This window comes from Maylandia zebra, linkage group LG1, assembly GCF_041146795.1.
Source record: "Maylandia zebra isolate NMK-2024a linkage group LG1, Mzebra_GT3a, whole genome shotgun sequence".
NCBI lineage: Eukaryota > Metazoa > Chordata > Actinopteri > Cichliformes > Cichlidae > Maylandia > Maylandia zebra.
Genome location: NC_135167.1, coordinates 29,017,244 through 29,129,789, shown reverse-complemented (window position 1 = coordinate 29,129,789; position 112,546 = coordinate 29,017,244). Strand labels below are relative to the sequence as shown.

At 40.1% G+C, this 112,546-nt stretch overlaps 2 protein-coding genes across 10 annotated transcripts; both read right to left on the bottom strand.

Moving 5' to 3' along the window:
• Window positions 1-3,957: 3,957 nt before the first annotated feature.
• On the bottom strand, window positions 3,958-12,158 carry skor1a (SKI family transcriptional corepressor 1a). Of its 6 annotated transcripts, none has more exons than XM_076884478.1 (9): window positions 11,937-12,158; window positions 9,175-10,948; window positions 8,552-8,642; window positions 8,398-8,466; window positions 8,173-8,235; window positions 7,310-7,384; window positions 7,000-7,074; window positions 6,286-6,351; window positions 3,958-5,122 (listed from the first exon to the last, which is right to left on the bottom strand). In XM_076884478.1, the coding sequence occupies exons 2-9, from the start codon at window positions 10,936-10,938 to the stop codon at window positions 5,025-5,027; spliced, it is 2,301 nt and encodes a 766-aa protein (XP_076740593.1). In that variant the 5' UTR covers window positions 10,939-10,948; window positions 11,937-12,158; the 3' UTR covers window positions 3,958-5,024. The 6 variants fall into 6 exon arrangements, with proteins under 6 accessions (XP_076740593.1, XP_076740595.1, XP_004557993.3 ...); XM_076884480.1 differs by having other exon boundaries at window positions 3,958-5,119; XM_004557936.3 differs by lacking the exon at window positions 11,937-12,158 and adding an exon at window positions 11,350-11,414.
• A 13,127-nt stretch (window positions 12,159-25,285) lies between these two features.
• On the bottom strand, window positions 25,286-87,455 carry map2k5 (mitogen-activated protein kinase kinase 5). 4 transcript variants are annotated; one of them, XM_004557933.5, is made up of 22 exons: window positions 87,011-87,455; window positions 86,790-86,838; window positions 85,913-85,980; window positions 79,054-79,123; window positions 78,248-78,288; window positions 76,878-76,945; window positions 76,722-76,770; window positions 75,163-75,227; window positions 69,406-69,445; window positions 69,197-69,265; window positions 67,020-67,101; window positions 66,007-66,068; window positions 60,871-60,919; window positions 60,688-60,761; window positions 59,688-59,738; window positions 59,509-59,580; window positions 58,250-58,279; window positions 53,351-53,377; window positions 52,970-53,002; window positions 44,671-44,732; window positions 43,675-43,720; window positions 25,286-28,670 (listed from the first exon to the last, which is right to left on the bottom strand). In XM_004557933.5, the coding sequence occupies exons 1-22, from the start codon at window positions 87,107-87,109 to the stop codon at window positions 28,560-28,562; spliced, it is 1,317 nt and encodes a 438-aa protein (XP_004557990.1). In that variant the 5' UTR covers window positions 87,110-87,455; the 3' UTR covers window positions 25,286-28,559. The 4 variants fall into 4 exon arrangements, with proteins under 4 accessions (XP_004557990.1, XP_012776448.1, XP_004557991.1 ...); XM_012920994.4 differs by lacking the exons at window positions 43,675-43,720; window positions 44,671-44,732; XM_076884477.1 differs by lacking the exons at window positions 25,286-28,670; window positions 43,675-43,720; window positions 44,671-44,732 and adding an exon at window positions 49,261-49,557.
• Window positions 87,456-112,546: the final 25,091 nt, after the last annotated feature.

Here is a 112,546-nt window from a genome sequence, read left to right as displayed (position 1 = left end):
ACTGCAAAGAGGAAAGAAATGGAGGAAAGGTATAAAAAATGGCTGAGAGGTATGAAAAAAAAACAAAGTGAAAAGGAAGGGGAGAAAAAGTATAACGAACTGGGAAAAATAAGGACTCTGATGAGGTAAAGGAATGAATCTGGAAAGAAAATAAAACAAAGTTTCAAGAGCTCTGTCTGAAAAAGAAACAAAGATGAAAGCTGTTCCAGACAAAAGAGAAAAAAGAGAAGAAAAAATAGTATAGTAATAGAGTTTCTGTAGCTCGGTGCGCCGGTGGAATAGGAAGTGTGCTGGTTACATGAGGGTGGGGGCGGCTGCTGGGTGCTCAGCTACACTTTTCCGCTCACCCCTTTCACTCTGTTCCCTGTAATATTGCTCTGCCTTTCATCTTTCTCCCAGACCCTCTCCCGATTCCCTCTCTATATCATGTTCCTCCTTCCTTCACCCTTACCTTCTTTCTTGCCACTCCCCTCAGACATTGCTCTACTTTTCCTCTTTCCTCTTCCTCAGATAAAAACAATCAGTCGTATCATAAAAATCAGGCACCGCATGGACAGCAGAAAGAGCAAAAATACAAGTTCACGTTCTTAAGGGTTCCTACTTCCTTGTCTTGGTCGTACTTCTGCCATCCATTATAAGCAACCTGGACACACCACCACTTCTCTGTCAGTCTGAGACTGATCCTCTCGCAGAGACCCTGCAGGATTTAAACAACAGGTCTTCTGCCATTCTCTCCACATGCTATTCTCACTAAGGCCCAGTTCAGCCCATTTTTGTGTTACCCTGTGAATTGAACTTGAGCCTCTCACTCACTTTAGCAAGTGCATTATTGAAGCGGACATTAAACTTTCTGAAACTGACAGCAAAACGCACATTAACCCACATTTACCAGTGAGAAAATCAAGCTGTATATGCAAGTATTGATTCAAAGCAGGGGTGTCAAACTCATTTTCCATTGTGGGTCACACTTTGATCTTATTGGGCCGATCTAGCAAAACTCCCCTCTCTGTCAGCGTAAAGATGTTTAACTACACGTATATCCCATTTAATGTAGAAGAAGTGCAACTTCAGCAGTACATCAAAGTTTTTCTACATGATAAAGAAACACTGCTATAGTAAACGCAAGAAATCTGTCAGTACAAATAAATAAACACGTAAAATTACAGAGAAAAAACAGGTAGTTCACTGCCCAGAAAATGTCCTTTTCCCCCCACCCCTTTTTTAACACTTCTTTATTGATAGCTAATAGAATAGAAGCTTTTTGCTGACTTAACCATTTGTGTGAATGGTACTGGTGGATTTCTTTATCAGCAGGAAATGCTATGGAAACACAGTTAAAAGTCCTCCTTCACATCTTAAAAAGCCATCCAGAGGCCCAGATTGGGTTCTTTGACAGGCCAATTATGGCCCCCAGGCCTTGTGTTTGACACCCTTCATTTAAAGCCTTTTGCCAAGTTGGTTAAAAAGAAGAAAAAAAAAGCCCTCCCCTCCCCCAAATACTAGAAACACTTCTCCAAAAATCTTAATTTACCATTTTTAAACTAAAATAATTTTTTCTACTTTTTGGTTGGTTGCAGAAATTATAATTTAAACTTTATCTGAAGAACTTTAATATTTATACCCTGAAACAACCAAGCCTTTTATCACTGATGAGAAAGCCAGTAGGTGGCGCCCTATCATTTGAAATGAAGCTGAAACTGAAACAACCTGATCTAAATAGTGAACCCGCCTCTGTGGCCCTCATGTGTGTGCTGTAATGGTTCTGTATTTCCATCATGAACAAAACAAGAAAAAAAATCAGTATTACATCAAAGCCATTAAGCTTTGAGCCCAAATCCATTATCACAAATGGCTCTTTTCCACATACAAAGAATCTATTGACCAAACTAGTTCCGCTGCTTGTTTCATATAGGAGAGAATAAGCAGAGGTTTCATTATATTACTATGGATTGCTGCCATCTGTTGCATTGTTTCCAGCCGGGGATGGGACAGGTGTCCCCTGACCACACATGTTTATACAGGCAAATGATTAATAAGCAGACCAGACTACAAATACTGCGAGACAACCGTCCCACAGGAGGATAACACGTCAATCTCCTTTTAAAGTCTTTGACTGGATGGATCTAAAGTGGAGCCTCGTGAGCACATGACAGTGACATCCTGTATGACGGCACCAGGTATGAAACATATCAGCATTCTCCACTCGCCAAAATCAACGTGCTTCTCTATGAGAAATCAGGTGGATACAAATGTATACATATTATACTTTTCACCCTCCTGCATTAAATGTTACTACTTACTTTTCAGACTAAAGGTTAAAATGTTACAGATTAAATTGTCCAGCCGATGTAGCTATGACACTGAAATGCTGATTACATAATGTAACACGCACACCTTTCACATTTTAAGTGCATTCAAACATACCAGTAGTTTTCATTTCCTGCTTTATGCATGTGTTGATCTTCCACTGATGACCATTGCAGTTAATTAAATGTACAGCAAATAAATATACTTCATCACTTTGATGCAAAAGTCATATAAGCAAGCGCTACAGCCACACATGGCTCCTGCTTGTTAGCTGGCATTGCGTGAGCGGGAGGGATGCCTTTGGTTAGCCTTTTTATTTTAGTTAATTTTCCATGAAATAATCTCTCAGATTCAATCTTTGTCATATTATTGTATCATTTACAGTATTAGCCTACGATTGATAATTTAAGCTGTGTGAAAGTTCCGTGTTTTCCCCCGTTTTATTTGAATGTGATTTATTTTCAAATATAACACGCATCAGAAACAATGAAGTTCTTCAATAAATGTTACTGCTAATTGAACATTTCTGCAACAACTCGGTCTTCACAATCACAGCAAGTGCAGTTTACAGTTTAGAAATATCCTTGATAGTAGGATATGTTAGTAGGATTTTCCCAACCTGTTATCATGGATGATGTCCCGATGAATCCGACTACCCTGCACAACCCAGAGAGGTCAAGAGGTCAGGGAGAGAGAGCGATGGCAGAAAAGAGGTGCAAAGACTCCCCAAAGAGACACAAAACAACCACAAAGGGATGCACAAGGACTCCACAGAGATACAAACCAACAATAAAGAAGCACAAAAAGACCACAAGGAGATGAAAAACACCCAATGAGACAAAATGACCATGACGAGACATAAAATGACCAAAAAACAGATGCAACATAATGGCCGAGAGGAACAAATCCATGGCAAAGAGATGTAAAATGCCTTAAAAAATGATACAAAATAACAATAAAGAGACAGAAGAAATAGAAACCTTTAACAAAGAGCTACAAAATGACCACGAGGACATGAAAAATAACTAGACGGAGCAAAACGTGGCTAAATAGATGCCACACGTTAACAGAGAGGAGAAGAGAAAACACGCTGCTGTGTCATTTGTAGTTATTTTGTGCCCAGGTTCCCGCTGTCGCATAATCCATCCATTCATATCAGACTCAATGAGCTTTTGCTTAATATTACAGCGGCTGGATAACACTACAGTAAAGCAGCCAATCGTTCCCGCCGTAGTTGTGCTCAGCTCTGCGGGCCTCGTTAGTATTCAGAGGGAATGAGCTTTGCCACGCAGGGCAATTACGTTCACAGAAAATTAACATTCATTGTGTCTCAGTGACATTATGTGAGTATCTCTCTCAGCATCCAGGGACCGAGAGCTGTGTAATCAATATCTATTAGTCCTCCCATCAGAAGAATTAGATTTCACTATTAGATCAGCCTGCTCCCCTGACTCGACGTCAAACATTATAAGTTGACTGGACATGTCATGCACCGATGTAGCTGCCTAATGAAAGAGATCATGTTGAACTCAAATACAATAAGGCGAAATATGAGCCACCTCACGAGGAGTTATTCTGCGCGGAGGCCAGCAGGTGTCAGGCTCGCACCGGTGAAAGAAACCAATGGAGTAAAAGGCTACAGAGCAGAAAGTGGCTTCACATTTTATTCATATGGACATGAGTGCATACAGAAACTGGTAAATTGTGAGTAAATCAAGTCAGAAACTGGCATTTGTTTCTATTTCCCACAGTGTCTTCTCCATATAAAAAAGACAGTCACGTGGACAAGAAAGGATTTTTTGGTTGTGTCTCACAGATGAATGTCACCATGGAAAACCCTGGCACAGAGAAAGTGATGGATTTGTGTCTAAAATGCACATGAGATTACAAAAAAAGACTTCAGAGCTGGCGTGACGCGACACTCGGTGAAAGAAAAGTCTTTTATTGTTTGATGTGAAACCTGAAGGGCTGTTGAGTTAAGTGCTCGTAATAACAATAATAATGTGCTCTATTCAAACCATAAACATACTCGTAGTTCTGATGAGAGAATTTGGTCAAATTCATGACTTGTGCCCATTTAAAGTGCTTAACCACGTACAGTGTTACAAATCATCTAAACAATAAGTTAAATCCAGTACAGATAAATAACAAACATATGTAAAAATCCAACATATTCAAACAAGCAACAGAATCTAAACAATGAGATACATTTTGAACTTAATATCACAAATGTACATTGCACATCGTCACATGATATATATACTGTATGTATATAGTGTTGGGTTTTTTTCTTCTTCTCTTTCTTTTCAGAATAGCTCAAGAGCAGACAGCTTTACTCGGGGACACTCCTTGGTTTGAGCTTTGCAGCTTCACGTCTACAATCCTGTGATTCCCAACATAAACTCTGTGTGTAAGCAAACCCTGATCTCTCTAATACAAGAGTTCAGTTTTATTCGTTTTCTTTTATTATTTTGAGGAGGCGTCAAATCCCTCTCCTCTGAGTCTCGATGGGTTTGCTCAAGTCAGGTGCTAAAATCAGCAGTGCATCTGTACAGCAGGTTGGTGCTCCTTGGTGGGAGGTGAGAGCTCTTGAGGCGGGCCTGTGTGTTCATATCTATGTATGTGCGTGTGTGTATATATGTGTTGCTTTTTTTTATTATTATTTTTTTTTATTTTTTTGGGCTGTGCTGGGGTCAGGTGCTGTGTTGTGCCAGGCACTAGGGAGGCAGCAGCGGGGGTTTGAAGGTGCAGGCTCCGGTGCACTGACGGGGGGTGAGCATCTTGCAGGAGAAATGGTGAAGGGCGTCGTGAGCTTCTGGGGAGGAACGAGTCCATCAGTGAGAACATGCAGCGGAAATGCAGACAATGCAACCTCACAAACTACCGATGACACAATGAAGTGTGAGTTGGATCTATGCCTCCTCTGATCTTGTAAAGAGTAACAATACTCACATATTCAACCCTTATTTTCTTTCTACTTGTTGTAAATGTTCCTCGTGTCCTAAGATGACTTCAGTGTAAGTGACAGGGGGGAAAAAAAATCCCTTCGCCCCCGCCTCCCAAGTCCTATTTACTCTTTGTTTCCACAAATTTGAACTTTCCCACCAAATGTTGTTCAAATTTGAAGAGAATTAATTAACATTTCTGTTAATTAAATGAAACAGTTGGTGGAGCTAACTCCCCGTTCGCCGCCATTAAACCACTGCAGAAGAAGAGGAAGCAGCAAGGAGACGTAATCAGAAAATCAGCAGTAAAACCTCAAAACGTTGGACAACGATGTGAAAAGGAATAGAAAGAAGACAGGAAATAAAGCGCATTTCCACTCATTTTTGGGGTTTGCTTGAATTTGGCCACATTCTCCTTATTTCTTTTTGCAAATTGGGCCATAATTTTTATTATCTTCACTGGGTGTTAAAGTCATATGACTTACAAATGCTCTTTCCAGCTCACCTTTATTAATAAGCATTTTCCATTACGTACAAATTCAAGCAAAATGCATTTGCAGCTGGGGTATTTTTTTGGGGGTTTTTTTGCACAGATTAAGTATACAGACAATCAGATGGATGGAAAGGTTGTAAAAACACAATGTTTCTGTGCTGAGCTGTGGTGGAGGACCAGTTAAAAAAAAAAGAGGGAAAATAAGCTGTAAATAAGTGCCAGTTTGGAAGATGGGCACTTTATTTGAGTGCTGCCTGCTGTGGCTTTTTGGTCACTTACACTGAAATCGCTTGAAGAGCCACCAGGAGGAACACAGCGGTGCTTTCAGTGTTTTAATGTGTGCATGTGAGCACTGCCTTGAGACTGTTTTGAAAATTGTAAACCTACCCCTTATTGCTTTTTGTTGTTGTTGGTGGTGGTAATTTAAATATTGTCTATTGATCACTGATCACAGGAGATGTTTAATAAAAAGTTCCACTTGCATATTTAGAATTGAAGGCAAAGATTACACGTATTCCTTCTTGGACCAGATAAAATTACCTTTTAGCTTCTGTTGTATTGCATAACGAGCCTTTCTCTCTTGGTCCAACTCGCTGCACAAAGTGTCTATCGAAAAAAAATGAAATAAATACAAAAAATAAATAAATAAAATAAGTAAAAATGTAAACTGCTGTTGGAGGATGTGAGGTGGAGGAGTGTAATGTATGTTGTTTGCCCCTGTGGTATTTAGAGTGACCCCTCTGTGTACTTGAACCCTGTATTTAAACTACTGTAACACTAAACCAATCCTTTAACGGGCGGCATTAGTTGCTGTCTACTGCATGTAACCGATACAGCACTACATAATGGTCTGTCTATTCAATTTTCCAGAGCATGATTTAGGAGAAAATAACCTTTGGTAACAAAACAATGCGGTTTCAATTTCACCTTTTGATATCTAATAATTTACTGAACTGCTGGACACAAAAAAAAAAGTATGAAATTTACAGGAAAAAGCCTGGACACAAATTGCCAATATTTCAATATGCAAGTGTCACTTTTCCTTTCTTTTTCTTTTTTCCTTTTTAGTTCAGTGCATGGTTTTTTTGTTTTCAGATGGATTACAATGCTTTATGATATTTAAACGTTTTTGTGGCTCCATTTTTCCCCCTCATAAACTTAAAGAGCATTGATCTACATCTGCTTTACAGTCAGAGTCTATGGAGGCGCACAATATATGTGTATATATATAGAGAGAGAAGGAGAGAGACAAACCTCGAACAATCTGCAGCTGCTGGACCATTTCCTCTCTGTAGGACAGCTCACGCTTCATTTGATCCTGAAAATTATCTGAAGAGTACCGAAGGCCACATCAGATGGAAACTCTGACTTTGTGGGGATACATTTAAAGACACAATCCAGGATTCAAAGGAGAAAAAAAGAATAAAAACTCCCTCTCCTGCAAATAGTTTGGCTGTAAAGCACGGCCTGTTTTTAAAAATCCAGACAGAGATGTAAAATGCGTGTCTCTCTCTCTCTGTCTGTGTCACTTTCACTCACAAAAACACGCTCGTGATGCTCCCACCTTTTAAATGCTGGAATTCTCTCTCCAACTTCTTCCTCAGCTCCACTTGTTCCACGAGCTGCTTCTGTAATTCCTCTGCACAAAAACAAAAAAACATCACCAATCACCACAAATCAGCAGCTTTTCCTAAAGCGCGCACACACACACACTTCCACTTACAATGATATATTCTTGAATTTTCAGCACATAAAGATTTATGCGAGCCGCACTCTCAGGTGCGTTCACAGCCTCGATAACAACCATTTTCACTGTTTTCCTTTCTCACTGCCACAGTAATTGCCATGCATTGCCTGGAGGTGGAGACGATAATAATGGAGTCCCAGGGTTTTTCCAAGCGTTGTAAAATAATTAGCTGCCGTGCCTCGGGGTTATGGCTCTGTTCGTTAAAATATTAATAGCCTCTAAACGATTTCCTCTTATAATAATAAGTCAAAACTCCTACATCTTGTGATTAAGTGGTTAACAACTATGGAAACACTTTAGGCCTAAAAAAAATTTAAATAAATAAAAATGGAAATGCACATTTGGATTCTGGCACGCCATCTTTAACAGGCTGGGGGTATTTAGCTCTGTTTAAAATGAGGTGGAACTCAATATTTAATGTTCATTTAATAAAAAATACTATATTTGAAAATGTTTGCGGTCTTGTTAGATTTAATGCAATCCAAACTGCTTAAGCAAACTCGTTAATATTTAAAATAACACTTAAATTTAGTCCTGATTAGATGCAGTGACCAGCACAGCTTTTAACACACCCTGTGTGTACTCAAATAAAATAAAAAAATGGAGTAACAATTACTGGCACTTTATATCACCTCCTTCTCAATTCTAATCCATATTCGGGCTTGAAAAGGGCCTCCTACCTTTAGCCATGTTCTGCAGGTCTCTTTCGTGCACGCTGATGTCGATGCGTAAAGCTCCATCGGCTGCGCACAAATAAAAAAACCTAACAATAAAAACCTGATTAACTGTAACACTATAAAAAGCTGCTGAATAAAAGTATCGAACCAGCCCAAAGTGGTCAGATGTGGCGATAATTAAAAGTAAAGACGATTTTTAAAACAGCAGATAACAGAATGATTAACGACCTTGTCTGTCCTGCTCCTGGTAGGACGTTGCAGTGCGCTGGGTCTGTATTTCAGACACGTGGTGAACACCTAGAAGCGAACAAGCCACAAACATTTTCAGGTAAAGGACGAGGAGACGCTCCCGCTCGCATTAATAACCCGGATCGGTAATTACCGTTGGATCTGCGGGGGCTGCTCGATTGTTTGGACCCAAACGTGGAAGGCTCGTTCAGAAGCACGTGGCCGTCCTTTTCATGAGCATACACCTGTAAAAGGAACAATCGTCTTTAATAGCGGCACAGCAATTATTGGTCATTTGGTGCACGCAATTTACGCTCTTTTATTTTTTTAAGAAAATAAAAGGAGTGGCTTGATGTGAAGATGGTGAAAGAAGCGGGGTTATTAAAGTATTTTGATTTTAATTAATATTTCTGCAGATTTGTGCAAATTGGGATACAGTGGTTTAATTAACATTGAAAACGGGAAAAAACAGTGTGTGTGTGTGTGTGTGTTATGTTGTATCTATTAAAAAATGTTGCTGTAACTGAATTTGGGAGAAAATCGTGGACTCAGGCAGTTTCACTGCAGGTGGTCCAAACACTCCCCACTAACCACTCTTACGACTAATATCTATAATAAATAATAAACACATATCTACATCTGGAATTTCCTTTCTCAAAGTCTGAATGAGGCTAATATGTTAATGCACTCTCTAATTCTCTAATCTTATTTTCTACAACTGTGACAATTCAACTCGCCCCAAGGGGATCATTAAAGTTTCATTTAATCTAATCTTACTTCATGAAGAGGGGAGCCATTACGCATCTGTCTGTCCTCATCCGATGACCCAGTGTGAGCGGAATCCTCCGGTGATGCTGCGACCGCCTCGGGGCTTGAGGCTGCATCGGCCTGCTCCTGACTCTCCTCAGCACCCGAGCACACCCGCTCCGGTACAGGGGAGTCGCGGTGGTCTCCTCCCGGTGATATCCGGATCGGATCCTCTTCGCCTTGTCCCCGGTTGGACTCCACGTCCACGTCCAGGTCGTCGTCGTCGTCCACCACGCTGTCTCTGTCCGGTGATATCGATCTGTAGCTGGAGCTCTCGCTGATAAAATCCGGAGACAGGTAGCCGGGGCGTATCCCGTAGGAGTCCCGGTTGCCGTACAGTTTGGCAATGGTCTCTGCGTCTTTGACGACGGGTCTAAAGGCGGAGATATAGCTGATTTTCCTCTGAGAGGTCTCGTCCCCGGACTTGTCCTCGTCGTTCCGGGTGGAGGAGGACTGGGAGCTGGGGCAGCGCTCTCCGCCGTCCTGCTGGTGGTGAGGGTGGTGGTTGGTGTCTTTTGGTGTGTTTGCGCCCCTCTCGCTCTGGTCCGACAGGTCGAGTTCGGCCGGCCGGACGCTTAGCAGCTCTGGGGGAGGTTTGGGTGGGGAGCCCGGGTAGGGCGGCATCGGTAGGCCTCCAGCTGCAGGCCAAAACATGGGGAAGGCCGGGTAGATCGGATCCTTTGTGCCGGGCCAAAACACACCGGGGATGTTGTTTTTGTTCACGTCAGGCACCCCGTCGCTCTTTTTCTGACACAGCCCATAACTAGGGAAGCCGTAGGGGTGGTGAGGGAACAGAGGTGGGGGGATTTTCTGAAGCATGCCAAAGCTCTTGCTGGGCACCGGGATGACCGGGTAACTCCGTTCGCCCCTCGCCAGACTCAGGTTGTTGCTCCCCTGATCCTCGTCGCAGCGCAATGTTTTGTGGGGGATCTCCGGGGAGCTGCTTTGAACCAGGCTGGACGAGGCCTGTGATTTCATGGGCGAGGACATCCCCGAGCCGCTCATGGGCAGAGTCCTCTTTCTGCTCCCCCCGTTGAACATGGCCTTCACATCCTCCCACGCGTGGCAAATATCATCATTGGATTTTTTTTCCGTCAGTTTCAAATGGCGTCTCCACGAATTGAAGTTGGCCGCGTCCGGCTGCAGATACTTGGACTCTGGGGTGCGGTGGGAGTGGAAAATGAATTTATTGGGAGAGAAATACATGTTGCAAAAGCTGCACTTGATGCACTTCGCTCTGGAGCTGTTGTATCTCGCGGGTATAAAGCTGCCCCTGCAGCCCCATGCGCACTCGTGAGACACGTCAAATGCAAAATTTTCTGGTAGCTTTGGCGGGCTGTGCGCTCCCAGGAAGGACTTGCAGAGCCTCTCGGCCTCCCTTTTGGTGATCATGCCGCAGCGCCTGGAGGAAATGGGCATAGCCCCGGCCCGGCGCAGGAGTTCCAGCTGCACCGGCGTGCACTGCACACAGGTGATGCCCAGAGCCACCCGGCGGTTGTGTATCTCGTTGTAGCTGTAGTTTTTCAGCAAGGTGTTGGAAATCTGCGCCAGACACAGTCTCTCCTTGCCGTCTATGACAAGACACACGATGGGCACCCCGTACAGGGATGTCTCACTCACTTGGTTCGGTTTGAGAGAGCCGGGGCTGGAAAAGCTCTGCGCGCCCTGCTTTAAACTTGGGGAAGAGCTAGCGTCTCGTCCCGCGTCTCGAAGCTGTCCGGGCATCGACTCCATCCCTGGAAGCCTGTGAGTCAAACAGAAGACAAGACAGTGAACCGGAGGCCCGTGGGGTTGTTTACGCAAGCACTATATGTTTACCGTGTTCTGAATCTTCGCATGACTCAAGTCTGCGAGAAAAATGAAAAACATCACAGAAAACGAATAAAAATACTTTAAAACGCCTAAATAATAACCATTTGAAAGGCAAATATTAAATATATATTATTTCCGTATTATTATAATCGGCATTGACCAAAAATTATATATATAAAAGTAATTATTACAATTGTGTCATAATTAAAATGAAGCAATAGCAGAGGGTCTTTTAACTGTTTGAATAATAATAATAATAATAATAATAATAATAATAATAATAATAATAATAATAATAATACTTTTTAAGTGAAATTAATTAGACGTATTTACTATTTCAGCATGATTTCCGTGCTCTCTGCCTCCTCTCCTGTCCTACAGGCTCCTGCGCGTTGGTGGATCTACTTCTACCGCTACTCTTTATCCTGAAATCGGCTCAGCCGTTAAGGGGGAACTACTTAAGGGTCACATAAGAATCTTATAGGTGGATAAGGACAGAAGGAAAATGCAGCCTGAGCTGCGTCAATGCGCTTAGCGGAGAGGAAAAGAACAACTATAAGCCGCTTTCCCGCGAGCTAATTACACAGGTCCAAGCGTGCGTCTTTGCATTGTTAATAAAAGACCAGGCCCATATATAATTAAAGCTTCTGCGCAGATTAGCCGCAGACGACTGCTCGAAATTAGGTTGAAGCGGGCCTATCTCACGTTCCCCTGCGCGTACTTAACTTTCTGCGTCTCTTGTGCCAAAACGCACGCAAACCCCTGCTTTTATTTTGTTACTATTTTGAAGTATTACGAAGCCACTGATACAGCCGAGTTACGGTCAAATCGCGAGAAATTAAATTAAATTAGCTGTTGTAAATTGTTGTTGTAATTTTAGGATGAATTTGGTGATAAGGAAAACAAAAACAGAGACATACCTTTCTCTCCTGTAAAAGCAACACACCGTAGGGGAAGTCAGGCTGGGAAATCAATATTAACAATAAATAAAATGAAAATAAACAGACAAAAATTGAGAGAGTCCAGAGAGGGAGAGAGGATGGAGAAAAGAAGGCGCACTGGCAGTGAAAGCGCTGAGGAGGAGCCTTTATTTCAGTGCATTTCAGGGCAGGCAGCAGCACGCGGGACCTCCATCCTGTCGGAGCAAGGGGAGGTGACTGGCGCGCAGACAGGAAACACATGGCACCTCTCTCTCTCCCCCCCCCCCCCCCCCCCCTCTCTCTCTCTGTGTCTTGTCATGCTGGTGTGTAATGGCTCTCTCTCTCTCTGAGTCTCACCCTCTCTCTCTCTCTCTGCAGCTCAAACATGATCAGAAACAAAAATATCAATTAGGCCCCTGCTGACCCCAGATGGAAAATCATTTTGGCCCTCAGACTCGTGATTATATATTTATTTATTTGCTATTATATATAAATTAAGAAGGAGACATCGTGACATCATCGGAGATATCTGCACAAAGATACCAAAAATAAAGGAAAAATATAACGCCACAGTCGTGACCCTTTTCTGAACCCAGTCAAGGACCCTCTAGGGGGCCTCCACCCGGATCCCATAATGTTGTCGGGGAGGTAATCACCGCTGGTCTTAACAGATCGGGCTCGGTGTGTATTAATGATAAGCTCCGATCTAATCACGCAGATCTTGTATTATTTCCGCCGAAGTTGGAGCTCACCGACAAACCGGAGTGGCACAGTGGAGGGCACCAGGAATGACTAAAGGCCCGGGCTCATCAAGTTACACGGCCATCTGTTCGGCTTCCACGCCGGCCACACAAATCAATCCCAGGCTTTGGCGATTAAAAAAGAAACAGAAAGGGGGGGGGAAGTCAGAAAGGAGAAAATGATTTGAAAGACAGAAAGCAGAGAAAGACGCTTGGACCTGGAAGTGACTGTGTTTAGAGTCTTTGCGTGTAATCTGGAGTGAGCTCATGATGATGATGCCTCAGGCTGTCTCACACACACACACACACACACACACACACACACACACACACACACACACACACACACACACACACACACACACACACACACGCGGATCAACAGAATATTTGATTCAGTCCTGTAATAACCGGATCGATGGATAATAGTGTCACTGAGATAATGCCATGCCGTTTTAGAGCAATATTTGGAAATCAAGTAAATAATACAAAGTCAGATTTGCTTTCCTACATCAGCCACACTTTTGTCTCAGGACTACACCCTTTCGGAGGCTAAATTAAAGTAAAAAACAAAACACATCTCCTACATCCAGCATTGTGATGTCACATAAAGACGGCCATAAAACATCTCACTCAATACACCTTTAGTCCCAGTTTCACTCACACAGAGAGAGACATGCTGACGCACTATTTCTCATGTTTATTGCTCTCACTAATCAGTATCAGGACTCCATTATTTACACTGTCTAAAAAAAACAGAAGTTCATCTAAAAGTTCACTTGTGGAAGATGAAACATTAACTTATAATCAACAATCAGAGAGGAGTCAGATTTGACTCATTATGTTCGATACAAATAATTTCTCTGATGCTGTTTGAGGAACATTCGCAGAAAAAAGTCAGAAAGGTCTCACAGCTCCTGCGTGACCTGTTCTTTAGATCAGCTCAGATGTTTCCTCTGAAAATGATGACGTGTTAAAAGCCGGTGCTTTGGCTCATTTCACAGACAAACCAGCTGCAGAACATCCCCAGAGTGCCCCGCGCATGACAACTTTACTGGGCACTTATGGAGGGCGAGCAAAGCCCGGCTCTGCCATCGCACCGACCGCTGCACAAACACGCACTGACAGCAGGCAGGAAGCGGAGCAGCTCGTGGCGAATAAAACCGGGACATGCTTCACACTCTCGAGCCGAGTGCCTGCGCGTGGAGAGTGTATGAAGTGTGGCTTGGAGTGCAGAGCGAGTGACGAGCGTGTATGAAGTATCATCAGCCCGCGTGCAGCCTGAGCTCCCCAGCTTTACCTCCCTGCAATATTGATGCTGAACCTGATCCTAAGCGCATCCTCTCCTCTTTCACCATCAAGAGCCCCCCCTCCACACACACACCACCGCCCCACCCCCCAGCAGCCCCCCGCCAATAATTACAATTTTATACTGTAATTATTCCTCTCTTTTTAATTATTTAGACCGCCGACTTGAATGCAGCCATTGTCGCCGCGTATTCCGGGGGAAACGTGAGCTGACGTGGCTGGCTCAGCAGCGAGGGGGGTTTTTAATTAGACATTTCAGCGGTAATTTTAGGCGAGCTCTTACTGCTGGATGGCCTACAAATTAGCGGGCCTCATTGATATGCGCCCAATTGTTTAAACAAACCTTTAACCTGAAATATTAATGCGCCTCAGCTCACCACAGGTGAACTGCTGGGACTATTTGGCCTAAACACAACAGCGTTTTATTATTTATTTATTTATCGACTGGTTGATTTACTGATTGTTCTGTCTAATCATCTTTTGGTTCTCACTTTGTACTCTTGATTTTTTTTTCTTTTTGCTAATTTATAACCGGAACATTTGAGACTTTGGCGCAAAAGTCCAGGGGCACGAAACACCACGTGGGCAAATCCTGGTCCTGGCCCTTTTCTCTTTACTGTCTTCTGTCTTTCTCACACTTATTATCTGCTCCAGTTTATTCAGAGTTTAAAGTGGTGACGAAGAATGTAACCTTTCCCACTCTGCACTGGGAGAGTTTCCATCCTCTTTGTTTTGGCTCATTATGATTTTTTTTTTGTATTTAGGCGCTTAAAAAGCGTCTCTCTGCTTTATGTCGAGCACTTTGAAATAAAAAAAAATTACACAGACAAAAACCTCGCTTCGTCATCCTTTAAACTCTGTGCTGAAGAAATGTGACAGTGATTTCTATCATTTTCAGCTAGGACACAATTTATGTCTGTTTTTTTTTCTTTTAAGCTTGATTAATTTTATTGATTTATTGCCTTATTAACAACCTCCCATTTAATCGTCTGTTTTTGCTTTCTTTTTTTTTTTTTTTTTACCACTTTTTGCAATGTCCAGTGCAAAAAAGCAAAAAAGCAAATGAAATGTCTGAAGGCTCCTGTCAAAAACACCCACTGTGGGGAAACAAATGTGTCTAAAAAGAAAAAAGAAAAAAAGTGCATTAGAAAAAACTGCAGTGTTCAAACACTGCGGGGTTTTTTCTGCCTTTGTGGGACTGAAGCTGAAGCATATTCATACTTTTATGCTTGAATCCTGTCACGTGATTGAAAGAGATAAATCAAGCCCACCTCAGTCAGGACAGATTTAATAAGAGGCCAAATGTTTTATAATTAACAGTTGTATCAGCACCCTATAAAAGCGTGACCCCTATAAATCCCATTTTAGAGACCAATCAATCCTCCTCTCGGACTAAAGGGCCTATTGATCCCTCCCTGCTCGGCTCACTTAAACACTTTCTCCGCATCCTTTTTTTTTGGTTTCCAGTGAAAAGAGCATTTCGATCGCACTTTTTTATTGGAGGAATGAGTGCGGGGAAGCGATGCCTCGAAAATTAAACGGTGACATTTTAATTACAGGACATTGATAAAGGGATCTGGGTAATGGCTGTGTACATGGCGGCCACTCATTGTCCCGCCTGATGTGCTAATCAAGTCGGACTGCTCTGGGGAAAAAAGGTCACCGGCCGGTACAAAAGCGGAGAGGCAGCTCGGTGGGATTTTGGGAATATGAAGGTCCGGGAGTGGCAGAAATGAAGACGCATCTCCAAACAAAAGCGCGGTCAATATCCCGGAGAGAGGCACGCCAGATGAGATCATGGAGCGTCCAAATATTAATCCCAGACATATTATCGCTATAGGTCACACGAAGCAGCAGCCATAGATCATCTGATGCTACAATTTACATGTGACAGAAAGCGTCTGTGACAGGCAGAGCTGCTGCAACACTGCTGGACTGGCTGATCACCGTCAGAGCTCCCTGCAAGCTGAAGACTGCGGAAATACAGTGATGTGACAGCACGTGTGCGTTAGAAGTTCATGTAACATCACAGTTTTAAATACTCCGGAGTTAATCGTTGCATGGGTTGAGCCCATGCAGGTGCAAACAGTGGTTTGGGGCCCTTTGTGGGTCAGGGTGACAACTTTTTACCACTCAGAACAGTATTTATGTGCTCATATCTGAAACAAAAAGTCAAGAGTTCACCAAAGTGTTGAACAGTTCACTGATGTTTCCACCAAATTTTACAGCATTTTAAGGAATAGCTGTGCTGGGAGAATAGTGTAGGATTCATCAGAGTGTCTGCGATGTGTGCGTCTACACAGCCATCTTCTCTAGACTGTCCATCCAAATGTTGTTGCATATTTCAAGTTGGGACCAGCTAACAATCCGAGACAGCCTTCCCTCAGCCTAATCCCCAGACTTAATGAACGGCTCATTAACATGGCTTACAACTAACAAGGACACTCAGCTGGGATTCATGGTACTGCACTCGTGTCCTTTTGTGTAGGTATTTGCTTATGCAGAGTTAAGGATTATGGGTATGCAACTTACAAAGGTGGGCTCGCGTGCAGGTCTCCAGAGTAGAACATGTCTGATGCAGTAGATCACAGAAGCTTAAAGTTTCACTAGAGTCTGACCAGTATTCTCCGAGGAGTAGTGATTCTTGTGAATTGCAGAGGGACAGATGAGCCATGAGATAAGATTTTCAGTGCTTTGGCTGGATGAGGGTCCGATCATGAATGACACCATGTGTTGGCTGGATGATGATGAGCCGAAAAAGTGAGCCTCAGGAGGAAAGAGAGCAACAAGTGAGTTCATGATGAAGGGGAAAAGATCACAGAGAGTGGCTGCAGTAGACGCTTTTCATTGTTGTTTAACGCTCAGTTTCACTTCAGCTCTATGTACTTTAGAGCTTCGACCTTCTTCTCAGTGTTTGAGTACCCAGAGGGAACTGACACAAGCACAAGGAGAACATACAAATCCCACTCGGAAAGACCAAGCTGGAGTTGGAACCATGAACCTTTTTGCTGGGTGGCAGGAAAACTTAACCACAGCACCACTGTACAAACCCACCACAATGTAAAATGTCAAACAGGTTAAAAATGACACCAGAACTTTAAAGTGCTCTGAAAGACTGACATTGGCAAGTGTTTTTCAGCCATTTCCATCAATTTCATTTCTTATTATTTAATTTCAAAGAGCATAAAAGCCAAGTGTCTGCTGATTTTCAACAGTGCTGTTGGATTACCATTTTAAAGCCTTGAGTTCGGGATTTTGGCAGTTGCTATTGTGGCCTTTTTGAAAACAGATGTCATGAGCAAGGATGTGATGAGAAACTGAGGGTGGAGCACACTTATGCTAGAGCCACAGTAAAGAAAACAGTTGTCCACAGCATGACCAAAATTACTGCGATCAATGAACTTGCAATGAATTTGCCTTTGAAATGATTTCTTTGAAAACGGGGACCAGGTCTGCAATCCCTCACAGTCAGTTTCTGTCCTCAAAGCAGCTTTGTTGCATCAAGATGGTGAAAAATGGCAATAAGGCAGAATCAGTCAGCTATCACTTTGTGACTGAATGGGGTCAAGTTGGCATTTAGGGTATTTGTGATAAAGCTGCAACTAACTGAGATAAAATGTTGAAAATCACATTCTATTCCTATCTCCAAACACATACAATATAGTCACAATAATTACTAGCCTTCAGATATCCAGGCAGAATTTCATAGATGAGAAGCAGAATTTCAAAATTTACCCCTTAAATAGTCACGTAGTTGCTGCAGGAGGGGGATTTAACTGCAATGACATCGATGCTTGGCAACCTGGCTTTAGGAACACAACTAGTTGGCAAGCAGTTGAGTGGATTGCCCCATTGCAGAGATGCATCACAGACTAGCTGCGCCCATCAGCGCAGATTGAATCAGATTAGTCAAAAATGCTGGTAATCTGTCTGTGATTATAAATGAGATCCTTTACAAACCTTCACCAGTTTGTCTCAGAGTGATTGTAGTCAGTCTGAGTCGGACTGCAACTGTTTGGTGACAGGTTGCCTCCACCAGGCAATTCACTCAAACACCTTGGGATCGAAAGGGTTGCCTAAAAGTTGAGGGTCCTTTAGGGAACCAGTTGATCTTCCAAACTACTTACAATTGGTCTCCAACAACAAAATAATTTACTGGAATCACTGGGCAACCTTCCAAGTCTTACTAGCTGCCCTGAAGCTGAAGCTATTTATTTGTGACTGAGCTATTTTACAGTAGGGAAATCTCAGATAGTTAAGCACAACATGCTTTATCTTCTGTTTCACTCTAAATAAGTCCATAGTTTCCAGAACTTGACATCATGTTGTGTTTAACAGGACTTGAAACTAACGACTGAGGCCATGACTTCATCAGGAAAGCATTTACTGTATCAAATTAAGAAAGAAGTTGTTTTTTTGTTTTTTTTCATTGACTTTTATACAATTTGACTGCTTTAGGCAAACAAAAGATTTGCCCCCTGCTGGACATAAGACAGATTGCAGGTTCAAGGCACTTGCACACTGGCTTCACCTTTCAGCTACTTCCATCATTTATAAAATCTATATCGGCTGTTTGATACTGACCTTTTGTTTGAAAAACATGTTCCACTTATGTTCACTCATCGTTCAACTTAAACAGATAATTGTAATGTGTTACACTTACTATAATTACAAATTCGATTGAGTCCAAAATGCATTTCATGCCTTTAGCAGAGCCTTGACTTGATACCAGAGGACAAGGCCATATCTCCATTAGTCACTGGGTTTTATTTTGGCCACATTAATTCTGATTTTGACTAATTGAATTCAATTGTCCGTGTGAGCCGTGAGAGGAGGTCAAACCCTTTCCCGGAATGCATTTATTTAAAAATGCCATTTATTAATAAAACATGCATGTCTTCTCATCTTTTGTTTCAAGAATCTTTGTTCTATTTTCTAGTCTAGCTACAGTACACAGTATTGAGTATTAGTAGCATTTAGTCAGTATAGTTGTTATTTTAAATTTCTTATCACTGGGCTTATAAAATTCATCACAGTAAAGTGTTTTCCTTTTTTTTTTATTGCTGCATATTTAGAGTTTATTAACTACATTATAAGAAACTTTGAAGTTTCTTCATTGGCACCATGCGTCCCATATTTTAGGATATCTCTCTCATTGATCTTATAGCAATGTGTCCAAGGTTGTTTTTTCTAAAGATACCATTGTAGGTATAGTATCTCTCACCTCCTGAGGATCGGGTAACCTCAATCAGAAAATCATTGTGCTGAGGAAAGATTTCATTAAATGACCAAATAAAGCTGGGAAAGAATTTCTGCATAATCAGATCATGCCAAATTATAGACGGGTTTTAAAATTCCCACTGTCCTTTTCCTTTCTGGGACTTCTTTCAAAGGGCTGTTATACATTCAATACAACACAGCACTGACTGACAGCGTGCTGCTTAGACCTATGTCAGGATATGCTTTCATAGCTCTGCTGCATTACACACAGCTGCATATTTCTTAAATTAAGCTGCCTGCCAATAGTTGTAGAGCTGCTTTGAAACAGAAACTTTTATGAAAAGCATCGTACAAGGTCTCTGACCGAGGAGCAAAGTATCACTTAGATTAAGTGCCACAACAGAGCTGTGAAGGCCACAGCTCTGTTGAGGATATGAATAATCAGACTGTTTATTTAATATAACAGTGACAGCGAAAATAATGCTTATGTGATCTTTACATTAGCTCTTTTTCGTGAGATCATAAGCACTTGATGCTTGTAATGTCATTGTTCAGCTCAATGCAGCAAAAGTCCACAAGGTAAAGCAAAAATTACAATTTTACTTGCAAATGTTATAAAACCAGAAGAGATGGCAAACAGGAGGTGCAGGAAGAGACTGAATGCAGAGCAGCAGAGAGGTAAGTCAGGGGAACTTAGGTGTGCAAGCTGGCAGTGGGTGCATAGAGGTCCTGAGGCGGGGGGGGTTGTGTTCTGCACTGCAAGGCAGGATGGGAACAGGATGACTGGATAACTCTGTACACGGCAACAGGTTAGCCGCGTGAGGTGGAAGTAGCCTCCTGTGGACAGGTGTGGCATTGCCTGACTCAGGAACAGATTTACAAGCTAAGCTGTGGAGAAGCGCAATTTATCCAAAGCCAAACTTCCTTCTGAAGGACATTTAAAAAGGCAGCTGTCTTTTAAAGCCAGGATTAGGTGGGAAGGTGTTAGCTGAAAGTTGGGGCAGGAAGGAGGTAGTTTGATTGGTTGCTAGCTTAGCAGAAAGTTGGTTGGGGGCCTACTGGGGGCTAGCTAAATTTAGGGATAGCATCAGGGAGAGGGCGGGGTTGCGAAAACATACACATACACATTTCAATTACATATTTAAATAGAGAAAAATATTGTAGTCATTGGACATCTGGATCTGGAATTAACCAAATAGATCGCCTATGTGCTAGCTTGACTGCTCACTGGGCTAATCCCTTTTTACAGAGTTATTAGCTGTTTTAGTAGTTATTGGTGGATTTGAAATTTATATTTCCATATGAATTGAGCCCTTCTGGATTCAGAAACTCTCTGCTTCACTGGCTTTTGTTCCAGTGGTTTTGTTAATTCCCACTGTGGAGATGTACAAGATTTTAAACATGGCAAAAAGATGCAAACACAGTGTCAGGCTGCACGTCTTATTGGCGGTATTCATGTTTTAAAGTCATTTCCTTCGTCAATACTGTCAGTCCAACTCAAGTCTACAGGCAGGATAGCCTTGTAAGACCATTTCTTCTTTCTTTTCTCTAGGGTCAAATAAATGGAAGATATTTTGTCAATAAGTCCTTTATTAATAATAATTTTGTTGTTTTGAATGATTTGGACTTTTTAGAATTGATTTTTATGTGCATTAAGCCTCTAACTGAGGCTTATCTCTGCCTGTTTTTGTATTTTTTTGTATTTATATATCTAGTTCTAACATTCATAACACTTATTTTGCACTTAAAAGCTATGATTTGTTTCATTTACCATCCTTCAAATTGCACTTGAGTTCAGATACACTGTTTAACAGTCAGTACATATCCACCTTCAACCAAACTGCAAAAGAAACAAAAATTCAATAAATTCCCGAGACTGAAAGACTAGAATTAAACCTTTAAATGAAGAAATTATGAAGCGCGACGAGTTAAAACACAGCACAAGTTACTGTTAAAAACTCATCAGACTGATGTTAAATACACAAGATTGGTTTACTTTTCTAACCTCAATCAAAAAGTAGTTGTTAAAGTAACTGATTCTGTTACTGGTGGACCCTCATCCTCTTTTCCTCAGTGCAAAGCTATCTGAAAACTTTCTCACTAATTCTGTAAACGAGGTGGAGAAACAGTTACCGCATCCAGCCTGATCTTTGAGTTCCATTTCCCGTGTTAATTCTGCTTCGTTTAAACAGTTTCATCCAATTACATTTTCAGTGAGAGTGGAGTCTAACAAAGAACTGCTCCTCCTGCTTCCAAGACATCATCACACCGGCCTGCTCAAAGCATTTCCCACCTTTAACCTGGGAAATTTTAAATAAATTCTCTTTAAAATATGCAGTTATTCACCCCCTGCTAAATTCACCTAATTTGCACCCTGTAATTATACACCAATCTCAAAATTGACTCATTTATTTGAGGTTCTGGATAAAGCAATGTAATCTCAAACTGTACCTTTCATGAATAATAACACTGTTTGCACTCTTATTTGAGCACTTCATTGAGATAACCTTGTCTACTGTTTCAGTGATCACAGGAGTTGTCTCATCTTCCATTCAATTTTGCCGCTAGTCTTTAGCTCAGAGGTCTGGGAGGGGGTTACTGACTTAAACCCTGACAGGGTTTAAGTTAACTTTGCATCACAATAGAAATGAGGAAACATCTCGTCTGGCACAGTTCAACTGTCAGCAAAGATGGAGGAAAAACAAATCAGATTTTGACCTTTCGTGGCACCAGATGGACACTCAGATAATTAACAGTTTTTTTGTATTCACTTAGAAACTAAAATAAATGTGTGTACACAATTAGATAGTTTTAATAGTTTTCAGAAGGCTGCGACCACAATTGAAGAAAAAAAAAGTTGGGATCCTGTATAAAAGGTAAATAAGAAAGGAATGCAATGACTTTTGAATGATTTATTCACAAAATAACAAACGCTTAAACTGAGACTTTTTAATATATCATTAAAAATATTAACTGAATTTGTATTTGATTGGAGCTACGTGTCTTAGAAAAGTTGGAATGAAACTTCAACTTTGCATTATTCATTATCTGCAGTGCATAATATGACAAAAAGGTTCAGAGAATCTGGAGAAATCTCTGCGCGCAAAGGACGAGGCTGAAAATCAGCATCGGACACCTGTGATCTTCAGTCCTTTGTGCATTAAAAACAGGCATTTAGATGACTGCATGGGCTCAGCACTGCGCCATCATAAATGTTAAGGGTTAGACATCCCTGACATATATAGACTGTTATTAAAAAGAAGGGGGATGGTACACAGTGGTCAGCATGGCCCTGTCCCAACCTTTGTTTTTTGAGAATTGTGCTACATCAAATTCACCATGAGATAAATATTATTTAAATGAGATGTTTTTGCTTTTTTTATTGGGAATAAAATATGAGTTTATTGAGTACACTGGAGAGACCAAACAGCCACTTCATAAACGCATGGCACAGCATAAAAGAGCCACCTCCACGGGACAAGACCCAGCTGTCCAGCTGCATCTAAAGGACAACGGTCACTCTTTTAAGGATGGCAATGTTCATATTTTAGAAGAGAAGACAGATGGTTTGAAAGAGGAGTGAAAGAAGCCATCTATGTCCACTGTGAACAACTATCTTTGAACAGAGGCGGTGGCTTACGACACCAACCGTCTGCCATCTATAAACCAGTTTTGAGATCCCTTCCCAGACACCTTAAAGCCCACTTACATCCTGGGCCGTCTGACCTCAGGAAATCACATGATAGGGTTGGGCTAGGTTTCACAATGGGTCCACCTGAAACCTTGGCTGATTGTGACCTACACCCGTTTTCACACCTTGGCTTGTGTGATTAGGTAGGGGATCAATAGGGTGTCCATGTCCCTCTTGCGTACACTCCCATTGGGTTTAAATCTGGGACTCTCCACCATTCGACCTTAGAACTGAAGAAGCTTCTCGGATGAGAGGTGAAACATCTTAAAGAAAACTTAAAGAAGTCTTTCCAAGCTCCTTAGACTATGAGTTTATTGAGATTTTCAAATCATTGCATTCTGTTTTTGACATTTTACACAGCGCCCTAGCTTTTGTTAGAACTGGGGTTGCACATTATAAACAACACATGCCAACTTTACAGTGGCACTGGCAGAAAAGTCCAAGGGTTTGTCCACCTGCAAACATAAAAATGTATAAATGTAGTTGCTGAGATGTTTCACTTTCAGATTTTTCAGGCTGTTAAAAGGAAATACAAATTCTTATGTCATAAAAGGTTTTTGTCTAAGTGAAGACTGCTCTTCGTTCAGTCACTACATGAAGACGACATACCACAGAAATAAAACACACTAACACCACCGGCATTGCATTTATCTGAGCTCTGGGTTGCATTAGTATATTTTAAATTCTGTGACATTCTTGTTTGGAGGTCTTTCATGACCGCATTCTTCAGATCCAGAGTCTTCACATCTAAGCATTTGTAGGCAGAAGTGATGTATTTATGAATGCACTGTACCATAGAAATTTCCCGGCTTTTGTTTTTACTGGTGTGCTTTATGAAAACATTATGAATTAATTAATATCATCGTTCTATCAGGATCAGTTGGAAGTCTTGACTTCTGTCGGCAAACATCCATGTTTTTACTTTTCCTCATCAAATAAACTACAAAGGGATTACAGCAGAGATAAGAACTTTTTGTTTTGGAGGTAATGAAGTTTAACATCAGAAGCAGAAGGTGTGCCGGGTTATCCAAAGGTCTCCTTCGTGAATGTGGGTTTTTTTTTTTAAGTTGAGGAAAAGGAAAGTCGAGGATGTCCTTGATGCTTTAAGAGGAAAAATAAAAACGTTATCTAAATACAGTCATTCTGTGGGATTGCGTTTGTCTGCACCAAGCTGCTTTTCCCAGGCTATGGCACAAATTAATAACCAAGAATAAAGCAGATGTTAATTAAAGGTTGACTGAGATTAATTATGAAATGCAAATTATAAATGAACTTAGGAGAGATGGGTGCTTTCAGGTTTGGGTCACTCTATGGCAAGACGTGTAAATGTCAAACTCCTAATGAAGAAAGCCTCATTTTCTTACATACTTTACACCGCGTGAAGAGTTTGGGCCGCGTCCTAAAGACTTTTAATGTCTAGGTATTATAATTGGAATAAAAAACACAATCAGGCCAGTTATGCTTTATCATCTGTTGACAGTTTATTAGGGACGTCAGGCTGCCTAATGGCTCGATCACATTAGAGTAATAATGCGATGACCGGGTCTTTGCATTGCATTGAAATTTTTTTTCTTGCACGTAGTTGCGGTGAACGGCTGGTTGCTCAGAGGTGGAGTTGCATTGCATAGTTTGCCTGGTGGGAGGCAACCTGTCTCCAAACAGCTGTGGTCCAACTCGGAGTGACTGCAGTCACTCTGGGACAGATTGGCAAATAATTGTCGTCCAATTTATAAATACAAGCAGGTTGCCAATAAGCACAACTGCTACGTGTCTCTTCTGATTCTATTCTCTTATAAAAGCAAGGTTTCTGAACTTTGTGCATCCTGCACCAAAGCACCAAATCTGCTTTGTAGACAACAACAGACTGCGAGTGATTGCAGGCCTAGTCCCTGAGATGCTCATTGCATGCAGTCGCACTAATTTTCATTGTGCCATGTTGTCCAACCAGGTGACGGTAGCGTGATGAAACAGTCTTGCAGCCTTTGTAAAGGTATGTGTTGAGGTGTTTGCTTAAATTCAACAAGAGACACTCAGTGTACTTAATGTTTCACACATCATGAAGATGGACCACTGCTGTAGCTTTTTAGCTGCACAAATTAACTTTATGATCAGCTTGTTCGTTCATATTTCATAGCCAGACTTGAAAAGATCTACAATTCCTCCACAGAAACAGAAAAGTAAAAAACCAAAAAAAAACAAGCTGCCAAAAATAATTGCTGGATAAAAGTCAGAAGGATATTTATATTAAAGCGTTAAATCATCAAAGTACACAGAACTACACCTTTAAACTGATGCACCTCGTTTTTCCTTCAAAATAGAACCCTGACTGAGAAGCAGCAGCCTTCAACAGTCAAATGTCAAGCGCAAATAAAAAGTCTCATGTAGCCAAGTTACCGTTTAAATATATTTTATTTATTATGGCTGGAATATGTGCCAACATGGATAATTACAGAAAGGCCATAGTCAGACAGCAACATCACAGCACGAGTGTCTCTGCTGGGCTCATCACTGACTTTATGTTCTGAAGTTTAGGAGGAAACAAGAGAAACGGAGCGAGAGAGGAGCTTTTTTTTCTTCTTCTTAATTTATGACATATTCTTGCTTAAAAGTCTGTGAGACCATTTCTGAATCATCACAGTGCACATCTGTTCAGAAATATGAAATGTTGCCATCTTCATGGTTTCATTTGCTTTGCAAGAAATGCCACAACAATGTTCATGAGCAACAGGGCAGCCTAGTATCACGTGGATGTCCCACCAATGTACAGTATTAAGTGCTGATTTAAAAACAGACTATAATGCAGAGAACATATACTACTCCTTGTGAAACCATTGAAGAATCTCCATTGATGACATTTCAGCAACTGGAACATCTTCATATTATACTTTTCACCACTTACAAGAGTGGTGAGGACTTTAGGAAAATAAATGGCATCTTGCACAGACATTCCTTCTAAAAAACTAAGCTAGACAAAAAACCAACATCAATAACAACAACAATAAACTTGTAAAAGGTTGGACTTCCTTTTGCAGGCTTTTCAGGCAAATAGTGGCAATAAATGATTTATGGTGGGAGGACTCGTGAAGTTCATGATGGTGACAAAATAACTGAGCAGTACTCTGACCGCAGCTGTTTCATATCATTCCTCAACTGTTCTGTCTCAACTGTTTCCATTTAATAAAGGCAGAAAAATGTCTTAAAAAAAGATTTACCTGCTGTAACATAATAATAATAATAATAAAAACCACACTGTGATGTCATGTTTTTCATACCAGATCATTTAAACTGATATTAAACATAATTTAAGGTGTGACCACACAAAATTCAAGGGAATCAGAAGAGAGCGCAATCACAACTTCCACTCCATAAACGTCCAGTGTTTGTCTGATGTTCACAGCTGGAACATCGGCTGCGGTACAGCGACTGTACCGAAAGCATGGAGTACATAGCTTACACTGTATTTCAAGACATTTTTGGTTTTTTCTAGAGATGGACTGATCCCATATTACGTATCGGTCCGATACTGACCTAAATTACTGGATCAGATATTGGAGAGAAATAAAAAATGTAATCCGGTCCATTAACTATCACAAAAGCACCTCACAAAACTTGCGACATGGCGTAACCCAGCTCATAACCGTAGCACGTCGGAGGAATATGCGTCACGTGATAGAGCGGCTGTGGCGTGCGAGACCTGGAGGCGGTCTGGTTGAGCATTTGGAGCCTCGCTATGTGCTTCCAAACCGGCATTTAATCTCCGAGAAAGGTATCCCAGAGAAGTAAAGCAAGCATCTCTGAGTGTTTGTAAAGCATTCCCACGGTGAGTTTAACTTAAAATGCAGCAAGATATTAAAAAAAAAAACGTTTTATTGATTATAAAATATGCTATATCGGATTTATATCGGTATCGACAGATATCGGACATAAAAAAGTGGTATCGTGCCATCTCTAGCTTTTTCATTCTTTTTGTGTGTGAGAAATACTCAAATATGAATATTAATTAAATTGTAGTTTAAATGCACCAGTATGGATTTCTGCACATTTTCACCAAACTTACAAAATCATCAGTCACATGGGTTTAAAAACCTGTTGTACTTGGACTTGTTGTGATTGACCTCAGCTACTCTTATCTCCACATGATGGACTCAAACCTTAAACTGTGCATGTCCACAGCGTTTGTGCTGTGGACACAAACGCCATGAGTGAGAAAGAGCAGTATTAGCCTAATTGTGTTACACGAGGAGGTTCAATCAGACGCAGGTCTCATGCAGGCTGTGCAGCTGCTCTAACGTGGGTGCTGAAATAAAAAGGAGGATTCGTGAATGCCACGCACAGGTAAGCAGCCTGTTCGGAGCTTTGCGGTCGCTAATTGTTTGTCCATTTTTGACATGAAGTGCAAACAGATCAAAACTAAATAACACAGCAACCTTCAGCATTTCCCACATTAAGAACAACACGATTACCCATCTGTGACGCTTCAGTAAACATGTACTTTCAGTTTCTGATCATTCATAAAGGTTGTTGATTTACAACTTAAAGGATGAAACCGCGTTGAACTGATAAAAAAAATTAACCACTGGCTCATGTTTTGCTTGTTTTTTCCCATTGCATTTGTTTCCATCGATTCACACGCTGTGCAGGTTGCGCCACTGTAAGCTACGTTCACTGTGAATACGGGGAAGCAATGCAGGTTAATTGCACTTAAGCATTACACATTTCATAAAAACCTTTCTGAAACAATTCATTTTAGTCACTCGGCCTCTTACATTTGCCTCATTCATGAAAAATCAATATAATTCACCGTCTATATTGTCTTTGGTGTCAAGTACACTGCATTAACATTTTCCCTTTACAGCAAAATAAAGCGATCTCTTAGGCAACCCAGTGAAATGTCTAATTCTGAATAATACATGACATTTTATTCTAAAGTAACTTAGTGGTCACAATGTGACTAAAAGAGCATTTTAAACAGTGGTGCTTTATAAGGGGAGATTATGCTTTTAGCTGCATTTTCCTTCAGTCTTAATGGCTTCTAGAATATAGCAGATAACACTCAGCCTCACCAGTTCAGGAAAAACTCTATGCAGATGTTCAACTCCAGGAGCTAAAAGTAAGTACATTTTCGGGGGTAGGGGTGGGGTGTCTTGATATTGCAGTGACAAATCAAGTTTGCTGAGGTAAGAAATTATAGCACTGGAAAAATAGGCACACAGATGGGTAGTTACTCACAGGCAAAAAACCTTAACATTCATGGGAGGGCTGTCAACAGTAAAGCACAAGACGGCTATTTGGGATGCCATCATCGACGCAGAGCGTAACTCTGCCCGCGCCCGAGTCTTGTGCTTTGAAGTTTCTTTTCGTCTCTGATGCTTTAAAATCAGCCGACTTTAATGGTCACTGCTTTTTGGGATTCCCTTGAAATGGAAAGGATCTCCAGGTGCAGACCCGTCGATGCAGAGATTAATATTCAGTTTAAAGGACGCGAGCGCGCTCCTGGGTGTCTGTTACATCAAGAATCGTTCAGATAAAGTAACATCTAGTGATTTCGGTCCATTCATAATAAGGTACTTGTCCAGTGTGCGTGGACGTATTTGACCCTGAATCCTTTGATGTGTGTTTGGGATCAAACGTTCGGGTCCACCACAGTTTGCCGACAGGAAGAAGTCACATGCGTCCCTGAGCCAGCTGAGCTCGCCTCTCCTCCAGACAGCGGCACACCCACATCGACACCACCTCCGCATTTCCATCGTTATACTGTACGATGAAGGGATGATCCTGTATGAAGGAAAAACACAAGCGCTTAATGATTCTATTTAGAATATCTAAGAAAAGGTTGTGGAGAACAAAGCGAGCACATTTAAAGACTCAAAGTTAAATTTTAAAAAATAAAAAGGTATTTGTAAGTAAATAAAGGCTGCTGGGAATCAAAATGAGACAATTAAATTAAGGTTCTAGTAATAATTTACTTTTTTTTTGCAACAAAATTTACTGGATTATATCGTAAATCATACTTTTCACTTTTTTAACAAAGATAAAAATAAATACAACATATATGACCTTCATAATAACTGCTATGTGGTAAAAAATGAACTAAAGTGGCTGTAAAAACACAAGTAATGAGCTTTCTCATAAAAAAAAGAAAACTCAAATGTTTCCACCCATTCTACAATATTATTTTATTATCAAACAGATTGGAGCCACAAACATTATTACATCTTTATGCGAAGTGTACGGTGTAGCAGCTACTTGCATCTGAGTCATGATTCACAAAATGATAAAATGCAAACAACTTAAACGGGAACATCATAAAACCCTCTTAAATATTAATGTCCAACAGATTTGGTTTTAAAGACAGAACGTTTAAGTAATGGCTTGTCAGAGCATTTCAAACAAATATCTTTTAAGTTTAATGAGCTACGTGAGTCATAACGGGATGTGGGATGAGCTTTGTAATAAAAGACAGCCATGGCAGAAACACAGCCCAATCATGAACGCTCCTTCTGAACACATTTTCCAAAAAAAAATAAAGACTAATTCTGAAGCCTTCTTGTGCTTCGGGAAACCCACCAACACGACCCTGTAGCCCATCGAGCCGTCAGACTCCAGCACCATTCACTTGTTACTGCTGCAGGACTTAAACAGAGATGTCACATGTCAGCGGTCCCAGTAACCAGACTCATCTGGAGGACTGTGGACCAGAGGTTGCAGAGGTCACAGAGGGTCAAGAGGTGAGAGGGGAGGAGGCTGCAAATGAGACAAATCAACTCGGACTAACCAGGAATTTTATTTGAGTGTCTAGATGTCCAATTAGGTAAACAGCGCTCTGGCCGGCCGGTTTAAATGAACTTGTCAACACTGATCTCAGTGATTTCCGTCGTGAACAACAAGAAGCTGTCAGTGTTGCACGCCGTTTGGAGGAGTTCAAAGTAAGAAGATCAATCTCAGCAAAAAAACAAAGACACACGCTCAGCTTTTTTTCACGGAGCTACGTCAATGAATCTGGGATAACAGGAGACAATAACGTATATCAGCCAATGATTAACACAAAACAACAGAAAAAAAAGATATATTTAACGTCACTTAAATATAGTACCACTACTGAAGAGTTTGATTTCAGCCATGTTAGCAGCATGTTGTCTGTATAAACATCTATTCACCTTTCAATCCTTCCCCCATAAAGACCACATCTGATGCCCTGAGTACTGTATATATCAATAAAGGCACGATTTGATGAACATTCGAATAGTTTCCGGGTTTCCAAGAGTAACTGCATAGGCAGAGACCACACTCACTAACTTCTGATGGAAACCAAGTCATTTTGTTCAATAAACAGGCCTGAAATATGACAGAAACCAATTTAGAAGTTCAAATTCAAATTCAGAAGAGCTTCAAGGGTTAATCTCAACAGTCTTTACAGGGTTGAAGAGTTAATGCAACTATGATGCTTTCATCTATGTTTCTAAGGGCTGACAAGAGACTTCTGCCCATTCATATATGAGGAAATTAAACAGGATTGATCTCCACCTGTCTCTGTGGCCAACATCAAGTCAAATTGGATTTCTAGCATAAATACCTACACAGGAAAACATGACCCAGTCTGCCTCAAGCATCAGTCCCACAGACTCAGAGGCCTACTGGCACCAATCTGGCAATCACCAACCAAGAGGGATAAACCTGCATTCTCAAGTCATGCACATCTAGAGCCCAGTCAGCAATCCCCTTAGCAACCTTTGGTTGCTAGAGAAAAGTATGAATCCCACAACTGGTTTGCAGCACCCCGATCTGTGACCAATCTCAGATCCAAGAAACAGTGAATACACACCTTTCACTAGTGACCAGGAGCTGCTAAGTGGTTGCCAACGAGTCTCTATGGTTGTGTTATTGAGTCCTTAACTGCACTTTGTGACCATCACAAACCCACAAACTTTGTATCCAAATCTACGTAAAATGTTACATAAACAGAACACATTGCCAGCTACAGTGATTTTATTTTAATCTGCCACTTATTAATTTTGACCTTAAAACATCAAGGTGAGTTCTACCTTCTTTGCCAACCTGAACATTTTTTTTTAAAAATAAAACTTTAACATTTATATTTCCTTGATCTGCAGGGCTGCAGGTCAAAAGCAAAATGCAAATCTTGTCAATATGAAAAGAACATGACTAGTGTGATTCAAATTGGAGGCAGAAAGTGACTCCAAGGTGAGTAATGTTGTTGTCAGCTGTTTCTTCTGGGGTCTTTAATACCCGCCAGCAACACCCAAACTGGTGCAGACAATATAAGATTAGTGATAAAGTAGGACAGGCTGGTCCACTTTTTTCCTCCTGAGAGCCTTCTTGTCTATTTGTGGTTACACGGGGAAATATGTGACAATTATGTTCATAAAAATAAAAATCACACCGAGGGGGAATAAAGTGATAACTTAAAAAAAAGACAGTATCAGGATTTGTTTGATTTTTGACTTTTCTGCTTTCTCTGCTCGCTGCGGTTTCCTTTGTGAACACTTCAAAGAAAATGGAAACACTTTGCAGTGTGTTTTAATCATGCACAAAATGTAGAGATTGTTAAAGACTAGGGGGGAGTCCCATCAATCCTGTTGTCCTTCTAATGGCCAGCTGGGGTTAACACAGTCTGAGGTTAATTACTCTCATATCATTGTAAGCGTGTGTGTGTGTGTGTGTGTCAGTATGAGACGGGCGGAGTGGACGCTCCTGGGTGCCCCTATGTGCTGAATACCCATCTCATCAATCATTCTTCCTTCCCTCAGTAGAGAGGGAGTGATACAGAAATAAAGAAGGAAGTCCTGAGTAATGTTTTTAAAATCAGGCTCCAACCTCCACTCTAGAAATTAACCCTAAAGGCCAGAGACATCTGCTGGAATTTGACCTCGATGAAGGTACTTCTCACAGTGCTCTTTTAGCCTCTTTTCTGTCATCACATCCCATCACACCCAAGAAATAGATGAATTATGATTAAAATGAGGAAAAAAGAACTGAACAGTGTATACAAGACATCACAGGAAGACCAGAAAATAAAACTAAACATCAAAAGTTCAAGGAGAGCGAGTAAACTGTTTCCATGGTCAAGTTTGAACCTAAATCTGAATATTTAATCCTACACAAAAAAACAGCTGACAAATGTCCTGATCAGGTCATCCGCCCAACACTGGGCTAACACACACAGAGACAGACAACCACGAACTCCCACATTCACACCTACACCAATTAACCTAACATACATGTCTTTGAACTGGGCACCTAGTGAGAATCTGATGCTTTCCTGAAAACGTTTAAATTTAGAATAAGGAGCAGACCAGCTACCTGAACGCTACTCCCATAGAAGTCGATTATCTTGTTAAAAATTCTACTTTTTTATTACATATGACTCTCGATACTGTAGCTCCTGTTAAAAAGAGACCTTCAAATAGGAAGTACTTGAAACAGATAACGCTTAAGCAGGAGAGGAAATGGCGTATCACAAATTTAGAAGATCATCATTTAGCCTGGAAAATTAATTTGCTGCTTGATAAAAAAAAAAAAAAAAAAACCTCTGTAAAGCTAGAACATCTTTGTATTCCTCATTAATTGAAGAAAATAAGAACAACCATAGGTTTCTCTTCAGCGCTGTAGCCAGGCTGACAAAAAGCCATTCATTCTAACATTATGGTACATGCAGTACCACTGATATTTATTTAGAATCTTTTTCTCCAATTGATCTTTCGGAGTTAACTTCAGTAATGACTTCCTCCAAACCATCAACGTGTCTTTTACACCCCATTCCTACAAGACTGCTCAAAGAAATCCTGCCATTAATTAATCCTTCAATCTTAAATATGATCAACCTGTGAACTGAACAATCTGTGAACTCATTGTTTGTTTATTTTATCTTGTGTTTTTTTTTAAATTGTTCTTTGTTTTATCATTGTTCTACGATGTGTCTTATTCTACTATTTACTGTCTTTGGGTTTCTTGAAAGGCGCTTTTAAATAAAATTTCTTCTTCTGATCTATAATAATTGGCCATGTACCACTGTCTTCCAAGCTGGTGTTACTTAAAAAGTCATCTCTTGACCCAGCGGTCTTAGCTAATTATAGACCTATCTTCAACCTTCCTTTCATATCAAAAATCCTTGAAAGAGTAGTTGTAAAACAGACAACAGATCATCTGCAGAGGAATGGTTTATTTGAAGAGTTTCAGTCAGGTTTCGGAGCTCATCACAGCACAGAAACAGCTTGAGTGAAGGTTACAAATGATCTTCTCATGGCCTCTGACAGTGGACTCATCTCTGTGCTTGTCCTGCTAGACCTTAGGCAGCGTTCAATACTGTAAACCAGGGGTGTCAAACTCAAATACACAGTGGGCCAAAATTCAAAACTGGAACAAAGTTGCGGGCTAACATTAATATTTATTGAAAAAAAAAATCTTCCTCCAGATATAAGAACGAATCTCTTCTTATGGACTCAAACACGTTTTGCTGAAAAACTGAATATGGAACAAGCAAAGCTTAATACTAAACATTATATATATTGCCTGTATACTACCAGTAGGCCAGCTCTAATAGTAATTTGGTATGGCTTTGCGGGCCAAATGTAATTAGGCTGCGGGCCAGAGTTTGACACCTATGCTGTAAACCATAATATTTTTATTATTAGAGCAATTAGAGCATACTGTAGGCATTACAGGTACTGCACTGTAATGGTTTGAATCTATCTAATAGAGCCCAATTTGTACATGTAAATGGAGAGTCCTCTTCACACAATAAGGTTAATTATGGAGTTCCACAGGGTTCAGTGCTAGGACCAATTCTGTTTACATTATACATGCTCCCCTTAGGCAGCATCATCAGAAGACATAGCATACATTTTCACTGCTATGCAGATGACACCCAACTTTATCTATCCTTGCAGCCAGATAACACACACCAATTAGTTAAACTGCAGGAATGTCTTAAAGACATAAAGACCTGGATGGCCACTAACTTTCTGCTTCTTAATTCAGATAAAACTGAGGTTATTGTACTCGGCCCTAAAAATCTCAGAAATATGATATCTAACCAGATTCTTGGATCATTACCTTGGCCTCCAGTAACACTGTGAGAAATATTGGAGTCATTTTTGACCAGGATATGTTCTTCAATCCACATATTAAACAAATATGTAGGACTGCTTTCTTCCATTTGCACAATATCTCTAAAATTTGAAATATTCTGTCTCAGATTGACGCTGACAAACTAGTCATGCATTTATTACTGCTACGCTGGAGTACTGTGATTTGTTATAATCAGTATGTCCTAAAAACTCCCTGAAAAGCCTTCAGTTCATCCAAAATGCTGCAGAAAGAGTACTGACAGGGACTAGAAAGAGAGAGCATATTTCTCCTGTACTGGCTTTCCTTCATTGGCAGCTGTGTCCATGTAAATCCCACGTCGCTCTTGGACTGCGGGCTTACATGTGGTTCCTAGAGTATTTTAAAGTAGAACGGGAGGCAGACCCTTCAGCTTTCAGGCCCCTCTTATATGGAACCAGCTTCCAGTTTGGATTTGGGAGACAACTTAAAACTTTCCTTTTTGCTAAAGCATATAGTTAGGGCTGGATCAGGTGACCCTGAATCCTCCCTTAGTTATGCTGCAATAGACGTAGGTTACTGTGGGAATCCCATGACGCATTGAGGTGTTTCTTCTTCAGTCACCTTTATCACTCTTGTGTTAATAGACCTCTCTGCATTGAATCGTACTTGTTATCAATCTCAAGCTCCCTTCCATGGCATGTCTTCTGTCCCGTCTACTTCCCCTCACCCCAACCAGCAGATGGCCGCCCCTCCCTGAGCCTGGTTCTGCTGTAGGTTTCTTCCTGTTAAAAGGAAGTTTTTCCTTCCCACTGTTGCCAAAGCGTTTCTCAAAAGGGGGTCATATGATTTTTGGGATTTTCTCTGTTGTATTATTGTAGAGTCTAACTTACAATATAAAGCTCCTTGAGGCGACTGTTGTTGTGTTTTGGTGCTGTATAAATAACACTGAATTGAACTGAAACCACAAAGACAAAGCAAGAACATGCAAACTTCACACAGACAGGCCCCAGCCCTGCAGCAGGATCCATCATGGATAAGAGTATTGGGCCACACCTCTTAACCTTATATTTCAGGTGTTTTCAGTCCCATTGCCACAGGTGTATAAAATCAAACAGGCAGATATGGTTGGGTGCTTGATTGCATCCTTTGAAAATAAGAAGTCTTGTTTTGAAGAGCTTACTGAATTTGAGTGTGTTTACTGTAATAGAAAGTCGCTGCAAATCAATTTGTGAATTTTTTTCCGTTAGACATCCCATGATCGGCTGTATGTTGCGTTATTGCAAAATGGAAGTATTTAGGAACCACAGCAACTCAGACACAAAGTGGCACATCATGTAGCACAAAGCATGTTGCAGGGTGCTGAGGCACATAGTGTGTTAAAGTCAGAAATGCTTGGCATTAACATCAGCACAAATACTGTGCAGCAGGAGCTTCATAGCATGGGTCTCTATGGCTGAGCCGTTACCGTAGGTATGATTTGTATGTGGACCAGAACTTTTGCCCATATAGTCTAGAACCTTCTTATGGTGAGGGAACAACGTTAACCACTGTACCAACATACTCGTTGGCTTTATTATATTTAAAAACAGCAATAATCCAAAAAATAAGTACTCCGAGTACACTTCACACTGTAAAGCAGGGGAGTCAAACGTACAGCCTGCTGGCTGGATACAATTATATCCTGCCTGCGGATACGTTTGAGTCAGGCAATTGCGATTTAAATGCAAGCGTGTCAGGAAAAAGTGAACAAATGAAAAAGCGAAAATGTAAAACGAGCAGCATCTGGTTGCATTTCAATGACACTGGAGACTCCAAAGCTGAGTGCAGAATTTACAAAATTAGGAGCCGGATAAATGATACATGGTTTTTGTTTTTTGTCCTCCACAGTTTTACATTGTGGTTTCAAACTTGCCCAGGCCTTAAACCTTATGTTCTCCCCAGTCGTATTAAATCTATAAAAATTAGGCTTTTATGGAAACTGAACAAAAATTGCTTCCTTGAAAAAGACTTAAGTTATTGTTCAGTATTGAATATTACATGCAGTAGCATTGTTTAAATGCTGAAGTGCTCAGTCTATTATGAGATATTTCTCATTATCTTAGGCCTAAAGAATCAAAATTAAGTCACTGGCACTTGAGATCATCAGAGGCAGCCTAAATAAATATAATAGCATTTTTGAGTGACTAGACCCCTCCAATCAAATTTAAAGGATCTGAACCAATAGGAACCACAGCAGATAGTCTAATTAAAAAGCCTTTAGTGAGTTCTTTGTCACATGCAGCATATCTATGAGCTGTGAGCAGAAGTAAAAATAAAGCACAAGACTTCAAGAAGTTCAATATAATATTTTTGGAGACAAAATGTTTATTGCCAGACTGCTCACATGCCTAAGAAAATAAACAAACCCTACATTAACCTAATGACCGTTATATCAATCTGGCATATGTCATTTTGAATGTACTGCACGTGCACTTGGTCTGGTGCACTTCTACACGGCTGTCTAATAATTAAAACTCTGCAGCTTAAACGAAGTATGAAACCTGTGAGGGAAGAGTTTCTAAACACAGAGTGAACAAGTGCTTCTTAGTCAGGTCACTGAAGGTGTCTGACTTTCTGCTGTAGCAGAGCATGGACAGAGGTGAGCTGGGGGAAGGACTCATTTAAAAGTTGCATTAATCACCGTCTGGCCACATCAAACTGGGATAATCACCTGCAACTGCTCCGCTCAAAAAGAAATGGCCTACACCCAGGGGAAATACTACCTAACTCTTTAATTGTTTGAAGCCTTTGAAGGGTCTGTTTAATCTAAGATTAATTTATGCGATTTTAAATAACTCAATGTATGATTAATACGCTCAGAAGAAATTAAAAGGAGTTTGAGGCAATTATAACAAGAGACTGGTCATCACCTCATTAGAATAGTGTTGGAAAAAACACTGTGTGTGTGTGTGTGTGTGTGTGTGTGTGTGTGTGTGTGAGTGAGTAAGAGAGAAGGGTAAAGAGGTAGGTAGAATAACTGGGACTTTACAGATTTGCATGCTAATCACTAGCTCCCTTTGGAAACTGCCTGGGTGAGTGTATGAATGGCCAGTGTGTGGGCATGTGTGCACCAATTTTAGTTCCCAGAGAAAGCTACACTGTTACAGTGGCATGTGACCTCAAAACACAATAATATACATATTTAATGTTACTGTCAAGAGAACCTGCTGTTCTTCAAATATCCACCAAATAATGTTTAAAAAAAAAAGAAAAAAAGAGTGACAGTGTCAGTCTCATGTCTGAGTTTCCAACTAAGTAACTAAATCAGTAGCCAGGATTCACACTCAGAGCTAGTAACCTGTTAGTGCCGTTAAGTACAACAGGCAGATACAACTGAAGGTGCATGGGAAATGAAGTACTATGACTTACAAACCAGAGTGGTCTCTCTAGGATATTTCTCATACAATCTAATAATAAGAGTCCAGTACAAATCAACATGTTATAATAAAGCACAGGTACTTTCATGAATAAACTGGATTATGAGACATTATATACAGAGTTTTTTTTTATTATATATATATATATATATATATATATATATATATATATATATATATATATATATAAATAAAGTATAAATGTCCACTACTGGAGAAAATGAGGGGAAAAATCTATTACTTTCCCAGAACGTTTGAAGTATTCTGGGATATATTGAAAAGGGAGAAAAAGAAGAATGACTAACTTTACATTTTGAACTGATAGCTTGCTCTCTAATCCTCACATCAATGATACAAACGTCCATTTAACTTTCAATTAAGTTAAACAATAGCATTCACTATTATCTAACTTATTTTTACACCTAAACAAAAAGGTCAAATCAGGAAATGTTATATTAAAAAGGATAATGTTTTGTTTTTATTATACAAGCTCCAAATATTGATTTATATGTTACTCTGACTTCAGCCACCATTTAAAATGACTTGGCTGACGTCTGAATGACTTGAGCTGAAGCACTGTAGTCCGAGTATGTGTAAATGGAGTTTACATCAGTGAACACCCAAGGGGGAAATGCGAAAACATTTGGAGGGGAAGGTGGAGACAGAAAAGTTTAGGGAGGAGGAGACACTGGTGGCATGGTCTCAAAAGAGGTGCTTTGATACACAAGCGGGCATGTGAAAATCCTTTTTGCACATGCAACAATGTAAACATTAACAGGCCAATTCCTCGGAGGATAAAACTGTTTCCAAAGTTTTAACACACATGATAAGTGCAAGGCATGCAACTACAGTTAACACATTTTCCCAGCTGTCTAACCTGAGTTAAAATAGAGTGAAATCAATGAGAAAACCGAGGGAAGTGGACCTAAAAAGCAAAGTAGATGTAGGCAGATTACCATTAATTAGTCACAGTAAATCACAAACATCCACTGTTTTTGATTCAAATGGTCAAACTGTGATTTTAACGTAGTTTATTTAGTGTCTTCCTGTCTTTGTGGTGCGTTTGTGGTTCTGTGTGAGTGTGTGTGTGTGTAAGTTCAAACCAGATTTGAGGATGGTCAGAGACAAGAGGGGGTTTTCTTTGTGAAAAAAATTGAGGGGCTCATCTGGTGTCTCTGGGGTTGAAAGGGGGCTATGAAATTTGTGTGCGTGTGTGTGTGTGCATCTATGAATAGAGAAGCAGAATAGGAGGACTGCTTTGACAAGGGTGCTAAAAGGCTGCGTGAAGGCTGCTGGCTGGGGAACGAGGGACAACGAAGGAGTGGGAGAAGGGGGAGGGAGAAATGAAATGTCCATCAAATCCCGAAAAAACAACATAAGGTTGTCCGGATCATCGCTCTAGTTTTTCTTCACTCATATGCACAAATTAACCACATAAAACAAGGAAACAGATACGCATGATGATATTGTGTCCATGTAAATCCCAGAAATAAGCAAATGCTTAAAACCCTCACCAACTCTTTCTTGCTCCACAGCTTAATAGCCAGGCCAGAACCAAAAGCAAGAAACCCCAGACCGGCACAGGTCATCACCAAATACCGGCAGCCAAAGTCCTGGGAGCGAGCCAATGGAAAGTCTCCTTAACTGACTCAGCTTATGACGACAGGGTTGGGTGTCCACAATGAAAGATGCATCAGTATGAGGACAGAAAAAACACACACACTTGCCTCTCTGATGGCTCATCGTGTGATTTTCTAACTAAAGAACAAAGATTCCTCAGCCCGAGTTTATTAAATCAAGTCCATTAGTCTTAATTAATAAATAAATGTATCAAATTACAACCCACTGATGTCACTGGGTAGACTGATATTGTTTAGTATTTATCTTATTGTTCAACATACACCCACCGGGCACTACATTAGTTACACTTTGCTAGTGTTGGGTTGGACCCAGTTTTAACTTCAGAGCTGCTTTAATTGTTCACAGCATAGATCCAACAAGGTAATGGAAACATTCCTCACAGATTTTGGTCCATACTGACATGCCAGCCTGAACCGTTGATACAAGGCAGGTTGGCGCTATGCTTTTATGTTGTTCAAGCCAAGTCCTACCATACTAACATAGCAACAGAAAGTGAGACTGTTGCCACACCAGGCAACAGTTTTCCAATCTTTTATTGACTAATTTTGGTGAATTATATCCTCAGTTTCCTGTTCTTAGCTAACGTGTCTCCTGGTACAGTATTCTATTACTGTAGCTTATCTGCTTCAAAGTTTCATGTGTTTATTGTTTATGTTCTTCTGCATGCCTTTGAAACAAATGGATATTTAAGTTGTTGTAGCCTATCAGCTTGAAGCACGCTGGCCATTCTTCTCTGACATCAATGAAGCATTTTTACCCAGAGAACTGTAGCTTACTGGATGCTTTATGTTTTTCAAACCTTAGTCTAAATACTGCCATCTCTAAATCTTGAGAAGGAAGTGCTGAAAATCCCAGCAGATTTCCAGAATATGCAGACGATCCTGTCTGGCACTACCAGCCAGGTCACTTAAAAACAAGTTTCTTGCCCATTGTGATGGACAGTAGAGCAGTTATCCAGTATTCAGTCTACATGCTAAGTATCCTTTGGCAAGATCTCTGATCCTTTCATCAGAGAATGAGCGTGTGTGAATATTAGATAGAAAGCACTTACATGCTGGAAAAAAAGTGGTTGTATGAGTGGATGTGAATGGGTGAATGAGGCACGCTATATGAAGCGCTTTGAGTCCTCAAGCAGAGTAGAGAAGCGCTATATAAGAACGAGTCCATTTACCATCTACACGATTCTGATGCTCAGTTTGAACTTTAGCGGGTCGCCTTGACCATGTCTACATGTCTGAATGCATGAGTTTCTGCAGAGTGGTTGGCTGATTAGATACTTGCATTAATGAGCAGTCGAACACAAAGTGACCAGTGATTAATTGGATTGATGTTTAAAACATGCCCTACGGTTCACCAGATAATAATAAAAATGAAGGACACACTTATACTACTTCTGTTCCCATTAGCTTCTGTTAACTTCGCCTTTTTTCTTTGGTAGTGTAATCAAAACACTGCGCTTCCTTTGGTCACGTTGGGATCATAGCATGAACCATTTAAAAAGCTTTTTTCTTACACTGTGCAATGATAAAGCTGCCTAATAGAAGAAGACAGTTTCATGCGCAAAGCGTCAAGTATATAACAGACATAACCCGAGCTTCAGGGATGTAACCTACGAGCAGGCACACAATCAAACGGCAGCCTTTTTAAGAACATCTAATAGGATAAAATCCCAGTGACAATAATGTCAGTAAAAGCTACACCAGTGATTAGAGAAACCACATGCTGAAACCTGATGAGCAAACTGGAGCTACTATGTCACTTTGTATGGTCACAAAACATTATTTGTTCAGTGTCTACACTATTGTGTGCATTTCCTGCATTACCTTCCACAGATAAGAAGTGAGAGTAAATAGTGGAGCAGAGAAAAGAGAAAGGGGGGACCGATGGCTGGGTGCATTAACATACAGATAGAATAGGCAAAGAGTTTTAATGCACTCAGGAGGCTTGGGGAATGGAGAGGCAGCATGAGAGGTGGGGAGGAAAAAGGGACTAAAGAAGAGAAAAGAGAAAGACAATCAGCAGGCTGGTGTCACAAAGGCAGGCAACCATGACCTTATATCTCAGTTCATCATGGGCACAGAAAGAAGGCCTACAGGAGGACAAAATATAGGTAAAGGAAAGATGAGTGGGATGGAGAGAGACAAATATAGAAAACGGAGAACTGTGAAAATTTGAAAAAGAGCACAAGGATCACAGTATGAATATGAAAGAAGTGGGGCACAGTAGGAATATAGGAGGAGTGACAAAAAAGAAACACTGATGGGAAAAGGGATGAAAGTGAGTTACAACCACCACCTCCAAAAAAAACACAGGATGGGGAAAAAAAGTGACCGAGAAAGGAAATCATAAAATAGAAAAATGTGTTATTGCTGAAAAGCAAAATATTAAAAAGAAAAAACTGAAATTAAAAATCAGAAAAGCACTTCAACCTCACGGGTGGAGAGAATCTCGTTAAACTAGGAAACAAATAATATTTTTCTTAAAGACACGCCGCATGTATAAATACACGACTGAACAAAGAGCCGTTTAGTTTTTCCTCTAAACAGTAAAGAATACAGACACAGGGCATCTTCCTTGGAGCTCCAGTTCATTCTTAATGGCCCAAATCAAACCCCCCCTCACCAAGCAAAACATTATTATACTTTGACTAGTTTAATTATTACACAGAAAAATACAACAGGTAAACTGAAAATATTAAAAAGGAAAATATACAAAGGAACTGGCTCTTTAATTCCAGCATTGTGTTGCTATTGCTACACTTATCCACTTAATGACTGAGCCAGCAAGAGACAGTTTCACTAACAGCTACTGAGGGTGTACTCATAGAGAGCGATGGGCGCCTTGCAGCGTCTCCGAGCACGACTGACCCGCCTCCCCGCTCCACTGCTAGCCTGTGCTCACGCTGTCCGACAATTGAAAGGCACGCTTGGAAAACATGACTCAATTAATCGCACCTGGGCAAGACACAGCGATCACACTAGTCAAATTAACTACACTTTGACAGTCAAACCTGCGACTACACCTTCAGTAGGCGTCTTTTTATCAAAGATTAACGGACGCCCTGTAGCGAATGAAAACCGAGTGTTCAGCCAGGCAGGTTGTAAAGTAACGTAAAGGTAATGTCTGACAAGAATCTGATATTTAATGCAACCCCTGTCAGAAAACCACAAAGACTGTAAAATACTTATAATCTTCCTTATGTGAATGAGAAATGACATATCAAAGGATGAGCCAACTATGCATTCAGGTAAAGAGAAAAAATAAATCAAAAACATACAAATACATCTGCCTTTGCGCCAGAAAAACCATAAAAGTTTGGTTCACATAACAAAATGTTCTGAGCAGAAGATCACAAAAACATCAAGTTGAGCTTCATTTTTGGATGGAAGCATGAAGTCCCTGTACAGCCAACACTTCCCAATATTCCTTCTTTCTAGTGTGAGACTGAGAACATGCAATCTGTTAGCAGCTCTGCATTTACCCTCTCCAGCTCACCATCCCCACAACACAAACCTTTAGGCCTCACCTCTCTCGGGACATAACTGTCAGTGTCCTTGATCCGAGCACACAGAAAACCCCGAGTGTTAAAACTCTTAAAAGGCAGTCTTTACAAACTGACAGTTTTGTGTGCTGATGCTAGAACTAAAGACAATCGTCAGGTTCACAAATGGAAGGAGCCATTTGACTTGGCTTGTATGCCTGTCCCTTATTTATATACTACAGCAGGGTCACTGCCCTTTCAGCATTAAATTTAAATGCCATTAACTAATTTGTTGCTGCTGTTATTCACCGCCAAGCTTGATTCCTGGATTATGTCAATTATTTCTAAAAGAATTCAAGAAATTTCAACATTTTAGAGTAAAAATATTAGCTACAATGTGCCAAAGGCAAGTTAAGCAGCCAGAAAAAAAGTTACCTTTACCTACTCCCTTATTCATAAGTGGGTAGCTCAAAGTCTTCAATTTAGCACATTTTCATGCCGGATGCCTGCCTTATGAAACCCCAACGGGATCTGTGTCCTAATGTAGCCTGAATGAGCAGCGATAATATTGCAGAAAATGGTAAGTGTACATGTAGATGACTGAAAGAAAAATTTAATTTATAAAAACATGTGAAACTGACCAAGTGATTTGTTTTTAATTTTGGAAAATGGTTGAGCTGATAATTCTACAAGGTGTTGGAGTCCTAATGATTTATGCGCGCGCACACACACGCACGCACACTTAGTTTCTTTTGTCAGCTGGTCAAATTTAAAACTTGATTTTGAACCTGAATGATGTGACTCTTGAACAACAGCCTGATTTATTCATGCTGACTCCAGTGGAGTGAAATGAATGAATTATTCCTGGAGTAGGTCTCAATCCTTCCTCAAGGTTTCTGGCTGACCTCTTTCTGACACTGTTTATCCGAAGCAAAAAGTTCATTACTGCCGTTTCCACACATCAATGCCAAGTTGGAGGGTCCTTGACCTGAAACACCTCAATCACTGCGGAAAATACAACTGCATATTCCAAAAGCTACAAAGATAATAAAATTATCTTTAATTGAATTTTTATTGGAATGCATGAATATGATCATTCTCTGTACACATTTATTCAAAACCTATATTTTTGAAGTCCTTGGAAGTGTTCAATAGGAGGTTTGGTTTAATTTACCATGAGGTTATTGGGTGCAGGTCGCTCCTTGGGGTTCCGCCTCATGCTGAAAAGAGAAATACAACAGCTTAAAGCCAGACACTATTAAAACTGAGTTTCTAAGTGCCCAAGAGATGGTTTTTAGTTCTAACTTACAATTCATGCCTAATTTTATTTATAAACGAATATTAAAAAAGGAGGGAGGCTTGAAACTAAACTCTTCGCTCTACAGAAATTAAAAGCAAGAGTTTAATTCCCTTACAACCCAGTACATTTCTTTCAGACAGATATGGGGAGTATTGTGTGTTTTTTTGCAAGCGTCCTTCATACTGTGAGGTGTGCAGTCAGGTAACTTGTTAAAGCATCGCTTTGAAAGCATTATGAACATCCAGGAACAGATTGGGAGAGGATAGTACCACCACTGAACGCAGGCAGGGCGGAGTACCTCGGTCCTGAGAGAGAAATGCCCTGTTTAAGTAAATGCAACACCCATCGGGGACAAACAGCAGCTGGTATAATCAGCTTGTGAGTGCTGAACACACACATATACACATGTGGTTAGGGTGTGTATGTAGATGTTTGTCTAACTGTAAAGGTTACAAGAGGCAAATTAATCACAAGCAAATGCAGGGTAAACGTTTTCTGTGTCCTCACGCATTAGATAAATCAATCACTCCTCATAAATAAAGAAAAGCTTTCTATTCAAACACACAGGAGAACAGAGCTAATAGCTATTTCAACCACAACGCATTAACACTAATGCAGTTTATTTCCATTACGCTATTATACCATTATACTTCATATTCATCTACAGTAATCTGAATGAAACAAAAAGTCCTTCGATATTTGACCATATTTGACCATATTTGAACATTTAAAGATCGTACAAACCAAATTTACAAATTAAAGGACTACACAGTCAATAGCTGTTGAATACACATAAAGTTTCTCTTTTATTTAAATAATTAATCTAGTGCTTCAATTTTTATAAACGGGTCATTTAAACAAATAACTCACCATTGAGTGATGAAGTGAACAAACTTTTCGCTAAACTGGCTGACAGGAAGAACTGGAGGATCCTGTAAAAAGAGGAGGACAGTTTTTGACCTACTGGAGAAAAAAAACCCGAACATTTACCTCACATCAGCAGGGATACATTAAAACTAAGACGAGGGTTGTCATAGTCAAGGTTGGCTGAAATTACTAAAGCAAGAAAAAACTGACCAAATTTAAGGCTGGAGATGAAAGTTGAAAATTGTCAAAGGAAATTTTTAAAATCCTGAAATGTGACTTGTGTTATGACTGACGATTACACATCAACCAAGTGATGACACGTACCCACAGAAACATTGGCTAGATTAAAGTTTTGTTTTGTGAGGTTATTTTTTTTTTCATTTTTGAAATATGTAAAAAACAGTAATCAAATGATGTCACACTGCTCTGTATTTATTACCAAACTTTTACTGGCAAGCCCCCGACCTCAGAAGGTTCGTGCCCTACACTTCACAATGTTTTAAACATTTGTGACGTTAAAAGACAATCCAAGTTGAATTGAACTTAAATAAAAACTATATACAATAGCATCAGGAAACTGAACTTTGGTTCAACTCAACACATATTTTACACTTTGATGACGTGCCCCATTTTTTGAAAAGCACTGCTGACACAGAGATCAACCTTGATTTTATTGTGCTATTGTTATTCTCTAACAATGTGTGACGCAGAAAATATTCACACACTTAATGCTTGGAGTCTGAGTTTAGAAATAAGATTGGATTTTTTTTTTTCTATTTCTCTCCTGAAATTCTGGCGAGGGGACTAGTTACGGTCTAAGGTTTTAGCAGAAATGTTTTGTCTACCAGAACAAAAACACACAACACAGAGAAAAAAAAGAAATAATTTGACCGTGTCCGGCATATATAGCATAACCAACAACAGCATAACAACACTAAATCTGCCACGTGGGCGAAAGTGCTGGTGCTGCTAGAAAAAGGTTTCCACACGCTTTCGTCTCAAAGATGCTCGAGCTCAGCCTTCCCCAACCTTTTTTGCGGCATGGACCGGTGTATGTCCGACAATATTTTCAGACAATATTTTATTACCTGAAGGTGTCACGGATAAATACAACAAAATAAAACCGGTACCGGTACCAAAAAAAGAAGATTTATTCATAACACACGGGAAAAGACCCAGGGAGACCAAGTTAACGATAAAAACGTTAAAAAGTAACATTAAAAAAACCGTAAAAACAATAAATTTCACACCCGAGCCTCAACTCTTGCGGCCCGGAACCAAATGGGTCCGTGGCCCGGGGGTTGGGCACCGCTGCTCTAGCTGAATGAGATCAAGTCATCATACTTAGGACTACAAGATTATTGAGATTGTTTGTCATCATTATTCACTGATTTTAGTACCAAAAATGTTTTCGTGCAGATTCATGTTAACACAACACTGCTTTCAAAACAAATCAGATCCTATTCATGAACCTAAACTCAGGGCTTCTCTTCAACAGAAAATAAAAGATCTAATTAAAAAAAAAAAACTATTACCAAAAAGTAATTAAAAATTAAATCAACATGGCACTGCTGCATTCATATACATGAATAAGGTCTGCCAGATATTTTTCACCTAAGTGCATCTCCTAGAAGCAAAATATAAATTCTTTCACGCCATTCACTGCGTCTGCATGATGGAGGTGACACTTGATGCCGCTTCATTTCTCCTGTGGCTCGTTGCATTTACTGCAGGTTTTGAGAGGATAACGTGTCTCTTGTCCAGTAAATTGGCCCTTTTTCTGCTTTGAGGGACAAGCTCTTCTGCTGGGCCAAACATCTGAAAGTAGTTGTACATCTGTGTTTAATGCAATGCTACTCATCCAGACTAGTCTGGGAAACTTTAAGCTGCACAGTGCAAGGACCAGCTGTGATTGGCAGGCACATGGTCAGGTGTCGATGCAGGGAGCGCTTATTAGATGCCAACATCCCTGGATCATGTTCTTTAATTGTAAGCAGTCCAGCAGAGAAAGAGGTGGAATAAGACAAGATTTGGATGTCAATGAAAAGATCATCAGACCAAAGGGAAAAACCTTTAAAGGAAACAGCTGTATATTTGGTGTGGAGCCCTCAGCACAACGCACACAACTAATTAAGAGTCACCTTTTGAAAACGAGTGCTCTTAACAGGACAGAAATTCTGTTTGATGGTTACTAAAACAACCAAATGATGCAAAGCAAAAACTTTTTCTACTTTTTATTTTCCTTGTGCCTGCCAGGTGAACAGCTGTGGAGGTACCTGGTGGCACACAGTATGTTTAAAGTCAGCCTGGTGGGGAAAATGGACTATTTAAACCCACTTTAAAGTATAAGAGTAAAAGGAGTGTGTTACGGTGCTGATAGAATACAAAAATGTTATTATATTTTATTATATTAGCAGATATCTAAAGGTGCACACAGACACAAAGATGTTATGGTAACGAAGCTCTTTGAAGCTACCAGGATGAATGTTAAATTTGTAGCATTCAATTTATGTAGGAGAAATATCTGAAAGATTATTCAGTATTTTTGACATTGTGGTTTTTTGCACTCCTTTACTTTAGAGAAAGTGTACACAAATCTTTTGTGCAGTTCACCTCACTTTTATCATTGCAGGTTTTTGTTCCAGGGAAATATGTAACTTAAAAGATAAATAAGAAGCTAAAATAAAGACAAATAGAAAAAAAGTGGCCAAGTAGTCCCTGAACTCATTTTACTTTGTTCTTAAATACAAAATATGAATGTGGATTTTGTTGTATAGACCTGGGAAGTGTTATTATTGCTATTTAATAAAAAAAAAACACTCTGGTTATTACTCATGTCATCTAACATCTTTGAATCTTTTAACTTCAAACATTTTCTAAAACTTCTTTTGATGTTTTGACATCCCTTTTAATTTAATTCTTAGATATTAAACACACCTTTGAAAGCAGTAAGCTCCAAGGCTGGAAAATGGAACAAACACATAAGTGTCCTAAACTGCAGCTGTTACAAAACTGAATCAGTCCACACAGGCTGATAAAACAGTCGTCTTTAAAGCAGCCTGGTCTCTATAGCCAAGTTACCTCTTCATCACAACTGTATAGTGGTGATTTCTTTTTTCTCAATAACTCACATGTTTGATCAAGGACTAAAGTTAGGAGAACACCACTTTCACTGACAGGTGGATGATGACACAAAGTCAGCAGAGATGAAGCCTCTTCAAGGTGCGTGTGGCGTTTTTCGTTACTTGGGAGTATTTTAATGGTGCTATCTGGGAAATATTATGGCTTGCTGTGTGGGTTTCGGAGGTGAAACTAGTAGTGCACGAATAATTAGCAAATATGTGTGTTTGTGCATTGCAGCCGATAGATGCAGTTTCCTAACTAAACCTGATCAAGCTTGAAAAAAAGCAACACAGTGGTGAGAAAAATGCTAAGCCTAAGGCTACAAAACAAAACTTAACAAACCAATAGGTCACGTAAGGTGGCTACATTAATCTTTAATAAAGAGTCTGAGCTTTATTTACCCATTTTTCAAACATATCATTTCCTATGAATCTTTTACCTACACTGAGATAATCAATAGCAAAAGCAAAGACATGCTTTAGGATTAGTATAAGGATGCATTTAAGATCGAGTTAACGTTATGTTAATGTTACAGGGTGTCAAAAACTTTGAAGTCATCTAAGTGTGTATCCCTCTGTGTGTGTGTCTGAGTGTGTCAGGCCCGCTGCCTGTTGTCAATCGAAGTTCTATGAACCGTGTCATGTAGAACAGCTGTGCCCGACTGACCCTCCATTACAGCCCTTCACCTCATTACTCCATCCACTTTCCCACTCTTGCTTTATCCCTGCCTTTGGCTGCTGGCACGAAAACCTCCCAACACAGTATATTATTATTTTTACACATGAAATACTTGGAGGAAAAGTCTAAACCACTTTACAGCAGCAACCTTACTAAATTAACATCTGTATTTACTTTGTTTCCAACAATACCAGCAAGCAGTTGTTGTATATACATTTGGAAGATGCTGTTATCTGTAACTCTAAAATTTTACATACACAAAATGTGTTGTGCTTGGATATAATAAGATCGGTAGATGCCGCAGGTGTAGGTCAAGTTTTAAAAACATGTAGTGCGGCGTCATACAGAGATGATGCAAAGAGGTCTTAAAAAGTGAAATAAAGCAACTACTCAGATATGCACAAAACTCATACAGCCCAGGTTCAAGACCACGCATTCATTCAAATGCAAAGAATTAAACCTCTTTACATCCGAGACCCTGCTGTGCCATTAAAAACACCTCTGGGCAGTGTTCGCCATTCCTTAATGCTCTGATCGGCAGGCTCCCGCAAAGCATGATGCATGAACCCATTTAAATTAACAAAGGAATGGATTCCTTCTAATCTCAGTGCACTTCACAGTTCTGCCGCTGCTTGGATGAGCAATATATCATAGCGCACACACAAAAACACACGTGCACAAACAAATGCCCTTGAGCACGAAAACCCACAAACGTTAGTATACACTGTTTACAGAGACAGAGCACCAAATAATTTGCTATCGCTATATTTTGGTGTACACACAAACACAAAGCAACAATCAATTAGGTGCACCGCACACATAAAGTCTTGACTATACAACTAATGTATGTGTCATGTAGGCTAAATCTGATGCAAAATTCCTGTCTGCACTTTTCAAACAAATCTGCATGCAGATATAAACATGCACATTTATGCATGTATTCATGTTTCCACCTGAGAGGAACACTGCTGCAGCTTTGATGTGGCAGCAGGCGATGGCACAAAAGACAGGCAGGCTGATGAAAGTGGCTAGTCTGCGTGAATTAGTCCTCTGGTTGTCAATGTGCACCACTAGGAGACAGAACACACACTACGAGGGTACAAGGGTACAAGTAAATATACATGTCATTGCCATGAAGCAATTATTAGGCAAAATTAGATCAGTAATTACAGGCTTGAAAATAAAGTGGGAGTTCTTTATTAGTGGAGCCACTTGCTATTCAACAAACAGAGGAGAGAGGCGCATTAATGAGGGAGGACAGCTTACAGATGGTGGAAACAACTGCAGAGAACTTCTAATTCAAGACCCTGCCTGAGCAGGGTGAGCATGCCGTTTCTCTAGCATGCACTCATAACAAGGATTTCCAAAGATGCAAGTACGATGCATTTAAGTGGAGGACTGGCATGTTAAAATAAAAATTAAGGGAACACTTAAAACACATGTTCTAGTTGAATATCTTTACTAACATGCATTGTGCAATCCGATCAGCATGAAGTGATGAAACATCAGTGGAAAACAAAATCATCACAGCTCTGAGGGCTGGATTCAGAAATCAGATCAAACATCAAAGTTAAGATTTTTCAAGTGTTCCTTTGATTCCTCTTTGAGCAGTATACACGTATATAGAACCACTCTTCAGGATCAATATGAATTATACCCAATTTTATAATTTACTTATACTGGTATTTATACTTTTGCTGATGATCGGAAAGGTTTGTATTTATGGCATGAATGCAGCATAGATTCAGTGCAGAAGTGCAAATGCCCCTTTAAGTGTCTTACATACAAATGTGTCATTTTGAGAGTGAACACTAACAGTCCTTAGAAAGAGATATTCAGTGTGTTACTAATGAGATTCAGCCTCGAGTGTTTTATAGCTGTTGGGTTATGGAAAATTTTGGCGTTTTCCAAATATTGACCAAAATCAACCTAATTTTTTTTTAAAGCATTAAAACAACCTTATAAATAAAATCAAGATAAAGTGGAGGTGATGTAATGTTACGTTAGGCAAGTCAAAAATGTGTTTTCTCTAATGCTGGCAAATTAACTGTGTAAGCTGTCAACAACGACTACATGTTCTTTGTTCATGAATGTCAAAACCATTTTCTTGTCTAAATAAATAAACTCCTTTACTGAGCTGAAACCACAGTTCTTACTACCTCTACTATTCTGTGTAAGTAAATCCTTCTTTCAGCTGCTCCCTTATTCAGACAGCAGATTTATGATCTGGAAAATGTTTATGCCGCATGCTACTTCCTCACGCAACCTTCTCAGAGATTTGCATCTCCTCCTGGGGAGCAAATCTTTTGTGTGTTGGATAAATGTGTAAACCACCACACTACAGAATCAGCGGTAATCAGCAATTTGAATTTTGATCATTTGTTTATTTGGCCTATATGTTGAGGGCATACCTCAATTTAGGTTCAAAATGAAAGAAATGGAAGCCAAACCACACACATTTGTACCTAATATTAAAAGCTCCACTCACAAGAGCACATTCATTCAGCCAATAAAGCAACTTTCAATTTCCCAGTGGGTTAAGTCACATACAATATCCAAAAAAGGTTCACATGTACAGTACAGTATATAGTAATGAGCAATATTTACAAAATGCCAGGGAGTCAGGTGTAATTTATCACACCTGCCATAGTGTTGAGTCAGGTGTGTCTAAACTAATTAAAAATACCTTTGTATTAGAGTAGCTGCTCCATGTGACGTGTCCCAGCCCAGTTATTTGGGTTTAAACAAAAATAAAAAAGGGTTTATACAAGTTATGCCAGACTCTGAACATCCAAGTGGGAATTTATGCTTCAGTGGGAGATCTACACTGTAGGTAAACCGTAACCGCGAATAGCTCTAAAACTCTACAACGTAACCTACAGTGTAACCTGATGTGCACCTGGCCTGTTCACAACCGTCGAGTCCTCTCCCCTGTTCATTTCTGGTGAGTTTTTTGGCAGTTTTTGAACAGGACAGGGAGAGAATTACAATCATTGCCTCAATATAAGAAACAATAATGATAGTAACAACATAAGCACTCAAATAAAATCTGTAAATTCCTGGAGGGAGAGGGAGCTGAAACTATCTGAATGTACAAACTTGATGCATAAATGTGTTTTCCTTTGGAAAAAAAAGAAAAAAGAAAACAACAAAGAGCGAGGACCCCGGAGGGAAGAAAGTCGAGGCATTTCATTTGTTTCTATCGGCTGGCACTGCATGTAAAACACATAATTAACACATAATGCACCACATACAGCCATAAACACTGGCAACAATGTCAGCCACTTTACGTAGCTTATGTCATCGGCTCTGCCGAGACTCAATGCACAAGTCTAAATCGGGCGTAAGTGGGAACAGATAGATTTCATCAATGCAGCGTCAACTGTCCAGAGAGAGGTTATCCTCTTGTCTCTTCCTCCAAAGCACTGCACTAGCTGGGACGGTACGGCACGGACAACAATGAGAGCTCTCTTGCCTCAAGGGGGAGACGAGAAAGGGCACAGAAAAATAGTTTGAGTGATGGCTACGTCTAGCTGACTAATGAACAGTTCAGCCCAGGTCAATCCATTACAACCGAAAGCATTTAATTATTAATTACGGCCAATCTATAGGCAGTTAAGGACAAGTGACATTGTATGTTTAATGTGCGATATAGCTGGTGATGGGGGCATTGCAGGAATGCTTTATGCTGTGTAGCCATTTTGACTGTTCAGCAAAGAAGCCAGCTTAAAAGAAGAAGAGGGGAGGGGAGATTATTATTCCTGCTTATGATGTAAATGCACACAGAGTGAGCTTCTATATAATGCATATTTTTGTGCACAGCAGCATCTCAATGTATCAAGAAACTGTTCAAGATTGACTTGAACAAGGTTTGGTTTCACTATGATATTTTGTCCAAGCTTGCATTTTGTATTAGAAAATGGAAAGTCTTAGAGCATAAAGAAATTAGATGAGAACGGGTACCTGAACGCTGTCACTGAGGAGATTGATCCGTTGGCTTAAATAAATTCTTATAAAGTCATTATTATGTCTTTTTCATCTTTGACATCCTTTTGCTTCTACGCAAATTACAAAATTAAATAAAACTTTATTGGATGGCTAATCAGTCGCTGTGGTCTGCAGTGTGCGCGCATCATTATCAGTCCTATGAGTCTTTGGTTTGATGCTCCTGTGAGTCTTCTCTGACTTTTTTTTTTAAGACACAATAATAAAACCCAGTGCAGTAAGGAGAGAAAGCCTGGTTAAACACATTTTTGCATACACTAGTACACAGAATTGAGAGCTGCGCTTTGTGTGTACGTGTTACTCATGACAGGTCCAACCTCTACAGTAATGTGCATGTGCATATGTGTATTGCCTGAGGCAGTCGCGTAGGGTGAAGGGTTGAGTGAATGGGGAGCAAAGCCGCCTGAGTGGTTTGCTTCATTAGGAAACAAAATATAAGCTTTCCGGGCCATTAGGGCTGACTTTAGATGCAAAAGCACATAAGACGACGACTCACCTCATCAACAATGCATTGCAGTAACTGGAGAGGCTGGAAAAGGAGAAGCACAGGGAGAAAAAAACATGTTAGCTTACATGGAATTTCTTGGCAATGGAGAAAATCAATAGTGTGATATTAAAAAAAAAAAAAAGTATCTACCTAGATTAATCAAATTCAGTGAGCTCAGGCAAACCACCATTCAGCTTCTGAATGTTTTTATTATTCCATAATGGCACCTAATGTAATACTAGCAGTTTAAGCATGATCCAATATTTTTCTGCAAAAATGGAATTTGATGGGCTTTTTTTTATTATTATTTCAAATGAGAGAGTCAACCAAGAGTAACAGACTTCAGAGTTGTAGACCTCTAGCTTCTTATTCCACTGCAATAAAACTTACCATTAAAGATCCTTGGTTTTTCTGAATCTGTAGGGTGAGAGAGGGAGAGAGAGAGAGAGCGAGAGAGACTAGGCAATATGTAATTAGCGTGTCATAATCAAGACGATGCACTTGGACACATTATGATCACTGGGAGAAAATTATTGCTTTCCTGTTGGCAATTTGTGAGTATGTGTTAACACCATTTACATAATGAAAACACACAAATGTTAATGGCCTCGCTCTCATTTGAGGAGAATGGGGGTAAAAGATCCACTAATGCTAATTTTCAGAGCTGCACTTCATTCCTGCCCTCCAGGTGATCGAGATGTGCTGGGATGCAAAGTGACTGTCGCAAACAGTGTTGAGGTTTTAGAAGAGCGTGCTCGCTGTGGCGGTTTCCCAGGTGACACTCCGACACTGAACGAGCTAAACACACGATGACAACAACAAGGCGGATCTTGAAAAGGAGGAAAAAAAACACAAATCCAATTTTTTGACTTACTAACACGCCACCTCATTTGATTGGGATCAAAAATAAAGAAACTTTTCTTCAAAATAAAAGCCTTCGTCTTAAAATGTACGACACTGCAGTAACAAAACTCTAGACAGGATTTAGTTTTTTTATTTAAACACCCCCCGAGGCTGAATTCATGAGGAAACCCATGCTTTTATTTCTAAAGATCTAAATTTATAACTTCATCACACAGACTAAATGATACAAGGCTGAAAAACTAGGCTCAGCTAAATGTCTAACAATGTTTGGTGAATAAATTGCTCATTTCTCCAGGCCTTCTGACAGTGCATTAGAGCACTTATTGATCCACTCGATTAAATACAGGTTTTTACACTCTGTAAATACCAAGAGACTCCTAAACTGCCTCTATATCCAGTTTTGCCTGATTCAGACACATTAAAGGCAACTATGGAAAACTAATTTGTTCAGAAATAATTACTAGAACAAAATTGCGTGCTGCTCCAGGAGTTGGAATTGGATAGTGGGAGACCAACTTATTCAAGCATAAATGAGCGCATGTTCCTCTTGTACCGTGTGGCTTGACCACACATCAAAAAAAAGATTTTTTATTTTAAAATACCTCCCTGTTATTCCCCATGAAGTGAACCTTTGGATGGGCCGCATTTCTCAATGAATTTCATCATGAAATGAGTCGAATCTTCTCCTAAGTCATAAACACAATCTGACTAAACTACTAGCGGAAGATGTAAATGAATCTCTGTGCCGGTGACTCATAGTGAATTAATACGAGACTGGATGTGTGCTGAAGACTGTAGATGTATCCCACCCTAAAAATAAAAATAATAATAAAAAGATAAAATAGAACCCATAAAAAGAATAATCAAAAAGCTAGATCCCAAAGGCATAAAAAAAATGCATGTTTGCTTAAGTGTGCACAGAAATAAACTCTCTTGGTAAGCAGCGTGACACAGACCAGTGACCTGCCTGGGGTGTACCCCACCTTTTACCCAATGACAGCTGGGATAGACTCCAGCCACCCCATGACCCTGAACTAGATAAACAGAAGAAAATAGATGGACTCAGACTTTTATTTGTATGTTAGCTATGAACAAACACCTGTATTGTGTATGTAAGTGCATAAAGCTGTCTCTGTGTGTGTGTATGCAAATGTAGCTGTGTAGGAAATAAACACCAGCTTCTCGCGTCTTTGAGGTGGAGAGCCCACTCAAGTTTTTGAGCTTCTCTCATTACTTCAAACCATCACAGTCTGCTCAGCATGAAAAGAAGAAGTCACAAAATCAATTTTTAGATGTCAAATGATTTCTGTCCCTTTCAAGAGCCGCTCAATAAACACGTCTAAAAGATCAGATGGCTTTTCCCCTCTTGAAAGAAGACATTTCTTCAAGGGTAATGAATCTAAAAAACTCTCTTTTAGATAGATAATAAAAGAAAAAAAGACATCACTTTCAAAAACTGACAGGCATGTTTTCATTATGATTAAGGGCCCAAATGAAGAGATATATATATATATAAAAATGAGAGGTCTGCACCTCTGTTTTCGTAGCTGTTAGGTCAACAACAAGCATGCTGTTGCATTAGCTTGAGATGCGTTTCCCTGAAAATGAAGGCTATGAAACATCATGCAATGAAAGCAGCTCATCTCTGATCTCCTTCAGCTGCCAGCCTTTCATCCTTAGCCACAGGAATACTGCTCAAATTAGATTCTCTAAGTGTTAAATTTAGATTTGCAACGTGATTGATTAAAGGAAGCACTATCAAGTCAAGACAACAGATCATTAAAATCAGTTTTCGGCTGCACAGATGAGCCAAAATGAGTTGTAAGCGAAACGTCCAAAAATGTGCAAGCGACAATAATTAGCACTGCAATAAACAAAAGGTCCTGTAATATGTTAAGACTTCACATATTGATTACTTATCTATTGAAACAAAATGTTAACTAGCTTGCTGACGGAGGACACGTGATCGAACAAAGTATGCAGCAGTTTGGATTTGTTGTAGCGAGCTAAAAAATTACAGCAAACATTGTTTACAACACACACTACACTGTGGGAACAGATACCATTTCCTCTCCGTTTCATTTCGGAGTGAAAAAACAAAGCAACAAAAGGAAAGCATCTATATTCTCTGATGGATGCGCTGACGTGTAATGAAAGTTCCTGAAACAGACACACTAAAGATTGACACGGCATTTCATCCACAAATCCATTCAAATTTGAGGGGGGGAGAAAAAAAAACATGACAAAATGAAGAGAAACAAAAGCAAGCATAAAGCAAGCAAAAAAGACAACAAATCAATCAGATACAATACTGCTGGCGGCTGTATACACATCACATCAGGTCTGGTGTCTTCAAAGACTTTCAGAGCGAGCCGTGCAAAACTCCATTAACTCCTGACAAAGAATGCAAATGAATCCCGACATGTGGTGAAGTGGAATTAAAGAGACAATCTCTAATCATGACAAACATGAGGTGATGACTCCACTGTGCATGCATACACAATCACACAACAATGAATGGAGGATAATCCATTAACTAAACAACGTCCGACAAATAAAAGCAAGTGGAACGCGCACACGCTCCCTTCCTTTAGTTCCTTCAAATCTAAACGCCACACCGCTTTAATAAGTCATCCAGCATTTTTCACTAAGTAAAAATTCAGACGCCACAGATTTTCTTCTAATTTTTCCTCCCTCTTTTAATCTTCTACAACTTCTTTCTGAGCCTGTGCTAAAATGTTCTCTGTGAAGTGTAGCAGGGGGTTTTGCACAGACAGCTGTGCCAGCGTCTGCAAAAATGACAGCTTAGGCCCGAGGACTTTGGCAGGCTGCGCCTGACGAGCTGGATCCGAGCGCTCTCGCCACACTGCTCTGCTACAGCCTGCAGGTGAACTGTCTGCAGTGCCATATGGAGTTAGGGGAAAATTAACACCGAGATGAGGAAAGCTGCGTGATGGTAGAGAGCCTTACCAAAAACAGAGAGGTGTTTTTATTTTGTCCACCCCTTTTATATCTACGAGGGAGGACTAAAGTGCCTCTCGTACATTAGCGATTAACATGATAATGACGGAATCAAATGAAGAGAGGAGAGCGCGCAAATCAGACACACCCAAGGCTACAGGCGCACAGATCGATCACTGTATGACATTTACGTTACTACACGATCTACACCTTTGCTTTCCTGCACTTGCTTTTCATCGTACTTAAGAATTAACGATCGACGCCAAAAACAAGTCAAGAGCTACATCGCGACTCTAATCAGTCTCGCAGACAGATGTTTACTGTGAAAGCACAAAAAGAGGTGCTGAATAAATTCCTGTCAAAACACATGACAAATGGCTTTTACTGGAGAACATCATTAAACAGAGGCAATGGACATTATCAGCCAAAAGACCAATGGCATACAAGAGCACATTTTCATGCATACATCCTGAGATTTTTAAGCCTTATAAAAGCTGTCCGGCTCGTTCATTTATTGAATGTCTGCTCTCCTCGGGAAGGATAACTGGCGTTCCTGAAAATAATCAGTAACTCGCCAATCCATGGGCAGATGGTGCAGCAGTTACCAAACAGTCTGCCTTTTAAATCACTTATTTTCAAGCGCGTTTTGACTAACAGAGCAGTCCAACTGTTGCACACAACAAACCATTAAAAAAATAAAATAACTGATTCACCGTGTAAGACTTTTTGTCAAATGCACTGACGGGCAGAAATGGAAAATCCCAGCTCATCTATAAATAACTAATACTCTCACACAATCAGTCTAACTTCAGAAACAAATTTTCCTAAATAAGACCTGCCCCTTCAAATTTTGTAAAGGTGGACAGCCAGGAGGTAACCTGAGGTAACCAGATTGAGATTGCTCAGCTAGGGATTAGTGAGATAAACCCATCTTAAAAGGGCTAATTAAGACTTGATGGGATTGGGAAGCCACTTCTGTAGCAATTACATTTGAGCAGGATTTTAACTTAGTGTAATGAGGGGAAAAAAATAAGCCCAAAAAGCAGTTCATACACTTGAAACTGTAAATCAAAAACTGATCTAGATGAATTGATAACAAGAGGAAATCAGTTTTCCGGGGGTTATGATTCCAGTTTTCTCCTATAAATAGAAAACTACAATTAAAAAAATAAAGAGAAAATTATCCAGCAGTTTAGAATTGGGTGGGAGAAGCTGGCCAACAAAAAGCCTAATCAGCACAGTGCTGAGCGGTCTTCAGGTTGTTTGCAATTTTTCTTTGTTTCTTATTTTGTCTTAACATACTAAATTATTTCAAGAAGAGAAACTGTTATCTATCAAGAAAACTATTACAAGAATAAACATCCAACAGGAACTCCTTCCAGAAAAATTATTTGAAGCAGATCAAAACTCCCAGCATTTATTCATCAGTGCCATAATCCATTAAAAAAAAAAAAAAGCCCTTACCTGTGGATACGGGAACATGCCAAGCGCCAGCTGTATAGACAAGATGATAACAATTAATTCTCAAGTATATCTGACAATAAACAAATTTAGTTTTATCCATCCATCTAAGAAGTCCTGCGTGAGAGTCTCAGATTAAAATGCAACCAAAAACACACAGCAATACTTTTTCTGACAAATGAAACTTCACAAAGGTAAAACTTCCTGTATGACCACAGGACTGCATTCAGATAGACTGTAAAGGGCAATGATAGGGTATCCATCATTATGTGTTACTGTACAAACACCTTGCCATCAGCAGTGTCTTAATAGCATAAAATCTCAAGTGTAGACAAGGAAGCAAAATGCAGCTGAAGCTACTCGAGCGTGCAGAACTTGAGACTTTCAGTCTTTGAGGTAAGCTTAGTGCCCACCTGCTGATAACACTTCCTCATCAAACAACATCAGCCATTAGTTAATAACCCCCCCACACGCACAATTACCACCTGCAGAGAACAGAATAGAGGGATAAAGAGAAGGGGGACACCATTGGAGGGCAGTTGCGTATAATATGTGTGTGTGTTGTTTTCACTGGGGTGTTGGGTGTCAGCTCTCCCTGACATTTTGCAATTCACTTGGGGGTGGACATTTTTCATCTTGGTCAAGGGCAGCTTATTGGCAACATTACTTTATTAAATTGTCAAAATGCTCAGCTCTTTCCTTCAACATAAACAGACTAACTAGTAAAGATGGGAGCAGGACTGCAACCCAATTCATTTGGCTTAATGTGCACGCCCACAGCTAGAAACAAAGAGACCAGACTCTTATAAAACGACTATATGTCTTAATCACGCAAACTTACGTCAATAAGTTTGACATCACTGCAAACTCCATTATAGTTATAATTGTAATGATATCAAATTTATTGACCAACAAAGGTGAGGCAGAAGCCACAATCGTTTATTATAGTGCTGAAGGAGAGCTGGAGACAGAAACAGATGGAGAATCAATAATGTCAGCAGGAGGACAAAAGACCGGGGAGGTGGATGCTGAAATTAAAATGTTATTTGAACACACACTGTCAGTTAAGCACTTTATCGATGCTATGTGGAGAGAAGAACAGTGACACTGATAAACCTCCACACACAATGAGCAACAGACAAGACTTAACACATGCGATACCACCCATTACATTTTAATTACACTGCAGCTAAATCTGCCATTAAATGGACCGCTCATGTAACAGTTAAGTGTATCATAAAGTCACTTAAAAACTGTTATACCTCCATGAAAGAGATGCCCGCACTCCAGACATCTGCATGGATCCCATACTGTTCTCCTGATATCCTTTCCGGCTATGAAGCAAAAACAAACAAGTGTAAAAACAAAGTCAGAGACCAACGTATAACTGCATTAAAACAAATTCAAAAGTATCAGAGAATAAAATCAAGTGGTGTCTCACCGCCATGTATGCATTAGTTCCCACGTATGTTTTGGCGATGGAATTCACCAGCTGCAAATAAAACAGCATTTAAGTGAGTAAACGTTAAAAAGTATTAAAATGATCACAGCATAAATAACTTGATATAACTAAGGTCATGTCAAGGAATAAAGAAAAACAAGGGGGATTAAGTTTCTTTACGTAAACCTACTGACATGTCAGGTCGATATCTTGGGCTGCACTAAACCATCGCACAAAGGAACAGGAGTGAGACAAGGAGACATTAGTGAGTTTGTGCATGTGGACACAATGGCACATGCCATCAATGACAGGACTGTGATAATGAGTGTCTGTTCCCTTAAGGCTGTTTTTCTCTCTCCTTTTTTTGTGAGCATGCCCTCTGGAGCGTGAAAGAGTGAGGAAGCATGTACATGAGTGGAAAAGACTTTAACAGAAAAATATAGTTAAAAAGACAAGTCAGTGAGGGTGTAAATTCACCTTGGAGTTGAGCAAGGAAGTGGAGGTTAAAAATGAATAACAATTTACCACAGAAGCGATGTGTGTTAAAAAAGCAGACCTCGGGTTGATGTTTTGGGGAGCGGTGAAGGTCTGTCCCTGATGATTACACTACAAAACGCACACTGATGCACACACAGACTTGCACACACGCACTCCATTGTCCGTCACCCACGCTTTCCCCCAATCTACTGAATACATATCAATGAGGCTTGGCGTTGTGTGTGTGGGTCATAATTATAACAAGTGATTTTTCTGAGAGGCTGCAGAACAATGGAGGTGGGGGGTTAATGTGAGAGGAAGACCCCTGGGACAGCGCTGATGTCTTGAGTTGGAAAATGAATGTGGTGATTGACAAGCTGACCATATGCACGCGCACACAGACACGCCGAGAGCACAGGACTGAGGTTTTTGAAGCCACAGACAACTGTTCTTTTTCTTCTCTCCTCTATCTCCCATTCTCTTTTCCTCTCTCACTCATGCTCGCACAAACAAATCAGTGTACCTGTGTGCTGACACCAAAGTCACAGAGCTTGACTCGTCCTCGGGTGTTCACCAGCATATTGGAAGGCTTGACATCTGTGGAGACAAACTGCTTCATAGAACTGCAACATCAGCACACCGCGGCTTGTCTTTATCAACCCTGCTCTTTTTTAATAACACGGAGGCCGTGCACTACCTTACTCACCTCTGTGAAGTATCTTCAGGCTCCACAGATACGTCAGGCCTTTGACTACCTAGAGACACAAGCGGCAGAGAACAACTATCAATTCTGACAGCATGAGGCGTGTAACCAGCACACCCTGGTGAATAACAACTACTTCACATTAACTCAGGTTTATCGCCACCTCTGTTTTGAAAGAGTTCAGTTATAAAGTGACACATTTTAAAGAACAAAATTTAGCAGCAGGTGAACAGGCTCCAGGATCCCAGCATGCGGCATGATGGAAGGACTCCTTCAGAGTAACTGTCGCTGTATAATAAAGTGGTGATTACAGGAGATTCAACTAAGACCAGCTTGCACAATCTGTCACGTTTGTACCAGACTAACCTCAAGGAGTAGTATGGCGTGATGGTATTAGCCAAACAACTTGTGAATTGCATCATTTTAAAGACAAGTATGGAGTTGCTGCCTTGTTTCAGTGAATATTAGTTCCCATATTTAAGTAACAGAGCATTTAAATTATAGACCTGCAGGTGAATAAGGCAGTGAAATATCTGTCTCCCTAGTCTATGGGCTTTTAGATCTGTAAAACGGCTTAAAAGCGTGTTGCTCAAAGGCTCATTGAGTGCTTTCAGTCCATTCCTATGAGTGAATGGGACGAGAGCCGTGGTTTCACTTTTCACAGAATTCGTCAAATAATTAAACTGTGAGGAACAGAGCTGCCCAAAAGTACTTATCTACTTCTGCTTCGGCTTGATTCTTGTGACAGAGTCACTATCATGACTCATCCAGTGACATCACTTCCTGGAAGTCTGTTGATATCACATTTTTGGCTAGACTCGGCTCGCTTGCAACCCCAGCCAACTTTGTACTTTAAAAACGAGCACCTAATGAAAAACCCTAAAAACCAAGTAGAATCCAGTAGAGTCGAGCTGAGTAGATGCAAGTGGAAAAGAGGTTTCGGAGAGTTCAGGCTGTGGTTAAGAGTAAAGGTGTTCACACAAAATACTGACTTTTAACTCTTTCTAATTTTACAAACTCCAGTTTATGCTTGCACACATTTCAATAAACTGTTATTTCCCAATACACAGAGAAATGGGAGAAGACTTCTGCACAATACTGTAGGCAAGTTCTACAGTCTATCCCAACAACAATGTTAAGCTATGAAGTCATTTGAGGAAACATGGACATCAAATTGGCTAAAATTATGAGGTGCATTCGAGTAAAATGTCTACAAGTCTCTGGTGACAAACGGAGAATCAGGAAGCAACCAACAGGAAGTGAATACGGACACAAGAAACTCTTTCTGAACAAGCTGACTTTCTCTCTAGAGAAAAGAGAAAATAACTGAAGAATTAGGAAGGAGGCAGTTTAGGGCACCTAGAAAAGTAAGAAGTAAGTATTAAAGTCATTTGCAAACGTGTAATGTTGCTTTGTGGTGGTTTCTTCATTTACGGGGTGTGACAGCAGATTTTAGCTTCAAGGCTCCCGTCATCCAGCACTCGTGCAAAACAACCTCTGTGATAAATTAAGAAATCACAAAAGCTCTCTGAAGTCCTGCTGCTTTGAAAGGTTGTGGTGCAAGCGCAACAACTGGCGTCTGCAGCTCCACTCGCACCCTCTTGGGTGCTTTTCCTTCTGTGATAATTAACAACTGTGACAGTGGAAAGGAAGGAAAGCTGTGAATTAGAATTAACACTGACTAAATAGCTGTCATTGTTTGATTACGGACAAAGTTAAAGGAGAGAGACAGAAAAGAGGAGGTGGAGACAGGAGAAGGGTAATGAGTGTGGAACAGAGGCATGCATTAATCAACATCAAGGCCAAATACGATCAGAATGTGAGTTTTAACTGAGAGGAGAACATGAGGGAGAAATGGGCACGGGGCGAGTACGAGGAAAACAACACTCACTTTGTCCATCATTCACCTAATAAGGGCTAATTGAAAAATTCACACCTGTGGTTCTCCTGTCTTTATTTCTTTAATACATTAAATGAGTTTTTGTCTCAGGTCTGTTTTGTTTGCAGCAAACAAATAACAGGTCACACTGAAACTGTGACTGCCACGCACGCATGGGCAATTAAATTCAAGAGGTAAAACCACCGACTAGAAAAGGGAATCGAGAGCCAGGTGGGACTGAGAAACAGTTACAAAATGTCCAATTCATTGTAACGGTAAGCCTCCAAGCTTTTAGCGATGGTTTCATGTTTACAAGCAGAATTTTATATTATTTATTCATTTGGCATTGATATAAAAATGTTATCAATACCCAATCCTGATGAATGACGATGATCCCAGACATCAACAGTGGTCAGAAAACCATTTTTTAAAACCATTTTTTCATAATAATGCATTAAAACTAGAAAGTGCATTTTCTGAAGAAACTGCAGTGTGAATGCTTGAATCTGAATGTATGCATTGAAATGAATTAATTGCTGAATTTTAAGTTAACAATGTTGAACGAGATGAAAGATACAGAAATTTGCACATGAAAACAAAAAAGCTGAACTGCTAAAAGCTGACAATCACACAGAGAAGAAGTTGGAAAAAAGCTGAAAATGTTTAAAATGTAAATTAGAAAAAGATGAGTAATGAGAAAAGAAAATTTAGAGTCAGAAAACATCTGAATGAATATTAAAAGGTCATATTCTTTGAATCACTGAATGACTCAAATGTGATCCCTCCACTTTGATCCACACAGTTTAAAAAGTTTAAATGCCTGAGCTTTGAAAGACACGGTGTTGGAAAGAGAACAATAATGGCGACAATTTGAGGGTAAAATGATGGCTGTAACACTGTGGACACAGCAGCAGTTGAAAGAGAAGTGCTTAAGATGAATCTTGGTACAGTGGCAGGCAGAGCTCGTTAAGCAGGCAGGTGTGAGCCTGGTTGCTATAGTGACCGCACCCAATGGCTCCATACACACGTACACAGACATGCACCTCACTTTTGCTGCTTAAAATGAACAGAAAAGTCAGGCCGAAACAAATCGCTCCCAAATGAAAAGTATAGGTCGTATTGACGAAATTCTTTCACCGTGAGCGGCAGCAATGTCCAGTCTACCAAATTCTCAGTTTTCATGCCTGTGGAGTTTATTATATGGACGTGGTGACAGTGTAAAGACACCATGCTCTTCTGATTTTCAAACGAACCTTCTGAGCCGTTTTAACATTAGAGTCTATGGAAGAGTTGGAGGGAGGAGGCTGTGCATTGGTGACATTTACGAAAGAACCATAACACATATTACAATAGTAAACACATTGGATGAAAGAGGACAACGATGGCTACGTTTTGAGGGTAAAATGATGGCTGTAGAGCAAACGCTGTGGACACAGCAGCAGTTTTAAAAAAGATTTTAAGATTAATTTTTTTGCTCCTCTCACTCTAGCAGTTGAGCTGTCTCACTCTAGCCCCAACATTCCGTCCCATACACACCCATTATAAACTCTGAAACGGGTGAAAAAACATCATGAAACTTAAACTGGAACTGAAGAAAAAGTATAATAGATATTGAAAAGATAAATACAAGTTGAATAGTTGAATGTCTTGTCTTCGTTTTAAAGTTTGAATGGTGGCTCTATGTCAACGTATGTGGAAGTAGTAGGAGTTTAAAAATAAGTAAGTTGAATGAGAATTTGAAGGGTCTCCCCATTGAAATACATGGGAAATTTTTGTTGAATAAAGTTGAATAAAATTAAAAATATAAATGTTAAAAATGAGAAAAGTAGAAGCAGTCATGTCCAAAAGAAGAGGAATCTAATGGTGTTTGAATGGTTTTTCTAAGTTGAACGGTTTTGAAGGAGTAGGAGTACAAAAAACGTACGGAATAGATAAAACGGAATAATAAAGATTAGAAGAACAATACTGTGAATGCTTTTCAAGCATTCACACTAATAATATGAATATTTAATTATACTGAGTGACATCACTTAAGTTTCATGCTCTGGTACGCATGCACAAACAAGTTCATGTTTGATCTCTATGCAATATCTACCTTAAGTGCAAAATACAATAGTTAAAATACCTCTATAATATCCATCTATTCAACTGCCTACCTGAGCCATTAAAGCTGCAATCCGTAGCATTATTATCTATTTATTTATTATTTCTATTGATGATAGTACAGAGAATATTTTTATTACTCTTTTATTTGAAAAGTATGATTATTTATGTTTGTCTGTCTGTATACACCAACATCAGCAGTGCCTCCAATTTTGTTGTTTATTTGTGCTTACAATGATAATAAAGCTTATCTTAACCTTTTAGCAGTTATATGAATGGGGATGTAGAAAGCAGCTAGAGCTAGGCAAATGCTACAATTTGTCAGTAGTCTATATCTGCTGACAAATTAGTAACCAAGGGTTTCCTGCTGTTATAGTCTGCCCATGGAGGAAGTGGGACCACTGTTGTATTTGGGCCACAACTTTGAAACATATGTGCTATAGAGGGTCGACAGCGCTATCTTAAAAAGTACAAGAAGTTCTTGACAATGACAATAAAATAAATACTACTACTATACTAAGTACAAATTAACCGTCTCCCTAGGGCTTTGCCATAACATATTATATATGCTTAGATATGTATATACACAATTTGTTGATGCTATACTTTTTATACATGTCAACATATATAACTCCTTTAGTATTGGTAGTATAACTGTAATTTTGTAATTTGCTTCAGTTCAGTTTTATTCATGTAGTGCCAAATCACAACAACAACAGTCACTTCAAAGCACTTTATACTTTACGATAAAACCCCTACAATAATACAAAGAAAACCCAGCAATCAGAGCAATCACTTGGCAACAGCGGGAAGGAAAAACTCCCTTTTAACAGGTAGAAACCTCTGGAAGAACCAGGCTAACAGAGGGGCAATAAAAAGTCCTGAATTTTGACTTCACTATTTAAAATATTGTATATTTATATTATATTAGACAATTGTTTAGCCTCTATTCATCGGCAATTTGAAAAAATGTTTTTAATGCTGCACCAAATCCCTTTAAACCAACTTTTATCTGATTGGCTGATTTCTTGCAAACAGAAAGTTTGAATAGCAGGTAGGTGGGGTCTGTTGTGCTCGCAGCTAGAGCTCTGTATATGGAGTAAAAAAAGGTTTTAACTTTACAGCAGGGAAACTCTGCATACTTTATGAACACTTACCGCCACAGCAATCCTTCCAAGCACGTGCTCTGGAATTCTTTTGTAGACGTCCAATGAGCCACCTGCACAACACAGATTTCCCCATTGACACAGGTTAGTCAGTGTCAATGTATGCATGTATAAGTGTATGTGCGTATGTATATTTAGAGCGTTACAGTAATACAGACATGTTGCACAATTCAGATTAAAAAAAAAAATGAAGAAATGCTCATTTCATCTTAATCCAGGTTTTATATTACTTATCTAGCCCACAGATCCTGAACTGACATCATTGCCAAGAGAGCAATGCTGATCTACATATACACTGCAAAAAGTACACAAAACTAATTTAAATACATAAATAATCAATAAATAAAAATGAAATAATAAAAGTAATAATAATAATAGTAGTAGTAATAATACAAATAAAAGTCTAATCAGTCATTTTTTTATAACATCATCAAAACGCTACCCAGTTAATTTAAGATAAAGTGATACTGAGGATATCATCCAAGTATTCTGCAAAATTATAGCGACTATACACAATTATACCCAATCATCATTCAGTGTTTGCTATATGTGAACCGGTTTACATTTGTACACATACGTCCAGAAATTTCATGATGTTTCATGAACTAACAGAGTACTCAGAAGTTATACAGACTGCTGACAAGCTAGAAAATGTGTGAATCGAGGGAAATCACTGCATTAACACACATTTTGACAAACATATACAGCTTTCCCCCACCTCCCCCCAAAAAACAAAAAAACCCCACAGTTCTCCATCTCACACCAGTAAAGGCACACACAAATACACCTACAACTGCAAGTCAAGATTTATCACGCCCTTGTAGCTTTTAGCACACAGGCATGCTAAACAACTTACAGCGATCAGACATTCTCTTGATCTGCAGAAGTGTAAATGGGTACACGGCAGAGAGAAAGAGGACTTTTCCCCCAAAGTCTCTTTTATACAACTGTAGCTAGCAAAGGGAAAAAAACAAGCTACTTGCTTAAGTCGCAAAGAAACTCACCGTCCATAAATTCTGTGCATATTGATATCCTGTTCTCTACAAAAAAGGCACTGAAGAAAGTGATGATGTAGGGAGAATCACACTGCAATTTAAGAGCACAGAAAATGTGATCATATAAGAGCATGCCAAAAATATTTATTCAGGATTACGAAAAAAATAAATAAATAAAAATAAATAAATTTGAAAAGAAAAAAAGAAAAATTATCAGGAATGAACTGCACAAAAGCTTTTTGTGATCAGATTTTAAGATTTCAGTCCATGATTCAAAAGCATCACTGAAGCATCCATTGCAAGTCTAACTGCTGAAAGAAGTACTACATTTATCATTTAATTACACAAACACACACACACAGACTATGTACAGTGGGGCAAAAAAGTATTTAGTCAGCCACCGATTGTGCAAGTTCCCCCACTTAAAATGATGACAGAGGTCAGTAATTTGCACCAGAGGTACACTTCAACTGTGAGAGACAGAATGTGAAAAAAAAATCCATGAATCCACATGGTAGGATTTGTAAAGAATTTATTCGTAAATTAGGGTGGAAAATAAGTATTTGGTCACCTCAAACAAGGAAAATCTCTGGCTCTCACAGACCTGTAACGTCTTCTGTAAGAAGCTTTTCTGTCCCCCACTCGTTACCTGTATGAATGGCACCTGTTTGAACTCATCATCTGTATAAAAGACACCTGTCCACAGCCTCAAACAGTCAGACTCCAAACGCCGCCATGGCCAAGACCAAAGAGCTTTCGAAGGACACCAGGAAAAGTATTGTAGACCTGCACCAGACTGGGAAGAGTGAATCTACAATAGGCAAGCAGCTTGGTGTGAAAAAATCAACTGTGGGAGCAATCATCAGAAAATGGAAGACACACAAGACCACTGATAATCTCCCTCGATCTGGGGCTCCACGCAAGATCTCATCCCGTGGGGTCAAAATGAGAACGGTGAGCAAAGATCCCAGAACCACACGGGGGGACCTGGTGAATGACCCGCAGAGAGCTGGGACCAAAGTAACAAAGGTCACCATCAGTAACACACTACAACGGCAGGGAATCAAATCCCGCAGTGCCAGACGTGTTCCGCTGCTGAAGCCAGTGCATGTCCAGGCCCGTCTGAAGTTTGCCAGAGAGCACATGGATGATACAGCAGAGGATTGGGAGAATGTCATGTGGTCAGATGAAACCAAAGTAGAACTTTTTGGTATAAACTCAACTCGTCGTGTTTGGAGGAAGAAGAATACTGAGTTGCATCCCAAGAACACCATACCTACTGTGAAGCATGGGGGTGGAAACATCATGCTATGGGGCTGTTTTTCTGCCAAGGGGACAGGACGACTGATCCGTGTTAAGGACAGAATGAATGGGGCCATGTATCGTGAGATTTTGAGCCAAAACCTCCTTCCATCAGTGAGAACTTTGAAGATGAAACGAGGCTGGGTCTTCCAACATGACAATGATCCAAAACACACCGCCCGGGCAACAAAGGAGTGGCTCCGTAAGAAGCATTTGAAAGTCCTGGAGTGGCCTAGCCAGTCTCCAGACCTCAACCCCATAGAAAATCTGTGGCGGGAGTTGAAAGTCCGTGTTGCTCGGCGACAGCCCCAAAACATCACTGCTCTCGAGAAGATCTGCATGGAGGAATGGGCCAAAATACCAGCTACTGTGTGTGCAAACCTGGTAAAGACCTATAGTAAACGTTTGACCTCTGTTATTGCCAACAAAGGTTATGTTACAAAGTATTGAGTTGTATTTTTGTTATTGACCAAATACTTATTTTCCACCCTAATTTACGAATAAATTCTTTACAAATCCTACCATGTGGATTCATGGATTTTTTTTTCACATTCTGTCTCTCACAGTTGAAGTGTACCTCTGGTGCAAATTACTGACCTCTGTCATCATTTTAGGTGGGGGAACTTGCACAATCGGTGGCTGACTAAATACTTTTTTGCCCCACTGTATATATTCTTTCTCAGATCACACACACATTTGTGTGCCTGTTCATTCATGTATCACTGATCCCTGGCTTAGTAAGTAAGACCAGAGGTGATAAATGGCATTTCATTAGTTAGACTCATGATTAATTAAAAATGTAGGTGCGGTACGACATCAGACATCAGTGGAGAAAAAAATGTTTTGGTGAAGAACAGGAGGCGAATTAGTCGTTCAAAACTAACCTTGTAGAGAATTTCTAATTCTGACATGATTTGCTTCTGTAACTCCACCGTGATATCCAGGGGAATGACCTGCAATCAGACATGGGTGAGACAAAAGGGGCAGCAAAATTATAAACTCGACACCAACAAATTCCGCTGATGTTTCAAAGGGACGGACTAAATGAAAAAGTAAGCACTATGATCGTCATGTAAATGGAAGGAATTCTCACCTTGACAGCTAAAACCCGTTTGCCGTGAACGTGGTACGCTCTGGATGGGTCAAAAGAGAAGACAATAAGGTTAAAACAAAACTGAAAAAAGGGAATGCCGTCTCAGACAGTAATATGTTGTTACTTTTTATTTAATGAACTTACAAAATGAAAGAAATATGGCATTTATACAAGTTTGAGCACCCTCGTTACTCAGTATTTAATAAACCTGCCTCATACAAATAGTCCCATATTCACCCCTTATGAATAAGGGAGCAGCTGAAAGTAGCTTCTTATTCTTCTACAGCATTTTTCATAGAGTCTCAATGATGTTCATATCTGGTGAATGTGAGGGCCATACTTTGCTCATAAATTCATATTTTGCCATTAAAGTTTACTCCCTTTAACACTTCTATTACATGAAGCTGCTCTAGACTCTGTTCTGAAACAAAAACATGCAACACTATCTGATTAAAACCACCACATGCTGTGATGATGCGAGTAATGCTACAGTTAGTTCAATAATGTTTTATTGACCAAAAGAACTGACTATAAATCATCCACATCGGACTTTTTGAGCAGAGTCTAAACCAGACTGACAAAATCCTGCTGTTATTTCTCTTCAAGGTCAGAGAGCATCACGCAAAACCTGATGCAGTCAGCCTCTGTCTAGTTGCTCCAGACAGAGTTTTGAGTTGCAAGTAAAGCAGCAGCCACCGACCTGGCCCCATAATGATTTAATTATCAAACTCCTTAATGCCAAACATCGGCTTTAGTTACAGCCCTTGAAGGTTAGTTTACGGGACCGGTGACCTCTCAGCATACAATCCTCAAGGACAAATACTGTCCAACAGCTGTCAGGTGATGGGGATGAGCTGGCTTCAGTGTACGTCACACAGGCTGGTTAGCTCACAAACAGGCTTAGTAAATATGATACCTGGCTACTCAACCGTCTGTGGGTCATCCAGAGAGAATGTGCATTGCACAAGGTGTGATTAATGTGTCTAAGATTGGAGGATCGCATTTCTCTTCGGACAGATACCTCTAAACTGTCCCAGGCCTTTAATTAATGGTACCTATTAGTGCCTTTCAGGTTTTTACCCACAGTTAGAGCTAACTTTGGCTCTGGCTTTCTGACTACAGCCATGCCACATTTCTCTTTTTCCCCTAATTAAAGACAAACTTCAGACATTTAAGTGATTGTCATTTATTTCAAGGTGTCCAGAGAAGAAACAGTAACCTCACATATTAAACAATTTATTAAATTCACTGATAGCTACAGGGTCTCAGCTTCTATGCCCTCCTTGAATCTACAGGTAGTAGAGTGAGTATTGCTTAAATAATCCTCTGAATTACTTGCAACTTCAATTTGTGTCAGGACCCATGACAAAGGTCTGCCATGAGCCAAATTTTACAGATAAAACAAGAAGGCCAGATTTTTTTTGTTGTTTTTTGTTAAATATTTTTTCCATTAGCTTCTTCTGATTTCACACTGTCATTTCTTTTTGCCTCAAGACGGATACAGTGTTTAAGAATTTAAGCGTCATCTTTCTAGACCAGAGCTCTTTGAACACGAAGGCTGATAGCCTTGTTTTCATTTTGATGTCTCGGTCTTCCTTTAAGCTACAATCAATATCAGTTAAGCATGACTGCTGCTTCTTAATTAAGACAAAGATGTTAATTGAGGCAAGATTGCAGGGGTAGACATGTTAAATACTGACTGGGCAGGCTGTGTAAGTGTGGCAGCCTGAAAGGAGATTAAACCACGTCTTCACCGTGCTAAACAACTTATTGTTCTCACTGAGGAGGCTAAGAATGTTGAAAAACTGAACACTGCTTTTCAGGAATAAAGGAAGTACAAATTCTACAATGATCTTAACCTCAGCCAATTATGAAGCATAGCAAGCTATAAGCTGTTCTATGAAGTCTGGAAATATTGATGGACTTGCATGGTTTTGGAGGAAGAGCGGTCCTCTGCAAGTTATTTCCTTGTCATGCAAGTCTCAAGTTACAAACATCTCAACTATAGGAAACATCTGATGGCGGTTTCTGCAGCTAAAGGAGGCCACAAAAGAAACAGTGACTAGCTTCTTAATCTCCAAGTTTAAAGAAATGCATGTTCAGGGCATGTTTTAGGGGTGGAGATGCAATAGGACCTCTACTGCACTGAAGCTTTATTCTGAGGTTGTCCTTGACTGCCTCAGGGCCGAACATCCCTGTATGAGTTACAGTGACAGGCTTGTGACAGCAGGAGACATGGGGACAAGGTTACATAGCCACCCCCTGCCACTTCCCCCTGATCTGACCCCAGTAAACGTGCCCCATTGCCTGGATCTTATTTACACTCTAGCTCGCTCTGTAATAAAAGCTTCATCATGCAGTATTCATAGGGCCTCTCTCTATGTCTCTGAAGTTGGGGCCGTGGGTTAGAGATCGGCCTCCTGGATCAGGGCTAACGTGCTATGCTTACACTGCCACATGGACGACGAGCTGCCTTTCTCTCTCCCTGACTCCCTCACCTGATACTGCTTTCACCGGTCACCCAAGTGCCACAGACTGACAGAAACCCAAACACAGAGACATAAAAGGCTCCCTAATAATCCAAAACATTATGAGCAGAAATCCAGAGTTCAAATAAAAAGCGTTTAAAGGTTTCTTTACCACTGTATGAAAAACGCTCAATATTTTTGTGAACAGGCCTCTTGTGGATGAAACAGATATAGATGTGCATTAATGAGACCCAAGTTAGCTTAACAGGTCTTCATATACAAATATCAAAAACCATAATTCATCTAAATTATATTCACCACTTCAAAATCAGCCTTGTACATTGCTCCATAGAAGTCCTGGGCTGAGCACATGCACAAAGTACGCAGGCAACCCATTAAGTTGAATTTGATTTTAGGACAGAGGATGTGATGATAGGAAGCTAAACCTGAAGGAAGGTTAGGCGATGAGTGAGAAATGTATTGGTATAGTCAAAAAGTACGCCTGTGCTTTTAATGTGCAGTAGGTCCGGGTATGATTGCAGGCACTAAAGTTGAGGTCAAATACGGGAAATTATCCGATTTAGATGATTCAGGAAGTTATAGCACGACCAACAGTCTGATCCTCACCTTGAATGCTTAAAAAGAGTGTTGAGCACACTTTATGAGCCACTGTTGACTCCTCCAATGGATACTGCCATTTGGTCTTTGGATCAACATCCTCAACATTAAGATTGGTGCAAAAGGTGCTATTTATTCTCAAGCAGAGATGGGCAGTAACGCGTAATCCAATTACTTTTTTCAAGTAACGAGTAAAGTAAGAGATTACTATTGCAAAAAAAGGCAATTCGATTATCGTTACTTTCCCGTAAGCACGCTGCGTTAGGGCGTTACTAAAACCGTGATTTTTTTTGCAAGAGTGTCTCGTGACAGTGACGTAAGCGAGTGCGACGTTCGTGGCAACAGATCAACAATGGATAATATAACGAGTGCGGGAGAGCATATGACCGTGCAGCGTTTAAAGCGAGGAAATACTGACGTTACTTTGAGTTTGATTCCGTAAAAAGTGACAAAAACATTAGCGTCCGCTGCTCACTGTGTGGGAAGAAAACTTCTTTTTACAACGAAAAACCCCCTAAACGTCCGAGCAAGCACCGAGTACGCTGCCACGGAAATGTGAAATTCACAGAGAAACTGCTGGATCCTTCCACTGTCCGCTGCGACACACCTGCACCAGGGCAAACCTCCGCCTTTTATTTTATATGCTGGAATATGCAGAAAATAGGTTTAAATAGCTTTATTTGACCAACACTGTTCTCAAGTTTGGTAAAAATGCAGATCAAGTGTTTAGAGTGGGACATCCATGTATCACACCAAACACTGCAGCATAGCTGGAAACAGTTTCACTCAGAGAAGGCTTGAGCATTTATGGGTGAAGTTATCCATCCCCAAAATGTATACCTGTTAAGGCTCTAGTTCTTACCCATCACTGCACAAATTCATATATTGGACCAAATTTAATAAAGGAAACAAAAAATTGAAAAAAAAAGACACATATATGGAAACACAATGCCTCTGGTTCTTCAGACAACTAGAAAATCTAAGAGCAATCAACCAGTGAAGCACAGCCATTTGAAACGCAATGATCAATATAAAGGAAAAATAAAATCAATGGAGAAAATGGGCTGAGACACTAAAGGAGCAGCCGTGGATGTCTAAGTAGATGTCACCACAGCCAGGCAAATGTGCTTCTTTTAATTGCACCGCCACGAGTCACAAGTACAGCCTGTGTGTCCTTGTTATTGTATTTATAAGGCGTAGAGTCAGTAGGAGTGGCGGACAAGATGGACTTCTGAAAGAGTGTGTAATAAAAAACAAAGGCTGACATTGATGGATGGTTAGGTCAGTATGTGGCTATGGAGAGCTGAGATGTTGGTAACATCCAATTGAGTCTAAATGGCTCTAGGTCATAAATGGGCTAAGAGGTTAAAAGGTGGGGAGCTTATCGTAGTGCTCTTCACAAGTGATAGGCCCAATATAAGCTGGAATGAACAGCAGGTCCTGAAGAGGGCACAGCATCGCCTCATTTCTATGTCACAAAATTTGCTAAATGGAATTAGCATCACACATAGTAAAGATGGCATGAGAGTGAGCGGTCAACATGCACATTTTTCAGTACACTTGGTTTCCTTTGCTTGTCTAAATGATTCTGACCTGCAAAAGTATCTGTCAAATAATTAAAGCATGTTCATTAAATACTAATAAAAGCCAAATTAAAATTAGATAAACACATAAATAGAACACAAATAACAAACATTACTTGTTTTGTTTTTTCAAAATCGTCTCCTTTCAACCTTAGAAAGTTCAGCAGCATTGCATATAGATTTTTTGCTGGGCTAAATTGACTGAAAAGTTGTTGGGTTTGCAGTATTGGCCTTCCCCTATGCAGTGTAACCACTTCTGGTGCCAAACTGATGAACAATCTTATTCTATGACAACTATAAGAAACTGCAGCTTTATAAATATATATATTAAAAAAAAAAACCTCAGAAAAATCATAAAAGAGTAAAAGGTGTTTGGAAAGAAAAGGATGAAGAAATAAAAAAGATAGACGTTTGGATTTGTTGGACTATCAGAAGCAGAGCACTCCGTCAAGCCAAGGTTAGTCTGAGCAGTGATCAATACTTCAATCTCAATAAAACAGCTCAATAGCTGAGGATTGATGGGAAAGAGAAAGCACAAGGTAGGGGAAAGAAAGATAGAAGGAGCGACACAAATGCCAACCTTGTCACAACGTTATCAGGTCAGTCATACATTTGTCTAGCCAGAAAGGATGGAAGTCTTCTTGGTGGTAGGTTATGGTGCTTTACTATAGGCCAATTAAGTCAATAGCTGTCATACCTTACAGCCCCAAATCAATATCATATATGTTTGCAACCTTCAACCCAGAATAAAAAAAAAAAAATGAAGGTACAGATGAAAATCAGCCTGACAGATGCCCCACCAAACAGTGAGTGATAGATGGAGACACAATTGAACAGAAAGAGTGCTGTGAGGAATGAAACCCCTTCACACAAAATGCATTTTTGAGTCCTATTTTGTTAGAAAAAGTGGACAGAAAAATGATAGAAGTCACACTCAATCTAAAAGTACCCACTCTTGTTGAATATCTGCCAGGTACAGTTTTTTCAGGCTTACTGAATGCACCATAATCTCTTCAGTGTCACTATCCATTACAGTGCTTTGGCCTTGCAATGCTGGTGCCTCATCGTGAGAGCCAACAAACACTTACTTGTAAACTGTGCCTCCATTTCCATGGCCAAGTTGCTCCTGATAGTGGATATCTTGGGCATTTATCTGCAGAGAAGGAAACACACCCAGGATTACACTGATTGTAAGTGGATGTTATAACATGAGAAGCAATACAACCGCTGAATTACATGTGTAACTAAACTGGCAGAGAGACAGAGATGTGAGCACGTGAGGGAGATGGGACTGCACTGTAATTGAAGGCTATAAACAAGACAAGAATTCAGGTCAGTCCAAGTTCAGCGACGTAAGGAGTGAAAAACAAAATAAGAGAAGGAGGAGAAGAGATCAATACAAGGTTTTGCTGTCCAATTTAAAACAAAGAAACAATACTGTGTTTGGGCGAGTGGGACGCTGAATGTTGTAGGATTTAATGATGAGTTGTTTTCAATCATTTCATAATTTATTCATTTTTTTAAGTCAGGGTGTGATCATGTAGCTTCCTCCTCTTGTACATTTTGTAGATTTTTCCAACCAGGACGATGAAATAATTGATTGAGGCAAAGCTTATGTAAATATAAATATCAACTAAGCATTGAAGAAGGCAGAATAAAATCCATGAAAAAAAAGTAAGAGTTGTATGTTGTTGTTTTGTATAATATCAGCATACTTTTATGTAAGACAGCCATCATGTATTCAATTCATAAATACATTTTACAGTTCATTATGTAACGTTTGTCCTGGTCTAAGATTTTAGGGTGAAAATTACTCAAAACATCACTATTCAATATTAAAATATGTCCCTTAATAATGCAAAATAAAAATATAAAAGCAAAATAAATCCACTACACGTTTTGGTAACTACACAACTTAAAATTTGTGCCAAAAATACATTTTTTTATTTGTCATTATTTTTAAAAGTACTTTTATTTGCGTGTATAATTTTTTAATTAACAAAATAAAGTGAATATTTTTAATTTCTAATTATTGCCTCCGTTCAACATGACCTCAGTGTGTGTGATGTTCACTGAGGCTGCAGACTAACAATACATTAGTTTAAAAAGTTCCTTTATTTTGATATTTAGACTGTGGATGAGTACTGATAAGGGTCAGGCTGTGCAGTAAACATGTAAACATGCCTGCACACAACACGTGATAATGGACCCTCCCTAATTTAACCACAACTAATGTGATAGCAAGGTGAGAAGATGGAGGTAAAGAGAAATGATGGTTTCAATTCCAATTTTATTCATGCAGTGCCAAATCACAACAACTGTCACCTCAAGGTACTGTATATTTTAAGATAAAGACCCCACAGTAATACAGTGAAACCCCAACAATCAGGTAGAAACCAGGAAGGCTGTATGTCTAATTTTCTTCCTACATGATAGCCACTGTCTGAATGCATACACTAGTTACAGAGTCAGAGTGCGTGTGAGTGAGAAAGGAGAGAGCAAGTCTATATATTGGGTGCAGTCAGCGTGACGAGACATCCAAATACACACCCTGTATGACATGCCCACAGCCCCTCAGTAGGTCTCAGAGCAACAGCAGTAAGATTACAGGCTGGAATCGTACAGAAACCCCAAAGCACACACTAACCTGGCCATTTGTCAAGATCCTCTTCAGCTCTGCAGATGACTTTTTTAAGCTGGAGGACAGAAAACAGTATATCAGACTTCACCACATTTACCAACCAGAGGTTTAGTTGTTTATTCCAGGTAGTGTAACATGATCCTTGTGCCCCAGAAAGCTCACCTGTTGTTAGCTATAGAGTCTGGGACAGCGTGACTGCAGTCATTTGCTGGATTAGGCCTTGTATTAACCTGAAGGTGTGCAAAGACAGGCATAAGAATGTAAAAAAAACACACACACACACACACAAAAAAAAAAAACAGCACATGGTCACATGGACAATAAAACACAAGCCTCTCGTTTCAGCTTGTGAAGTCAATTGACTGTTTAAAAAAAAAGAAAAAAAAAAAAAGAGCCAAATGAAGAAGAAGAAAATTTTTATTTGCATAAAAGCACAGGAAGAAAGACAGCAAAAATCAGCTGGGAGAGTCCAGACGAAAACTTAAGACATTCCCATTTTCGTGCCTCGTGGGAGACTTTTTCTTTACATCTATTCATCTGCATCTATGTTTACTCCAAAGACCTCCAGGCTCAACCTAGATATGAACACAAAAGGAGAGACAAGACCCTTTAAAGGAGATACTAAAAATAGCATATTAATTGAGATCAAAAGGCCAATGCGTTGGGTCCACTAAAGCACAGGGAATGTCTCTTTAATTAGTGCCCAAGAAAACCTCATTTAAAAAGGCACACAGGGCTTCCCTCGGCCAATTACTTTTGTATTAAAGCAGGAGAAAAGCAGGGAAAGATTAGCAAAAGACTAAAGGTTTTCTGGAAAGAACATCGTATTCTCAAAACAGACTCTTGACCTTTAAAAAAAAAAAACTGACTCGGTTCAGTAGCACTTCTCAAAGCTCCTCAGAGGATACATAAAGTAGTATTTGTGAGTGTGTGTGTGTGTGTGTGTGCGTGGGGGGGTGGGGTGGGGTGATTTTATCATTGAAATGCAGATGGATATAATATGGATCATCTGGAGAGATGGAGGAGGTGTCAAGTCATTTAACCCATGGTAATTAGCAGTGAGTTTCAATAGCAACATATGCCTAACATAAAATGGGAAGGTCTGCGAGAGGCCATTTGGGGGCTTGTAATGACAATTTCATGGTTGAACAATGACATCTTCTTATTGCCCGATTTAGTTTTTTCTCTAACCAACGCTGACACTCTTTCTATCATAGGGAATGAGAGGATCATAATACTCTGGAGGGGAGATAACACCTTGTTCTTAAATGACTATCGCAGCATGAGAATCAAGAATACAGAGAGACGGATGGAAAAGCAGAGAGACAGGCCCTGCTACAGCCGCAGCCAGATATGCTAATGCATAAACATAGTCGAGGGGAGCAAGACAATGAGTGAAAGAGAAGGAGAGCCTTGACTTCAATTGACATTTCAATAAGTGGAACACAGCATTATCAATCCATTTGACTCAACTTCTCACCCTCCCCTCATTCTCTGTGTAAGGCAGCCGAAACAATTATTGAGATAGGTACCTTCAGGCCATGTATGTTCCGGATCCCTGGAGTCTTGCCGGCTGAAACAGTAATTGACTAGATTGTAGAACACATCACTGGGCCATTTACAAATGTGGTGAAAAGGAATCAGTTCTTCATGAAGGAAAAAAATGATGAAATGAGAGTTACTAAAAAATTAGTTGTGGACAAGAGAGTGATTGAGCTGTTGGTCTCTTGAGATGGTTGGTTGGTAGTTAGGTAGAAAGAAAACAATCACAGCGTTAGAGGAAAGAGGGGCAGATAGAGAGAGAGAAACAGAGTGAGCCAGAGAGCTAAAGGGAGACAATAAAATGTTTCATCACATCTCCCCTAGGGCCTGTTAGAGATTATGTATGTCTTTGAGCGTTGTGAAAACTAGCTGAAAATATAGAAAAACTATGTTATGAAAAGGCCCTCATTATGAAAACCAGTTTAGGAACAGAAACTGCACAATGCCAGAGATGCAGGCAAGGCTTAGCCTGAGCTGAACACAAGCATGCACTTTGAATGCCCTTGGAGCAAAAGAAATGTAGATTTATGAATGACACCCAACAACAAAGCCAGCCGCTGAATTTTAATGTTATCCAGAGGCTCCACTGTTACTCCTACTCACCAAATGCTCACATTTTTGTGAAAACAGCGCAGGTCATGTACACTAATTTTAGTAAAATAGGCGTTTACAAATAAAGTGTGAATATTTTTATATATTTAAATGGTGCTGGTGATTAATTGTCACCACGTTAATTACAAAGCAGCCGTTAGCATCGCCTAGCCCGTGATAAAAATAGAACATCTCACTTTTGTACCTCTTGGAAAAATCTGCAGAGGGTCCGGCAGCAGTCCATTCATGCGTTGTTCATTCATTGTGTTGCAGTACTAAAAGGGGAAAAGCAAATGACAAACAGTCAAGTGTGACACTAAATTGAAATGACTTTACATGCATTTAAGTTCACAGATAATATCTGTACAAGAATGTTATCAGCACACGACAGAGGTAGAAAAACCTTAAATTTGAAGATCTGACCCTACACTACATGGCCTAATTTTAGAGTATTACACACACACAAAATGTTTATTTAACTGCCACCAGAATTAATCCACAGTCTTTTGTAAAAAAACCTGAGCATGCTGTGCGGAAATCTGTTGCAGACGAGGACCAATGCCCTGTGGGCTTGTTCTGAAGGAGTGTAGCATTAACCCTTTTCTCCTCCAGGTCAACAGCTCACCAAACACTCATATCCTACAGGACTAACACGTGCATGCACGCACTCTGGAGCCTCTCGGTTGCTTGCCAAGGCAATGCAATAATTGATGTTTCAGTTAACCAAACCATCTGTTAAACCGCAAGTGTGTGTGAGCATGGGAGAGAGAGAGTGTGTGTGTGTGTTTACTTATGTGCGTTTTGTTGATGTCTTCTGCTTTTGCAGGGGTTGAGTTTGAGACGATGTCTTTATATTGTGCACACATACACAAGTTTATTGTAATTCATTTACAAACTAGTACTGAGTGATCGCAGCAAAATGTAAATGCTCTTTCACTGAGGAGGCAGGAGGGAGGACGATGGGCACGGCTTGGATTGGAATGGATCAGAATGGCTACCCATGTGGCACAGCTGTTATTAAAAGGCCTATTTATCACTGTCAGATCCCCTCCTCGCTCCTAGCCCTCTGCTTTCGCCCTCCAGCATTCTCAATAGGCCGCATCTGAACAATGGGTCTTAATAGCAAAAAAACATGGTGTGTGTGTGTGTGTTTGTGTGTGTGTTGGGGGGGGGGGGGGGGGGGGGGGGGAATTGGGGGTGTTCGGGCTTCACGTACCTTTAATTTTCCGCTCAGCTAGCTTATTGATTAAGGCTGCAATTACCACCTAATCTGTAGTAGGTGTGTTATTAAAAGACATTCTCCATTGTTGGCCAATAACTAAACAGTGTCCGATCCCAAATACCATCGCTCAGCCTTAAGGGACAAGCCAGAGTGCAAGAGAGAGAAAGTGTGAGTCTCATCATCATTAGCAGACCAAGAGCAAATGGGAATGGTGGAATTAGCGCCACTACCTCCAGGGGGAGCTGAGTGAGGAAGGGATGAGGTCACATGTTTTTTTGTTTTTTTTAAGCACCTGACATAGGCTGGTCTTTAACTTTGAACAGGGGGCGTCTGTCTTTCAAGGTGTCGAACAATGATTAGAAATGCCTGGAAGTCTAGCGGGTCTCGCAGGAGCATGTAGCAATCAATGTTCTTAGTGCTGGGGGATACTTCTCACAATAAATGCCCTCTGTAGACTGATGTTAATTAAGTGCTGAATTTGAGCATTAATTTTGCTCAGTAATCACGAGCGTGAATTTTTCGCAGGGCAATGTTAAAGCAAAGATCTTGAACAAGACAAAAAAAAAAAAAAAGAAGAAGAAAGAAAGAAAGCAAACATCGTGCACTGACAGCGTATTTAAAAGCCTGATTATACATTTCCTAATAAAAATATACACACCCTCCCAAACGCACACACACAGACACACACAAAGCAACCGTGAAGAAACTGAATTATCCCACATTTCACCTAACATGCTGCTTCCCTTAATTCCTATTAATTTCATATAATGGCTGTCTGCTCACCTGGAATTAATAACACTCAAGCAAAAACCCACTAGTCTCCACGGAGGCCAAAAGGCAGCAAACAACAGGGAAAAAAAAACCCTAAATACAAATGCAATCCAGAGCTGAAATGCATAACACTTGCATAAAACATTCAAAGTACACGGCTAGCGTAAATTATAGTCTAGTGAGCCCAGTATTTCCAGGTGATCAGCAGCTTTTTGTACAGCTGGCAGTCCCATGAGTAGAAAGCCATTATGAGGCTCCGAGATTTGTTTGCCAAAAATTCACTGAACAAATGGGGTCTGAAATCTGTGGGAAAAGCTGTGCACTGTTGTGGATACTTAATATTTCTATTGGGCGCTGTAGAAAGAGGCAGGGGTCAGTCATAAATTTATATACACCTAAGGCATGTCAGAATAAAGACAAAAAGTGTAACTGCCAGCAAAAACAATACACGTTTCAATGTTTCTTTAACAAAATATCAATTTTTTTCATTTCATTTTCATTTCATCTGCAACAAATTACAAGGAACTCAAGGATTTTGGACACGCATTTTTTCAGACGAATAAAAATGCAATAAAAAACAAACCACAGTGTCGGCCTAATTTTATCTAACAAGTAAAACAAGTCTGCACGGTTCTGTAATTAATTGCGATATTTTCCATGTAACATACAACTAAACATTTAGCCCATGATAAATGACAACTTTTCTTTTTTGTTGAAATCACAGACGTATGACTTCTTGGGCTGACATCAAAATAGAAACAACCAAAATTTACATAGAAATTAAGAGTCTCTAATGTTAATGCAAGTTCGTGGTTTTAATGGAGCAAGACAGAATTATTACAAAAAAGTATTTAATCCCCTTCAACCCAGCCAGAATTACACCTCCTACAGACTGGCTGTGTGCACACACAGACATATAATGAAAGAAATATAAAAAATGACCATCAAGTCAACGTTGGTCAGCATCATGGAAGTCTGAAGCTGCTGTGGAATTTTGTGGAAACCAAAATTGAGCTCTTTGGCATCGACCTACCGTGTCTGAAGAAAGAGAAATGTTGGGTATGACCCAAAGAACGACATCCCCAATGTCAAGCACGAAGGTGGAAACATTATGTCTTGGGGCTGTTTTTTTGTTAAGGGTAAAAGACAACTTCATCGCATCAAGATGACAACGGATGGGGCCATGCACCCTTAAACTCCTGGACGAGAATCTACTTCCCTGAAAACTGAAGATGGGTAGTGGGTGCTGGATGGGTCTTCCAGCATGACAATGACCACCAAGGCAACACATGAGTGGCTAAAGAAGAACCACATTATGGTCATGGAGTGACCTCGTCAATCTTCACACCTCAGTCCTACAGAAAATCTGTGGAGCGAGCTGAAGTTTTGAGTTGCCAGGAGGCAGCCAAGAAACCTACAGGATTTAGAGAGTTTCTGTAAAGAGGAGTGGGCAAAAGTCCCTCCTGAGATGTGTGCAAACCTGAAGACCAGCTACAAGAAACCTCTTACTGCTCTACTCTCCAACAAGGGTTTTTCTACCAAGTACTAAGTCCTGTTTTGCTTGGAGATCAAATGGTTTTTTCATTCAATGACATGCAAATCAGTTTAGAAGTTTTATGCAACAGGATTTTTTTTCTGGATTTTGGTTGGATTTTGGTCTCTCTCCATTAAAATTAAACTGCCATAAAAATTAGAGACTGTTGATTTCACTGTAAGTGAGCAAACGTACAAATTCAGCAGGAGATCAAATCATAATTTGTCCCACTGTAAACACTGCCCCTTTCTCAACCATTACTCCAGCTTTAACAGGACAGTGCACAGAACAACATCCGCTGGATCTGTGGAAAACAAAACTTGCTTAGGTCAAAGCCTTTTCCACGTCTGTCTAACAACACTTCTTGGCACAACATCTGTCTCTTTTTGCTTAATCACCCTGCTACCCTATGCTACTTAATGATTAAAAAGCAACCACAAGTGAATGCATGACAAAAATGGACAAAAAAAAAAAAAGAAGCAGGGAGTGTAAATTGTGCCTGTGGCTCTAGTAGCATCATTGTGAGCTGATGGGGGGTAAAAGACATCCACAGATGAAAGTAGATTTTGAACAACTCTGCAGCCCAGGGGGGCTGCTCTTTAATGAGGCAAAACTTTAAGTACTGAATAATAAATAATAAAAATTGACAGTTCATTTAGTTTACAGTGTACTTCATACAGAAAACCCATTACACGCCATTACTCTTACTGTCCGCGGCATGAACAGTAAGTATGGTCGAATATGAAAATATACTGCAGTATTTGAGGGAGCTGAAGGGGATGTGGGACGTGTCTGCATGTGTGCTGCTGAATATTGCCATAGGTTAACTGCTACTAGATGAGGCTATATGGCTTCAATTTCTTCATGTTATATTATAAATAACTACGTCAGTGGAGATTGCCATCAAATCAGCATCTTGCCGTCTCATGTTTTGCTACCTGAAGAATTGTGCTTCTCGTTCTAGGCCAAGTATTTTATAGTATTTGATGTAACTCACCAGATTGATGAGGTCATTTTGAATTCAACCAAGGCTTTGGTGGCTATCGAAGAACGCCTTTTAATTTAACATTAAAAACTTTGGTGTAGCATATTTAATACTAAAGGTTTTTTCAAACCATTCTTAAAATGACTTATTTACACCTTAAGTCCATGCGAGCTAGAAAGGTAAACACTCAAACTGAGAGTTCAGGATTGTTGAGGATTGACTGGGTCTAAGGTTTTGCTTAATAAAAAGAGAGGTGAGTGGCTTTATTATGGCGCTGAGCAAAGCACTTAAAAAATACAGAAAATCTGAACAACGTCCTTGTTACTGTGTCATGTCAATTTGACGTGCCTCAAAAGCTTTCCAAACGATACAATATACAAAACCCCAGACACTTAAATGGCTCTAAAAAGCTGCACAAAAAAAATTAACCAAAATAGTGCAGAACACATAAAGGAGGAGGACCTTTCAAAATGCTCAAATGTAGTTCAGACATGCTCTTGGCCATGTCATCTAAACTGCACAAAGGATTGAATGTGAACAGTTTCTGTCAGAACTACTTTCCAATGAGGAATCGGCACACAGTAAGAATGCTACAATGCAGCAGCATAACTGGAAAACATAACCCTGGCATGTACAGTGCTGTGCAAAAGCCTTGATCAACCCCTCATTTCTTTATATTTTGCTAGGAAATTAGGAAATAGGTGCAGTGATTTATTGACACATGTGCAGACATACTTAGAAATACAGCATATGTATAGAGCTTGTATAATTCTAACAAGTCTGAAATTCAATATTTGGTGTGACCATATTTATTCTTAAACAGTGTGAATTCTCTTACACCAGGGGTCAGCAACCTTTAACACCCAAAAAGACATTTGGACGCAATTTCCATGCAAAAGAAAACACTGGAGCCGCAAGTACTTTTTGACATCTAAAATGAAGATAACACTGTATATATTGGTTTTTTTTTACCTTTATGCTTTGTGTAAACAACTACGGTGTTGCTTAAATCCATGAAGTGCTACAGAGAAAATTACATTTTATTCATGTAATTAACACATTTTGAACTCTTAAAGAAATATAACAAAAGGAAAGACACCCAGCTGAACTAAAATGACCCATGTAGCAAAGAAAAACTGTTGTGAGCCGCCGCCCTTAAATCACCTTTGGGCTTTTGGAGCCTTGACCTGACTTTTAAAAAAAAAATAATTGGAAAAAAAAAGCACTACGCTGCTGAAAAATGAAAAATAGATATTTGCAAAATTCTGCCTAAATATGTATTTTACCTGGTTAATGTGTGTGGCGGGGCGTGGTCTGCAGCGACGCTGCACCTGAGCGGCACCCGCAATCGCGCCTCGCCGCCTTAACGTCTGTGCTATCTGTGCTGTTGTGTTGGTGTGTGTCGGGCTGTGAGCTGAAAAGCTACAGACGTCTGGGCTCTGGGGAGGCCAATCCATGACTGACTGTGTTCAATTGTGTGTTTTTCTGCGCAGTGGCAGTGTGTTTAGGATCATTGTCATGCTGAATAATAAAGCTGTTGCCAGGCACACACTTTCCAGATGAGATTGCATGGTGTATCAAAGTCTGGCCACACTTTTCTGCACTCAGAATCCATCAGCTTTGACAAGACCTCCAACACCACAGGCTTAACTGCAGCCCCAAACCATGACGGAGCCTTCACAGTGTTTAACAGATAGCTGTAGACACTCACTGTTCTACCTTTAACCTAAACTCAACAAACTTTAAACAAATTTAGCTTCATCACTCCATAAGACCTGTTGCCACATATTTTCAGTCCATTTCTTGTGTAATTTAGGTTGTCACCTCTGGCTACCAGTGGCTGTTGTTGTTGTTTATCAAACTCATAATCAAGTAACTTTCATGAAAACCACACAATCACACTCTGTGTGTATGAGTGTTATTACTCATACACACAGAAAGACTGTACGTTTGCGTATCTATCCTCTATCAGGTGCTTTTTATTTGCTGAATGCGTTTTGTTACAGATGCAGCAGTTGGTGACCTATTGTCCTTTGTGTCTTTTTTCCCCACCCTTTTAAAAAAAATTCTCTGTCTCTTTTTTGCTTTACCTTTCTTCATGTTAATCTGACCCTCGCTTTCCCATGCCTTAATGACTTTCTGTGGACTTTCAGGTACTTTTCATCTACTGTAAATAATACTTTTAGGCCTACCACATCTTCTTTTGTTCTCCACTTGTTTAGTTTCTTCAGATTTCTTGACACACCTTGCTGAGATATGTGATTTTTGACTAATAGCTCAAAACAACAAACATCAGTCCTCTTAAAATGGTCAGGTAGGAAGACTGAACTGAAAACTAGTTAAAAAAAATTAAAAATCAGCCAATATCCTGACCTTCAGATAGCCTAGAGAATTATGCTCAAGAGCACTTTAAAGACTTACAAAGTCCAGCTTGTTGGAAACAAAATATAAAGAGGAAGCAAGGGTCGCTCAAGACTTTCGCACAGTATTCTAATTTGTGGATATTATGCCTGACTTGGTCAAAGTACTGCATGCAACATTTATGTACTCACATATGACAACATGGCTTTGAGTTCTTCATCACTTCTTACTGTGATTCTGTCTCCCACCTCATCTTCGTCTAAAAAAAACAAAAAACAACAACACAAAAACAAAAACAGTACAACTGTAAAAAATAAAATACTAATAATGGGGAAGGGGGGAAATCACAGAGAAAATTCAAAACAGATTTTTTTTGCAGTAACAAGTGTGGTATAATAAATATAAACAGAAGACACTGTAAAACAACACTTTTATGTATAATAAACATTTAATAGAATCAAGGCATGCAAACAAAAAAGCATATCATTCCATATTAAGTATTAATGCAATAGCAAAATTTGGGGAGCCAAAACATACAATCAAAATCATACAATAAAATATAATGTATAAAAGCACTCAGTAAGCAGTATTTATGTTTGTATGTCAATCAAACTCTTTGCACTCTACCCGTAAACAGGCTTGAATGGTGCCTATACCAAGAGGCTAAATCTTAATTTGATTGAATGAGAGAAACTTCAACTGTTCCTGTCAATCAATCAGTTAGTACAGTAGCTATGGCATGTCTGGATAAAACGCATGCTAGAGGTTAACACGAGTAGTAAAAAAAAGGGAACAGAGAAGAGAGAAGCTAACACAATGAAAATGTGTGAAGCTTTTTACTCTCTCAGATAGATGAAGCCCGTTCAAGAGGGCTAGAGTCTAGCCCATGACAGCAGGGATCGGTTCTTACTCTCACACAGCTGCATGAGATCTCCTCTCCTTCAGACCAATCTGATAACTGATTACAAGTCCCTACATTACAGGGCTATTGTTTTGGTGTGTAAACACAGTCATTCAAAGCTTCCTCTTGCAGCATTACAGCAGTCCAACTCTAAAGCAGGTACTTACATTCAAAGGCCGTGACAGTGGCTTCAGGCATGACATCTCTGATTGCGACCTGTAATGTTTGACAGGGTGAATTAGGACCAGACAGCTAAGGATGGTTATTAGACTGACAGATATTAATGAGGCAGGGTTACGACACGCTGAGTCAGAAACAGTCCGTGTGTTTTTGACTTGTGCAGTGTGTCTGTGAGTGAAAAGTGATAGTTGGCATGAGGCAGACTCACGAGCAAGTCATTGAAGTTCAGAAGAGACGGACAGTCCACGGACGAGTCCATGTCTCCTGTCGGCGTTTTTATTCGGATCACTATCGCCTCGGTGTTCATTGCGCTGTCAGTATTTAACCTAAGTGAGAGCAATAAGAGGGAAGCTTCAGCCTCATAATAGTTGACTGGATGTGGAAGCTAACCAGCTAATTCCCTGCAGCAGTTTGCTAACGATACATGCTAGCATCCTGCTCAGTCCGGATTCTTGATTTAAGTGATGCGGAGCCTTTTTAAAAAACAAAAAGGTTTTGAGGTCGGTCGCCGCCGACACCACAGTCAAGTCATAACCGTATGAAAGGCTTATCCCGAAGTGTGAACGTGTACACCACTGCTCCACGAGACAAAGTTTACACTGTACTAACGTAGGTGTTTAGCTGTATAGCTAGTTTTGAGGAAACTGCTACAACAGCGCTTCCGAATCAACATCCGCTCGTTGCCTTTTCAAAATAAAAGACTTGCACTATCTATATCAATCTGTCAAATTCTAAAAGGCGAAGTTTGAGAGAACGCTGCTATTCTTATGGATCTTATTTTGGGTTTTTTTTTCCTATGTTATAAAATGAAATATACATACGGTTTAAAAAGTTTTTGTTTCTGCACTGAAAAGGAATTATTACCGCTTTTGCTGTAGATAACACTGACCTGAGATCAAGGTTGATAAGTTGAGTACAATACTGAGAATACAATAGATTTCTGAGGTATTATGGATAAATATTCCTTTAAAAACATGACCTTAGATCACAATTGTAAATGTTTCGTAAATGGCCCTCACTTACACGGAAATGTACTGCTGTTGAGATGAAAACCACCACAGTTTTTTAAAAAGTGTTTTTTTTCCCTCTTTCACTTGACATTAAAACAGCATTAGTATTTAAAGGTTTCCACTCTGCGCTCGCCATTAGCATATAATTGAGTGTAAAACAAAAGGGCTCTTAAAACCTGTGTTGATCGCGGCCCTGTGAGTGAACAGCTGCTCTGTCCACTCTATAAACAGCTCTGATTGCAGTTCATGGAAAAAAGACATTGATCCCTGAGTAAAGTGAAGTCTCTATCCTGTTCATTTACATTGCTCTACCCACAGACCTGATACCTAAGTCTGTTCACCTGGGTTCTGTGTAATGATAAGAAGTTGTTAAAGCCTGCTCTGTCTCCCCATGGCTCAAATTTGGCTATACAATACATGTGCCAGTTGAAAACAATTTCAGTGGTGGTGTGTGTGCTGTGCCGGCCATTGCACTAGGCTGGGTTTCATTGGCTCTTACAAAAAATGTCTCCATCCCATATTGGCCTGAGGATGAACTCCTCTATCAGTGATTACCATCTCACTTAAAAAGAAAAGGAAATGTAAAACACTGACTCTACCATATATTTATTTAATTGTCTGTACTTGAACCTTTAAAAAACACTCCCAGAGGGATGTTACGAGTTCATTGCATTGATCCTTCCTGATCTTACACCTGTACCAACAATTAGGTTAAAGACCCACTGATTTCCATGCAATGCTTGAAATTATTACTCCGCCTAATTGCAACTGGATACAAAAGGGGAAACACAAGCAAGGCCATCAAGCACTCGGATTAATGCCTCGACCAGCACTGACTTCTGATGAAAAGCAGAGGATCTATATGGCACTTTGTCAGACGTGCTCTCCCAGGACGTGACGTTAGATCCTTCTGCTTTAGGGACAACTAGGATGAAGCCCAGTCAGCAATCCGCATTATCAGAAATCAAACTCCTGGCTTAGCTGGGAGGGGAAAGTGGACGAGGAAGGCCAACATTCACTGTCTGGTAATTAAAAGCCGTTTTATCAGGCCTCCTCTTTCGCTCCATGCCTCTTTTCTTGCTATTGACAAGCTGCTTAGCGCAAAGAGAGCTCAGTTTGACTCTAAATATATGAAGCACACTTATTTAACTTTCTCAGCAAAGAGGGAAAAGCAAGTAAACAAGACAGCAACAAAACTGCCTGGCAGGACCGCCAAATTCCTTTCACTTTAGTTTTGTTTTCTTCTGTTTATTAAGAAATGCAGCCTTTGTTCACATCCTCTTTTTCTCTTGATGATTATTATTTCATTAGTCCGTGTCAAACATATTGGGCGGCTCGTTGTGTTTATTGATTAACGAGCCAAAGTCAGCACCGTCGTCTCTCGCTGTAATGCTGATATAGAAGATCTTGAAATGCTATTTGTCTACCCGTTAAGCATTGATCGTTCTCTGCTATATTGGCTGCTACTTGGTATCTTTCTATATCTAATGTGCCCCTTAAACTTAATTCGTAATTATTTAGAGTAAAAAATGTGAGCTTGTAGTTTGGGGCCTTATTTACCTTCATAGATCCAGCAGGGTGGGCTAAATATCACTGGCTTGGTCTCACAAATGTGAGCTGTGAGCTCAGCAAGAAAAACATGTCCCACCATCTGTTCCAGGGCCACGTCCCAACTCAGGTATCCAGATGCAAACCCTCCAGCTGAAATAGAGATGTGTCTCCTCAGCCTTGAAGCCTGTTGTTTATTGATGCTGCCAGAGCCCCCGCTCAGATCGATACCATCTCACTCAGATGGGCCTTCACAACACGCAGCCTCCAAATTGAGGTCAGGATACGTAGACGGTTATGGCACTTCAGCAGATATGAATTGCCCGAGAGGCTGTGATCATTTGTTACCTCTTCCTTTAAAGTTCATCTCCAAGTTGACCTGTGATGAAGCACGAGGACTTTGTGAGTCACTGGTGGAAGAGTTATGAGGAAATGCACCAAGATACGTATGAACTGACTGGAGAGAAATGGGTTGTGTGACTACCTTTCAGCTCCTCGAACTGCATACTTTTCTTGCCATTTCCAGTCTTTCAGATTCACCTCAGAGGGCCCCTTTTATGGCTGTATGTTGTTTCTGTTGTTTCTAATAAAGAGGAAATATTGGTGCCTTCCTGACCTGCTCATAGTGGCCACAGAAAAATTTATGGGGTATGTCTCCTTTAGTGAGGTAGCATCTGAGCTGAGCCCCACATAAATAACACATCACTAGTTCATCCAAGCTCTCTTGGCTTTTCTTTCATGCTGTGGTCAAATCATTATATTGAATGCAAAATATGACTTTTCTTTTTTTAATTAAAAATGCTCAAAGTGGTGAATCGTTTCCCTTTCATGTAACATTCTTGTAGTGAGCTGGCAGTTTCATCCTAGGAATTTGATTGTCCCAAAATTTTAGATGAAAATATCCTGAGTGTTCCCTGTGCAAACTCACCAGGAAACCCATCACTATTTTACTCTGTTCTTCAGTAAACCTCAAAATAAAATATCAGCATGGATTACCTATAATGTTATTTTATTTACAATGATCAGTATCTTCCTTCAAGCAAAGAGATATCTGTGTTCTGCATTGAATAATAAAGCAGTGGTTGGTGAAGTCTAAAATAAAAGTCCATATGGATGGGAATGCCGTTTGAACTGGAGAAGTGTGATCGGAAAGTAACAAAAAGAGGGAAGGTAGTCAGAGGGGACACTGAGGACAGCTACGAATATCTGGGAATTACGAGGAGGCCGCTAGGAAAGCTGCAACTACCAAGTACCTGCAGAGATTAAGGCAAGTCCTGAGAAATCAGCAGAATGGAAACAACAAGACCTGATCAATCAACACAGATACCCCGATGGGATAAGAAGCTGACCAAAGGAAGAGATAGAAGCCATTAATGTCAAGACAAGGAAGCTCCTTACCATGCATGGAGGGTTTCACCGAAAATCCAGCACCCTGAGACCGTACCCTAAGCAGAAAGGTGGCCGGGGACTAGTGAGTGTCAGAGCCAGTAGAAGAGGAGCAAGAGAAGAAGCATCATGGAAGGACAGGCTCCTGCACAGTGTGTACAGTGTGATCAGCAGACAGAAGACGTGGCTGACATCCAGAAGTCCTACCAGTGGCTGGACAAAGCTGGACTGAAAGACAACACAGAGGAACAAATCATGGCAGAACAAGCTCTCAGCACAAGATCCATAGAGGCTGGGGTCTATCACACCTGGCAGGCTGTGTAAAGATGCCCCTGAGTCAATCCACTATATAACAGCAGGGTGCAAGATGCTAGCAGGAAGGGCATACATGGAATGCCATAACCAAGTGGCCGGCATTGGAACATTTGTGCCAAGTATGGCCTGGAAGAACAACCTGACGTGGTAGTGGTAGACAAGCAGAGGCAGACGGCCATATCAGATGCAGATATACCAAGTGATAGCAAAATTAACAAGAAAAAACAAGAAAAGCTGGAAAAATACCAAGGGCTGAGAGAGGAACTTGAGGATGGATGGATATCGTCTGATAATGATGATAATATTGGCCAATATTAGCTGTTTGCCAGTCTAGATGACACCCTTCATCATGTTAAGTGTCGACATTGCATAAAGTTTACTTTGCATAGTTAGTCCACCGGAGTACATTGTACATTGAAACTTTCCTTTTGGGAATGCTAAAAAATAACTAGCTGATTCAAGCAGAGTCGAGGGGAGTGTGAAAAAGTAAATAAATATTTGCAAATGTTGGTATCGGGCCGAAAAATCCTATATCGTTCAGGCTATAGTAGCATTTTCCTCCAACGTGTAGTGTCCACATATATATTAAGGAAACATGTTATTTTTGTTTGTTTGTAGTCAACACAGATACCACCACAGAGAGTTCTGGGGGGAAAGTAATGTAAACAAACAGTAACTAAAAGCATTCACAATAGAATAGCAACAACAGCTACACTGTAACTGTATATACATGTGCATGCACATGTGCATGACTGTGGCCAGAACGCGTGACCTCTCTCTAACCACACATTGCTCTGGTGAGGAGTGTCAGGTGGCCGGTTTGTCAGCTGAAATATTCATCAAATAGATCAACGGAAAGTCTGGCTGGCTTTTCAACTGACAACTGCGGCTCAATAATTGATAGAGGAGCAACTGAGTGTTTGTGGGGGTCCTTCTCTTTCTGTAAGTGATGCCTCTGACCTTTGTTGTGTGAAAGAACTCATCACGGCGAGCGAGCATGTGTCATATAAAGACCGACGCATTGAACTAAGCAATGAAAGTAACAAAGGAAATAAATGCTACGATGAAAATGATAAATTCATTGGTTTGGTTTTGTGCTCACACTGAATAATATCTCTAAGTGCCTTTACTGTCTGTGTATGAGCAATTGAAAGCTCAGTAATTAATTTAATTTTCAAAAATAGTCTCTAACCTGACTTATGACCTGCCACGATTGGAAAACATTTCTTGGTAGAATCAAATCAAATTCATATTAACATGTTATTGTGCTAACAGTATGTGCACTGACAACATGTCAAGTGGGCCATTGTCACTCACTTAATACTAGTCGTTCACAGCAGATGACAAACCCAATACTGTGGTGAATCAGTGGAAAGCTGTAGTGACATTGGTGTGTGTGCTGGCCCTTCCTGCCAGGTGACTAATGCATTACTGCCTGTAACATAAAAATTAATAAACATCTTTAACATTATTTGACTGGGGACAAAGTAGCATGCATTAACTGTGCTACAGGTGGTTAAATATGTTATATCTGAATGTAGCTTCATAATTCTTTTGCTAAGTAAATACAATAAGAATACAATGAAGCTGAAGTTTGTTCTCATGGTTTTATTAGTCTTCATATTTTCTCATTTCACTATCGTTTTTATTGACAGTCTTTGTGTTTCATCCAGATGTTAGTACAACTTTTATGAACCATATCTGATTATTTTATGAATTCTATTGTTCTACTAATTCTACGCAATAACTATGACCATAAATATCAGGTTATAGTTGTGGCACACATGCACTGTCTGTCACACATTTTTTTCCTGTGCAAAACTGAAAAATAACAAATAAAAATAACTAGCAAAAAAAGAGAAAAACATTATTACTATGCACATATACTGCTGAGTTATTTTCTTTGTGGTAATTTTCATCATATTTGCCAAAATCTGCAAAGCTTGTGATTCTTTGGTAACTCTTAAATTTCACAAATGGTCATAGCATTACACAGGCTAATAAAAAGCCGTCCCTTTGCATGCATTTGATGCAATCCAGACTTTAGAAAAGTGCACGTCCTTGAGAGCCGGCAAAAATGTGGGACATAGTCTCTAGAAGTGGGACGGAAGGGACAAGCAATACAAATGCTGTGCTGTCCCACATAAAGAGGGACGTCTGCTCTGTTATTGTGAGTGAAAGTGTTCAGTGTTACCATCCTTAAAAACATTTCTGTGTGTTTTCTGGCCCATCGTGGCTTCCGATGAGCAAAGGGGAGATTCATGTGTAAAAATAAATATGTACGATTGCTGTCTTGCACAATCGTACATATACTAGTTATGCATTTATTGCTTCTGGATTACTGTAATTCCTTAGTATCAGGATGTCCAAAAAACTCCCTGAAAAACATTCAATTGATCCAAAATGCTGCAGCAAGAGTCCTGACAGGGACTAGAAAGATCTTTCTCCTCATGTAAAAGGTCCTCAATAACTAGAGAGCTTCTCGTCCCTGAGCCTGGTTCTGTCAGAGGTTTCTTCCTGTTAAAAGGACGTTTTTTTCTTTCCACTGTCACCAAACTTGCTCATATGGGGTTGTTTGATTGTTGGGGGTTTCTCTCTATTATAGTAGTCTTTATCTTACAATGTAAAGTGCTTTGGGTGATTGTTGTTGTGATTTGGCATTGTATGAGTAAAACTGCATTGAAATGAAATGAAGTGAACAAAAGAGGATAGCATTCACACTCTTAATTATTTATCACTTACATCTTTTTTTAAAAACTATATCCTGCTAGTACATTTTGTAATAGGTCTCTGATGACTGTTAGCTTGCTGCCTGCTGTCCTTACTGTAAACTGATTTGCAATGTTTTTTTTAATCATATTTATAGTTTGATAGGTATAAAACCAGGTACAGTACGCCCTGTGGTACTACTGCTAACAGCAGATTTGTGTTTGTTTGTTTGGGGGGGGAGTTGGCTCATGATAGGAATATAATCTTTCTGCTGAGATAAGATCTGTGTTTGTTTCTGTGTGTTTCTGTGTGTGTGTGTAAGTCCCGCATGGTAATAAACAGCTGGCTGGAAACAAGAGCACAGATTTGAGCTCAGTTTCTTATAAGACGCAAGACAGATTATACCACTGCTATGCTTGCCAGTAATTTGCACTTTTTTTTTCCAGGCAGACTATTTCAGGCCGTTAGGATCAGCCGTCCAGTTGAACAGCTGAGCAAACACTTTCAATGGCTCATTGACTGATGAGCTTCCTTGCATTTTTTTTTCTATTGCAGGTGAAACTCAGAGATGCGTCTTGGATACATGTGATCGCATACATACGGTAAAGTACGTCTATCTGTAAGCTTAAATCAGTGCTCAGTAACACAGATTCATTTTGTACCATTCACCATAACAGATGAAATCCACTGAAGATGTTTGAACTAAGCCTAAATGAGTACAAAAAATGACTATAATTATGCCACAGAGAAAATATTTAAATATTTTATAGGTAATAGCAATAAGACTGTCCTTGATCTGCAAAGAATGCCCACAAAGAACCTTAAAATATCTGACTGCCTGTTTCATGTTTTCACCAAAAAATAAAAAATACAGCGATTCTTTCATTTCTAAAGTTGTATTTGGTGGGCATTTAATAACCTCAGCTGTTTCCTCATATACTTAATGAAAGTTTGGAGACATTTAATATTTAATGTCTGATAGAGTCTTTCAGATGATCAAGGATACATCCAAAATGTGCTTTTTTTCAGGGAAATACATGAGTGTTTATCAGCCACTGCTGTAGCCATCATCATTGTTGGGTTAAATCTGCGTGCGTGAGCGCGAACGCGTGTGTCTGTGTGTGTACATGCGTGCGCTCGTCCACACAGCCTCATTGTGGGTTACAACAAAGCCCTGGAAATACAACCTCCAGGGGTCTTACCTGGATGTGGGGGGCCCCCACTTTTTCATTAAAAATTGCAATCCTGCAGCTGAGGCTCCGTTACACCACAATGTGCCAGAACTATGCAAGGGCAAACATATGCGACCTGGACCCAACCTTCAAATGTGCCCCAATAGATAGATCTTTTGCTCTTCTCTATTTTACAACAAGTTTGAATGCAAATTGATGCAGACCGCTTCCAAAGAATCTGTGGGACATGTGGGGGGTATTGTTGTTGGCCTTGCCGTGCTGTTTTCACAAGCGCTTCTTTAAGTATTGAAAAGTCTTCCTGTTTAAATGGATACTAGAATTTACAAATCTGTGAAGAGGGGTTACAGGTCTTTTTTCCCCCCTGAAAATCATGCTTAACAATAACTAGGAAAACCGTACAATAAGAATAACACCTATATCCTTTTTTTTCTTTGCTGTTTAATTGCAACATATCTTTTGTCTCTTTCTCTCCATGTTATGTGCAATAAACTTTGGATCAGTCCATTCCCTGGATTATCATTATGATTTTGCTGGGAATGTGAGAGCAAGGTATTGAGGACTGGTAATTGAAGTGTCTGAGACCAACCTGCTCTATTGAGATTTGAGAGCAAAGTAGCAATGTAATTACAGGTCATAAGTTGAGCACCTCGGAACCGCAGCGGGTACGGGCAGAGCTGAGCCTGTCAACCACTCTGACATGCACAAATACACACAAATACACACACACACACACACACACACACACACACACACACACACACACACACACACACACACACACACACACACACTTTTTTCACTCAAAATCGAGTAACATTACAGCGCGTGTTGTACGACCATCCACAGAGCATGGCTGCATAGTCCCAAAGCAGGAATTAGAGTTTTTCAATGGTTGCAGCCTTCAAGTTCATCCATATAATACTGCCCCCCAGTGGCAAAATGAGAAACTACTAATGCACAGAGTGTTATGAGGTTCAACTGAAAGGGTGCTTGCTAATTAGTAGGACCTTACCCAAGAGTTACCCAAGAAAATAAAATGGTTCAATAATCATTTAAAAATAATAATAATAATAAAAAGGCATTTTACATTCTGTAGATTAACCAAATTGTAGGATGAGTGATTCTGAAAGAGTAAGTGGTTTGTAATTGATTCGGACACATCCTCTATTTGGCGAGACCGGCCCGGGGTGAGTCCAGCATTGCGCACCGTGCACCCCCCCTCCATCCCCCTTCGCTTGAGTCATTTGTTATCACCTCATGGCTGCACTGGGCAATTGGCCGAGCTCCTCCAGGGTCGAAGGGTCAAGCCTTTAAAAGGGAATTACTTCATTGACACAATAAGAGATGACATTTTATTTGACATCTTACCACCACTTCACCCTCCCCCTCACCCCTCACTAACATCCAGCCCCCATCCTGCATCCCAACTGCTCCCCGGGGAGCACTGGATCTGTGTGAATGTGTGCAGGCTGGCTGGTGCATCCTTGTTCAGTCATTTTTTGCTTGTTTTTACTCTTCCAACAGAATCCATTGGATCTTTTTTTTTTTTTACTGAAAAGCCTCTGATATTCTGACCTAATTTTAATCATAATCTGAACATCCCAATAGAAATTAATAGTAACATGTATCTGTGATTTCAGGTATCATACCTGTATCTAGTGTTTTCAATCCATTCTGCTATGCCTGCGCTTGTGTCACTGCATCCCTGTCAGGTGTATTTAGAATGAATAGACTGCAGATGTTACTTAGGATTCAGGCAGAGACCCGAGGCCTCGGTTTGTGTGTGTTTATGTGAAAGAGCGAGAGAGACAGTGAGTGAGCGAGTGAATGATTGACACCAGACACGTGTGTTGCACTCAGGGGGATCGGTAGGGGCCACGCAGCCAGTCTGGCAGGTCATTATCAGTGTGTCATGCAGTGGCATGACGGCTACTTCCTCTGAGACAAAACACACAACACACACCAACTCCTTTCCCTGAGTCACTGAGGAGTGCCTATCCAAGCCAATCGATTGGGCGATCAATTGGGGACCAACTGGCAATCCCCTGCAATCAATATGCCCCTTGTTGCATGGCTCCAGAAATGCCACAATGGCTGTGGCACTTAATTAAGTTGTTAATTGCTGTGTTAAGCTTTCTCAGGTACCTTCCCCAGACAGTAATTGAGAGTGGCTGGACAATTCGGCTATCGGCAGCACTTTGCTAAATTTAATCACAAATCCAAGTAACGACAGAGGGTGTAATAGAAAGAGCCAAACAGCAGCAATGGTGTCAGTGCAGCCTGTTGCAGTCTGACTTCTGTAGGGAAAACATAATGCGGGACTGTTTCCATTGAACATGCTGTTAATTGCACAATGCAGACATCTGGATGATATCATGCAGCTGTGTCGGCACACGCCAGTCAGCATTCTTAGGGATGATTTAGTTTGTTGTGCGCAAAAAAGGCAGTCTCTCCACAGGGTAGATAAAATGTAGGTTATTTCAAACATTTTTAAAAGCTAAGCCTCAATAAAACTTCTATCTCTGATGTTTAATTTTAAGATGCCTCCCAGGTAATATGATCAAGAGTGAAAGATCCAGCGCGATTCGAGCTCTCAAAACACAGTCGGTCTCCTCACACTCTCATGTTAATATTGCAAGCATGTTTATAGCCTGGTTACAAAAAATGTTGTTGTTTTTTTTACCTCTACGTAAACTCTGTTAGTTTATCCTATTATTGAAATTATATGGGGGTAAATCCTTAAAGACTTAAAGCTGGGATATCAAACTCATTTAACATCATGGGCCACATACAGCACACCGCTCTGAGGTGAGCCAGAACAGTGAAACTCTCCTTTTCTGTCCGCATGAAGACATTTACATTTAACAGAAAAGAGTAGAGTTAGAGTTAAAAGTCAAAAGTCCTCCTTGCCCTCCTTCACATTTTCCAAAGTGGTGCACTGGGTTGGATTGGAGTCTTTGCCGGGCCGATTCTGGCCCCCAGGCCATGTGTTTGGCATCCCTGTCTTAAAGTAAAAGGCTGCCAGTTTCTTAACTTAACTTTCAACTTGTGACCTCATCATCTACATGTAAACAGGGTCTCAGTTACCCACACCAATGGAATCAGTTTTAAGCTAAAATGTTGTTAATGCATCTCCCACCAACGCAGTTTTGGAAAGTTGAATAGGTGTTTTTGCCACAAACACCTCCCCTTGTTGCAGTCTCTTTTGTTGCTGCAGAGGAAACGTGTTGACAGCTGAACAGGATCCAGGCTCTACATGTTTTTGCTGCCATTTTCAAAAGTTTGGAGTCATTAGTGTGATTCCCTTTCATGAGTTTACAACGTTAAAACAAAATAAACTGACAACCAGTGTTGGTCAAGTTACTTGAAAACAGTAATTAGTTACTAATTAATGATTACTTCTCCAGTTACTTTACTGATTACTTATTTTCAAAAGTAATTAGTTACTTTATTACTTAGTTACTTTTTAACAACATGATACACAAGCTGAATAGTTACAAATCAATATTGTATTTTTTCTGCATAATCCATCATATAAAATCAAATAATCAAATGAAAAAGTCTCTTTTTAAAAACTTGTTTTATTAGTTTTAATCTTTTAACTGTATGCACATTACATCAAGCAAAAATTAAATTATGTGCAACAGTCTTTGATTGAAGAAATTGTTTAACATTTAAACCTATTTTCTGCATATTCCAGCATATAAAATAAAATAAAAAAATTTTTTGTTTACACTCACAAATAGATGCAAGTAAAACACAGCAAAAAATAAAATAAAATCAAAGATTCAGCAGCACTAAGTCCTGTCAGTTATCTAATTTCTCTTTTTAATAGTAATCTGTTACTTTACTCATTACCTGATTTAAGTGATTATATTACAGTAACGCGACATTATATTTGAAAAAAAGAAATCTAACCCGACCAGTTTACTGACCAGCTGAGGTTTTCTAGACTCCAGTATTATGCAGGGATATATGCTGAAGTGTGGAGTTGCTCAGCTCAAACAGAGGGAATCTGCATTTGAATGTCCTTTACAGTAATTATACAATATCAGATGCTCCTGGTAACACACTGGGTCTACTTTAGAGAAACACCTTTCACCTGTTTTCTGTGTGTGCTGGGGTTTTGTTTTTTTTTTCACAAAAGTGAACTAATTTAATACAATATTGATGTTCCTGCAAGAGTTCTGTAATAAAATAAAACACTCAACCCCCCACGCAGGCCTTTATCCCTCACCACGTGCTTAAACTGCCTCCAACCAGTGTGGGGTTTCAAGGGAGCCAGCCCACTGCTGACTGGCACTTTTATGGCGTTATTAGCACATATCCCACTGTCTCGCCGCCTTTTGTAGCCTAATCCCATTATGTTCAGCACTCAAATGGAATTCAGATGGAATGGTGTCGTCCATTTTAAGAAACGACTCCAAGCGCAGCGGGCGTCTCCGTTCTTATCCCGCTTTGCTGGGAAATTAGAGCTGCACAGGCAGGAGCCTAAAGCGTATCAAATCATCATTACCAAAGAGGAGCTTTAACCTCACACAAAGTGCAAACATTTCTCACTTCTGGAGAGAGAGAGAGACCTGGAAAGTGCTGCCGCACAGCTCCTCGGAGATTTGGTAAGGCGTGCTGGGGCGTAGTGGAGCAGGAAAAGTGGAAGCAGTGCTATGACAATGAGAAACAACCACTGCAGCTTTAGGCTCTGTGAACAGGCTTGCCATTGATTAAAACAGCAAGGTGTGCAATAAAGTGCAAGGCAAAGTGTTGCCTTCCATATGGACCCCCAGACCCTTAGGCTCTGGCCACCAATTGGGCCTTTCTGTCTGCTGCTGTTCCCACTTTCCTCCTTTCTGCTTCCCCTTCTCTATCCCTCGGTCCCCAGATGGTAAAAACAATTTTCCAGCCCTCTGTCTCTCTCCTCTGCTGCCCGCCACTCTGCAGCCACAAAGGGCCCTGGCCGTGATTCAACCGTTTACTCCAGTAATTAACAGCACCCATACCACAACAATTACAGTCACTAGGCTACTACACTCCAGATATACACTCTCTCACTCACACACACACACACACACACAGTCTTAACTGTGTCACAGTGAAGGGAAGGTAATAGCTGGAAGCTGTAAAAATAAAATCAAAATAGTATTAACAAAAAAAAAAAAAAAGGTGAGAACAACATGCTGGCACTACAGCAATGATTACCTCATAATTAGACGAGACAAAGCTCTCCCCCTGTCTAGTGGCAAAATGCTGTAATTACTGGCATGACAGAAAATCAAAGGCTACTTTGTAAGCAGCAGGAAAAATTAACATTTTAGGCCCCGGAGCTGCATGTCCTGATTAGAAACGTATTAAATCAATGCATTGCTAACTGCCGGACATAAATACGTCCCCTCCTGAAGGGGCCTATAATTGCGAGAGGAGGAATAAAAAAAGAAAAAAAAGTGGGGTTCAATTTCACAGGGATGTGGCATTAATTGTAATGGCAGTATTATGTGGCAAATGTACACCGCCTTTGTTATGAGATGCTGCATTAAAAGCAGCGATTTTCTCAAATGTGTTTTTAGGTTGAAGATCAAAGTGTGTTTTACATAAATTGGTGGAGGGCCCCCACCCGACCCCAGATGCGGTGCCCCGTTCACAATATTACAGCGCACCAAAGCAATAGCATTTTTCCTCTAAATCCAATCTGTTCAGGGCCATCAGGATACTGTACTTTGCTTCATTCTTGGAATCTAATTGATTACGGCCTTTGTTTGACTTTATAGAAATGCCATACGTAGGCTGGGTACAGGTCCATATCTTTCTCTTTGCAATGACATTTCCTAGAGTTTGACGCGTTTTAATGTGTTTTGTTCCTTTCTGTCAGGCCCTGCAGGATGAAAATTAAATATAAGAGTCTGTCTCATATTATTTGAATCAAGGTTAAATGTAGCCATCAGTGAAAAAAACTCAATATAAAGCCAGGTTTAGCAATACAATACTAATTCGTGAGCTGTAGTTATGCTTTTATACTTTTTCCATAACAAACTTTTTGATTTGTTAACATAATGTTTGCTTAATATGACAAATTTGAAAGCCCGTTCGTTGCTAACCAGTGCTGTGCTACTCTAAATTATGATCTCGGGGTATATTTTGTCATTTTCAATAATTATTTTAACACAGTTCATTGGGCTAAAGATTGAAATTAGAGGATAAAAACAGTATTGATCCTATCGCGTTATTATTATCGATTCAGTACCAATAGCAGCATTAGTATCGATAATAGGATGGATCCGCCCACCTCTATTGCTCAACCCTCCAACATAAAAGTCAGCTCCTGGGCTGTGACCCAGTTAGTTCCTGCTCCTGTTTAAACTGATAAAAGCTACCATGGTGGGAATGCTGATCCCTACCATCTTTAACATCCCCACGATGGTCTTCTTGGGAATACATCTAATTACTTCACATCTGTATTTATTTGATCCACGTGGAATTCTTCCTTCTGTCACCAGTGCTGAGCTGTGCCAGCTTGGGCTAACAGTGATTCATCTAAGTGACACTTCTGGCGCGGAGTCACATCAACCAAGCTCCAAAATCAATAGGGGGAAACACGGGGGTGACGGGGAGGAGGAACATTTTCCCTTCTTCCTCTTCTTCTTCTTCTTCTCAGCAAAACTGTCATACATAAAAATCAAGCATCGTAAATAAAGCAGTCTTGCGCTTGCAGGTTTGCTGAATCAGAATGGTAGCTGAAGGGGGAAAAAACCCCACACACTACACAACAAACAAACACAACTGCGACACATTTTGGGAACTTCGGTTCACAGCTCAAGACGTAGCAGATGTGCCGGTTTCACGTGCAGGAGCAGCCTCTGGTGACCTCTGTTGTACACAGACAGCAAGTGAACTGCAAACAGTTGGAGTCTGAGCAATGAAGCAGCTACTCTAAAGCACTCCGAAACAAAGCTGCATAATTAAGATATCCGAATGTTTAGAAAATACGAAGTGCTCCATATGGCTCCACAAAACATGTGTGCACATAATCCAAATTAACGATTAAAAATGGCCCGTTTTAAGTTAATTGATAATTGCTCTCATTAATAGGTTGAATGCAGTCTGAAGTCCACTAGCAGCCTCTAGAGTTTGCAGTGTTCTTTACACCGCATAAGATAAGGCCAACCCTGAGAGTTCCACATAAAGGAGCAAAATGAGCATGCATTTGTCTAACTTGTCGTTATATTAAATTTTAGCAGTGCCCATTGTGTGACAGTGTTTTATATGCGCCACAAAGAGGCCACAAAGCAGAAAGTGATATGTGACTCGATTGATGAGTTGCTTTCTCCTCCCCAGTGAGTCCTCAGGTATCAGGAAGCATCTCCTGCATGGGGCACCACAACTTTAACACACTGCTTTCCTCCAAAACAAATAAACACACTGAAGTCTCAGAAAATAAATATATAAATAGAATAAAAATCTATATCTTCTCAGTAAAGGCTTGAAGGTGAGGGCTGCTCCAGGCCAAGCATTAATATACTGTTAATTTAAAACAAATGTACATCGTAGTGTTGATATTTAAACACAACTTGGGGAAAAACCCCCACAAAAAAAACAAAAACAGGACTTTAACTTCTTAATTATTCTTGTTCACACTGCATTTCCCATGCACACCACCGCCTTAAGTGCAAATAAAGCTTCCCATCTGTTTGTAATTACAACTACATAATTTCAGTCGTTGTGGCTGATCATTTTGACTGCACATTCGATTAAAACTAGTGCAGCGATGGGCAGATAGTAGGAAATGTAGAGGACCGAGGCTCTGGGTGTAAAAGAGGGACCGAAAATCTACAGAACTGATCTTTGCACGCGCCAACAGGGTCAACAACATCAAATCCTTTATAGTCCACTTTCCATAAGCACCCTCAGAAATTACAGCATTGCAGTAAAAGCTTTTTCCACGAGCTTGTGTGACCCCGTTTGTTTGCCAAATCCACCACCCCCACCCCAAAAAATAGATTTGATGCAGGAAATTTTAAACCTCGCGTCTGTGCGCTCTCGTCATGTCTTATTTCCCTGTGGTGTCCGTGGAATAGGACAAGCAGGCTGCATAGCAGGCTTCTTCAATAAAAGGAGCTGGGAAACGCCATGTAACGCCACTTTTCTGCATCTCTAACGACATTATGAACCCTGGGGCAATGGTGAAAGCTAATGATGGGAGGATGATGGCAACGCAGTGTTGCCATAGAAGCCACTTTCCAGTGGCTTGCCAGATGTTAAACATCTAAATGTGCATTGATCAGTGACAGGATGGCCCATAGAGATTTCTTCATTTGCCCCAAAGAAAAGCGAGGTTCGAGTGCTACCAGTTTAACAGGAACCGAGCGAAGCATAAATGATACGAGTTCATTTAATTACATATGTAACATCTAGTCTCAATTAATTCTGTGAGCCTGCAACATGATTCCACTGGCAAGGGTTACATCAGACGAAGCAATTAACAGGAAATGCACTGCAGAACGGCACACCCAGGCACAAAAGGGAACAGAATTGTGTTTTTGTTACTTCAGAAGGCATTGAGTTGAAACTAGCCATACATTTCGACCAATTCTTCAACCTGAAATTTGGTTGTTTGCATATAGAGCTTGCTAATGTCCAAACACATGCAGATATAAACTTGTTTGAACCTCTAATAAGGTTTCAGAGGCCTCTTTTTCATTGCAGGTAGATTCCTGAGCATACAACTGTGCGGTTGGTGAAGAGATATTCCCGAGTTTTCCGAGGAGGTGAGCAGCATCTGATCAGTGCTCAGTCACACCCATGTCCCCCTAACATCTTCATTTGATTTGGTGGCAAAGAGGACTGTGTGCTTTTTAGGACACACAGTGACACGTCCTCCATCAAAACTCAGACAATAGTCATTCATAATGGCAGCTCCCCCGAAAGTAAGTCAATAGCATCGGGTTTATCTGCTCCCAGCTGACTCCGGACCAAAGAGCCCGACAACAGCAGCTCGGGTTACCATCAAACTAATTTTCCCAGCTACATACAAGATGACAACAAAGTGGCAGGGCATCGCCCAGTAGACACGAAACAAGCAATTAACCCAACTATCACCCTACAATCATGAACTGACTGTGGAGTTAGCTGGTTTCCGTACCCATTTTGGCAGCAGAGCCTTTTGGAAGGAAAGCAGGGAACATCTGGTGGAAGCAGACAGGGGCTGGTGCTACACGATGGGAGAACAAGTGCCTGAAAGCTTCATTATGTCCCAGCTGTTGGGCTTGCTGTTACCCTCAGCAAAGAAACAGCCTCGGCAGGATGATGTTCCTGGCAAGTATGCTGCAGATTATTTGAAGCGAAGACCCTTTTTATGTGGCATTTTTTAAGAGGAGAACAGGGAGGTAGCTACGGCTACTTTCACTTCCCAAGTCCTAATCCTCACTTAATGCCTTCAGACAAAATGCAGAAATGGAACAGTCCCAGTGCTTTGTTCAAAAACATTACACTGTAGGGGTGGCAGTGGCATCATACCCCACATAATAGTACTGACTGAAATACTCCCCTATTTCCTAAAAACAGTAAATGCAACCCCATTACCTCATATTACTGTAAAAATTTCAAAAATATCTTTAAAAAAATACTATAAGCTCAATTTAAATTTCATGACACTAACCCATATCAAGTCCTTAAACCCTAATCATGGTGAGACACCTCACAACAGCTGGTTAGATTAACAGGCAACAGGTTTAATGACAGGTCAAACAATCAACATGTAACCGAAGTGCAGATTTTGGTTTTAATTAAAGGGATTGACAAAAATATCACATTGACTGTTTAGGATTTGTGTATTATGTAATTTAACATTCCTTCTTCTTCCACTTCCATCTCCTCGTTGGCTGTGGAAGTGGACCTGCTGCTGAATGCTCACCTGTTCCCACAACCTCATAATCTGGACCCTCACTGAATACTCACTACTCCAGTCATAACCCTGTGGACCCAAACCGCTCCTGGACATCTGCTTCTGTAAAATCAAGCAATCTGGACCAGTCGCTTCTCATCTTTGTCGACAATTCTCCATGACCCATGCATTCTCCCAGAGCTCTGTTAATGCCCTTTGTTAAGTTACCTTTGTGTGAAATACTTCTTTGTGGAAAAAATCAGGAGCGGTCTGCACTGGTTCTGGGTTTGGGGTCAAAGATCTGGCCACAGTCATGCCTCATATAGTACTGCGTTACCTTACACTGTAATCTAACGTTCAAATCAGACTTCAACAATGGTGATGGATCAGTTTGATAGTAATATAGGACTAAACAAACATAAATTGATTGTAACTGTAACCAGCTCACTTATTTTCCTTATATAATAGCTCAGCTGCCGTTTTTCTCATTCCCGCAGCTCTTAGAGCCCGTGCACAGACTCTGATTCGGTTCTCAAGTCTTCTGTTCCTGCTTCTCAGCAAAAGAAACTCCAAGACCAACATGAACAGTTCAATTTCACACAGCACACAAGTAGAAATGCAAACATGGCAGTGATTCAACATAGTAAATCTAAGGATGAAAAAGAACAGAAGATCCTCAAATAAAAGCTGAAGGTACTAAAATCCCATGCAGATTGTTTGACTTAAAATACTCTGTGGTGCTGTCATTGTTCAAAACACATCGATCTAACTGTAAAATAATATCCCTGCAAGGCTGAGATTGAATTTAAATAGCCCCCCCCCCCAAAAAAAACAAAACAAAACAAACAAACAATGATTGCATTCTCTGTCTTTTCCTAAACACTCCACATTGTATGTTACTCGCTGAGGTCAAGGAAAGAGAATTCAGGACTGCAACTGCAGGAAAATACATTGTAGCCTTTGTAACTAAGAGAATACAAGTACAGTATTTGTTAGTCTGGCAAACTTAATTATCTCCTTTTCTTTCTTAAAGGATGACCCATTCATCAGGATCTTAAGGACATAAGAAAGGAAGCAATGAAGCACAATTTCTCAGCATTTAGAGAATTCAACCAGGACACAGCTGCTACTTTCACGTCATTTCAATTGGTAGGGAATCTTCTCAAGCAAAAAGACTGTCACGGGGAGGGGGTTTGTCAGTCTGAAGATTGTGAGGGCAAATTGTTTAGCAAATTAAGAATAATATGTCTCAACATGAAAGAGCTGAGAGTTAGAGGATTTCATTATATACGGTACATAACAGCATTAAAAGAATCAAAAGAAGAGAAATTTCAAGGCCAAAAAAACCACGACTAATGAATCGCTGTGACCCTTCAGGGAGCACTGCATTAAAATCAGATACAATTCTGTAGTGGGAGTTACTGTAATGCTGAAAAACGCATCCAAAATATAAGTTAAAAATCGACAATGCAAAACAAACAAACAAAAAAGCCCAGATATTAGTATGATCCATTTAGGATGGATGGCACAGGTCTGAACCATGTATGCAGATGATGTAACCTTGCTTAAATAAAGCCTCGCTTATTTAAGCAAGACAACCCACATTCTACTTTCATGTCAACAGCATACAAAAGAGCCCTCGTGGCCAAAGTCAAAGTAGTGGCTTAACCAAAATTGGATGTCTAATCACATAACTGGAAAAGTTAAAACTCACTTTTTTCATTTCTTCCACGATGTCTTTTGTCCTGTCCCCTCACCCCCAAGCAGTTCAGGCTGATGACTCCCCCTCCCTGAGCCTAGTCCTGCTGAAGGTTTCTTCCTTTCTTGCTTCCATTGCTTGCTCATAGGTGTCCTCTGATTGCGTGGGACTTTCTCTGTATTATTGTATGGTCTTTATCTTAGTGTATAAAGCTCATTAAGGCCATTGTTGTTGTGATTTGGGGCTAAATAAATAATAAAAGAATTGACTTGATGTGAATCAACGTGAATCAACATTTAAGCACCATGTCTCAATACAGCCTATCTGTGAAACTGTGAACTTAATGTATTTTTGCCGTGCAATAAAAAGTATAGTTCTCAACTAATCTTGTATACTGGTTCTCAGAATCAGGCTTTACACGTTTACATGTTATTGCATTTAAACCACCTTTTCTTTCAGCCTCAGATGGTGTCTAATGATTAATTCCCAAGTATCTGTTGCTCAAAACTTGAGGAACTATTCCTCATGTATTAAGTTAGGACCAAAGTGAGGCCAGGCACGCGCCATTGAGGCCAGCTGTTCCAAGTTCAAAGGCTGCAGTGTAAACTTAGATGCAGTGTCTACCCCCTCCACATTTCTGACTTTTGTTATTTCAGCTTCTTTGCAGCGCACACTGGCAGCAGCAGAAACTCACTCTCTCAGGTTGGACAGCTTGTTCAAGTCGAATGCTATTAGTTCTGGGTCAGAGCCCGGGCTTTCTCTACACCCCAACAACACCTTTTCACCAGGCAGGGATTCCAGCCACCATTAATCAGAGCGGTGACAGCCCATGGATGTCAGTAAATATGTTTCCCTCACCGCCTCCTTTTCCGCCACTTTTCTTCCCCACTCTCTCCCCTGCGCTTTTCCGCTGTGTAACATTGACTTTTTATTAATTATAACAAAGGGTTTAACAAAGAAACTTCCCCGCACGAGACAGAAAAACAGATATTTGTGCTCTTAAGTGCAAAGTTTGGCTTCGGGAGACAAACTGAAGCATATTGGCAGAAAAAGCAAGTAGTGCCAAGGAGCAGAAAATTGCTTCGAGGCACAAAATTAAACTTTTTTCGCTCGTTTCCTTCTACACCAAACATTCTCTCACAGCTAGCTTGCATCTGAACATTTTATATGCATGTTTTTTTCTTCACTGAACATAAGTGTTGGCCAGGTGCTTTTGAATGAACCGTCTACTCAGTTGAGGGAGTGTGACAGTTTCCTCTCCTGCATAGGGTGGCACAGCTGACGGGGGAGCGGGGGATGAGTGCTGGCTAGCTTTGCACGCAGGGTGACGAGCAGGCAGAGGGCCAACAGCAGCCAGTTGGAGAAATGGGTGCCCATCTCTGCTGGCATGCAGTTCTGGGTACCTGCTGCTGTCCAGAGACAGCTGTAGCGTAGCCACCCATGGAAGTGCAATCAGGTTGGAGGCGCGGTCTGCGCTTTTCTTTACAGAGAGAGGCAGACAATGAACGTGTGGAAAGAAGTCGGGCAGGAGCCAGAGATGGGAGAGAGTGAGTACATGACAGTGAAGGGGATGAAAGTAGGGCTGCACGATTTTGCATAAAATGAGAATCACGATTTTTTGGCTTAGAATTGAGATCACGATTCTCTCACGATTCTCTTTTCCAGTATAAATATTTATTGCACTTATTAGCTGCACATCAACTTCGTAACAGTTGAGACTGAACATAAAAACAATAAATAAACATAAAAACAACAAATGTCTCACGTTTTGTTGTTGCCGCAAAATGTTGTACTGCTTGAAATTCCGTCTCCACCGTTGCTCACACTGCGTGTATAGAGCAGGTAGTGCAACAATAGAAAAATAGTTGCGGGACGGCACTGTGTAGCGTTTGTCTAGGGTGTTGATCATTTTCCTAAATCCCTCGTTTTGCACAGTGTTGATGGGAGTCATATCTTTGGTCAGGTGTTAAGTGATAGCCTCCGTAATTTCTTTGTGCCTGCGGGAGTTCGACGGGTATAGGGAAGCGCTGTATAAGGTTCCCGTTATTGACGTTTGGGTGGTTGACCGGGACGGATTCTCCCGTCACTTTCTCCTCATCCCTGACGTGCTGTCCGTTGTTTTTTCCCTGCTAATTTTAGCATCACACGGCACAGCTTCTGTATCACGTGGTATAAGGCTCCGCCCTTGTCATTTGTTGAGCAGGAAGAGTGAGCGCTTGTTTTCATGCAGATTACGTCCCGGATCAAAATGCGGTACAATCGTCGTCATCGTCTTTTTTTTTTTTTTTTTTTTTTTTTAAATCGTTGTCATTTGGAAATGAGATCGCACATAAGTATGAATCGAGATCGCGATTTTCTAACGATTAATCGTGCAGCCCTAGATGAAAGATTAAAAAATAATAATACAGGGTTCATACGCCTTTTTCAGGGTCAAATTCAAGCACTTTTAGGCATTTTCAAGGTCCCCTTTCAAGCTTTTCCAGCACATGCCCCCCCCCCCCCAAAAAAAGAATGCATGTTTCAATTCGCATCACCTCAGTAAGACCATGTGAAAATTAAAACAAATCATCCTAGGTGAACTTAAACACCTTTGTTCGCCTTTTGTTAAGAAATAGAAAAACGAACTACCCCCCCAAAAAAGAAATAAATAAGTCTTCTCCTCAGAAATTGATGCTTTTTTCCTGTGTGACAAAAAATAGGAGACAGATGTTTGTTTGTTTTTTAAGTTAATTCCCAATAAAACTGTTTTATTGCTGACTACATTGCTGTCTGTATTATTGTTGAAGTAAATCACCTTTAAAGTGTTTGTGCTAATAACATCATGTACAGTCAGACAGGCATGGAGAACAGCACTGACTGGGAGGCTTTGAATAGATCACATAGTTCAATTCAACATATAAGACTTTAAGAATGCACAAGCATCTACTTAAAATCTATTGAATTCATCATCTGTGATATTATTATGTACAATTCCAATGTATTTTGTTCATCTCCCTTAAATAAACAGGCAGCCTTAAAGTATGAAATATTCATATACAAATACACATATAAATGTGTGTACCGTTTGAGCGGCTGATAGTGCCCCACAGGCCTCAGTGTGAGCTTGAAGACATTTATGAGTTTTAAGTAGTTTAATGTGCAGATGCTGAAGATAAACACATTTTGAATGAAAGCCGGGGAACTTTGGTAGCACAGAAACAAGTGGCTATTCTTTGTGACCATATGGATCACTCATATTACCATTATTTCAAATACTCCAAAAAGCTGGGGTCCAGGGTATAATTGGCCGTTTTTGACTACTTTTGATTTGGCCTCTATATTTCACCTTTAAAAACTGTTTATCTTGCCAATCTGTTATTTTCTCATTTTGACATACTGTATCAGCACAATTTATCTAAATTCAGACAAAATTTAAAATACGAGTAGAAAGTGATATTTTTGACTGTAAAAACCACAGGCATGTTTAACGAATCATTTTCATAACTTGAAATGCAAATAGAAATTGTACATTTTTAAAAATATGCACAAGCTTTGCAAACAACAAAGTTATATGGTACTATTTACCTAAAAATGCTCAGACGTTTTTTACATAACCATTTAAAACTATTTACAGAACAATCAGGTGTTCTGCATCAAATAAGAAGGCACACAAATTATTGATGCAACTCCAAAAAATAGTTTGTGTCCACTCTAACACAGATGAGAACAGCACAGGGATAAACCTGCAGGTCTGACAGCAGGTGTGTCACTCAGCGTTTACACTGCAATCTGCCTTTGGTGGCTTTTTTGCAGCAACTGTCACATTCACTAGTAGAACTGACACACAAAACAAAACAAAACAATGACTACACTACACACTAACTACACAAGACAACACACTAACTTGAGACTCCAAACACGGTAAACCTCACAAATTTCTCATATATCAAAACCCCCTCTCACTCTCTCTCTCGCCGGTCACTCCTAAAACGTCCCTCTCTTCCCAAACAACCAAATGCCACATGTTGCCATATCATTTTTTTGATTGGTCGACATGGTACATTTTTCCACCAATAGGGAAGGAGTGTTTTTTTTCTTTTTTCACCAATGACTGTTGTCACTACCCGATCCGTACCGGAAACCCGATCGGTACCCCGCATGCGCAAATCTTACGTCACTTCCTCTCTTTGTGACATTCAATATATTTGAATGATCCGGTTAGCGCCCAGTTAGCTCCTAGCATTTCTCAACAGCTCTGCCTCCTTTTCGACTGCCCGGGACATTTAAACAATGGATAATCCGTATACAAAGAAATTCATGCTTTTCTCCTCAACAGAGAGCGTCCCCAGATTGAGCAACAGCGCCGTAAAATAAGAAGAATGGCGCCTAATTACAGAGTTAATAATGCAGACTTTGTAATATCTCAGGTGTAGATTCATCAGCCAGATGAAGTGTTTACTGACAATTGACAGTGATAGCGCACATCATCATCACTATTCCAACAATCCTCTCCTCACAGACAAGCATAAACACACTCGACTATCGCTAAATCAAATTTAACACACGTTTGTAATGACGCTAATTCAGTTTATAATAGGGTTTATTCGCTCGGTCAGCAGGTGGCGGTATCCTCGTACACTGGGGAGTACACTGCCATTAAACGAACAGAAGAAGAAAACATCTGCACATGCGCAGTACGGATCGGGTAGACCCGATTTGTAGAGAAGGGTCTTTTTTTTTCTTTTTTTTTTTTAAACTTTATTTATCACATTATAGACATACAGTCAGGTAAAACAGGGATCACATAAAAGATAACATTGTGGTAGTACAATGAGGAACAGAAAGAGTGACAAAGACAGTGAGACAAAAGTGAGTACAAAAAATAAAATAAATTAAGGGGAACATAAATAAACAAAAGTTTGCAAGAGCCAAAATCAAGTTAGCAGTTTCAATCGGTTACAGATGTTAACAGTCTTGAGAGCCTTCGTGTTTTTTGATGAGGAGATTGTCCTTATATATTGTGCAAGTTGCATTTTTAATACAAGAAGTTCAGGCTTTCTGCCGAGGACTTTGCTTTTGTGTATATGAAATTTTGCCAAAAATAAAACCAAATTTATAAAAAAGAAAGCATCATTGTCCTTGTCTTTAAAATTATAATAGCCAAAGATAACATCCTTATAGTACAGTTGAAGATTAGGGAGAACAAAGTCAGTAATAAACTTGTGGAAATCCTTCCAGAATTTACACGTAAATTTACATGACCAAAACAGATGAGAAACTGTTTCAGGTTGCTCTTGACAGAAAGTACAATTTACATTTATTTCAGCCATAAATTTGGACAAATATTGTTTGGTAGGGTAAAACTTATGAATCAACTTAAAAGAAATCTCTTTAATTTTGTTTGTCAAGAAAAACCTTTGTGGTAAAGTCCAAACTTTTTTCCATTCAATATCTGTTACAAAATTGGCCCAATAAAATATGGCTGATGGAACAGAGACCATTGCATCCTGAAAGAGAGACAGTAAAAAATAGACTTATGAGAGGAAAAGCAAACATTGCCAAGAGAAGAATGTAGCACATCCGGGGGAGTGACCTGTAGTGGAGCAAGCTCCACAGTGGCTGCAGCCAGGTGCTCTTGGATTTGTACGGTCAGACTTTACACATGCGCAGTAAGGATCGGGGAGTCCTGATCCGTAACTATCTTTTTATTTTTGTCTACATTGTACTGAAATGCTTCATTATTGCAAACATTTTAAGATATACTTGTTATTCTTAACAGATACTCTGACCTGTAACTATCGTAAAACACTACGACCGGAAGTAGAAACCTTTCGCGCATGCGGGGTACCGATCGGGTTTCCGGTACGGATCGGGTAGTGACAACTGTTGTTTTTCACTCAAGCGTGTTTGCTAGCGCTCTCCTTAGAAAATGCCGTTTTAACAGTTTCTTCCCGGAGTAAACACCACTGTTTTATTAAAAACAAAAATCACTGGTTTTAGGTGGCCTATCAACACAATTTAAACACTGGTGTAT

Excerpts from the sequence above, each read along its gene's own strand:
- skor1a (XM_076884478.1), bottom strand. The coding sequence starts at position 10,938 with ATGGAGTCGATGCCCGGACAGCTTCGAGACGCGGGACGAGACGCTAGC. Across the intron at positions 8,643-9,174 it reads ATGGCTCCCCTCTTCATGAA|GTGTATGCTCATGAAAAGGA; the intron begins GTAAGATTAGAT and ends TTCCTTTTACAG. Across the intron at positions 7,075-7,309 it reads AGAATTCCAGCATTTAAAAG|ATAATTTTCAGGATCAAATG; the intron begins GTGGGAGCATCA and ends GGTACTCTTCAG.
- map2k5 (XM_076884477.1), bottom strand. The coding sequence starts at position 87,109 with ATGAACACCGAGGCGATAGTGATCCGAATAAAAACGCCGACAGGAGAC. Across the intron at positions 86,839-87,010 it reads TGAACTTCAATGACTTGCTC|GTCGCAATCAGAGATGTCAT; the intron begins GTGAGTCTGCCT and ends CAAACATTACAG. Across the intron at positions 60,920-66,006 it reads TTGGAAGGATTGCTGTGGCG|GTAGTCAAAGGCCTGACGTA; the intron begins GTAAGTGTTCAT and ends TTGTGTCTCTAG.